This window comes from Xenopus laevis, chromosome 1S (genome assembly GCF_017654675.1).
Source record: "Xenopus laevis strain J_2021 chromosome 1S, Xenopus_laevis_v10.1, whole genome shotgun sequence".
In the NCBI taxonomy this organism is placed as follows: Eukaryota; Metazoa; Chordata; class Amphibia; order Anura; family Pipidae; genus Xenopus; species Xenopus laevis.
The window spans coordinates 164,425,433-164,569,611 of record NC_054372.1 but is presented as its reverse complement, the minus strand read 5'-3'; the positions used below and the strand labels follow the sequence as shown (position 1 = coordinate 164,569,611).

General features: G+C 38.5%; 1 protein-coding gene across 2 annotated transcripts; it reads left to right on the top strand.

Moving 5' to 3' along the window:
• The first annotated feature begins 64,667 nt into the window (after positions 1-64,667).
• rgmb.S (repulsive guidance molecule BMP co-receptor b S homeolog) lies at positions 64,668-141,926 on the top strand. Of its 2 annotated transcripts, none has more exons than XM_041580456.1 (5): positions 64,668-64,886; positions 101,949-102,002; positions 112,412-112,617; positions 130,084-130,592; positions 140,156-141,926. In XM_041580456.1, exons 2-5 carry the CDS (start codon positions 101,998-102,000, stop codon positions 140,816-140,818), a joined length of 1,383 nt encoding a protein of 460 aa, XP_041436390.1. In that variant the 5' UTR covers positions 64,668-64,886; positions 101,949-101,997; the 3' UTR covers positions 140,819-141,926. The 2 variants fall into 2 exon arrangements, with proteins under 2 accessions (XP_041436390.1, XP_018099832.1); XM_018244343.2 differs by lacking the exon at positions 64,668-64,886 and adding an exon at positions 100,670-100,863.
• Positions 141,927-144,179: the final 2,253 nt, after the last annotated feature.

The following is a 144,179-nucleotide window of genomic DNA, read 5'->3' as shown; positions in this document are numbered from 1 at the left end:
TTTTTATTTGTTTTGCTATGCGGCCCTTGCCACTATACCGAATGTGAGGGAGGCTGGTACCGCTTTTGCAGGAAAATAAAGTAACCAAAAAAGTTTATACCTCCTGGGTCCAAATTAACCTAGCAACCATGCATTGATTTGAATAAAAGACTGGAGTATGAAAGGCAGAGGCCTGAATAGAAAGATGAGTAATAAAAAGTAGCAATTATAATAAATGTGTATCCGTACTGAGCATTGGTTTTAGATGGGCTCAGTGACCCCCATTTGAAATCTGGAAAGAGTCTGAAGGAGAAGGCAAAAAATAAAAAACTATAATAATAAATAATGAAGGCCAATTGATAAGTTGCTTAGAATCGGCCATTCTATAACATACTAAAAGTTAACTTGAAGGTGAAGCACCCTTTTAAGCTGCATTGGGAATATATATATATATATAGTGATGGGCGAATTTGGGGAGTTTCGCTTTGCCGAAAAATTTTCAAATTTCCAGCAAAATTCATGAAACAGCGAAAAATTCACGAAACAGCGCCAGCGTCTCATTTTTGACGTTGGCGTCCGTTTATGACGAAATTGATGCCGGCGAATTTTCACATCAGTTTCGCAAATCGCGTGAATTCGCGCCTGGCGAATAAATTCACCCATCACTTACTATATACCGTTGATGTAGCTGAAATATTACAGTTACAAATCAAGCAATATTAGGAAATAAATGCATTAATATTTGAACAAAAGTATAGAGGAGTCTTTGTGCCTCAGAATTTCATAGATTTTCTCATGGCTGGCCCACGACACACCACTGAAATAATATTCTTTATAGATCATTTTTATTTCTGATATCACAACGTGATTTTTAATTGTTTTTTTCTTCCTGAAATCAATGGGAACTAGAAAGTTGAATCTATGTTCAGGTAACAAGTCCCTTGTATAGGATATTACAGAGCTTTACATGTTACACTGCATTATTTTGTAATATTTTACTTCAGCTGGAGCAGAGGTTAATGTGTCAGGTTAGTATACAGTAGGTCAGGATACCACATCTGTCTCTATTGAGCAGAGCACAATGATTTCAGTGTGAATAGACGGAGATCACTGCAGATGCAAAATGTGAAAAAACATCAATGCCGTTTTTTCAGCATTCTGGGTGTATTGCTTTACAGACAGAATTATTATTGTTTTTGGTTAATCTTCTTAAATTGAGTTACTTTGTTGTGATTTCTATAATGTTATTTATGCAATTAGCAGTTAACACTAAAACTAGTTCGATGTTTAGGAATATTCAGCCAGTAACTGTGAGTTCTCAGGCATGTAGACTGATGCATTTAATACTTTACACTGCTAATAAAAACAATGAGAAATAGAAATAACAAAGAACATAGTTAATACCTAATTTTTATATTTTATAGCTTATTTACCAAAGCAGTGCTTCATGTGCAAATATTTTCCCCTCCAGAATTTCAGCTTTGTCGGGGGATCCCACTAAGTGGTGTGTGTGCTGCAATTTGCACACAATTTACCAACTGTGACATTTTTTTTTCACAAGTTTCCCCATCCTCAATATTCCAAACTAACGTCACTACGTGGGTGCCTCAAATTACATTGTTAAAACCTTCACTAATTCCCTACTGTAACACTAAAGTCCCCAATTAAACTACACATATTCCAGTGCCCCAATAGTTATACTGTACTCCAGTAGTGTACCAATGGTTTCACTGCAAACCCAATGTCCTAAAATATTCCTGTAGTTAAATCCTAACATTCTATGCCAGTGATCCCCAACCAGTAGCTCGTGAGCAACATGTTGCTCTTCAAACCCTTGGATGTTGCTCCCAGCGGCCTCAAAGCAGCTGCTTATTTTTGAATTCCAGGCTTGGAGGCAAGTTTTGGTTGTATAAAAACCAGGTGAACTGCCATAAAGAGCCATGATATAGGTTGACAATCCACATAGGGGCTACCAAATGGCCAATCACAGCACTTATTTGGCACCCAAGAACATTTTTCATGATAGTGTTGCTCCCCCAACTCTGTTTACTTCTGAATGTTGCTCACGGGTTCAAAAGGTTGGGGATCTCTGTTCTATGCTGTCACAATATCCCAAGGCCAGTGTCAAACTGGCTGGCAGGACACTGGGAAAAAACCTAGTGGGCCCCGGTCCTTGTGGGCGCCGCCGGCCTAGACCCAGTCCTTTCGTGGAAGCTGGAAACAGCTTCCGACTTTCCTCCCTTGCCCCCTGCACAGCTGATGAAAATGGAGGTAGACCCCAGGCCCCCAGTCTGATGCTGCCCAAGGCTGTTATATTTCACCACAACCTGCATTTACAAGGCACAACCTGATTTACCTACATTGTCATTGCACTTAGCATGAAATATTCAAGTGCCCCTTCTATACAACTATAGACACCACTTTGCACTCATTTATATTTATTTCCCAAGTGTCCCTGTTCATATGCTGCCTACATAGTTACAGAGCACTCACCCAGTACCTGCTTCAGTTACTTTGCAAACCTAGGGGCAAATTTACAGAGCAAAGTGACTAACGCTGGCGAAAATTCGTCAGTAAATTTGCCCCCTAGTGTCTTTGCAATGACCATGGACCCTTAAGGGTGAAGACATATAGCCCTACTAGTAGAAGCTACTTGTCACAGCTACAAAAATAGACAATGCTGATAATGTGTCTATGTGTGCTTTCACAGAGGCAGTTCTCAGTATTGTTTATGGCAGGGTATTTTCTAAGGCACCGCCAGGCCTTCCAGACTTTCAAAAATAGTAGATAGCACTCTGGAGAACCAATTTCTGTAGTTAATCCTTCTGCAGATGCTCATATATGTATATGAGCACCTGAGGAAGGATCACCCGATCCGAAACATGTTGTGCATTTTCTAAATAAAGTAACTATTAACTACAGAAACTAATAGGCAATAGTTTGCCCAGGAGCAGTAACCCATAGCAACCAATCAGCAGGAAGCATTTACTGGTCATCTGTTTAAAAGCAATCATCTTATTGGCTGCTATTGTTTACTGCTCCTGGGCAAACTTAGTGCCATTTATTACATATGGGGGCTTGTATGTTTTTGGAACAATTTTCTCAAATTGTGGACAATATGGAATTTTAGTTTATTAGTCCCTTAGTGACACTGTCTCGCAGTTACCAAAAATAACTAAGAGTAAGAATAAGAGTAAGAATAAGAGTTTTCCAATTTGAGTTTTCTGAACTCAATTTTTTAAGGTTTATGAATAGAAAAAGTCTAATGAAAAACTCTGGCAGCTAAAACCTGGTAAGCCTTTACAGTATATTAGTCAATGGGAGGTCTGTTTTCAACATTTAAGATATGCTATTTTTTTGGTTTCAATTAAATTGAAAAACAAGTACACACACACACAGCCCTGTTTTGTCTTATGACTGAAGTTTTTGTTATCTTTGGAGCAGAGATAAACATGAGTAGCGCAAAAACACTACAATAGTTTGTAAATGCAGGGTCGAACTCCAGACACCCCTGCCGCTCGTGTGCGCATGCGCCGTATGCGATATGCTTTTTTCTGCAACCGCTTAATTCTAATAAAAAAATACTAGTCAAATGGGCTTCCTGAACACTTATAACAACAGCGTGATTGTAATTTCGCTATTTTAGTAAAATGGTTTATTATAAAAATTATAAAATGCAATAATATGAATCCAATCTCTTAGTTCCAGCACATCCAAAATTAGCGATGAGTGAATCTGTCCTGTTTTGCCGAACAATTTTCAAAACGGAGAGAAAAAATAGCAAAACGGTGAAAAATTCACAAATGCATGGGCATTTTTCTTATGGAAACTTTTATGTCTCTGCGACAATTTCGTCTTGATGACTTTTTTGTCATGGCCAAATTTTTTGCGGCGGATTTTTGCTGCAGTTTCACAAAAAAATTTGCAGATGGTTTCTTTCGGAAATGTACAAGTAATAACACCTTTTACAAATACCGTATATACTCGAGTATAAGCCGAGTTTTTCAACCCCCAAAATATGCTGAAAAACTCTACCTCGGCTTATACTCGGGTCAAGCGCAAAAACGGTCGCCGGCCTCTAAGAATAGTCACCGGCACCTAAGAATAATCGCCGGCGTCCAAGAATAGTCTCCAAGAATATTCGCTGGTGTCCAAGAATGGTCGCTGGCATCCAAAAACGAGACGCCGGCATCTCCAATTGGAGCAGAAACCCTACATTTTTTGATTGAAACTTACCAGAAGCTGCTGCATTTCTCACCCTCGGCTTATACTCGAATCAATAAGCTTTCCCAGTTTTTGGAGATAAAATTAGGTACCTCGGCTTATACTCGGGACGGCTTATACTCGAGTATATACAGTATTCAGACAAATATACAGTTGGATTCACAACCACAATGTCAGTATGACTTATCTTTAACAGAGCACAATCCATAACATTTAAGTTTATTGTTCTAATGAATATCATTTCTCCTGTAACAAGAAGAAGGCTTCATACCTGGAGGATAAAACATTCATCCAAGAAATTATAAAACAAAAGGTTAAAAAAAACTTAGCACTGAAACATTCCACATTGATGCCCTTGTGAGTTTTGTGTCTTGTGGCCGGATTTAATGTTTGCTTCAAGTCTAATTTACTGTAATATAATTTTTGCTAATCTACTGTAATTGTTATGGTTCATCAATCAAAATTCCAAGCTAAGAAGAAGAAAAATATGCACAATTTAATTGTACAGGCAATTTGTAATTATCTCTGAAGCAATTACTTAATGAGTGGTTTTAGCAGATGAAATTATGAACTGTAGAAGCCTCCAATAGATCCTTTCAGCCTGCAGAACAATACGATTTTTAGTTAATTTTCTGAAACTGTGATATGCATTTGTGATAGGGGTTTTGATTAATGTATGCTAAATATTCATGGGCCAAAATTTATCTTTAGAATTCAATTAACTGAAAGAACATAGAAGAGTCTTGCCAGCGTTGTGCATGCAATGAATATTTAATCACTGATCCTATAAGTTACTGCATGGCTGTCCTACTGGAGACCCTCAATGGGATCTTTTGACTTTTTTAGGAGTGCAACAATTTTTTCTCACTCCAAATTATTAAAGTCAATGCCTGTTTTCCTTGTGGCGACTTTTTTGTCTCACCGACTTTTTTCATCTCAGAGACTTTTTGGGCTACAGCATTAAAGTCAATGGGCATTTTTTCTTGTGAAGAATTTTTTGTCTCTGTGCCGATTTGTTGACATCACTAGCTCCAAGTCTTAACCAAGTTTTCCCTTTTTATTTACATGATTTCACAACTTCCAACACTTGCAGTTTCTCTTCTAACTGTCTCTCTAACTGCTTCTCTTTCCTATCTCTAACACTCTGAGCTCTCGTCTAATTTCCACTTACTTTTTCCTTTCTACAACCCTCAAAAACACTTAGGGGCAAATTCATCAAGGGTCGAATATTGAGGGTTAATTAACCCTCGATATTTGAGTGGGCATGAAAATCCTTCGACTTCGAATATCGCAAATACTTTGATCAAACGATCGAAGGAATAATCGTTCGATTAACGATTAATCGAACAATTCGAAGGATTTTAATTCAACGATCGAAGGATTATCCTTCGACCAAAAAAAGTTAGGCAAGCCTATGCGGACCATCCCCATAGGCTAACATTGGGTTTGGTAGCTTTTAGGTGGCGAACTAGGGGGTCGAAGTTTTTTCTTAAAGAGACAGTACTTTCGACTATCGAATGGTCGAATAGTCGAACGATTTTTAGTTTGAATCCTTCGATTCGAAGTCGAAGGTCGAAGTAGCCCATTCGATGGTCGAAGTAGCCAAAAAAACACGTTTTTTTTTTCTTCTATTCCTTCACTCGAAGTTAATGAATTTGCCCCATACTGTCAGCAAAAATAACATTTGTAATCCCAACAGCACCCTTCCACTGCAGCCAAAATGCAAATAGGCAATAGCTTTCACCGCCGCACCCCATATACTGGCCAAACTTGATCTGAAGAATTGTGTGAAAGGGCACATGTTAAAATCAGGCAATACAAGGAGAGATTTCCAAAAGTGCAATACAAGCAGCTAGTTATGCATGAAAGATTGTTCATTTGAAAAAGAACTGAGGGAATGAGGACATTTAGGAGGTTATTTACTAAAGTACAAATTTTTCTGGTCAGAGTTTTAGATGGGAACATTTATCTCAATTTTTTGTTGAAAATAAAAATCTTTTGAGATTTATTATACCCCGAGGCTGCTAAAAGTCAGAATAAAAAAATATTACATCTCAAACCTGCTGAGGTCACGTAGAAGTCATTTGCAGATGTCCCTTTAACAATTGGAAAATATCATGATCTGAGCTGGGTTTCGTACATTAATCCAAAAACAAGTGTGGTGTTCGGCGATAATCCAAAAAATCGTATGTTTAGAACTTTTCCAAGATTTTATTTAGAATTTATAGAGTTTTTCCCACACTGAGTTTTTTAAATTATTTTATTGATAAATAAGGTAAAATTGTGGATGAGAATTTGGTTAAGGTTGTTTAAATAAAATCAGATTTTAGTAAATAACCTTCCATTTAAATGTAACAATCACAGTTGACATGCTATTCGGTAAAAAAAAAAAGGTTCTTGGAAACAGAAGACACTTGCCTGTAATTGGACTTTGCATATATTTGTTCCCAGGAACGGAACTAGGGGTAGGCAGAAGAGTCATATGCCTGGGCACAAAGCTTGGGGGTGGCAGGCACGTACCTCATATGCAGCCTACCCATAGTCTGCCAAGTGTTATCTCAATAAACAAGGGAAAGTTGTGCTCACCACTATTTTTTTAAAACCATTAGGCGGGGGTGCAACACCATTTCACTAACACCAGTAACATTAAGATGTCCCTTGCCAGACCAGACTGATTTTGCCCTCACAAAAAGGCATACTGTATATTCAGGATTAGTACTGCTTAGGGGTCAGGAACGATTTTTCCCACTTACAAACAAAAGACCTGGCAAAGAACTTGGAATAACTATGCCAAAGCAACACTGAGAATTTAACTGGCTAGAGTATTCTTCCAACTAAATAATTAGGCAATTATGTAACTTGCTGTATTAAGGACAAAAGCCTGTAGAAGATTGTTTTGCAATGTAATCACTGGCTACTCTGATTCAACCATTTAAGGGGAAGTAAGTCATTATTTTTCATTTATAACAAAAGGTTTGTAGCCATAATCTTCCGATAAACCTTACTATATAGATCTTTAAACATTTCATCCATGAAGCAAATATATTGAAAAATAGTTCCTGTATATCAAAATCTACTAAAATCAAAAACTAAATATAGATATTAAAATTCAATGAAATATTATCTATAAAAATGCTGAATAATAATGCAAACAACCCCTTACCATGTCTGTTTCACCAGGTTATTTGTTTGATTTTGCATTCTCCTTTTGGACTCCATTAGGACAGACATCTTTTACCATTAATATCAGGATAACTATTGGCAGGAAATACATGTTGACAAAATTTTTCTACAATATGATATATAGCCATGTGCATAAATATCTCTCTGTAAAATTCTGTAAAATAAAAACATGTATTTGCTAAGGGGGGGGGATGTAATAAACATTACAAAGACAAAATTTATTTGCAAAAATAAGAATAAAATTGTGGATTTCTAAATTGAATACTATAGTAATTTGAAAACCTTCTTCTACTGAAGAGGACAGTAGACGCAAAATGTATATTGCATTCGCACAAAGAAAAATTGGTTTGTGCAAAGGCATAACTTTTAGCAATGCAAACAATTTATCCATTACCGACTTTCATTATATCCCCCCATACGTGTTTAATTTATATTCCAAGAAGAAAATAAAGACAGTTATATATGAAATAGTGTTCCAATGGAACTAACTTATGATGATAATTGTACATTCGAGCAGAGAATATTAATATAATATAGGATATGATATGTGTCAATTTGAATTGTCACCCTGAAAACTCAACTTTATTGAATTGCCACCTCAGCAAATACAATTTATCGGATTATCATACGAAACCAGCGCAAACTGACCTAAACTATCAAGAACATTGAAAGTAAAAAATGTGTTTCGATTGTTAAAGGGACCATCTGTTATTGACTTCTACAGGAATTTGACAGCAGATAGCTGGAGTATTTTTCAGATTTGTATTTTTAGCAGCTTGAGAGCATAATAAGTCTCAAAAAATAAGGTTTTTTCCCCATAAAAATGTTGTTTTCCCCTTTAAAAACTTAACCAGAAAAATTAGAGGTTTAACAAATAGGCCCCTAAATGTTAACACCACCTCATGTAATTTCATGCAAGTAAACAGTTTTACAGTTGGCAATTCTGATTGACTTCAATACAAAGAGTCTTCCATGATACAATTTAGGGGGTTATTCACTAAAATGCATTTTTTTCTAATTTTTTAACAGAAACAAACTCGAACTAACTCCCATCCACAAATATATTCTGCATATATATTTTACAAATATCTTGAAGTTTTTTTAGTTTATAGGCTTAAACCCCTCAAATACCTTGACTTTCCTTGAGTTTTTGAGTGAAAACCAGTGTCAAACATCCCAAAACACCCGAAAAATTGTGAAGGTAAAAAAATCTTCAAATGGCTAATGGGATCTCTGCCATTGGTTTTAGCTGGAGTATTTTTTGAGTAAGATTTTTTGCTGATTTAAGCATAATAAATGTTGAAAAATTTGAGTTTGTAGTCTCTATCTTTTAGTGAACAAAAACTTGAGGGTATTATGTATCAAAAATCAAATCAGACAAATATGGACAAGTATTCTCTAAAATGTTTAGTAGTAAGGATTTTTTAAAGAATAATATTCAAAAAACCACCACTAAAAACCCAGCAAGTAAAAGCTAGGGAGTTTCTACAGAAACCAGTGTAAATTATCTCTAACTACATTATTTCACCAGTTTATTAAAACATTCAAGTTCTCTGCCTCATTGAAAAGGTATGAAACAATGTAAATTTTGTCTGCAAAAAAAATGTGACCACAAATATTCTGCCATGTTTTTTAAAATAAGGTAGCACAGGTATGTGATCATATATCCAGAAACCCTTATCCCGAAATTACAAGAAGGTCATCTCCCACAGACTCATAATTAATCAAATAATTCTAATTTTTTAAACATTATTTCCTTTTTCTTGGTAAAAATAAAGCAGTACATTATTTTTTACACCCCAACTAAGACATAATTAATCCTTATTGGATTTAATTGATATTTCAATGATTTTTTAGTAGACTGAAGGTATGGAGATCCAAATTATGCAAATCCCCGTTATCCAGAAAACCTCAGGTCCCAGGCATTCTGGATAACAGGTTCCATACCTGTACTTGAGATTAAACAAATGTGATTAAGGGATAAAAGGTGTGTATGTTCTTTAAGCTTTTTTATTCATATGTTTTTTTTCTAAACTTCAAAAACTTCAGATTGGTTTATAATGAACTTTACTTTAAAAGAAATGCCATATTACCTTTTCTGCTCTTGTATACTGAATGACTAAAATTGCACATTAAAAAATCTCTGCAGATAATTCCTATGTTCATGAGTAAGCTCCTTCATAGGCATCTGACGCTGAAAGCTGGCCTTAAGGAACTATTTGTTTTCTTTTTCACTCAAGCTGAGCATTCAAGTGAAAAAGATTGTGTTGACGTGAATTCACCCCCTGAAAATCTTTAGAAAACATATTCCAAGACATTAATGGATGTGCGAAACATCTATAACTCAGGACATGTGCAAATAAATGTACTTGTCTAAATGCCTGGACAAATTATACATAAGGCAACAAAAGTAATATATAGCTTGATCTCAATATCCTGCAGATAAATGTGTTGAAATTGTCTATAACATGCAATTATATATTATTTCACAGCTTTAAAATGCTTAAATCTGCAATGTATTTTTAGCTATGTTTTTTTCTATTTGAAGCTGGCTAGCCTGAAATTTCTTGGTATGAAGCCATTAAACAAATAATCTTCCTGTAGAAGGTGTTTTTCATGTAGAGCATCAGCTGTAAAACTGAATGTGTTGAATATATGTCAGGGGCCTGTCGGCTCCCGCCAGGGAGTAGTAAGGACCAAGGAGGAAGCTTAAGGGGCCGATTCATGAAGCTCGAGTGAAGGATTCGAAGTAAAAAAACTTCGAATTTCGAAGTGTTTTTTGGGCTACTTCGACCATCGAATGGGCTACTTCGACCTTCGACTACGACTACGACTACGAATCGAATGATTCAAACTAAAAATCGTTCGACTATTCGACCATTCGATAGTCGAAGTACTGCCTCTTTAAAAAAAACTTCGACCCCCTACTTCGGCAGCTAAAAGCTACCGAAGTCAATGTTAGCCTATGGGGAAGGTCCCCATAGGCTTTCCTAAGTTTTTTTGATCAAAGGATATTCCTTCGATCGTTGTATTAAAATCCTTTGAATCGTTCGATTCGAAGGATTTAATCGTTCGATCGAAGGATTTAATCGTTCGATCGAAGGAATAATCCTTCGATCGTTCGATCGCAGCATTTGCGCTAAATCCTTCGACTTCGATATTCGAAGTCGAAGGATTTTAGTTCCTAGTCGAATATCGAGGGTTAATTAACCCTCGATATTCGACCCTTAATACATCTGCCCCTTAGAGTTGAAAGTCCGAGATTGCGGTACAAAAGGATTCAGGCAAAATCCAAATCCAGGCAGGAGTACAAAGGCAGGCAGAAGTATATCAGAAACAAGGTCCAGGCATGGGTCAAAGTCCAAATTAACAATCAATAAGAAAGCACCCAGGAATGTTATCAAAAAATCCTATTATCGGGCATCGAAACCCGTGACCTCAGCGTCCTTTTATTTCAAATCTTCGCGCCGGGTGTGACATCATCGTGCCTGCGACTAAACGCCGTCGCCACTACCCACGTGGCGGCCATGGTCGCCACCATCTTGGATGCACCGTAGAAGTGGACTGAGGCGCCAAGAGGTAAGACTGCGCCGAGCAGTCCTGAAAAATATAGAAGTCTTTGCAATGTACAGCTCAATATATTTCATTATTTGTATGACTGGGGCAGCTGGGAAACTGACAATATGTCTAGCCCCATGTCAGATTTCAAAACTGAATATAAAAATTATTAGTGCTGCCCTGAAAACTGTGCCAGGCAAAAGGCATGAAATCCATCCTGTATTCAATAAACCTTAATCTGCAACAAAAAAATGCATGTGAACCATTCCCTTAGGAAATAGAGCTTGCAGAGCTTGCAATCCAAAATAAGCAAAAGTTAATGTAGCCCCTTTTTGGCCACCCCCTTGTGCCAAAGGTTATACATCACATATATTTTACCAACTTCAGGTCCTGAGTTCCATTTGCAAAGTGAAAGGGTACTGGGAATTGCCTCTATAGTAGTGCCTTCACCTAATGGGATCCAGGAATACACCTGCGGGTGGCTCCTTTAAGAAACAATCAATCAAAACAATCAAACACACTGTTTGCAGTAAAACATATAACTTTATACAGGAATCCACAGCGATGAAATCCATTCGCAAAACACGCGCAGCTTGCTTTATTCTCATGGTATAGTCCTCCTCTGCTGAACTACAGCTCCCAGCACTCTCCATAGTGCGAGCACACAAAGTCATCCTCTGCTTAGCTACAGCTCCCAGCACTCTCCATAGTGCGAGAACACAAAGTCATACTCTACTGAGCTACAGCTCCCAGCACTCTCCATAGTGCGAGCACACAAGAAAGTTCATCCAAGCTCTAAACCTGCATGGTTCTAGAGTACCCTGCCTCAAGCCAAGCAGGGCTATTGAACTACATTTTAGCCGCTACATCTTGCCAGCTCAAAATCAATTGCTTTATCCTCATGGTATTGCTCTCAGCACTCTAGATAGTGCGAGCACACAAAGTCGTCCTCTGCTGAACTACAGCTCCCAGCACTCTCCATAGTGCGAGCACACAAAGTCCTCCTCTGCTGAACTACAGCTCCCAGCACTCTCCATAGTGCGAGCACACAAAGTCCTCCTCTGCTGAACTACAGCTCCCAGCACTCTACATAGTGCGAGCACACAAAGTCATCCTCTGCTGAGCTACAGCTCCCAGCACTCTCCATAGTGTGAGCACACAAGAAAGTCCATCCAAGCTCTAAACCTGCATGGTTCTGGAGTACCCTGCCTCAAGCCAAGCAGGGCTATTGAACTACATTTTAGCCCCTACATCTTGCCAGCTCAAAATCACTCTCTCCTCAGTGAAGCAGAAATCAGAAATGGCTGTGAGCACATGGCTCTGCCTACATCAAATCAGTTGTGCAGCAGCAACACCTTGTGACACCCTCCAGTATCTGCCAGACACACTGCACAGGGACAAGGCTCCAGCCCCTCCCTTCACTCTAAGTTCAACCTGTGCTGCACAGGCAGGGGATTTCCCGCCATGTGGTACTCATATTAAGGAACAGAGGAGAATTAACTCTCTGGTTCCCTACATTAATATTTTTGATTAACATGCATTTAGCTTTTCTTTCTATGGAGTGAAAGTGACATTCAGCACTTTTGAAATATTTGGAAAAATTAATTTTATACTAAATCAGGAAAAAAATGTGTTTGTGGAAGATATTTTTTATCAACATTCTCATTTGAGTGGTTTTAAAAAACATGAATGAACTGACTTGCTCTAAAACACTAATGTCGCTGAATTTATTAATAGATCGAAATATAAAAAGTAAGAACGAAAAGAAGCACTGAACAATGCGCTAAAAATATGAATACCTCTAAAATCTCTGAAAATTGTAGTTTTTCCTACTAATGAAAAAATCTGAAAACCTCTAAAAGTTCAAATTGATTAAGGGGGTTATTTATTAAAGTCCGATTTTGTTCTGGTCGGTTTTTTAAAGGGGAAAAACACAGTTTTTTCATGGGGAAAAAACCTCACATTTTTCAAGATTTATTAAACCCTGATGGTGTTAAAAATCTGAATAAAAAAGTACTTTATTCAGACCTGCTGAGTTCATGTTGAAGTCAATGGCAGATGTCCCATTGATATCCTGATCTGCGCTGGGTTTCATTCAATAATCTGAAGATTTTGTGGTTTTCGGCAAAAAAATTGTCCCACACAAGAAATTTCCAGAAAACTCTATTGCTAGATAGGGGGGGGGAGTCTGTGGTCAGAGTAGTGTTCAGACAATAGTAAGACATTTTCAGATTTTGATAAATAACCCCCAAAAAGTTGTTCAACTATATCAGTGCAGATCCCATTGGTCTCTAAAGGACCTCAACAGCTTTTACTTGGCAAGGTTTGCATTAGAGTTTTCCATAGTTTTTACAGGTGGAGTCGTATTTATTAAATGTTGGATTTTATTGGTTTTAAAGGTTTTTGAAACCACAACTAAATTCACAAACTCTAAAACCACAATTGTTATTGAAATTGATAAAAGTTCCAATAATAAAAAGTATGAATAAAAAAAAGCACTGAATGAGCTGGAAAAATATACGAATACCTTGAAAACCTCTAAAAGTTTTTGTTTTTCCGACAATTCACAGTGAAAAAATCTGAAAACCTCTAAAATCTCATTGGCTTCTATAGCACCTCCACAACTTTAACTTGACAAAGTTTGGCATTAAAGGCTTTTGTGTTTTTTTACTTTATAAATCTTGAATTTTTATAGCTTTTTAGAATATAGGAAAACCACAAGTTTTTTGTGAGCCATTGAAAAGTTCGCAATTTGATTATTAGTTATTTAGTTTTTAATATAGGAAAACTACAAATTTCTTGATATTCGTGGAAAAAAATCACAATTTGATTTTTAGTTAATGGGCCCCTTAGAGACATTTCTCAGTGTTGAATTTGCTGTTTTTGAAACTCTACTGAGAAAAACGTCATACAAGTTTTTCATCTGGATTACATATTTACAAAACAGCTTTCATGAGAAAAATAGCTTTAAGGCAATCAAAATTATTGTAGCCTTGTTTCATTCATTTTACATATCTAACTACAAAATAAAATAGCTTGAATGTTAAAAAATACACCTTGAATGGAATTCTATGGAAGCTCTGTAGGTTTCAGTCAATTAACTTTTTTCATTGAAAATTTTGTTCAATTTATATGAAAACTTTAATTTGAAATTGTCCTTTTTTTCAGAGAAAAATATTATCTTGGCCTTTAATAAATCAGTCTCCTTTATTAAAATTATTGATGATCAGATTTTGCTTCAGAGAAAATTTTGCAAACTGCTCAAAATTGACAAAATTGTGAAATGTTGCTGAAATTTTGGAAATGTTTTCTTGTGCTAAGTCAATGGGTGAGTTTCTTCTCACCAAATGAATTGGAGTCAGTTTTTTCTAGTGTATTTGTGATGTGCAAAGAAAACACGTTTTTTCCCGCTAAACAAAATGCATGCCAAAATCTAGCACAGATTTGAAAAAATTTGTATTTGGCAAAAAAAATGTGCTCATCCCTATATATGTACTGTAATAGGAAATATACAATGCTCACAAACTATAACATTCACAATCTTTCTTCCATTGTCAAATGCTATATTGCATTTGCTCAAAAGAAAAATGATTTACACAAAGAAATCATTTTTTTTGCATTGCTAATCATTTTTCTGTTAATGACAAATAGTCTGATTTTATGTGATGTATAACTTTGGACATCATTTTGCTTCTAGACACATTTATCCATTGTGCTGTTTGCAAAGCATTCTTTCTAATCCAGGGCATGGAAAACCAAATGGTTCAATTCACCAATATTTGAAAGAGCTCTTTCCCATTCACAGAATTATACTTGACATTCTTCCCAGAATCGCATTCAATGCTTTATGTCTGTATGAATTGTTTGTTACTTTATTGTTTTTATTGTCTTGTTTGAAACTTTTCGGCACCAATGGCACCTGTTTTGGTAACTTTTCTGCATGAGCTCCTGTGATCTTCTTCTGGTTCATTACACATTTTAGGGCTTCCTGACATTCCCAATACATTGCTTGTTTCCACAGGATATTAAGTCCACGTTTAAAGTTTCTAACATGAAGGTTCTTAGACCAAACAAAGTTTTATTTGTTAAGTAGTGTCACAGAGTAGCACATATCAGATGAACAAGTGATTGTGACTTCAGCTAAAAGATATGCAAACCAGTGAATAAACAACAGAAACTGCCCTTTAACTATGTTCACACAGATGGCTGGAGTGAAAAGGATTCTTGTATTGGATAAAGACAATACAAAAACACCCTGTGTTTTAATGGTCACCGTATTAGCATAACATTTGATACTCTAAGCCTCTATCTCCTTAATTAATCTGTGCTTCTATGTACGCCAGCTTTACTTGTTTTCACTGAGATGCTGTTTCAAAAAGGAGAGAATATAGATCTTCCTTCTCTTTTTGCTTGTGTGTAATTTGTTTCATGCAACAGCAATCAAAGATAACCTTTATGCAACTGATTACAGGTTGTGTGTCTCCTCAATGACATGTTGCTACACAGTGATATGGTCACAAGATAGAAACAGATAGCTTTATGCCTTCTCTCAGCTAAAAATGTTTATTTGTTGCGTGATTAAGAATGCCACGTTCAAATTTAGAACATTCACACAAGGTTTTAATAAACTTTACATCTATATATATATATATATATATTTATATATATATATATATATATATATATATATATATATATATATATATGTGTGTGTGTGTGTGTGTGTGTGTGTGTGTGTGCGTTTTTAGTGCACTTTATTTAAATGCAATAAAGAGTCCTTTGTTAGTTGTCCAAACTGAGTCAAGTCATACACTCCTGGATCTGTTGAAATGCATCTAATGAGCAGCTCCAGACTCACATCTGCTGAATTACAGGATAGCTTGATTGCGTAAAGGGCCGTCAAAATGTCCTAGTTTTCTACCAAATAAATATTTGAGAACCTTAATTGACGCTGGATGGCTTGCATAAAAATTAGACACTGTCTATGTCTGAGGCAGCAAGATTACTCACATCCATGTTTTCAGGGGGCCAGGGTGGAAATTAACAAAACTGAGATTAGTATAAAAAGGTGTTACTTATACCAGAATATATTAGTTTATTAAAGGGCCCTAAAAAAAAAAAAGACATATTTATTGCTTGAACAGTATCATTTCATGTAATTTGTGGTGTTTATGTGTGCCACCTTCAATTTGTTTTCTTTGAAATATGCTTTTAAAATTGAATGTATTTCATTTGCAAACACAGAACACAGTTACATACTCTTTCCATTAATTGTACTGTACAATAAGATTGTTAGTATCCTCTCTAATGTGAGGTGACTTCACAAAGGTCTGTGTTAGTGCAATGGCACACTAAGGCATTGTGGCGCCTTTTTTGGTACAACCCACAGCAGCAAAGTTCTACTGATTTCAATGAAATATAAGTGAACCTATCAACAGGGTTGGACTGGACCGGCGTCACACCAGGAAATAAGTGCGCACTCGGGGGGGATGCAAAGAGGACTTTTGCAGCTTGGGGGCCTGGGGGATGGTGTGGGGGCCACTGAGACTGAAGGCCTGTTGACTCCCCAATCCGACGCTGCCTATCACAATATTTTTCAGATTCAGTCAGCTGGAGATGTGACTTATTGCTCCTAAATATGGTCCAGACAATCTGAGCATTTTCTCTGGGCTTACAACCTATAGAATGACCACTATAGCCTTAAAGTGTTCTGCCTAGGCATATCCTATGGGTGCCTCTATGTGACATCTGCAATGTTAGGCATGCAGACGGATCTAATTCAAATGAATGGAGCAGGGGCGTGGAGTGGATCTGCTTTTCTCAGATGACAAAAATACACAGGCTGAGAGCAGTGAAGCCTACAGCTCTGTGTGCCCATGCCCTTAATAGTACCACTACTTGGCTGTGTCTTTCTATCCTTATCAAAGTAGGCAGTCAGGCTGAATGATAATGTAATTAAAGGAAAACTATACCCCTAAAATGAATACTTAAGCAAAAGATTATTTCAAATTAACAGTTTATATCAAATTAAGTGTCATATTAAAGAATCTTACAAAACTGGAACAAATATTTAAGTAAATATTGACCGTTTGCCTTGAACCTCCCATTTCTGCAATGGTCTGTGTGCTGCCTTAGAGATCACCTGACCAGAAATACTGCAGCTCTAACTGTAAAAGGAAGCAGGGTTTTACATATGAGCTGTTTTATGCAATATATTTTTACAGAAACCTACATTGTTTGGGGGGTATAGTTTTCCTTTGACAGAAAAGAAGCCAGCAGGTACAAAGACTTACTGAAGGAGAGAGCAGCCCTGTGTCCACGCCTGGAAAAGCTCAGCCACATAATGAAGTGTTTACAGCATGTTAATAGCATGGTACTATTAAGATACTTTCATTGTATACAGTAATTGATATTACGTATATATCTATATATAATTATATATAGATATATAAAATTAAGTTTTGCAGTGAAATTGACACCTATAGACTCCAATGGGTGAAAAAAATAGTTGTTTGCTATTCCGCTTCAGCGAAAATTTGTGAAATGGTGAAACGCTCATCACTAATGTAATAAGCTATACGCTGGCCAAGTCTGCTGATTACCAGAGTTATTCTCTAGTCACCCCTAACACCGGAACTGCTCATATAATGATAAATGAACTGAAATGGAAAGGATCCAGGAAACACAAATAGTGGCATCAATAAACACATATTTGTAAGGTTTTAATAATGGTTTATTGATTTTAAGAACCTAATTACCTCTCATCATGTCACTGAGACCCCCATGGAAATGGAACCCTCACATTTCAAACATCAACTAACACGTATTCCTTTATACTTTACCTTATGATATAAAATGTGTTGCTAAAAGTACATGCTCATTCAACTCATTTCTCAACAAATCTCAAGTGAAGTATTGCGTAGATAATTAGCAGTTAGTTCATTTTGGTGTTTGGTAGTGTTTGTGAATTATTTATATTGTTCTTGGAATTGACATTAATTCGTTTTCTAAGCCTTAACTTCACTAGCAACCAGGCAGCAATTTGGAAGTCAGTATGGAAGATGACTAGGCCCTGAAATAAAAAATAAGCAAGTAAAAGCAAGAACATCATTAACAATTGGTTGTTTTGTTGGTGGGGTCAGTGACCCAGATATGTATCACTTTCAGTATGGAAAGAAGCAGAATGGGAGTATTCAAAATAGAAAGAAATTAACTGAAGTTGATTAGAAGTATTCTTTCTATACCATACTAATAGATCATTTACAGGGGAACTGTTAAGGTCTATTATAAAACAGGATTCCAAGATATACTGTAGGGTATAAACTGAGCCTCAAGCTGATTCAATAAAGGTTGGGCAGTTTGGTCAAAATTGGCCCAAGTGACTGACCACTGTATGACCATATAAATTTACAATAATGACAATATAATTTTATGTACACCCGTACCTAATTCTTTTTATTTCCTTTATTCCTTGAAACCCATTGAAAGACTACAATTTGCCTTCTCGGACTTTACACTGGATTTCTCCAGTCCAACTTTGCTGTCATTCCCCCTGATCAAGTAACAGCTCATTAATGATAAATCCAGTTGTCATTCCCCCCCATGACTTTTCTTTTCTTTTGCTATTTTTTGTTATATTTGATCACCCTCCTTCATTGACACATACTATTTTCTCAATCTTATCTTGGTTTTATTTCTTTGTCTTGATCTTCAATGCCTGTGCATTGTTCCTTTTTATCTCCCTTTATATTGTCCTCACATGCTTTCTTTTTAATTCCTAACGGATTTACTTGTTCTCACAAACCCAGTTATTTGAAAAAATATGCAGATGTGACCAAATTGTTTATGGTTTGCCCTTTTCTCTCCACTATCAGTGACTATCTCTTTCTAAACAATTTTATATTATTTTATTCAATTTGTTTTTTTCTAAATAATTTAATGGTGCACTACTTCTACTTTAATTGATCAATCAGATATTACATTTTTTATCTATCCCTTTATGCAGTTGTGGTTTCCAGTATGCTAGTGAATGTAAAAAAAACTAGAATTCAGAAATTCTGTCTCCTAAGTCAAAAAAAACCTAAGAATGTTTCTTACTGTTATCTAATCTTTTTGAATTGTTGGTTGCATGTTTTATTTTTTGTACAATATTCGTTTAATATATTAGTTGTAGATATGCAGAAATGGCCTAATGCCTATGATTTTGATTAAGTAGTCCAGTAAGTCAAGTTCAGACAAAGTTCTGTGTGAGATCAGAACTCAGCAATGGAAAAATGATAAAAAAAAACATACAGGTATGGGATCTATTATATGGTTGAAGATACTGTTAAAGACACATAGGACCACATTGGAGGGACAGAGGCAATAAAAGGAGGGGTATGTCTGTTTGTTAGGTAAGGTTTAAAAGCTAATATAAAGGAGGAGGTGATGTTCCCCCTCTGAGGCTTCAAATGGGGCTTTTTGCCTTCCTCTGGATCAACTAACAGTTAGGCCGGTTATACATATACTTAAAAGGTTGAACTTGATGGGCCTAACTTACTATGTTATTATTCAGAAACATATTACTAAGAAGTCTTTAAAATACTGAAATGTAATTGTTCAAACAGCAACCCTTACAGGTTTTGACTGCTAAATACATTTTATTAGAAATTGAGTTTACAGTACAATCTGCCATAGAAGCTGTTGATAATCATTTATGATAAAGAATGCTTAAGTTTATATCTGCCATATAATGTGAATCTGAGTTAATTTACTAGCTCGTCAGTCTTGTTGAATTGTATACTGTATATATACTATGTATTGTGAATTGGTCCCTAAGCTCAGGTAAATGAGAGTAGCCCAAATTATTTGCTGTAAACTGACTGAAAATAACATGGAAGCCACTCTATGAACATCTTTGGAGGCAGCATTTCTCATTTTTTGTAGTTCATTAACAAAGCTGTCATAAATCTCTGTTGGTGGGTAAAAGAGATAATTTTTTTAATGTTAACATATTTTTAGCAGCTTTAAGGCATCTTGATCCACGTTATTAAAATACCCTGTATCTGTATAACACCAGGTCTCAAGCTTTCTGGATAATAGACTCTAGTGATGGGCGAATTTGCGCCGTTTCTGTTCGCCGAAAAATTCGTGAATTTTGCGCGAAATTCGCAAAACGGCGAAAAATTCGCGAAACGGCTCCGGCGCCCGTTTTTTTTTTACGCCGGCGCCCGTTTTTGATGCCGGCGTCCGTTTTTTCGAAAAAAAAATTTGACGCCAGCGAATTTTTTCCGTGAATTTTTGCGGGCGTTTCGCGAATTTCTTCGCTGGCGGCGAATCGCGCAAATTCGCTGCGAATTCGCACCTGGCGAATAAATTCACCCATCACTAATAGACTCCATATCTGTATAACATACAACTTGGTCACGTCAACCAGTGAATGTTAACCACTTGGTTGCATGTATTATCTAAATCTCTCCACATTGCAGTATCCTTTTTCCCTTTGCAGTATGAAGACAACCAAATAAGAGATTCTTTTCTGGGGTTCTGCAACACAAGTAATAAGAAACTGAATCTCAGACGACTGCACTTACTGGCTGGGCATCTGCAGATTAAGCTGTAGTTTGCATACAGGCTTTTCTATCTATCTATCTATCTGTCTGTCTGTCTGTCTGTCTGTCTGTCTGTCTGTCTGTCTGTCTATCTAGCTATCTAGCTATCTATCTATCTATCATTAACCTCTCTCTCTCTCTCTCTCTCTCTCTCTCTCTCTCTCTCTCTCTCTCTCTCTATCATTTATCTATCTATCTATCTATCTATCTATCTATCTATCTATCTATTGAGAAATGGATTTCAGTGTAGAATTCTGCAGGAGCAGCACTATTAACTGATTCATTTTGAAAAAAAATTTTTTCCCCATGACAGTATCCCTTTAAGCGTAGACAAACAGGTCCAGAACAGGTCAGTAAGGTTCAGAAGCAAGGCTGAGGCCAATGTAGGAGGTAAAGAAGGAAATAATTCAAGCAGCAATGCCATGATAAGAATATCCCTAAATTTTTAATTTCCTCCCTTTAGTTTAGGGTTACAAAGCTTTTAATACCAATATTTTTGCATAACTACTGGAAGATATCATTAAAACGACATAAAAATATTAGTTAGTAAAAGAAAATGTGGAAAAACATTCAATTGTTGTGAAATTATTTTGCAGTTTGGGAATACTTAAAAATTATTTTCAGTGACTCAGAGCGTGACACATTAATAAACAAAAAGACATTTTTTTAAATAAAGATTAAGAAAAGTTCTTGGAAACATTGATTTTAATTATAGCTGTTATTGCATTTGATCATATTTTTCTCACTTTATTTGCCACTGTTATAATAAGAAGATTATTCACTTATGCTTACCAAGGGAACAAGTCCTTTCTGAGCTTCAATAAATTAACTCTACAGAGAAATAAAAAGCAATCATGAAAGAGAAATGATATCTGACATGGGATTTTCTCTTAGGCCTTTCATACTTATAACAAAAAAAAAACACAGTATGAACAAACCTTTGAAACATTTGAAAAGTAACCCCTCGGCTATTTCATCTACAATATCAGCCCGATTTCCTATGGGTCTACAGGGAGCAGATGGAATGTACTCAATATTATTGACTTAAGTATTTTGTAGATTTCAAAGCTCGGCTACAATTCTTTAATAAAAGCATCACTTTATGGAGAAATCAGGTAAGTCCACCTGCTACCTAGTTTTTCTTGAACACATTTCAGATATGGGATCAGCAAAAGCGAACATAGCATCTAAATGTATCTAGAAAAAGTAGACATTCATTTGAATAAGAAAAGAACAATACAACTGAACACGTTGGGGCAGATTTCCTCAGGGTTTGGGCAAACAGTTATAGAAACGGAAAGTTCCTGAACTAACTTAAATTTTCTGTAATCGATTGGCTGCTGCCAAATAGGTTTAAAAAAGCATTTGTTCCCTGCAAGCGTCTTTTTTATAAAAATCTAAAAGCTTGCCTCCTAACATCAGGTACGGGAAAAAACTTGTTTATATTAAAACCCATATAACAGCAAGCAAAAGCAATCAACTTCAAAAAACACAAGAGAGTTCAGGAACTCACAGTCTGTAAATGTTTACCCAACCCTACATGGACTAAGATTCCTAAATCTGCCCCATTGTGTGCGTGTTGGTATGCTTAAAGATTCTTAAATGTGCATGAGAAGTAAATACCTTACTGGCCAGAAACAGACTCCCATAGTATCCAGAACCACTACTCCCCAGCACTTTTTTTCAAATACTTGAATTTCTGCTAGCAGGGGCTGCCCTTTGATGTTCCCCCCTTCCTCCCCCCCACCACTCTTACCATCTTCCATAAGAGCAGGTCGGGGGGGGGGGGCATTGCTAGTGCAGAGAGCACAATTGCATTCTCATTCACTAGAAGAGCTTAGGGGCCGATTCACTATGGGTCGAATATCGAGGGTTAATTAACCCTCGATATTCGACTACGAATTAAAATCCTTCAACTTCGAATATCAAAGTCGAAGGATTTAGCGCAGATAGTTTGATCGAACGATCGAAGGATAATTCATTCGATCAAACGATAAAATCCTTCCAATCGAACGATTCGAAGGATTTTAATCCAACGATCGAAGGAATATCCTTCGATCAAAAAAAGTTAGCCAAGCCTATGGGGACCTTCCAAATAGGCTAACATTGACTTCAGTAGCTTTTAGATGGCGAACTAGGGGGTCGAAGTTTTTTTTAAAGAGACAGTACTTCGACTATCGAATGGTCGAATAGTCAAATGATTTTTACTTCGAATCCTTCGATTCGAAGTCGTAGTCGTAGTCGAAGGTCCAAGTAGCCCATTCGATGGTCCAAGTAGCCCAAAAAAAACATCGAAATTTGAAGTTTTTTACCTTCGAATCCTTCACTCGAAGTTAGTGAATCGGCCCCTTAATTTCTGGTTTAAAACCCATAAATTTGTCTCTTAAAGTTACCAAGAGCAGCTTTTTGCCTCCCCGGTAACTTGCATGGAAATGCCCACATGGCTGGTGCACCCCTGCATGCTGGACTGTATTAAGACATGGAAATAGGGGGACAAAGACTTATGATAACACAGATAATTAGCTTACACATAGGGGCCGATTCACTAACTTCGAGTGAAGGATTCTAAGTAAAAAAACTTTGAATTTCGAAGGTTTTTTTGGGCTACTTCGACCATCGAATGGGCTACTTCGACCTTTGACTACGACTTCGAATCGAAGGATTTGTAGTAAAAATCGTTCGACCATTCGACCATTCAATAGTCGAAGTACTGTCTCTTTAAAAAAACTTCGACCCCCTAGTTCGCCATCTAAAAGCTACCGAAGTCAATGTTAGCCTATGGGGAAGGTCCGTTCGATTCGAAGGATTTAATCGTTCGATCGAAGGAATAATCCTTCGATCGTTCGATCGAACTATCTGCGCTAAATTCTTCGACTTTCAATTCCTAGTCGAATATCGAGGGTTAATTAACCCTCGATATTCGACCCTTAGTGAATCAGCCCCATAGTGTTTGATGGGGAAAAACTACATTTTTTATATTAAAACAAAAACTTGAATTTTCAAATATTTATTATGCACCTAAACTGCTAATAATCTAAATCTGAAAATACTCCAGCTAAAAACTGTCAAAATCATGCAGAAGTCAATGTCAGTGCTTTTAAAAATTGGAACATGTTTTTTTCCTTTCAGGATTTTCGATAGCTTTGGGCTTGCTTTTGTTCTGTGTTTGCTTTGGTTTTTGCACGATCTTCCAATAAATTCAAATTTTTCAGGCCACAACTCGATAAATTCGAGTTTTTGGAGTGACAATTTGAAAAAGTCAAACATAATGCCAAAGTCAGACATACTATCAAAGGCTATTGTGATGCTAAACTCTATAGTTAGTATAGATATGGGTATATAGAATTTATGTGAAAATATGGAGGGGTGTGTGTATGGATGCTGGACTTTCATTTGGAGGGGTTGTGATGGACTTTGTTTTTTTTCAACTAACTAACTAACTAACTAACTATGTAACTATGATTCGAATTGATGTTTGATTTTGTCACAACTTTTTGTCGCACCGATTTTATCGAGAATAATTATTGGTAAATTAAGGGCATTCGAGTTTGGGAGTTGAGTTGAATATTCTTTAAAAATAAAGTTAGAAAAAGTTGTTTTATTAAAAAAAAACCCATAGGTTGACAGAAACACTCCAAGATTTTGATATGTTCCTCCAAGGGCTTAAATATAGATATTAGGGATGCACCGAATCCAGGATTTGGTTTGGGATTTGGCCAGGATTCAGCCTTTTTCAGCAGGATTTGGATTTGGCCAAATCCTTCTGTGAGGCTGAATCCTAATTTGCATATGCAAATATGGGATTGGCAGGGAAACCCTGTGACTTTTTGTAACAAAACAAGGAAGTAAAAAATTTTTTCACACTTCCCATCCCTAATTTGCATATGCAAATTCAGATTTGGTTCGGTATATGGCCAAATCTTTTGTGCTGTGTAGCCATGGGGGCAGTCATTTCAGTTGACATAGGGCTAAATGGCACAGGATACATAGCAGTTAACATTAATGCTCTGTAGGATACAATAGCATTAGTTCTTACACTCAGCCCATTTTATACTACAGAAATTATCTGCTATTTAACATGCCTTTCCTTGTCCTTCTGACACAATAAGTATGTTTAAATCTTTACTCCATTTCACCTTCGTTAAGTTCAAAATGCAAAATTAAATATTACCTAAAAAGGAATCAACCAGCATCTCAAAAACATTTGTAATGGTTCTGAAATCGGATAACAGATCGATATCCCATTATATTCTATAAATTATATCTCATTTGCCATTTCTATGCCTATTCTACCCCGAGGGGCAGATTTATCAAGGGTCGAATTAAAAATTTGAATTCGAAAGTTGAATTTTCAAAATTTTTTATGGTTAAAACTGTCAAATTCGACTAGGGAGTTATTAAAATTTGATTCAAGTTTTTCAAAAAATTCTAATTCGATTTTCAAGATTGTGCTGTTTATACAAATGGTCTGAATATGTCACTGTGCTCAGACTTATACTGTGCATACTTCCTGGTAGCTTAAAAGTGAAAGTGAAAGTTACTGTTGTGTAATGGCTGCATGAGTCTCTGCTAATAAAGCACTGTTATACTCTACTCATCCTCAGCTACCCAAAACATAACAGAGATTTATCATACTCTGACCCTTTAAGAACTCAAATTTGATTATTCTCCATGTAAAACCTGCCAAATTGCTGTTTAAGTCAATGGGAAACATCCAGGGATCATTTTTGAGTTGTTTACAGCCTTCCTGACAATTGAGCTTTTTTCAGAGAATCGAATCGTTAAAATTTTAATCAAATTTGATTGGATTTAAGTTTTCAGGTTGATCCTATTCACCTTAGTTTAAAAAATTTGATTTTTATAATAAATTTTGATTGGTTGAATTATGAGTTAATGGGAGTTTATGGGAATATTAAAAAATTTACAGGAATTCAAAATTTGACCATCGATAAATGGACCTTCCGTCTCTTCTTTGTAAAGCAAATCCAATTCTATTCCTAGTGCTTATTTGAGGTATCTGAAATACACTTAACCATTACCTGTAATTAGTTAAACACACTAATGACCAGAAAAACAGTAATAATCTATAGCAGATGTAGCCCCTGACGCCCGCAAGCTTACAAAAATAAATGAGGACATTTTTAATAGTGTTTATACCCATGTATCAGTTTCAAAAATATTTACAAATGACAATGTTTAATTTAATGCTGGTAATATCTAGTGATCAAAGCTTGGTTGTTTATGCTCTCATTATCATTATGATCTTGTCATCAAATAAACTCTGCCCGGTTGGTGGTTAGTGTAATACATCACATCACTGACTCTATATAACATATAGAAGGATATTGTTCCAGACAAACAGATAAATTTCAGCTAAGGTTTAAAATGTTTACCCAAAATAATAATTGTTATCAGATTAAATTGAAAGTGTTGCCTGTTTATCTTCCATGAGATAAATACACATATTTTAAAATCTATACAATTTTAGTTTCCAGTTAGGTGCATAATTACTATTGCACCTCTGAAGACAGAGGAGCACACCTGCCTGCTCCTGTTTATTCACTGGATCTCTTGAACTGAAATGTTCACTAAATACTGTAATCAGTATACATTTATATTAGTATTTGTTTGTGAAAATGTTCCCTTTGCTTTCTTGCCAATTTCTAGCACTTTCCCACTGATTGTCATACAGCTATAGATCTCAATTGTTTCCTATGTGTTTTCTTAGTGGCACTAAAGAACTGCTGCAGGAAAAAGGATTCCACAAATTACAAGTAAATCAGTGCCTATGGCAACAGAGACATCAGAAGCTAAAAAGGTGTAGTAAGTTCAATTATTTAAAAGCAACACCCAGGGAAGATATTTCAATGTGTATTTCCCCTTTATATTTTCTACCTCCAGAAGTGATGTATATAGTCAGTTCTTAATGTTCAATCCAAAACCTCCACAGTTTATCCAAAGTGCCTACTTACAAACCAGTAGTTGGATATATTGCCTGTAGTATTCTTTCAAGCAGATCTCCCTCTCCCCATTGTTCCAACAAAAGGATACAAATCCAAATATATATACCTGTATACAGGGCTGCCCTTAAAAATCATGGGGCCCCATACAACAACATTTTCTGGGCCCTGCCAACCCCAAGCCCCACCTCACACCACAGTTAAAAGACCACACAGACATCAGTGCTAAAAACAGTAAACCCCCTCCACACAAGTTATAAAAAGCCATTGATGGTGAGGGCCCCCTTATAAATTAACAAAAAAAAGCTGTGGCGCCAGGGCCCCCCATAAAAAATGTTGTTTTAAGAAAACAGTGGCACCAGGGCCTCCCCTTACAAGTTAAAAAGAAACATTGGGGCCCCAGAGAGTATTTTTTTAAAAAAACATTGGTGGCAAGGGCCTATAGAGTATTAAAATAACACATTGGTTGCTAGAAGTTTAATAAAACTTAAAAAAAAACACATTGGTGTTCAGTAGAACTGAACTCATGGCTTTAGGACTTCAATTTCAGCTCCTTTCATAGCTTCGGGTCTTTTTTCAGCTTCAGGACTTCAACTTCAGCTCCTTTCATGGCTTCATGGCTTCAGGTCTTTTCACTGTTTTGGGACTTCCACTTTGGCTCCTTTCATAGCTTTGGGTTTTTCACAGCTTCTGGACTTCAACTTTGGCTCATTTTGTAGCTTCGGGTCTTTTCGCGGCTTCAGGTCTCGTCAGCTCCTTTTGTGGCTTTGGGTCTTTTCGCTGCTTCGGGATTTCAACTTCGGCTCCTTTCGTAGCTCCTTTCACAGTTTCAGAGCTGTCAAGGGGGGCCCGGCTGTGCTGCACTTCTCGAAATAGCCGCCCACCTTGACAGCACCACAGTCCTTTAGGCCCGGGCATGGTACAAGAGTATATTTGGATGTAAGTATCTTTAATGATTAGTACTTGTGGCTTGGTTTGTAAACAAGCCCTTAAATTTGGTTGGATGGGGTCTTGATAAATCCCATGATGCCATTTTCTCATTTTAGCTGAGCCAAATATTTAAATTTACAACATTTTCACGGGCCCAAATGTAAGACATAAGCTGTTTTGCAAAGTTTACTAAGCCCTATAGTCTTGATTTACAACAAAATTTTTATTGGGTAAGTAGAGAGGCCCATTCTGGCACAGCAACAAATAGTCAGATTAAGCAACACATTCATTTGTGTTTATTTATTCAGCACCATGAAGCAAACATTCATGCAATAATGCTCATACATGGTAAAAATAACAGCCATAGATAAGACAGGAATTGTTTACTTTTGAGAAAAAGAAAATACATTTCTGGTTTGTTTTTCTGTGTCTGATTTATAGCCGTAATCCCAGCAAAACTGACAGTCTAACATATTTTGTTTTCATGACAAAATGTCAAAGCTTTTTAAGATTTTAAGGTTGTGTACACAAACCAGAGACCCTTGCCAGGGCAATTAATAGGGATGGGTGCATAAAAATATTCATTAATGAATCTTATTCAAGAAAATGCACATTGAGTTTTTCAACATACAAAGATATCAAGTTAAATCTATATTATAATTGTTGTATATCAAACCAATTGAATCCTGTTTATTTAATGAGAATTTGAAGAAACAGAATATTAAGAAATAAACCTAACAGAAAAAGAACTCAACTGATGTTAATACTTTTCATATTGCATGGCATGGACTCTCGCAGGGTTCTCTTTAACATTCAGCACTAATGTAACTGTATTTTGGCTTCAATTATTGTAGTGACCCTTGTTTGTGAAATTAATGTATTGTTCAACAGTACAGTGCTGTACCAGAAAACAAAAAAAATATATATTTATAAAAAATCACTGCTGCAGTGATCCAGTGCTTTGATTCGGTGACTCTTGTGTATTATATTAAATGATGTACCCCCTGTTGTAAAATATGAGGATATTAGAAGTGACCTCGGAGTTCCATGAGCTGTAAAATAAATCCCTCAGTCTTATGGCTTGTGCTTTTATATGGTCAGGGAAATCTTCAGTGACAATATTCTTATATATTATTCACTATATTCTTGTACATTATTCACTACACAGCTATGGGATCAGTTAGTCAGAAAGCTCAAAATTACAGAAATGTCATAGACTCTTTCTGAAACTTTTCAATTGGTCTTCATTGTTTATTTTTTATAGTTTATGAATTATTTCCCTTCTTCTAACTCTTTCTGACTTTCAAATGGTGGTCACTGACCCCATCTAAAACACAAATGCTCTGTAGGGCAACACATTTATTGTTATTGTTACTTTATATTACTCACTTATTGCTACTTACTTACTTTATATTCAGGCCCTGTCCTATTCATATTTTAAATCCATGAATGGTTGCTAGGGCCCCTAGCAACCAGATCGCTGAAACTGCAAACTGGAGAGCTGCTGAATAAAAAGCTGATTAACTCAAAAACCACAAATGATAAAACACGAAAACCATTTGTAAATTGTCTCAGTATGATGTAGAGAGTAATATTGTAAAAGTTAACTCAAAGGTGAACAACCCCTTTAATCCCAACTAAGATATAATTAATCCTTATGAGAGGCAACACAATCCTATTGGGTTTATTTAGGGGCAGATTTATTAAGGGTCGAAGTAAAAATTCTAAGTAAAAAAAAAACTAATTTCAAGCTATTTTTGTGTACTTCGACTATTGAATAGGCCAAAGTTCTATTGAAAAAAATAGTATTCGAATACCGAAATTTATCATGTACTGTCTCTTAAAAACTTCGACTTTGACCATTCACCATCTAAAACCTGCCGAATTGCTGTTTTAGCCTATGGGGGACCTCCTAGAACCTATTTGGAGTCATTTGGTGGAAGTTTTTTGGGGCAAATCCTTTGATTCGAATTTGATTGAATGCGGTAAAACTTTGATTCGAATGAATAAAATACAGCCTATTCACCTGCAGAAAAAAAGCTTTGATTTTTTTCTCATAAATTTTGGTTGAACTTTTTTTCTTCAAATTTCGAAATTGTGGGAGTTCAAAAAAAACTCCCATTTTTTGAAATTCGACCCTTGATAAATCTTGAGGGATGGAAGACATAAATTATGAGGGTAGACTGTCAAGTTTGGGGTTCTTTTCTCTGGAAAAAAGGCGCTTGCGAGGGGACATGATTACACTTTACAAGTACATTAGAGGACATTATAGACAAATAGCAGGGGACCTTTTTACCCATAAAGAGGATCACCGTACCAGAGGCCACCCCTTTAGACTAGAAGAAAAGAACTTTCATTTGAAGCAACGTAGAGGGTTCTTCACAGTCAGGACAGTGAGGTTGTGGAATGCACTGCCGGGTGATGTTGTGATGGCTGATTCAGTTAATGACTTTAAGAATGGCTTGGATGATTTTTTGGACAGACATAATATCAAAGGCTATAGTGATACTAAGCTCTATAGTTAGTATATGTATGGGTATATAGAATTTATGTGAAAGTAGGGAGGGGTGTGTGTATGGATGCTGGGTTTTCATTTGGAGGGGTTGAACTTGATGGACTTTGGTAGTTTTTCAACCCAATCTAACTATGTTACTATGTAACTAAATATGTTGGAAATAAAACACGTGGTGCACCACCCACAATCGGTTCTGAAATGTGTGATAAGGTGCCACAACCTTCCATCTACCCACAGGACCCCTTGTTCTACTGGAACACACATTATTTAAGAAGATTTTAAAAAATTATGTTGCCATGGCAACCCGCCTCAGCACAATCCTTCAGAGCAGAGTCACATGTATACAGCAGGGCAGCACTTAGGTGACTATTAGAAGCATATTATATAATAATAAGACAATGGGGCAGATCTACTCATGCCGAATTTTCATTTGGAAATCTTCGCCATACTTCACACAACTTCATCAGACGTTATTTAGTGACAAATATGTGTATTCATCAAAATACGTTATTTTGCCTGAGCAAAAGAACGCTGGCGTACTGATCTGCCTCTTTCATTTGGCTGCAATAACCCCCTGGCCTGCCACCAAACGTTCTTACCATCCCTTTTGCCTACTTGTCGTACCAGCACCCTGACATATTTGGACAAGTAAGACAAGGCTAGTGTTCTCAAGGGGAACAGAGAAAGAAAAGTGGAACAGAGTCAAGAAAAAGGAAGGAACAGTAACGGAAGGGGTGGGGTTTTGCAGAATATGCAGTAGAGCTGTCTAAAGAGATAATTTAATACATTAAAAAATGCAAGTGCAGTGTACAAAGTGCAATGTCTGGCACAAGTTTACACAATTTTTCCAAAATGCAGCATTTTCCCCCACAATTTCATTGTAAAAGTGGCTGCAAGGTGGTGATGCACCAGATGCAAGTGCAGGAATTGTGCTGCAAATCTTCAGTGTTGGATTGTTGTCATTTCAAGTGGTCTGTGTCAAAATGACACCTGCCCGGATTCTGGCAAAGTTTGCAAGTGAAAAGAGATGCTATAGACACAAGTACCTGAATGAATGGTGCAGATTTGCTGGGGCAAAAGTTGTATTACCTCAACTGCAGTTGCGCTTGATAAACCAGCCCTTCTGTAGATTATAATGAATTATGTACCGCCTACTAAAATGTATAAAAATAATAATGGTGACTTCTTATATCTTTGTGAACTGCAGTAGGGGGTACATTATCCATAATTTTCATTGATCCGTTATCCGGAAACCCATTATCCAGAAAGCTCAGAATTATGGTAAGGCTGTCTCCCATTTTTAAAAATGATTTCCTTTTTCTCTGTAATAATAAAACAGTATCTTGTACTTGATCCCAACTAAGATATAATTAATCCTTATTGGAATCATTATCAGCCTATAGGTTTTATTTACTGTTTACATGATTTTCCAGCAGACTTAAGGTATGAAGATCCACATTACAGAAAGATCCGTTATCCTGAAAGCCCCAGGTCCCCAGTATTCTGGATAACAGATCACACACGTACTTTTCATTTTTATATTGTAATCTCTAAACACCATCAATATGATCATATTACTTTGATTGCTTATTATTTTGTTTTGACATTCTTGTATAGTATAATCTCCCATTATATAACACTTTAAAATATTTTTGTCCTTCTACCCAATATGTATTACTCTGCTGCTACATTCTCATTTGTGTATGGGATCTGTTGTATTTATGGTCAGGTTGCCTTAATTTTGCATAGCAAAAACACTTGCCTAAAAATGTGAATTGTACTGAAGAATAAAGATCTACAAGCTGCCATGATTACCAGCCCTGAGAAAGCCAAGGCCAATATTGTATAAATGCATGATTATAATAATGGAAAGAAACATCAGTGCAGGTATCAATGTCAAATGATCTCTGAACACAAGGAAACTAAAATATTTTTGGAAAAATATGTAAACTGATTAGCAGAAATCATATTAACTGCCATTAATATAATTACTATCATAATCATAGTGGCACAGTATAATATTTCTTTAGATCTTTCATTTGCAGATAAAGAAATGTGACTCATTCAATACATCAAAGATTAAATCTGTTATAAAACTCCACAGGGTTTGAAAGTTATGGAGCAGATGGCAAAACATCAAATGTGAGGCACTTGCTTGCCAGCAGACATGAAGCTTCCATAATGAGCAAAAGCAGCAGCAGCAATCATAATACGATTCCCTTCCATCTGCAGGAACGAGCCTAGCTTCTTGCTCTTATAATTCATTCCCGTGCCTTTATATTACATATTTATGCTGCTTTCTATGAAATGGAATAACAGCTTGCCTCTCTGGCTCGGGCAATAGCATGCAGTTTGATCAACTAAAGATGTGTCTTGACTTGGCTCTTCATAACATAAGCAAAGCGGGAGATATAACATTTCCATTTTAATGATGACACACATATAAATGGAGTTATTTTATAAATTATTTTACTTAAAGCATAAAAAGGAGGGTGAAAAAGATACTTTCTTGTGATAGAAAGGGTCAAATCAAGACTGTGATACTAGAGAGAGTAATAGTTGGAAAGAAGACATAAAATAATTGCAATGGCATCATAAAGCTCAGTTTGGCAGTGCCTTTTGCCCTAGTTGATATTATTGCATTTCTTGATATGTTTTGACATTATAAAGCACAAGAGTTTATCCCTGTTCGTCAGTTCTGAGTGCTGGGTTCTGTTTTCCAATGGACTGTTTTGAAAAACCACATGCAGCAGACTGAGCACCCAAGTTCCTAGACCTTTTTGGCAAGAGTAACCCCAAAGCTACAGACATGTCTACAGTGGCATTCAATAGCTACATGGGTGAAATGTTGCCCCTTACCAGTAGTTGCACTTGAGCTTTGGGTGGTAAATTAGTCTCTGGAACATATTGAATTCTTTGACAAAACATAGCTGCTATTTTATTCCATGAAAAATGTAAGTCTGGAATTAAACCTGAAGAAAAGATGCAATATGGACTGTTTTTTAACAGTTGCAGTCCCTAAGCATATCTGGAGAGAAAATAAAATCACTTGAATTATTTGCCAATATATTTCTTCCATTATAGCAACATCGGTTACTCAAGAAAAAAACTGCCCTGCATAATAATACAAATTAAGCATTAAATACATTCCTTGCAGATTGCAAGTCTTGTTAATGCTACCTACCAATTAAATTTTAATGGATGTCTAACAATTCAAAAGCGTGAATACATAATTTAGCTCATGTTAATGTGATTGTTCTTTGGAGAGTTATCATATCCAATGAATTTAATTAACCAGGCAGTTCTCAGTTAATATTTACACAAATCCATCATTCCATGCATGTCCACGTTAGCAATTAAAGCATATTTTAGAATATGTAGATAGCTTATTAAAGATAAATAATAAAAATATGGGAAAATGAATTAACACTAAGGTAACAATAAAGTGATACTGACATGTCCCATTGTCACATAGCAACACATTAAAAATATTCCCACTGGTTTATTCAAAAGCTTCCCTGTGCCTACAATTGTTGGGGTGACAATCTTCTCCAGCTGGACCCATGGGGGTTGGGCCTGCAAATCCCTGGTGCACCACATAACTCATATCTCTAGACAGGTCTTTGATCGCACCTAGAGAGAAGTGTCAAGTCCAACACACGCAGGTACAGTATAATTAGGTTAAGGTCAGGGGAATGGATTTGAAAACTACAGCATTTATTTAAAAACAATGACAGATTCCTGTAAAAAAAACCATGGACAAAAAACTTGAAGTGTGACCCCAGGAAATATTATTTAGATAGACAGTAAAAGAACTAGATGTAGTTAAAAAAAAAGACCACTAAGATTTCATTGATGAAGTAGTAAATTAAAACAAAAAGCTACATACTGTATACAGTACATAATAGGGTAGCTCATTATCTAGAACAGGAATATGATAGGGATGCTTGGGGGAAACCTCCATGAGCATATGCAGCATCACTGATATGCAAAATACATCCTAAAGGTGTAGAGCTCCTGTGAATAACTTTGAAGTCCTGGATTATACTATTATAGCGCTGCTGAACATCTCTGCTGGTACGGCACCTTCACAAGATAAAATACAGCCTTTATAGCCATAGTCATTCTTAGATTTTTGTTTTTAAAACTTGACTAGAGTTCTCCTGCATTTTGCCAAGAATAAGATTATGTATCAACTTTGGATGAAAGCATTCTACTTAGAAGTTGGTGGTTCGTATTTCCCTTTGCACCTTTAAAACATAGCAAGGTTGTCTTTTCCATAAAAACTTATATTCTGCTATGTGAACCCTGGTATATGAACCCTGATATTTCAGGGAAGATTTTCTGTGTAATGGCAGCAGCAGTGGCATGAAGCATGAGAACAGCCAGCAAATAGTTTTGAAAGGGGTGTAAGCCAGTGTTATTGGTTTTATTAGAGCTAAATTCTTTTTTAATTTTTGCATTTCAAAGAGAAAATTGAAAACAGTAACCCTATTTGGGCTTAAAAAAGCTAAAGTAGTAGTAGAATAGAGTGTGGGTTACATTGGACTCTCATTCATCAGTATGGACCTTCATTATGTGGAATAGAAACTGTGAGGGTGTTGTTGAACCTCAAAAAAAGAGGGCACCAGGGGTTCTTTGCAAAGAAAATAACAACAGGCTTTATTCAATTAAAGCACCACAGGGTAAGAATACTTACAGCACATGAGGTAGTTGAAATAATACCAGGTACAATCACAGGTGTAGCAGACACAATACAGAAGGCACCACTGAAGGAATATTTGGGGAGTTGAAAGTATTCACCTTCCAGGTTGTCAATACCTCATGTGGTCTGGATCCCCAAGGTTGACGTTGATGTACTTGTCAGTACTGTGGTCCCTTTACTACAGACAAAATGAGCCTGGGGGAGAGCTACTCCAGTCTATCCTCCTTGATGGAGCTCAAAGCTGCTCTTGCCAACTAATTCTCACTGACTTACTCCTCCGAGAGAGGTCTATAACAGTGGCTATCCTGCACACTAGCTAACCTCGTTCACAGGGTCCCTGCTCCCCCACTTCTCTAAAGGGGTTGTCCCTTTAGGCCCTAACACTTCTGGGGCCTTGTTAATCCCAGGCTCAATGGACTGGTTATCCACCCAGATGGACTGTTGTAGGACCACCCTTTGCAAAGCATTATGTTCCACTGAAACAGGAAATGGTCATCAACCTAAGTGTCAATGAACTGGATATGCAAATAAGTACAAATCATTACATGGGCTTTTGCTCAGCAACAAGGAAATTTAACATTGCACGGCAATGAAGCCATTGATCCTATGGGTCCCTACAATATCTTTGCTATCATATACTGTAAATTTATATAAACAGTGCATTTGCTTTTATACCGTTCTGTTTAACATTCTGTATTGTATTAGTGGGGACTTGGGGACTTAGTAGGCGTCTAATGGGAAACCAGGAAAGTCCGTGCTTGTCTACCTAGATCAGGGATAGTAATATAACATTATAATACACAAACGCCATAAATAAATTATATCCATATAATACTCAAAAGCTATGAATATCTTGTAAATGATATCCTTATAAACGGTGAGTTCTGATATCATTTCTGTCACATGACTCACTGAAACTTGTGTATTATAATAAATAACGTACCCCCTGTTGCAAAATATGAGGATATTAGAAGTTACCTCGGAGTTCCATGACCTCCATGGTTCCATGGTACAGTCATAAAACTCCTCGGTAACTTATAATATCCTTATATTTTACAAGAGGGGGTACTTTATTCACTATATAAAGGGCTTTTAGCGATGTCATCAGTTATAAACGGATCTTAGTGAAGTCATTTTTGTCACATAACTCATTAAAACTTATTATAATGAATAAAGTACCCATTGTTGGAAAATATGATGATATTAGAAATAACCTTGGAGTTCCATGACCTGCATAAAATCACTCAGCCTTCGGCTTTTATATGGTCATGAAACTATTTTATGACTTATAATATCCTTATATTTTACAATAGGGGGTGCTATATTCATTATATAATTTAATGCTGCCTCCTCGCCCCTTGCCTGGCCCAGGGAGATAACACAAAAATACATCTGATAAAAAGCTAATAAGAGGATCTTATCCAAGATTATCAGGCCATGTTTTATTTCCTTACCTCCTCTGGAGTGTCAGCAGAAGAATGGCTGATGGCATCCAGCAAGCATTGAACTAACCACCTGGTTCATATTTAAGGCCCAATGTCCTGATGTTGGGGTCGGGTGCACAGTTCAAAAGAATGACCAAATGGACACTGCTGTAAGAAGAACCATGAGTGATGCTAAATCACTGGTATAGATATTTACATTTTTACAAATGTCTATTACATTTACAGCATACATATATGTACAGTATATCGTTTTTTGTTTCAGAAAACCTGTTTTTTCTCAGGTTCTAGTATATCTATCTAGCTGCTTAAATGGTAGCATTATTGTTTTACAAACGTGTTCACAATAAAGTAGGCTCCAGATACTTCAAATTTAATTACAAATATTTTCTTTTCGTGGTCATAAAAGCAATATTTGCATTTTAGAAATTAAGAACACGGGTACTGTTGAAGCACCTGAATGACATCACATACATTTTCGTCCCTGTCACCTCTGCTTTTTATACGTATCTGCATTTTAAAGGTTTAACGGCCTGAGGATGCTTGAGAGAAAGTGGCATTGGGGCTTTATGCTCAGTTTCAGTGGAATGCAGTTAAGTCGGCTCCCACAGAGAATTGAAAGCACCGCTATAGAACTTCCTGAAATGAAAGACAGGATGCTGAGGATTTTTATTGAAAACAAATTGTTTGTATAATCCCCCTCTTTTAACAATCGGAAAATGCTGACAATGTCATGTTCCCAGCGTTTGCAGCGCAGGCAGGGTGATAATTTATTTGGGGAACTTTGAACAAGTATTTTCAATTGGCTTTTATAAACCCAACTACAGATGTGTTGTGGTTAAATCTCAGAGGTAGGCAAAAGCTCAAATAAAAACAATGTGAAAAATGTGAGCCGTTAGCTAGTGAAACGGAGGCAGAAAACTCAGGATCACTACAAATAATCTAACATTAGTCAATATTTCCAATACAATGAAAACAAAAGTGGTAATGCTTCTTATTTTAAGTTATCAAAGTAGAACCAACCCTGCTTATAGTCAGAATAAAAAGAAAAAGGAATTTACAATAACTCCACAATGTAAATCCCACATGAGCAGCTCACTCAAAAATATTCTTTCTCCTTGTGGTAGAGTTGAACTTTAACTGGCAATAATAGCCACAGCCTTCCCACTGCAATTAAAAACATATTTCTGGTCTTTGATACTGTTTAAATAATACAAACTACTCCTAATTCAACCACAATTAGGTGGTTAACTCCATCAACACAAGGAATAGCAACTGCCTGCATTTTAAAGGTTTAACGGCCTAAGCTTGCTTGAGAGAAAGTGGCATTGGGGCTTTATGCTCAGTTTCAGTGGAATGCAGTTATGTTCCCACAGAGAATTGATCTTAAAGGAGAAGGAAAGTCTAAAATTAAATAAGCTTTATCAGAAAGGTCTATATAAATATAACAGTAAACCCTCAAAGTAATGTTGCTCTGAGTCCTCTGTCAAAAGAAACACCACATTTCTTTCCTTATATTGTGTACACATGGGCTTCTGTATCAGACTTCCTGTTTTCAGCTCAAACCTCCAGGGCAGGGCTTGAGCATGCTCAGTTTGCTCCTCTCCCCCTCCCTCCTCCCTTCCCTGCTGTAATCTGAGCTCAGAGCTGTAAGTGAGCAGGGAGAGACTCAGGCAGGAAGTGATGTCACACCAAGCTTAGATGGCAGCTTCTATCCTAAACAAACAGAGACAGTGCCTAGAGCTGTTTACTCAGGTATGGTAAAGCATTCTGCAGAATAAATATAGTGTTCTAGCTTGCACTACTGTTGGCAATAAACCGTCTTGGAGCTTTCCTTCTCCTTTAAAGGAGAATTCAACCCCCTAATTTGCATCCCCCATCCCCCCTACCCCTCCCTCCTCCCCCCTGGCCTACCTGGCACCCTAGGCAAATGCCCCTAACTTTCTACTTACCCCTCCTTGCAGGTCCTGTCCAGCTGAGTTCACAGCAGCCATCTTGTCTCCTTTGGTCTTCTTCCTGTAGTTATCGGCATTTTCGGGCGCATTTGCAGTTGGAGGAATCTTCTGTCACGATATTTCCATTTTTTTTATCGGAAGTTTCGTGACTTTCGGCGCTTGCGGATCAGCTGCGAAATGGAAGATTCTTCCAACTGCAAATGTGCCCGAAAATGCCGATCACGAGAGGCCTCTGATGAAGTTCTAAAGCGACCAAGCGCATAAGGCAAAGCTGGTGACGTCATATCCAAGTGCCCCGGTAGTGTTACAGTGTGTGGAGGCAACGCGGGCCAGAGCCAAATCACAAAACCAAATTCAAACTTGAAAGTAGCACTGACAATCGAGGATACAAGGAGAATTGATGCACCTTTTTTAAACTACACAAAGTTGCGTCTCAGCAGCCGAATGCTCTGGCGAAGTTTTACTAGCGTAAATTCATCAGCACGAGCATTTCATAGCGAACTTTTCTAACATTCGTTTCTGCCTAACGAAACTTCGTTAGTTCACTTACGCTTAGGTCAATTTGAATAGGGCGGGTACATATAGGTGATATATATGTCTTTATTAGAGATGTTGGTGCAAAAGCTTGAAGTGGTCACTTATTATTAAACATGTCCAAGAAAGCAAAATAAATGCAAAAGAGATCCTCTAATGCCCCAGACATGAGCCCATCCTAAAACAAATGTGGCATGCCCCTCAAATTGTTACAAAAAAATGTTAAAACAAAATTTTTTAACAGTTACAACTTTGAAAGACAATTATTTTAAGTTATTTTAAAATTTGTATGACTCTTCACCATACAGGATATGATTTCACTGACATTAGATTGAGGAGGATGTAGTTTCATCTTATCAGTTCGCCAGGTCTAAGCTGATGAAGGAAACACTGGCGAAAGGGGTAACGTAATGGAAAATTTGCACTTTAGTGAATTTCGTCTGGTGAAAGGGCACGAAACGTCGCTAGCAATGTACTCTTTTGCTAGTGAATTGTCCTCTACACCTGTTAGTAAATTGGCAATGTCCCTTTGCCCTTTTGTAAATATCCCCCAAAGAGGGAGAAGTAACAAGGTGCCTGTTATTAATGCTAGAATGATCGAGCGACCTTCTGCTGTAGTGGTTAATATGGATGAAATTGCCAACCGTGGCCCATTCACTTATGTAGAGTGGATTTGTTGGAACCACCAACATTCACTGACCCATTATCTGCTGTGTGTATAATCATTATTTAGCTAGTAGAGCTACTTAGTGACTTCCCACCAGAACCCATTTAATGGAGGCTCCATGATAAATCATACCAGATACCCAGTCTCTTAACAAAGCAAGGGGAGATGCTGGTCTTTCCCCTGTGTTAGCTGCTAAGCACCAAACTGAAGGTAGAAAAGCCAGGACATATCAAAGGTCATGTGAGTCATTGCATTGCATTTATGTGATACATTGCACAATGCATCAGTCAGGGCTTCTGAGCATTAAATAACAAATGAATGGGGGACAATGCTGGGATTGAACCAGGAAAACACTTAAGTGACTTAATGTGTGGGATCCCCCTGTTAGAACCCCAATAAAGGATTAGCTACAAGAGAAGCAGGCACCCTGGAGAATTCTGAATTACAAATGTATACATTTGTACTTTGCTATTCACTGTTTTACTATTGCTATTCAAGTTATTAAGTGAGAGCATGCCCCACAATACACGTGGATAAACCAATTTTATTAAACCTCTATATCTACGAAGGCAGCTTGCCTCAAAATTAAACACAAATCACAGATGGAGAAGGGGTGACATGGAAGACAGCAAGCAATAGGGCTGAAGATGATTAACTTGTAATACAGTATATAATGTGTTAAAGTCATTGGGTAAACCAATGTATCTGTAATCCCGTTTCCACTGGGGACCTAGTTTTATAATTTCTTGGTGGGATAATAATTTTGCCTACACTGAATCACACAATTCCCCTTTGCTTGGTTCACCTTTAAGTCAAAGTTCAGTATGTCATTGAATAGTTCAATTCTATTCAATTCTAATAAACATTTCAATTGGTCTTCGTTATTTATTTTGTATAGATTTTAAATTATTTGCCTTCTTCTTCTGACCCTTTCCAGCTTTCAAATGGGGTCACAGACCCAATCCAAAAGCAAATGCCCTGTAAGGCTACAAATGTCTTGGTATTGCTACTTTTTATAACTCGTCTTTCTATTCAGAGCCTTTCCCATTCATATTCCAGTCTCTTATTCAAATCAATGCATGGTTGCTAGGGTAATCTGGAATAAAAAGACAAATTACTCAAAAACCACAAATAATAAAAAGTCATAGCAATTGCAAATTGACTCAGATTCAAATCAGATTCTCTACATCATACTAAAAGTTAACTCAACAGGTAAACAACCTCTCTAAGCAACAGATAGTTCATATCTTATATAATACACAAAATATATTGATATACTGTAAATTATTTCCTCATAAACTGCCTCATGCTTTTATATGGTCATGGAACTCCTTAGTGACTTATAATATCCTTATGTTTTACAATAGGAGGTACTTTATTCGCTATATATTAAGGGGACTGGCAGGACATAGAAAACCTGGTGGGCCCTGCCAACCCAGACCAACTCCTCACACTGTTGTAGCTCTCCCAGATCTCCCATTGATCACGGCTCCAGTGCAAAAGAACAAGGCATTCATGGGGAGGTGTTGTGCCGGAGTTTGCATGGGCCCCATTACTGAGGCAGGGGGCCCAGGAATGTGGGGTCTCTAAAGTGGCAGCTCCAATGGGCCCCTGTTTTGATGTATCAGATGCTAATCCAGTAAACACAACTATGTGCTCATCTACAGAAATTGTGGGAAAACAATGTTGCATTATAGGAAACAACATGCTGATTTAATGTGAATTTGCACTTTGCACACTGCACTAGCCAACAGACATGAGCCCTTTCATTAATATAGTTCAGACTGAGGCACCATGATCTACATGGCTATATTTTGGTTTGTTTACAACAAACAGTTGGTGATTTGTATTTAGGGTACAAGTAAGACTATTATTTATGTATCTAGAGCCTGCCTGCTTTGATGATTGTACTGTTTGTGTGTAGTTTCAAAGACCTGAAAATATTTCTGTCTGTATATTTTAAAACTGTGTTAGATGTATTAGTGATATGGAGTTTGCTTTGTGATGGGGTCTGCAAAGTTCAAATGGAATCCCCAATATAAAAAGTCTGCATTTGCCTGTGAGGATCCTACGAGCTACAAAGATTTTTAGCTGAGTTTTATCCCTGCTTGTTCTAAATCAAGGAGTGAAAAGAAAGAATAATGTTTTTCAAATCACCATATAAAGATTTTATGTTTTTTGTGGTTGGAATGCAGACTGTCTAGCTAGGCCAGCCTCAGCCATACACCTGTATTTGTGTCATGTATCACTGACAGATTGCTCAGACTATACAGAATCAACACATTCTTACCTTGTTTTCCTCTTTCTTTAAGTCACTTTGTATTGCATGCTCTTTTTGACACTTTAAGTCAATTCTTCATTTTATTCAAGTGTGTTTTCAACACCTCAGAAGCTCAATGGTTCCTCTGTATAGTGAGTTCATGGGTGAACTTATTTCTGATGTTGCAACTCAGTTTAACAGCCTAGGAGAGGGGGTAATCAGATGGCACTTTTACAGAAACTTGAAATGCAATGGATTAATAGGTTGGATACAATCTGGCCAAGGGGTTTGAATAGAGATTATACTCCCGCCAAGTTTATTTACCAGTAAAGATGTAGACATTGAAATAATTTACTGTTTTTGGATTACAATTAAAAATCGGAACATTCTGGGTGCAACAATTACCGTCTATAGACAGTGTGAAACTTGAACAAGATTATGACTTATGGGAAAAGGTAATATCTAAGCATCTCAGATTTTTCTGATTTTCCGGACCATTGTATGAAAGTTTTCAGATCAACTTTTCAAAATGTATTGGGGTTATTGGAGCATCTATTATGTGGGATGGATATGAAGTATTTTAATTTATTTAATATATTTATTATAACACAATGATGGACACAAACACGAATATGGACACTTTATTGAAGAATGGATATGAAATTTTTACATGGATTTTATTTACTAATGGAATATTCACAGTTGACTTTATATCAATATCTTATCAATAAGATGGACACAATATCAACATGATTACAAATGTTCACTAATTATCACAGATGTTCCTGCCTAGCACTTCCCCTCCCCTCCCCTTTCTCCACCCTTATTTTTTACTATATAAAATGGAGCAGTGTGTAGAATCACAGGCTTGATAAAGGGCCCTGTGAGGCCCGAAATGTTGCCACTTTTTTGTCTACATGCATAAGAAAAAGGGGACTCCCCCTCCCCAACATTGAATTCTGGATTCTCCTGAATTCTTTCATGAAAGAATTAAGATTCAGCTAATCACAAAAATTGGATTAGGTGCATCCCTAATTGATACTACCCCCCATTTATAGCGACTCCTTTGTGTATTGCGTGCAAATGCAGGTATGATTTTGGGACTGCTGCCTTGGAGAAAGTCAGAAGGGCTGCATTGCTAGTAGTGAAGCTTAAAGGATAAGTAAACTTTTAAAACAAGTGAATGTAAAATTGATGAGAGTGTTATTCTAAGAACTTTCACAATTTACATTCATTATTTATTTTCTTTTAATTCCAAGATATTAAGGGATACATGGAGAAAGAAAGAGGCTGCTCTGATGTTCTTCTGCTTAGGAAAGATTTGAGAAAGGTGTCTATTTTTTTTTCCTAAGCAGAAGAATATCAGAGCAGCCTCTTTTTTTCTCTTGACAACTTCCTTGACTACTTGGTGGTCAGACTGGTGGGAAACTGACCACCAGGTGGCGCTGTTGTAACACAATTCATTCATGTTAACAGCACATGTATCCCTTAATATCTTGGAATTAAAAGAAAATAAATAATGAATGTACATTGCAAAAGTGCTAAGAATAGCCCCCTCGTCAGTTTTACATTCACTTATTTTAAAGGGTTACTTATCCTTTAAGGTAAATGCTTCCAAATAAAGTTGTAATGCTATTTTAGTCTTTGTTTCAAGCAGGGGGCTTTGGTTGTCCTGTAAAATCTTGCTCCAATAGCAGCTTTTTTCATGCAAAACGAGACTACATCATACCTTTTGTGTGGAAATAGTGGGGCCTAATCACAGCTGTTTCATTGCTTTTTTTTTACTTTCGCACAGAACTCTCTTGACTTAACGGTCTATCAAAATCTGAAAAAAACCCTGAAATTATTAAACTCATTATTTAATATTAATTGCTTATTAATTAAGAAATGTGAATATAAAAATAATAATTGAAATACAATTATGAAAAAAAATCAGATACCTTAAATTTTTACTCTATTTACTCTATTTAGTTTTTAATGGGTCAAAATCTTTGAAAAACGCATTAAAAACACTTTTTCAATTTTCCATAGATGGCTCCCATTGATTTCTATATGGACTCAGCAGGAAAAAAATGATTTGTGGCAAAAATTTCGAATTGAAACATTGATAAATCACTGCCATAATTTAAGATTCTGGTATGTCTGTTTTATATGGCAGTCCTAGGAGTTAATCCGTCAGTGATAGCATCCCAATATGTTAAATAATCTAATACAGTATAGAGTAAATACATAAATTCTATGTAACATGTTATGACACTTAACCCTATGCTGACTAAACAGACTGGAAACTGTGAATTAGACACAATTTCATATCAAATGATCAGCTCAATGAGGCCAACGTCAATATTACTAATTTATTTTTTAATTGAAAATATGTGGGAACTATTTCTGCTGCATAATTACCCTGAATCCAGTATTATCCCCATAGGACTCAGGTGTTTGATAGCTGCTTAACCTTACTGATTAGCTTTTTAATTAGGTGGAGAGAGAGAGGAAATGAGAAGGATTCCATTAAGGATAGCCTTAAGAAACAAATAGATAATCGATTATGTAAATGGAAAGTTGAGCTGATGAGAATGACATTACTGTGAGAAAAAAATCATTTTTAATCAAGGTGTATTATTTTGCACATGAAATTATAAAGAAAAATAGCCGCAATAAAATAAGTATAACATGGTAACACACTAATGATCAATGAAAAAGTAATCAGTATTTTATCGCCACCTAAATATTTTAAATGTGCCATTGGGCACAGCAGCATAAAAATAAAAACCTATATGCCTTGTGGGGTACCTTAGTTTGTGTGCACTCCCACAGAGGAGAACCTCATTTCCATCGCTCTTTTAATATCTGTCCTAAAAAGGGGAACAAGGTGAGCTTTATTACTGAGCTAATACTCTCAGAGTATGTATTCTAACCTTAGGCATCCTCATCTTCTTCGGAGGGAGGGTTGGAAGGAGGAAGGAGGCTCAGCCCCCCAGGAATTTAGCCTTATACTATGGGGCAGATTTATAAAAATGTGAGATTAGAGATCACCACAAAAATCACTCACTTTCTATTCATTCCTATGGGATTGTTAGAATCATATTTATCTAATAGCAGTCCATAACCCATTGAGAAATACACTTCTAAAAATCCCATAGGAATGAATATAATATGGTAATATCAAATTTTGATGTACCTGCCCCTCACTATACAAGACACCTTAAGGTGGCCATACACGGGCCGATAAAAGCTGCCGACAGACCAAGTCGGCAGCTTATTGGCCCGTGTATGGGGGCCCCCGACGGGCTTCCCCGATCGAGATCTGGCCGAAAGTCGGCCAGATCTCGATCGGATGGGGTTAAAAATCCCGTCGGATCGCGGCCGCATCTGTTCGTTGATGCGGTCCCGCGATCCGACCGCCCGTTTGGCGAACGCTAGGATCCGATCGTTGGGCCCTAGGGCCCACGATCGGATCAGCCCGATATTGCCCACCTCAAGGTGGGCATATCGGAGGGAGATCCGCTCGTTTGGCGACATCGCCAAACGAGCGGATCTATCCGTGTATGGCCACCTTTAGACCATGTTCGATTGGTTCATTTTTTTTTCCTTTGAGAACACATCAAAGCATCTAGAAACCATTAACAGCTGTTACCTGAAAGCATCAATGTAAAGAAGAAAGGCTAAATACAACATTAAACCAAAGACAATGTCTATACTATAGTTCTCGTAACGTTTTTAAGTTTAATTTAGGCATTCTAGATCATTTTAGAGAGCCCTGTCAGCAAACAAGACTAAATATGATGAGTTGCCTATATGTTGCCTAGTGAGATTTTAACCTATTTTGTTCTTAAACTTTTTCTGTTTTCCAAGTGATTAAATCAGTAACATTTAAATTCATTCTGTTTGTCTCAACCCCTTTGGAACTAACTGCTGCCAAAACTTGGATCGAATTCTCTTTTCTTTGTAGGTATTTAGTTTGCTGCCAAAGTCATGAAGGATGTGCTGCTCTGATTTTACAAGCTGTGATATCCTCTACTGAGCTGATATTTTAGCTGATGGATATGGCAATTTAACAATAAATGTATGCTTTTTGCATGTGGTTTTTAACACAAATCGCTTCACTGAAACTGTATATAAGGATATTCTGTACTTCAAATATGTGTTTATTGTCAATCTACCAGCCTTTCAGGGTGTAACTGTAAATACATTTTCTTATTACTCTTAGATCCCAGGTTACTCGCATGACTAGGTCTGTAAGTCTTACGAATGTCTATCTTAATAAGCAGGGCCTGGCTGCATGTATGTTTTTTTAATCAGTACAGAGATGCGGGTTGAGCTGTTAGTCACTGGCACAAGTTAATGCAAACCAAACAATAATGCAGATTGTGCCATTTTATCTGACAGATGTGACAGCTGAGCTGTGATTGCTTTTAGAAAATCCCAGCTTGTTCTTCCTCAAGAGTCATCAAGAGAAATGAAGCATGGGGTATGGACAGGAGATATGGAGATCTGTCAGATGGGAGAACGACTAGCCACTGGCAGGGCGCCCGTGCAAAGCTTTGAAACATGTGGACGGAGGCCCCAGGAGATGATTCTGTCAACCAACTGGTCTTTAGTCAAAGGAATTATTCAAAGTACATCATTGTAATTGGATAGTTTATTGTTACAGTCTCCATATCACCGTGCTTACAAATGTTTCACCTTATGTTTATCTCCAAACAGTATGCGAAAATGCGTGCGGATTCGACTCATATATCTGTTAAAGATATGTCCTATGGGTCTTTTCTGGCTGCTTAATTTATACATTGTTTGTCATTTTAGTGGCAGAAATATTTGCTACTATATGTTTTGTATGTTTCCAACATTGTAATGACTTTTCAAGGATTTATAGAGAATAAAAGCTGTGCCTGCTGACAGGCTAATCATTCCCATGGTATACACAAACCCCTTATCTTCTTAGCTGCATAATAACCAGTTTCTTGGAGCTCTGATTAATAAATTTCATAAAGGTGTAATGCACTTTATTCCTTGATACTGACATATACCTGTATGATTACCAATCTGTACAGTAGGTTTGTGTGTAATATTATTTATATTATGCATACAGATGTTCAAACATATTGAGGACTTTGGTGCCCATTAGCAGTGGTGGAAATACAATTTTGGGGAGAGTCCCCTGCACAGGAACATCTGGACCCCTCTTCCCTAATTCTATTAGTACATGATGTTACAGTCCAGACACTTCAGATTTTTAACCTGATCCAAATGGTGGCAGATTTGTCAGACTGGGACTAATCATACGACACAGGGTTTTTATTTGCCACATATTAAAGCACACTGGGATCTCTCCCATCTAAAGAAAATGGTGCCCCACTTACATAAGAGCAGTAGTGGAAACTAGAAAGAATGCAAGAAAAAGGGTGAGAGAGGAAACACTGCAGCTCTAGCTACTAGTTAATCCTTTATTGCCACAAAAGTAGCCAAGTTGATCCAGAGAATGGCCATCAATGCCATTTCGAATCACCCCCCCCCCCTGAGGAAATTTGGAAAGGCTTTAGAATGCTTTTTTGCCTTCCTTTGGATCAACTAGCAGTTAGGCAGGTTTTATATAGACATAAAAGGTTAGATGCAGTAGAATGTATATGGGCAGATTTTGTTGTGTAAAACAAATTATTTTAGCCTGATCCGACTGTGTATGGTGTTCTATGGTTTGCCCATTTGGTTCAATTAGGGAATGAGTTCAAAGTTTCAACCCCTAATAGACCTTCTACACTCAGAAATATTATATATTTAATCATTTGTAAGAAATGTAATATGTTTGCTGTTATTGTTCATATTCTTTTGTTTTGCGTTTTTTTAAATAATAATGTACTGTTACTTTAAGACTTGGCTTGTGATAATTGATTCTTGTAGCTGATTGTTTTGGTGTTGTTTCAACACTTACTTGCTTTGATGTAAAAACCAGCCTTAACTAGCATATTTATGACAGTGGTTGTTCTCCCCTGGCTGAAGTCCTGAGCCATGAGTACCTGGACCAAACATGCCACACAGTGAATTTATATGACTTTCATTTTACTCTTTTCATTTGTTTTCCATGAATCCTTGGTCAAATTGCAACATGTCTAGTTGGACTGTCTACTTATAAATATGTCTCATTTTCTATATTGGGTTCTCTACTAAATATCTTTGCCCACACTTGTATTGCTCAGTGTAACTATACTTTACACCATCTTGACTGAGTGTTGTATTTTTCTTGAGCTCTGCATTAAAGGAAAGCTAAAGCTTAACTTAAGAAGTAGGTTAGAAATGTTGTACATTATGTTTTGGGTTTCTGTACCAGCCCACGGAGACCACAGCCCTTTAGCAGTAAAGATCTGTGTCTCTGAAGATGCCCCAGTAGTTCCCCATGTTCTTTCCTGCTGATTCACTGCAGAAACCTGTGCAATTAACATCAGAATTTAATAATCAGCCTTGTAGCTTGAGCTTATTCTACAGGTCAGCCCACTGAGCATGTGAGTGTTGCAGACACTTTCCAAGATGGTGATCCCTGTGACAAGTTTGAAGTTCTGGATCATTGCTGTTTTTGAGAAGTTGAAACCCTAACTTAGGCTGGTGCAATAAGTTCAGTATTCTGCAGTGCTCAGCATTTTAAGCCATATTAGTTTTTATGGTTTAGTTCTCCTTTAAGGTTATAACATTTATTGGTCTTCCTGTTTTTACAACATTATAATTGTTGGATCTTACCAGCAGTGATCAGTTTAAGCAACTGAATATACTCCAGCATACGTGGCAATGCCAAGCATTAAACTAATGTTTAATGGTTTCAAAGCAGGCCAAGAGCTGGAACAGATTATTTTGGACCTTTATGAATCTGATTGCCATGGGCTTCTTTAGAGACTACTACTGCTTGTGAATTCATTTTTTTTCATTGTTGATTTTGCTTTTAAGCTTGCAAATTTAATTCCATGTGTTATGAGCTAATGGTTTATGACGTTATAAAAAAGCTGAGGGTTTCAAAACCAATATAGGATTTCCTTCACTATTCACTGGTTACAACATAAATACATCAAGATGTAAGAGAATTATTTCAATAACTCAGATGTTTTCGCATGTGAGGTTGTGCTATAAATTAGCCATTAACCTCTGTTTACAATCTTAATTAGCTATTGTGTGATGATATAACAATTCTTCATGGGCCACTCAGACACACCAAGTCAATAAGCTATTAGTACCATCATCTCATTAATTTATGTTATGTATGTTCCAGTTTGTCCTATTGTAAAAAAACAAGTGGCCTATTCTATTCCTTAGCTAGTACCCCAATCAATTTTGAAATGTGTACATGAGCTATGATGCGCAAAATCTGATGTTTGAAATTGAACATGAGTGTTGACCCTTAAAAAATAAAGAGGAATGAAAAATCCTGAAATTCCCCCAAGGGGTTGGAGAGAAGTTCAGAGCTTCTGTGAATTCTGAATGATGTCATACAGCTAAAGGCAAGTTTGTTGGGGTAGCAGTCTGGCAATCAATGCAATTACAATTCTTTTCTTTTTTTTTAGGAAGACTGATGACCTTGAACATGACATGAAAAAGAAAGTAGAATTCACAAAGCTGCAGCTTTTGTACTGCTAGCGAATGGCTTGCTACAGAGCAAAAACAAAACATGAGAATCAAATAAAGAACATAACAAGGAGTTGTACTATAACTATAAAACACAGTACAACCACAAAAAACAGGTGAAAAAATCTGGGAAAATGTAAAATCAGGGAAATGCATTGTACATTGGTGGGACCACAAAAAAGGTGTAAAATGCAAGAAAACTTAAAAGCAGGGGATGCAAAATTGAGATTTCACTGAAGATACCTTTTCTACTGTGTGATTAAATAGAAATTCATTCTGAAATCTAATTCATATACCTTTCCCTTTCCCAAAAGCATTTGAGACGAGGAATTGTAGCACTCTATTATAGTAATTGAGCTCTCAGTGCACTCTCTCTAAAAGCTGCTGCGTGCATTATAGAAAATGTTCTTCTAAACACTTGCCTGTCATTGTTTTCTTTCTGATATAAACTGATGAGGCAAGGGTGTTTTATGAAATCGCTCAACAGCAAAGAACACTTAGATCTCAGTAGGAAATGTTGGCTTTTTAAAGGAGAACTAAAGTTTAAAGGGATACTGTCATTGGAAAAAACGTTTTTTTCAAAATGAATCAGTTAATAGTGCTGCTCCAGCAGAATTCTGCACTGAAATCCATTTCTCAAAAGAGCAAACAGATATTTCTATATTCAATTTTGAAATCTGACATGGGGCTAGACATTTTGTCAATTTCCCAGCTGCCCCATGTCATGTGACTTGTGCCTGCATGTTAGGAAAGAAATGCTTTCTGGCAGGCTGCTGTTTTTCCTTCTCAATGTAACTGAATGTGTCTCAGTGGGACATGGGTTTTTACTATTGAGTGCTGTTCTTAGATCTACCAGGCAGCTGTTATCTTGTGTTAGGGAGCTGTTATCTGGTTACCTTCCCATTGTTCTTTTGTTTGGCTGCTGGGAGGGAAAAGGGAGGGGGTGATATCACTCTGACTTGCAGTACAGCAGTAAAGAGTGATTGAAGTTTATCAGAGCACAAGTCACATGACTTGGGGCAGCTGGGAAATTGACAATATGTCTAGCCCCATGTCAGATTTCAAAATTGAATATAAAAAAATCTGTTTGCTCTTTTGATAAATGGATTTCAGTGCAGAATTTTGCTGGAGCAGCACCAGTAACTGATTCATTTTGAAAAAAATGTTTTTTCCCATGACAGTATCCCTTTAACTAAAGAAGTAGCTAAAAATGTTGTACATTATGTTTTGGGCTTCTGTACCAGCCCAAGGCAACCACAGCCCTTAAGCAGTAAAGATTTGTGTCTCCAAAGATCCCCAAGTAGTTCCTCGTCTTTTTTTCTGCTGATTCACTGCACATGCTCTGTGCTGCTGTCACTAAATGAGCTAAGGGATCCACTCACAATATACAGTACACATAGAATAGAAATGTCACAATATAAGGCTGATTAGTAATTAATACAGATAATCACTACATGGCAGCACAGAAACCAGTGCAATTAACATCGGAATTTAATCATCAGCCCTGTAGCATCATCTTATATTACAGACCAACCTCATTTTCTGCTGGATAATTTGCAACGACCCCTAAGCTTAGCTTCTCAACAGCTGCTCAGAGCCCACTGAGCATGTGAGTGTCGCAGAAACTTACCAAGATGGTGACCCCCTGTGACAAGTTTGAAGTCCTGGATCATTGCTGCTATTGACAAGCTGAAACTTTAGGCTGGTGCAAGAAGTTCAGTATATAAAATATGGCATTTTTAACCATAATCATTTATAGAGTTTAGTTCTCCTTTAATGTGTCTACTTTTCACTTTCTTTTCAGAATCTTTATTTTATATTGCTTAATTGTTTTAATACTTCTTTGTATTTAGTGTCCAAAACGATCTAGCTGGTGTGATGGAAAAATATACATCTGGGATAACAAAGGCAGTTATTGTTTGGATATGACTGGGTTCATGGATAGTATTTTTTCTCTTTTTTATTTGCACGTTTAAAGGTTGATGTCAATGGCTATTGTTTTAAGTGCTTTGGCAGGTGTGAGTGTTGAAATGATTTGAGCTACATCACTAATTGTTTCGGCCAAGTCTGTTGATGGCACACAGCAGCAATAATTCAATGCAGAGTGGAACTATTTAGAAAGTATTACACATTTTAAAATAAACGAGAAAAGAACACCTCATGAGGGAAAAATCTATTTGAAAGACAGTAATCTAACTGGCAATAAATGTAAGGCATCTCGATCAAGGCTGGAAAGCTGCGTACGGAAATTTTGATGATCAAATGTGATAAGCATCTGATAAGTGCTTTGATTTTTTTTTTGGAGGTGAAATTAATATCTAATGATTGTAGATAGTGCTGCCTTTTGTGCCATCTACAGTACCTGTACAAAATCTACAGCATGCAGTTTCATGGATAATCTTTCTCTTGGAGGCCAAATATATCTAGATGTGGAATATTTTAATTTCTTTTTTATTCTTTTTTTCTTGGTAACCTAATAGATAGAAACAGCTTGTTATGGTTCTCTACCTGTTCCTCGGCTCCCCTCTAATACTCACATTCAAGACTTTGGCAAGGGCTTAACCCTTTCCCAGGAATTCCCTGTAAACTCCTATAGTCTGTCCGACTTTCTCGCAATCTTTCTGCCTTCAAACATATCTTATAAAACACATTAATTTAGAGGAGCATACCCTTATCTAGTTTAGCATAGCTTCATTGTGCACTTCATGTTGCTAGATGGAATACTCAATGCCCTAATCTCTGACCTTGCTGACTCCTGGTTTATTCCATCCCCGCAGCTTGTGTTTAAAAGTAACTGGACTTTTTTGCATTTTCAGGAAAACTCAAAAAAGTCCAATTGCTTTACACATAATTCCACTAGATACAGTATATCATGACCTGGATGAATGAAATGCTTCATAGACAAACTGAGACAGTTATCAAAATGAATACCTGAGTCAGTTGAACACCATTCTAATTGTTGGGGGAGGGATCAGAAATATAAGAGGCCCGTTTATAAAAGGTCGAATTTTAGTGGTTTTAGGAGTTTTTGAAACCACAATTAAACTTATTTTCTCTAAAACCACTATTGTCATGAAAGTTATTGAAAGATACAAATATAAAAAGCACGAATGAAAAAAATACAAATACCTCAAAAACCTCTAAAAATGTGAGCTTTTTTGGACAATTACTAGCAAAAAAAAATCTGAAAACCTCTAAAAGTCTGAATTACTTGAAAATGGTACAATAAGTTCAGTGCAGCTCCCACTGACTTCTTTAGGACCTCTAGGAATAATAAAGTATTACCACACTTGCACACCCTGGCTCTCCGTGGAATGAATGCCCGGTGCCCGGTGAAGAAGTCTTTTGTAACCTCCAATTTCGTAAATACAAATGATTTCACTGGCACTCGGGTCAAATCCAAGCAGGGACAAGCACTTTCTATGTTTTTATTCGCAAATAAACTTAGCAAGGGCTTTTCCCTGCTTGGATTTGACCTGAGTGCCAGTGAAATCATTTGTTCTTTAGGACCTTGACAGATTTGACATGGCAAATTTTTGTATTAGAGTTTTTTACACTTAGGGGCAGATTTATCAAGGGTCGAATTTTGAATTGAAAAACTTCAAAATTCAAAAAGACCAACCGAAATTAAATTGAAGGTTTTTTTTGACCGAATAGGTCCATTTTGGATCGAATCAGTCCGTTTTCGATCAAATTCGAATCATATGAATCAAAGTAATAGAGCAGTCGAATCTTACAATTCAAAGTTTTTTCAAAGTCCACCAATTGACTCCAACCATGTTCTAGGAGGTCCCCCATAGGCTAAAACAGCAATTCAGCAGGTTTTTAAATGGAGAATGGTAGAATTTGAATTTTTAAAGAGACAGTACATGATCAATTTTGAAATTCGAATTTTCGTATTTTTTTTCCAATTCAAATTGAATTTGGACTATTCTCTAGTTGAGATACACAAAAATTACTTTGAAATTAGATTTTTTTACATTCGAATTTTCACTTTGAACTTTGATACATCTGCCCCTAAATAAATATAACATTTTTAGAGTTTTAAATAAACATAGAAAACCCAGGTAGTAGGGGGAATTGAGCACATTTATTGCACAATAGGGGGGGTGTTGTTGAAAGGTGTGAAGTAGGGGGGCAACAAATGATTCCTGCTTTGGGTGTATTAACCTTTTAGCTCAGCATTATCGGGCTCCCCTCCAATGGGAGGAAACTAATTTTCTGCAATAGGTACCCTTTAATATATTAATACAGATTAAAGCAGAGAATTTATTTTTGTCTGTGTGTATTTGTGAAGATTTCTCTCTACCCCAGTACCAACAATAAAATGTACCTAATGCATAGCAATGATTAAAACAAATACGTGTACGTTTTTTCATTACTATACTGCAAATACTGTTGAAAATATATAATTATTACCTGCTCAAAGTATTGATGACTAAGGTTTTCCTAATCAGCCAATGTAGTGATGTCATTTCCTGAATCCTAATTTTCGAATCTTTTTATTGCTTTTTATTTAAGATTCTTTTTTAGTTAATACAATTAACACGTGTTTTTATAGTAAATGTATTTTTGTATTATTGGCTGTTAATGTTCAATATAAAGAAACATGGGAGTACATTGTGAATTCATTCAAACCTTGTTCTTTGCACATTTGTTTGTAATTATTAGGCTGTGTAATCATGTGTAGCGTCTGAGGATATTCTAGACAGTCACCAGCTTTGTTCTGGTTATAGGGGAATCCCTGGAGAGGGGTTGCAGCTGTAGAGAGAGCAGACCAGAATCTATCGACTAGTCATCTCCCACTTTCAAGGTCAGCCTTCACACCTGCTACATACCCGGTACACTTAATTGGAACCAGTTTATCTTTTACCAATAATTGTGATAGAGGAATGGAAGGGAGGACATTGTCCATTGCTTTGCTGTTAAATAGATTGATTATGCCTCAAGGAATATTAAAGAAGAAACAACACATCTGTATCTTTTAATCTGGGCAATTTCTTCCCTATTTAGGAGAGCAAAAGCATCAAATTAATAGTATTATAACGAATCATCTGTTTTTGTTCTTGTTACAATCTCATTATCTCAGCTTTCATGTGTATTTGTATACAGGCCTTTTGTAATCCAAGATCTTTGCTAGATTTAATGTTGCAATTTTTGGAGATGCATCCTACTTTAAATTAAGTCATTTAGACTTGGCATATGATTATACACCCCAAGAAGATTTGAATTACATTTGGTAGATAGTTAAGTCATTTTGTTGGCTCACATGATTGCTACAAATGGTTGAGCAGTGATCCCTATTATGACTTCTTCCTTGCAGTTTTCTGGAAATATCCAGTTTTCATAACATTGCATATTTTGTTTTCTCATCCTATTGTTTACTTACTTTATTTACACAAATAAACAGTTGTTGTGACATTATAAATAAGAAGTTATCACTCAAGTGCTGCAAGCTTTATCCTGTATTCAATAAAACTCAGTTCCAATGATAATAAGCAAGTATACCCATGTTTGCAGGCCACAGCCATAAAAGTTAATTAAGGGCAGGGCAATACGGGTATGGTACCTGTTATCTAGAATGCTCGGGACCTGGGGTTTTCCAGATATTCTTCTTTGCGTAATTTTTTTAAATTTGGGTCTTCATGCCTTATGTCTACTAGAAATTAATTTAAACATTAAATAAACCCAATAGGCTGGTTTTGCTTCCAATAAGGATTAATTATATCTTAGTTGGGATCAAGTACAAGCTACGGTTTTATTATTACAGAGAAAAAGGAAATCATTTTAAAAAATTTGGATTATTTGGATAAAATGGAGCCGTAATTCGGAGCTTTCTGGATATCGGGTTTCCGGATAAGGGATCCTATACCTGTATTTATATATAGGCCTGTACCTATCGAGGTGCCTATTTTTTTCAGTTTTAATTTATTTTTTTTTAAAAAAAAAACCCTCCACCACAGATTTCCATAGGAAATCGGGTGACGGAGCTGAGGGGGTGAGGGGTAGAGGGTCAGAGGAAGACTGCGGAAGGGACATCAAGCGAATGGCACGTTGACATCACTTCTACTGAATGGGGAGCGGGCCGTCAGTTTGCACGTCACATGATGTTAGCGTGCACGACTTAGGGGCATGTTTAGATCCGATGCCTAGGGCGTCATCAGACCTAAATACAGCCCTGATTAAGAGACAATTACATTTTTGTCCCCTGCCCAATAAATTCCAGAATAGCTTCTGTGTGGTACTACTACTGTGGAGGCAGTTTGCTTCAAGATATTCTTGCTTAGTCAAGAATGAAGTGACAACAATGGTGGGCAGGTTTCTTTGTTGCTATTGCTGGAACTAACTTTTAGGCCTGAGTTCCATTAATGTTATGGCTATGGAACATGGGGTCATTTTATGTGGTATTTCAGTTTGCATCAGGCCAAGAATCGCACATATTAGCCTTAAGGTTGGGATTGTCAGGCCCGAAGGCACAGTTTGCAGTTGCGGACTAAGGAGGAAGCGTTGCAGATATGAACACAGTTCGTGGACAACAGGATTAAGAAGAAGAGTCGTCAATCAGGCAAAAAGGTCTATGCAGGCAGCAAGGTTTCATAGTCATGGTTCAGGCAAAAGTCGATAACAAGAGTTCAGATAATAACACCCAGGAACACAACAGAGTTGAACCTATAATCGAGCAATGGCTGAATCCTCTGGCGTCCTTTTATAAGCGAATTTTCGTGCCAAAACGTGCATGATGACGCCATGCGTCACGTGCTGACGTTGCATGTTGACGCTGCACATTTTGATTCCGGCGTCAAGACTCTGCGTCCAAACTGACGCACTGACGTCCAACGTCCACGTGGTTCCCCTTGGCACCACCATTTTGGGAAGGACGCCGGCATGGACAGCGTCTCCGGCGAGTGTTCCTCACAGGGATCAAGTACAAGGTACTGTTTTATTATCACAGAGAAAAAAGAAAAGGAAATATTATTTTATTAAAATAAAGTCTATGGCTTTCTGGATAACAGGTTTCCGGATTATGGATCCTATACCTTATAGGTAAACATGAAAAAAAACAAAGAATGGTGTAAATATCACAGAGCACATTCCAGTATATGTTCATGAAGTATTTATGCCTGAAAAGGAGAAAAATAGTGACTGTTACCTGTTACCGCTATTGCACATCTGGAAAATCCATCAGCTCCTCAAATCCTTCATGTACCAATCACAGATACCAAATTCCACAACATCTGGAACTGCAATCTGAAGTGTCTGACAGAGATTGTACTAAACAAGTCAATAAATAAACGGGAGAAATACAAGGAGTAGTGATGGGCGAATTTATTCGCCAGGCGCGAATTTGCGCGTTTCGCCGCCAGCGAATAAATTCGCCGGCGTCAAAAAATATTTTTTCGAAAAAACAGACGCCGGCGCCAAAAACGGGCGCCGGCATCAAAAACGAGCGCCGGCGTCTTAAAAAACGGGCGCTGTCGTCAAAAACGCCGTTTCGGCGCAAATTCGCCCATCACTAACAAGGAGAAATCTCTTTTGTTTTGCCATTTAGAAAGCCCTTCCAACACTGTGAGATGTTCATATATAATGTATATTAAGCATATCGGCCACCTAAAATTATTTTTTTATTTTGCAAAGCGGTTCTTGTATTATGTGATTGGTTAGTTAAAAGTCAACCATGCTTTGATGTTTGTAGGGATCTCACATGGACATCTGGAGTTGTTATATCTGTCTAATAGATTTGTTTTCCATCTGAGGTTAAAGGCATGCTCACTAATGTTTTTACACATGTTCTTTTTAATGGATTACTTTATGATTTTGTTGGGGGGGGGTTACTCGATCTTTGTTAACTGACAGTGTTTTCTGCCCAAATGATTGCCTAAACAGTTTGCCTTCTGTACTTGCAGACTAGGAAGGAAGTTCTAGGAGTGTTCTATGATGTAATACCCCATTATAGTATGAAACATGACAACTACCAGGTATGTTGCATATTGAGCAATGATAGTATATTAATGAACAAGAACGAAACTGCTCTGAATTATCTAACAGAGTCTCAAAGTGATTGACAGAAGGGTTCATGCAATACATAATCAACATCCAACAGCCCAGGATATGATACCCTTGCATGTGCTACTGCATTATGTATGTTGAAATAAAATGGACATTACAGTCTAATCTAATTTTAGGTTGAGATCCCCATTAAAAACCTCTCAAATTAAATTTCTTTTAATATTTTGCATAATTTAAAATAGAATATTGTTGAATGTCTAGTAAAGTTGCACAAAAACCAAGAGAGTTATTTAAATTGCAATGTTGTAACTATGCTGGTTTCTATAAATGTTTACTCTATGGGGCTTATTTAGCAACGTTCAGCGTCAGACTGTGTGGTCCGGGGCCATATGGGGCTGCCACGTCAGTGGCCCCCACACCCATCTCCAGGCCCCCTCCCACCAGAGTCGTGCTTCACAGATGCAGCTACCTCACTCCCCTGACAAAATTCTTATTCACTCTCTCATCATATCACGTCTAGACTACTGTAACTCTCTTTTAATTGGCCTTCCCCACCAGAGACTGTCACCTCTCCAGTCCATAATGAACACTGCTGCGAGGCTCATATACCTCAGCAACCGCTCCTCCTCTGCCTCGCCATTCTGTCAATCCCTGCACTGGCTTCCGTTACCTTTCAGAATCAAATTCAAATAAATGACACTGACTTTCAAAGCACTTCATAACTCTGCCCCACCCTACATCTCTGAACTCATCTCTATATACTCACCCAACCGCTTACTACGCTCCTCTACTGACCTGCTACTCAACTCTTCTCTCATTACCTCCTCACATGCTCGCATTCAAGACTTTGCAAGGGCTGCACCCCTCCTCTGGAACTCTCTCCCACGGTCTGTCCGACTTTCTCCCAACCTTTCTGCTTTCAAGAAATATCTGAAAACGCACTTCTTTCGAGAAGCCTACCCTCACTCTGCTTAACTACCAAACGCAACACCACATACAATACCACATTTCTCACCCACTTAATTTGATCTTGCCCACTAACACCTTGTGTATTACTCCCTTCCCTTTAGAGTGTATGCCTATGCATAAGGCCTTCCTCACCTTTTTGTACCTGCATTGATTGTGATGTATGTAACTCCATATGTTCTATGTATATAATTCATGTGATTTAGTTGTATAATCACATTTACTTTACAGTGCTACGCAATATGTTGGCGCTATATAAATACATGTTAATAATAATAATAATAATATGTACCTTGCAGTCTTCATTGTGGCCATGGTTGGGAGGTCAATTAGAAGCGCTAATTTTTTTCCCCACAGTTATAGTTTTTCCAGTTTGCTATTATATGAAGTGAAATACCTAATAGGAACTATGAAACTGAAAATAGCTGAATTTCAGAGGGAAAAGGTGGCTGTTTAAGGAAAATGAGGGCATCTCCGTGGTCCCAATTACATATTACTAGTTATATAGTGTTCCTTAGAAAGACAGCGTTGCATTAACAAACTAAGAGAATTAAAAGCATGAAAAAGAGAAGTAGGCAATAAATTTAGTTAAAACTGTTAGTTTATTTTTGTATGTCTTTATACAACAGTTTTATTTGACATTTATGTACCTTTTATAAAAGTACAGAACAACTGTATAACACTGTATTGTAAAAATGAAAACTTAAATAAAAAGATATAATAAAAAAAGAACTGTAACAAAATCCACTACATGTTCTTCCAGGAAGTCAAATTGATATTTTATTTACTTTACAGAACAAAGGCTCCTGAACTATGTCCTGATGGCATGCAGACTTACCATTTACTCTTAACTGGAAACAACCCTCACCACCTTTGGAAGTTGAGATACTGTTCTGTCCAGAGTGGCAGGTATGAGAGACATGGAAAATATGACACCCAGACTGAGAGGAACCCTTCCTTGATTTGCTAAGACATGGTCTAGATGGGAATATTACATCTCGGAGGCTAATAAAAGACCCATAGCATCTTGGGCAGTTCGCCCTGACCTGTCAACACATGGTAATCCCATGCATAGCATATTCCTGTAATTAATTCAAGGTTTTTCTTTTTTTTGTCTTCACTTGCAATACTTTCCTTGATCTTTAATAAAGTCTATGCTGCAAAAAAGTAGGTAAAGAAAGCCTTCCCCAAAAGAGATTACACTCTCTCTGGTGAAATTGTGTGATGAAACCCTGAACAAATTAGATGTGGGTCCTTAACTTTGGAATTCTATTCAAATGATAGACTTCCATTTTCCCTCTGATTTCAGCTGATACCAGCACAACCCTCACTCTGGTAAGTGTTGATGGAACCCCAACAATAATCATCAAATATATATAAATTCAATGTTGTGGTTTTATGCAATAAGTAGAATAAAACTTGCATATGTTTAAATAAACTGATGTACAATTTTTCAAAAATTTTAATTTTTTTAAAGAAACAAGATTTTCATTTGCCAGTGACTTTTTCCTGCAACAAAAGGCCAATTATTCTGTTTGAGTTTTTTCTTAAAAATGCTAGCCCATTCAAAATATCAAATATACAATCTTTTTTTTTTTGCTCTAGATCCCATCGAAAATCCCCAGATCAAAAGACAAGGTTGCCACTTGTGTCATGCCCAATGTGATGGGAAAAAGAAATTTGGAAGGCTGCTCTCAAGCTTTTCTGCATAGTTTTGTCAGCAGCACACTAAATATATTCAAGGTAAAATGTAAATAAAAGGCTTACATTTGCCCACATCTAGTAACCATAGCAACCAATATAATGTTTGTTTTCAAGCAGCTAGCCAGAAAATGCTACCTGCTGACTGGTTGCTATGGGTTACAAGACAAGCAGCAAGCTTAAGACGATTTATTACCCAACTCACATAAAATGCTAAAGAGAAAGAACCCATTCAGCTTATCTATACATATTACTGGATACATATGGTATATGTATACGTATAGATGTAAAAAGTACAAATATCAAAGCTTGCAAATAAATAGATTTATGGACTTTATATGATTTTGTTTTGAATATGTTGTTTATATGATTGGTTTATTTCTTCTGTTATAAGCTGCCATTCTTCTTATTCCATCAGGACCAGGAAAGGAGGAATTATAAATAGGTGGCAAGGTACTTTTGACAAAAGGAATGTTTAGGTTGGGGATACCCTGATGTTTTTAAGGTTGAAGATATGCATATGGAAGTGGCCAACATGTTACCGAATATATCATTTGGGGGTCGGGAGTCCATATGACTGTCTATGTAAATCCCTTAACTAGGCCAAAAGGGACCCGCCCCATCTCCAAAGGCAATCAAACTGCAAACATTTTTTACAAAAAAAGGTATATGTCCCAAGGCCTCTTAGAGTAAAAACAAGTCATGGCTAAGCGCCGGAGGGTGCGAAACGCATAAGGTGGGATATGTGGGGTTAGTATGCACATTTAAAAAAAACTTTTTTAAATGTGATTATTAATAAATGACTTGTTTTTACTCTAAGAGGCCTTGGGACATATATCTTTTTTGATATAAAAAATTTTTGCAACGTGTTACCGAAACAAATATGGGAGTGATGGATTTACACATGTGCAATTAGGCGCTGACCTTCAAAAAGGAAGTTGAATGGAATAATTATATGCCTTGATAAAGCTTCGCATCCGCAGAATAGCAACCAGACTTCATGCTAAAGAGGATGGTGGGGATAACTAGATGCAGTGCAGGCCTGACCAGAAAACCGCTAAGGGATAGTAAGACCGTGTAATTGCGGTAAACAACTTTAGGCCTTGGGATGCTCTGTCTGACAATAATATGTTGAGTACTGCTCTACCACTATTTTGCGTCCAGTGAGTGTAACCTGTACTGTGGTCAAAACTGCACAAGGCTTCATATTGTAGTGCAGAATATTGACTGTTTATTATATACTTAGAGACTATCTGTTATACAGTATGGGGAGGCCCCCCAGCATTATGCTTGATCAAGCACAATAGATGGAGGACTTTGGAGTAGTGATGGGAGAATTTATTCACCAGGCGCGAATTTGCGGCGAATTTGGGCGATTTGCCGCCAGCGAATAAATTCGCAAAACGCCCGCGAAAATTCGTGGCAAAAATTCGCCGGCGTCAAAAAACGTGCGCCAGCGTCAAAAACGTGCACTGGCGTCAAAATTGAGACGCCGGCGCCATTTAGCGAATTTTTCGCCATTTCGCAAATTTCGCACGAAATTCGCAAATTTTTCGGTGAAGCGAAACGGCGCAAATTCGCCCATCACTACTTTGGAGCAATATTAAACAGTGGGATTTATTAATTCTTTGACTTCATCTGAATTCCCTGATTCAAATGAGTTGGTGATTACAGCTTGTTGAGGCTGGTTATATCAAGCATTCAAGCAAACAGCGGTAGCAATGATTTTCACTGCTTTAAGGCGATGATTATATGTAATTTATCATGCACCGAATCACCCTGCATAAGGTCTTATAGATCCGGAGGGACACATTTTAAGATGTGCTTTAAAATGGGTCTTTCTTTCATTCTCTTCTTTTTATTTTATAATTTAGGTAAACATTATGCATTCTGCTTAAAAATTAATGCTGTTCTTGAAATTATGTAATGAAAATCAATTCACTAACTCTTGTATGGAGAAAGTATGTGCACATCATGTTAAAGAAATCAAGTCCTTATATAAATGACACAGAGAATTGCTTACATGGCAGATTCATTCTGTTGAAAATGATTTAAGCTTCACAAATACAAGGAATGAAAAGTTTCTAAGGAACGTGAAAGGAAACAATATGGTAAAGTTCATGTCCTAGATTCTGCTTTAGCCAGAGACATCCTCTATATTTATATGATAACAAAACATAACTTCTGCCCACAATGAAACCAGAAGAGAAAAAGAAATAACAGAGCAATACCAAGAGAGAAAAGGAAAGGGACAAAGGAAGCAGAAAATTAAAAAGCTGAAACCATACAATAAGAAGAACACATTCATCCAGGTGTCGGCAACTGATTTTATTTCTTCAAATCTTTGCTGTAGCAGTTCTTCAGCATTCCTTTATTAACTGGGCCTTTAACCCAAACATTGCTTGTTGGCTGAGATTATTCTTCAAATACAATACTGTTATATGACATTCATTTAGATGTTCCTAGTCAGCTGCTGTTATATAGATGACAATTGTTTTCTTACACAAGCTTGACACAATATAATGAAAGTGCTAATGCTTTAAATTTCACAAAAACTTTGCCCCACTTCCACCATATTAGACAGAGACAGAGAAAAGACAGGTGCTTATCATAAGCCACATATGGAGTTCCATAGTACAACAAGAGCATTTAAACAAACGAAATGCAAAGTACAGTTGATTCAAGTGTTAACTAACTTCAGTTGCCGGAAATAAATGTTCCCTGAACTAGAGAAGCATTCAAATACAAACATTCAATCAAAAGAAAATGGTTTCTGCATGGAATGCCGTTATCTCTAGAAAACAACTTAAAGAGTTATTTACATATGTAGTCGCTTTGTGAAAAGTGCAATATCATGCCAACAACATCATGTTTTTTGATGATAATGCAGCATTTCCCACTTAAATTCTAGAGTCATTCGTGGATTCGTGCTTAGCACAGTTGCATCTGATACATTTAAATGCTGTAGTCAGAATTGTGAATTGAGATTGAAGAGCTCACATGATTTATCGGAAAAAGGCTAACATTTAATTTTTGAAAAATTACACAAATTTCACGTTTTGTGAATATATGTACTACATTACGAACAGACATGAAAATTGACTTTTCCTTTGAGAATTCTATTTATTTAGCTGAAACTGTAAAAAAACACATTTCATTAGATGGTAACCTGTGACTTTTGACAGAATGTTAGAAAAGAGACAAAAACCAGGAAGAAAATAACATTTCTAGGTGGGAAACTGGAGCTGTCTAATTCCAAAAAAAGCCCCAAGACTAACCTGCAGAGAAGCAAAACATCCAGCTTAGATGTTTGTAGCTTGGAGAAGAAAATAACCATAAAGAAATGGTTGAGTAGGGTAAAAACGACTTTGTTAAGGAAAGGAAGATAAATGGTGAGAAGTACTCTATAGGTAGTAACGAGACGGATTCAGTTCAGTGAGAAAAAGGTTTATCATGCGAAAAGTCATGAACAAGATTCAATTTGAGATGCAATTCCATCCAGAAAAACTTAGGGGCAGATTTATCAAGGGTCGAAGTGAATTCGAGGGAATTTTCGAAGTAAAAAAAATTCAAAGTAATTTTTTGCATACTTCGACCATCGAATAGGATACTATAGGGCATGTTTACTAACATTGGAGATAAATATCTGGAGAGATTTATGGAGATGTTGCCCATAGCAACCAATCAGATCTTTGCTTTTGTTTTCTAACTGATAGGTGGCTGTTTAAATCTGATTGCCGATTGGTTGCCATGGGCAACATCTCCAGAAATCTCTCCAGATATTTATCTCCAATGTTAGTAAACATGCCCCAAAGACTTTGAATTTACTTTGAATTCGATTCAAAGTAAAATAGTTCAAATATTCGAATATTTGATAATCGAAGTACTGTCTCTATAAAAAAACGTCAATAGTTCGCCAAATTAAACCTGCCGAAGTACTATATTAGCCTATGAGGACATTCTAATGCATTTTTCTAAGTAAAAATCGTTAGATCGTACGATAAAATCATTCGAATCGTTCGATTTGAAGAATTTAATCATTCGATCGTTCGATTTTACTTCGATCGTTCAATGGCCAAATTCGGTGAAAAATCCTTTGACTTCGTTATTCGAAGTATTTTAATTCGATGGTCGAATTTCGAAGTATTTTTTACTTCAAAATTCGACCCATGATAAATCTGCCCCATATTGTTTATCACATGGACAGTCTATTAAGGTCCATGGGAAAAAAATAGAATTTTTGGTTAATTTCTGGTTAAACTCAGGTATCAGTTAATTTATGGCTATTTCCATTTAAGTGATTGGGAATTGATATGGAGAGAGTAATATAGGCAAATAAAAAACTGTGTGTTTCGTGCCCCTAAGGACTATGGCACACATAGTATTTTGCCTGCTGCTGCCATCTGGCATAAAAACACACTCCTCTACACCTGTCATCACCTCTAATACCCTTGAATGGAAAATTCCCCATGTGACACACACAGTTTGGTGACAGTGCCAAAACACTCACAAGCATTTTGGCACCAAAGCCACAATTCTGTGTTTGTTCAATATGGTCTTTTTTCATGCAAATACATAAAAAAGATATTGTCGGTGTATAGAATACACGACAAAACAAACTCCTATATGTAATAAAAGTCACTAAGTTTGCCCAGGAGCAGTAATCCATAACAGCCAATAAGATGTTTGATTTTAAAAAGGTGAGCAGTAAATCCTAACTGCTGATTGGTTGCTTTGGGTTACTGCTCCTGTGCAAAAGTATTGCCTTTTATTACATTACCTTCAGTTTCAGCCTTCTGTGTTGTAGTCATTCTTTGAGAGATAGAGAAGGACAAAGGGTACAAATCTGCATAGTTTCAGCTGAAGCTACTCATTTAGTCTAAATAGGGGAGGGACCTTAGGCAAGAGCCAGGAGGGTTAGAATTAGACCCGGACTGGTCAATGTAGGGTTAGGTAGGCTGGGGAAGTAGAGCCGCCGAATGGGAGCCGAAGCTTAAAAGCCAAATGGGAGCAGAAGCCAAAAGGGAGCCAAAGCCGAATGGGTGTTGAAACCACTAAGGAGAAAGAAGAAGCTGTTGTCTCCTTAAAGGAAGAAGACTTTAAAGGTACGTTTCAGCTGAACACTAACACTTTTTTTTTTTTTTAAATCCCTGGCCACAGTGTTTTTTTAACTTTTATATGGGAAAAGCCCTGACCACCAATGTTTTTTTTAACTTGGGGGGGCTGGCCACCACATTTTTTAACCTTAATTGGGGCCCTGACCCCCAATGTTTGGGTTCTTTTTTAGTGTTTGTTTTATTGGGGGACCCTCAACCTCAATGTTTTTATTGCACTTGTTGGGGGGGGGGGCTGGCCACCAATGTCGCATATTTATTCTGTATGTGGGCTGCTTTGATTTTCTTTGCCAGGGTTGCTTTTTCTCCCAATACGGCCTTGGTAAGAATTTACCATCTTTTTTTCAGTCCTTCTTTTCCTCAAGAGTTGGTCAATCTGGACTGACTATTGGATTAGTTCTTTCTAGGAAGCTGGGCTGCCAACTCTTGCCAGCTCATTTTGGAATTAATGACAAGGCAATGCTAGTGTGTGAGCTGCTTGGTTCTAGTCGGTGTCTGCAGAAAATTTATAAAACTGTACTATATAGTCAACTACAGGTTGAGTACCTTGGTGGAGGTTTCTCAGTGCTGCCTCAGCTGAAGGGACACAATGAGTTGTCACAGATGACCACAATGACTTAGACAAACGATTTTGCTGTTTGCCACGTTGATGTGCCTTGGAATGCAGATGTCTCTTGCTTTCCAAATGATGCTAGTTCTTAGATTGCATCAAGACTGAAGCAGCTGGGTAACTTACAACCAACTCAGGCAGAGGTCTTACACCTTTTTATAAACTGAAAACATTTTCCTTTCTTTCTCTAGCTTTGAACACAGTAGAACCAGGGAATGGTAATCATCTGTTGATTCATTTTGTCTCTGCAGAAGTTCAGGCTTCCAATACTTCTTTCTACTTTGTGCTTAGGTTAGCCACCAGATTTTAATGACTCTCTTCTCTACTGCAACAAATAGACAATCTCTTAGGAAAGTGATATCTGCACTAAATGTATGTTTAGAGCTGCCATATTTCTTTAATAAAAAAAACTCATATGGTCAAACTATGATTAATGAAAAACACAATCAAGCTGGAAGGCTCTGCACACTATTAATAATTAGAGGAAATACATGAAACATGACCATTGCTTATAAATAGGATATTGTTTCCATTGAATCCTGGCTTGTTGGTTCTTCCCAGAGGGCTGCTTTAAGAAGAATTAGTTTCAAATATTTATGTGCACTGCACGCCTGTAATTACAAGAAGAGGTGCTGATTAGAATTTGTAGCCATATCTAATTATTAACATGAAATACTTAGTGTTCTTATAATTGCTTTCTCTGCTGTTTGTTTTTCCTTTATTAAATATGTATTTGTTTGCAATTTATTTGGAATGACTTAGTGGTCCATGAGAATAGAACAAATCTATTTGTGCTTAAATTGTTAGTCTTGTTACCGAGAGACTGTCTGCCATAATAAAAATATCATGTTAAAGGTTTAACATTTAACAGAGGTTCGCAGACTATTAGATTAAGGTTACTGGGCATCCCCTTTTAAATGGGACTGTGGTAAAAAGACATTACGTAGTTTCTTTAAATGTTTATAGCCTTGCACTGTACCTTTCCTAAGCGTGACTAGAATTGGGACACATCCCACTGACCTTCCAAATCTTAAAGGGATACTGTCATGGGAAAAAAAAATTTTCAAAATGAATCAGTTAATAGTGCTGCTCCAGCAGAATTCTGCACTGAAATCCATTTCTCAAAATAGCAAACAGATTTCTTTTATATTAAATTTTGAAATCTGACATGGGGCTAGACATATTGTCAATTTCCCAGCTGCCCCAAGTCATGTGACTTGTGCTCTGATAAACTTCAATCACTCTTTACTGCTGTACTGCAAGTTAGAGTGATATTACTCCCTCCATTTTTCCCCCTAGCAGCCAAACAAAAGAACAATGGGAAGGTAACCAGATCACAGCTCCCTAACACAAGATAACAGCTGCCTGGTAGATCTAAGAACAACACTCAATAGTAAAAATCCATGTCCCACTGAGACACATTCAGTTACATTGAGAAGGAAAAACAGCAGCCTGCCAGAAAGCATTTCTCTCCCAAAGTGCAGGCACAGTTCACATGACCAGGGGCAGCTGGGAAATTGACAAAATGTCTAGCCCCATGTCAGATTTCAAAATTGAATATAAAAAAATCTGTTTGCTCTTTTGAGAAATGGATTTCAGTGCAGAATTCTGCTGGAGTAGCACTATTAACTGATGCGTTTTGAAAAAAACATGTTTTTCGATGACAGGATCCCTTTTACGGTGGCCATAGACGCACAGATAAAATTGTACAAAACTAATTTTCAAACAATATTCAGTGCATGTATGGTGGGAAAAGAGCCGACCAATATTGGCAGAAGACTTGGATATCGTTTGCTCGTCGATCAGGCTGGACGGAAAACTTTGGTCTGGTGCCATTGTTAGTGCTGAATTGTCATATACAGGTAGAATTCTATTGCTTCTATATGTATATCTGATGATTCAGCTTTACATGTGGGTATTGAAACAAACAATCTTTCTTGGAAAGATCTTTTCCAAGAAAGATCGTAATTGTTATGTCTATGGTCACCATTACTTGCAGAATATGGGCTGCAGGTCCAGATTAGGATTCAAATTTGGTTTTGGCATTTCAAGTACATAGAGGCCCAAACAGCCCCTCACCAGTCTAATAAATAGTGACTGTCTATGGCATCTTATAGCAGCCCCTCTGTCATTAGCAAGATTCCACAGATTGCCAGCCTGGGTCTGATGGGCTGCATGAGGCTCTTAGACACAGATGAACATATCCCATCTCAGAATGAACTTGGTAACTGCAATGGTGCAATTTAGCATCAGCTTCCAACAAAGACTTGAATGCATCAATATGAATAGAGGAAACATGTGCCAACATCAAGATGGTTTATTGTATGATGTTAAAACCCAATGTTCTCTGAAACGGTTTGCATTTAAATGTTTAATATATTGCTGCAGCTTAAATAAACTATACCAAGCTCACATCCCTCCCCTAGAACTGTTGTCAACCTCTCAATTTATAGCAGCCTTGCAACGTCACCACCTACGTGCAGTTCTAGATTTGAGTTGCCAAATTTTCGTGGCTTTAAGGACCAGTAATGTCATAAAGTTGTAACAAGTTTTTGAACTATACAGACCAACGGGGTTAATCCCCAGCTAGTATATGAGAGCATGGGTTGCACTGGACTCCAACACTTAAGGCAGGGCCTTTGCAAAGTGGAAGAAACTAAGGTGTGGTTTAGTGCAACTACAACTCCCACAGGCTACTGGGCTTTAAGAAATGGACGTCAGGAGGTTCTTGCAGTCAAACAGAACAAATAGTTTATTTGTCAGAGACACTATATTAGAGTTAGACGCAGGTGCTTTCCCTAAAGATGTAGTCAATGTAGTTCAGCACCTCCAGGCACAAATACCTCACACGTGGTCTGGATCCTGCCCAGTGGAGTGGTCAGGGAGGAGAACCTAAAGCCTGACACCCGATTCACTGTGTCCCTTCACTGTAGGCACATCTTACAGCCTGGGAAACTACTCCCTGCTATACCTGCTTGATGGAGCACAAAGCTGCTCTTTCTCTCTTTCCTCATTGTCTTACTCTCCTAGAGAGTACTATAGAAATATATCCCTGCCCCCACTAGCCTCATTCATGGGATCCCTGCTCCCCGACTTATCTCTCTAGAGGTTCTGGTCCCTCTAGAGCACATGGCTTTTCTGGGCCTTGTTGCACGCAGGCTCCCTGGAAACATCCAGCTATATCAGCATCCAGGAGCCAAAGAGGAAGATCCACCCCTTCTCTTACTTATACCAAAGTGTGACAGGATGTGGCCACAACACCTCTTGGCCAATAATTGGGATATGTAAAGTACAACTAGCTACATTGGCATCTGCCCAGCAACTAGGGAGATCAGAAAGTGTAGGGATTTAAAGCCATAGGGGCACATTAACCCAATGGGTCAATACAAACGTTCTCATTTCCTGAATCCTGAACACTAAATCGGTACCAGAAAATTCACTTCTTAATTCTAGCACTGAAAGTGGAGCTCATTTATAATCAATGGGCAAATTCGCGTGAGGGCAGTAACCCTTAGAAACCAATCAGTGATTACATTTTTCAGCCACCTGCAGAAAAAACAATAAGTGCAAATCTGCCCAGTGTTTATAAATGACCCCAGTGTGTTTTAAAATGTTTTTGTCAAATCTACAATATTACGTTTTTTGTCTAATTTACTAATGGGGTACGTGGCAAATGCAATTAATTGGCACAGATGACCTAGTTTTTTTACCCTGAGTGCAACATTTTCCCCAGAATTCAATCTATAGCAATTCACCATAACATTTTGCAATATGAAGGCAAAGCATGGTAAATTTCATGCAAGTTGCAGTCACATCTTAATGGGCATCAATTAGCAAGCAGTTATTACTTTCCAAACAAAAAAATACATGCCTTAAAGGGGTTGTTCCCCTTTGAGATAACTTTTAGTATGATGTAGAGAGTGACATTCTTAGAAAATTTGTAATTGGTTTTCATTTTTTATTATTTAAGGTTTTTGAGTTATTTAGCTTTTTATTCAGCAGCTCTTCAATTTGCATTTTAAAGGAGAACTAAATCCCCATTGTGATAAGTCCCCATTGGCCCCCTCCACTGCCCCCCCTCCCTGCCTCCCCCTGCACATTCTTACCCCTGAATTATTTTCCCTCTAGAAATAGCGATCGCAAATGCAGAGTGAGTGCAGCAGAGCTCACAGCGCCATCTTCTTCTCTTCGGTAATCTTCATGTAGTTAGCGGCGTATTGTGGCATGTGCAGTTGGAGCAATCTTCCGGTTCACGACAACTGCACATTCGCCGAAACAGACGGAAATTGCAGAAGGGAAGAAGGAAGATAGAGAGATTACCGAAGATAAGAAGATGGCGCCTGTGAGCTCTGCTGCATTCACTCTGCATTTTCGGTCACTATTTCTAGAGGAGAAAGAATTCAGGGGTGTACAGGGGAGAGGCGGGGAGGGGGGGCAATGGAAACTTATCACAATGGGGGGTTTAGTTCTCCTTTAAGCATTCCGGTAGCTAGGTACCAAATTACCCTAGCAACCATGCACTGATGTGAATAACAAAGTGGAATATGAATAGGAGAGGCCTGAATAGAAAGATCAGGCATAAAAAGTAACAATAACAATACATTTGTAGCCTTACAGAGCATTTGCTTTTTAGAAGGGGTCAGCTATGCCCATTTGAAAGCTGCAAAGAGTCAGAAGAAAAAGGCAAACAACTATAAAACTATAAAAAAAATAGATAATGAAGACCAATTGAAAAGTTGCTTAGAACTGGCCATTCTATAACACGCTAAAAGTTACCATAAAGGTGAACCACCTCTTTATTGATTTGGTAAGCTTTAACACTCTATAGCCATATGGTATAACTACAGCATAACATTTACCTTTTTTGATTAAAGCTATAAAGACGTGCTTCTATCAGATAGGAATCAATATCAGATCAGATATCAGTATCAGATAGGAGTCAAGTATGAAGAAGATCGGCAAGCACTCCGGAGACCTCTTATTGATAAAATTCAGCTTTTATTTCAACACATTAAAACCATTGCAATCTGACGCGTTTCGTATCTAAGCGAATTTTATCAATAGGAGGTCTCCGGAGTGCTTGCCGATCTTCTTCATACTTGACGGGTTCGGGGCGATGCACCCGGACCACTTGAAACTTCGGGTGAGTGTTTTTCTCATCTTTAGCAGCGATTTTATATTGTGGCTTACGCTGAAGTGTTGGACCTGGGGTTTTTACACCCAGGTCACTCTCGTTACAGGGTGAGAAAAGTTTTCTGCAAAACAAAGTTTGCATAAGCGTTTCTTTGAGTTGTTTATGCTTTACACCCAATGAATATGCATTTGTTTAACTAATGTAGGACTGTGCAGCTTAAAATTCTTTTGTTAAAGTGGACCCGTCACCCAGACATAAAAATCTGTATAATAAAAGTCCTTTTCAAATTAAATATGAAATCCAATTTCTTTTATATAATTAAATCGTTCATAGCTGTTGTAAACTCATCTAAAAATATCAGCTGTCAATCAAATATTGCCTGCCCCTCCTCTATGCCTAGGCATAGAGGCAGGGCAAGCACTAACTTTCACTTTCCATTAGGCACTTCCTAGGTGTCACTGCTCTCCCCACATTCCCCCAGTTCTCTTAAGCATTTAATTGTGTAACCAGGACACGGGGATGGACATCAGGTCCCCCATTCTGGTGCACAAACAAGATTCTGAGATGATATAAGGCTTGTCTTAATAACAGTGTTCACAAAATGGCTCCTGCCTGCTTGTTATAATTATGAGTTCCCAGACTGATGGAAACAAGATTCAAATAATTTATATAGTGTAATTAAAGTTCATTTTGCTTGACTAAAGTGATAAAATAGGATTTGAAATATTTTTTTTTGGGTGACGGGTCCCGTTTAATCAGATAGGAGTCAGTATCACTGAAAAAGCAGCACTTTGCAATGTGTCACATGCTCACAATATGTCATTTCTATAGCTGTCATATTGATACAAATTAGCAACAAAAATATTTCTGGGCACCGCTCCACCATGCCTACGACCTGCAGTCCCATTGTTTCCAGGTCCTTATCAGGGATGTCTCCCTCTGAATGTGAGAGAATAAGTAAGAAACCATGAGAAAGAATCATTTGCCGTGAAAGTTCACACAAGTTATACTCATTGGAACAATCTCTGACCAACTGCCTGTGAAGCAACATCAGACACAGTCTGGCACATATCTGTTATTAGTCATACACACCCACTATTTGGCACTGCAGTGGCATGTCACACCAGAGCCCTCCTATGACTTTATATTTACAGTAAGCCTCTCATTATTAAATAGGTCACTGATACACTGAGAGTGTCTGAAAACAAGAGCAGCTGCAGACAAATTATTATCTGCACTAGCATTCACACTGTGTATCTCTTCTAATCCCCTTTACATTGAGATCTAATTAATGATCTTGAATTATTAAAAGCCTTTAAGTTCCATGACCTTGTTGAGATGTAGTGATGTGGGGCAGCCTTCCAACAATGCCTTACTGTAGCACCATATAACAGCTTGACTGGGCTACTGACATACATGAGTAGAGGTAACACTGATGTGTTTCAACTGACAGATTCTTGTGGCATTTACTGAGCTTGAAAAATGTTTGTGCTTGCGCCTTTTTCCCAGGAGTTTCAATGAAAGCGCTTTGTATGAAGGGACTTCGCAGTACAAACGCGGCAGTCATAATGTCATTCATTATTTTCTGACAGTCTGCAGACCCAGACTTAAAAAAATATTTCACTGCTCCAGCACCTGATATAGAAAAGTCTCTAATATATTATGACATTTTTAGAGGACACTTAGAAGATCAGGGCCTGTCTGTTTATAGAACGCACTGCAATGTGCAATGATGACCTATTTTTACATGGGTTAAAAATTTTATTCGGTCTGATATAAAGAGAAAAACAGATTTAAGCAAAAAATATAGAGAGAGCAGTTGACCCACAGCTTAGAATTATTATTGCAAGAAAAACAAGGGTATATCAAGTATTCGAGTGAAGAAATAGAGGAAAAAAAAAATTTGAATTTCGAATGTTTTTTTTTGGCTACTTCGACCATCGAATGGGCTACTTCGACTTCCGTACGACTTCCATAGTCGAAGTACTGTCTCTTTAAAAAAAAACTTTGACCCCCTAGTTCGCCACCTAAAACCTACCGAAGTCAATGTTAGCCTATGGGGAAGGTCCCCATAGGCTTTGCTAGGCTTTGGTCGAAGAAATATTGTTCGATCGATGGATTAAAATCCTTCTAATCGAACGATTCAAAGGATTTAATGGTTCGATCGAACAAATTGCGGTAAATCCTTCGACTTCGATATTCGAAGTCGAAGGATTTCAATTCGGCAGTCGAATATCGAGGATAATTAACCCTCGATATTCATCCTTAAGTAAATTTGCCCCCAAATGTATGCTGTGTCCCAGTGGGGAGAGAGGTATCAGAGGCTGAAGACAGACACCCAAAGCCCTAGATTGTAAGGGGTTATCTAATAAAAGGCACCCATAGCAACCAATCAGCAGGTACCATTTACTGGTCACCTGTTTAAAAGGAAACATTATTGGTTGCTAAGAGTTACTGCACCAGGGCAAGCTTAGTGCCTTTTATTACATGTGAGAAGGAACGGGGTTGTGTGCATCTAGCATGGGCAAATATGTGGCCATAACACATTCACTTATGATCATCAAAGGTGAGTATGTTAGAATGCACATGCTCCCAAACATAATATCAACAGTCATTAATACCTAACATAACAAAGCAACGTGATCTCTACAGCAAACATCATTTTTTTCTGTTTTACTGGCCTAGTACTGGTTAGTACTTATTTTTACTTCCCTTGTATTTTAAAGTAGATGGGCCCTTAAGTTCAACAAATATTTAAACTACAGTATAGGGATTTTTCTTCATAGCAATTAGGGCCACTATGATCATTTTATGAGATTGACAAAGTCTCAGAGGTTGGATATTACTTGGGATGGTCAATGAATTACCTCTTCACACTAGTCTCCCTTGACTTCTATATAATGGAAAGAAATTAAAAGCACACACATCCTGCATTTGTTTGGAGCTTAGGGTTCCTCTAGAGTCCAATGCATTTTAACTTTGATGGCATTAACATAGTAACATAGTTGAAAAAAGACACAAGTCCATCAAGTTCAAACTTTTATGGCTATATTATAACCTGCCTAACTGCTAGTTGATCCAGTGGATGGAAAAACCCCATCTGAAGCCTCTCCAATTTGCCTCAGAGGGGGAAAAAATCTCTCCTGACTCCAAAATGGCAATCGGACTAGTCCCTGGATCAACTTGTACTATGAGCTATCCTCCATAACCCTGTATTCCCTCACTTGCTAAAAAGCTATCCAACCCCTTCTTAAAGCTATCTAATGTATCAGCCTGTACAACTGATTCAGGGAGAGAATTCCACATCTTCACAGCTCTCACTGTAAAAAACCCCTTCTGAATATTTAGGCGGAACCTCTTTTCTTCTAATCGGAATGGGTGACCTTGTGTCAGCTGGAAAAACCTACTGGTAAATAAAGCATTAGAGCAATGATTATATGATCCCCTTATATATTTATACATAGTTATCATATCACCCCTTAAGTGCCTCTTCTCCAGCGTGAACATCCCCAATTTGGCCAGTCTTTCCTCATAGCTAAGATTTTCCATACCTTTTACCTGCTTAGTTGCCCTTCTCTGTACCCTCTCTAATACAATAATGTCCTGTTTGAGCACTGGCACTATGCCCCTTTTAATACAGCGCAAGACGTTGTCTGCCCTTGGAGCTGCTGACTGCCATTGCTTGCTACAGCCAAGTGTACCCCATGAACCTTCAAAATAGGTTAGGGACCTCTGCCATTGACTTATAATCAACCTTGGCAAGTCTGAGACAGCAGATTTTCAGATTCCTGCTTTTTGCTGCATCGGGCTTTAATAAATCTAGAAACATTCGAGATTTGCCCCAAAAAGCCTAACTAGGGTTTAGTAAATGTTAAGGTTGCTAAGCAAATATTTTCCCATACTTTTATCTGGTTAGAAATCTGCTCAGGAGGTTAATTCTATATCTTGAAGTAAGCATCTGAGATGTATATCCTACACCAGCTGAATCCATTCTGGCCTCCGTCACTGTTGAGGGTGCAACAGGCATATTGCAAGTCTAAATCAGTTCAGGTAAAAAGTACCTTTCTGCTATAGCATTTCAGTGTCTGCTGATGATTTATTGTTGTCTTCTTGCAGTGTAATTGATCTTGAGTTAATGATATCACATTTAAAAAGGGTTAAAATTATTTCAAATTCTAAGGCAGCACCTTTCAAGAGACTGAAATGTTGGTTCTAAATTACAAGTGAAAGAAGAGAAGCTATCATCATGAAAGTATAAAACTGCAGATGTGGCAGAGATCACTGCATGGCAAACAGACAGTTAAATGAATACAAGTTCTTTAAAGCCCTAACCACAAAAATAACAAATCTCCGTGACCTTGTCCCTTAGTCATAGTGTGAAGTTGCAGTTCTGGTATGACCTATCCACAGCTGCATTCAAATTCTCTTCTAAAGAATGAACAAAGATATTATTTGTAAAGCAAAAGTCCAATACTAAATGGATGTAATTTTTCAAGAATATTTTCCCTCTTTATTTATACAAAGAACTTTTATCATTATTTTTTCATTTTCATATTTATTTGTATAATGCTTTTCAAAATAATGTAAGCATAACCAAATCTGATATTCCAAACAGATAAATATGAGCATTATTACAGCAAAGATCATTAATTATTAGGATGTAAAAAAAAAAATCTGTGAAGGTCGTCAGTTATGGGGTAGTTATTAAATGTGCACAGCGTGGCTCATTTGCAACCATGTGGTTACCTTTTCAGTCAATTTAATTGCTCAGTTAAATGCTTTTTCTTATAGCGCCAAACAACGGGGTGCTTGTGGCTGCATTATGATCGTATTGCTGATCCAAGAAGGGCAACAACCACTGCATTTTGAGATATGCTGAAAAGGTACTGCCATCAACCTGCCTACAGCTGAATTCTGTTTAATACAAACATTTTGAATGTGACTTATAAGCCTTTTTGATAATACAGTAAACAATGCCACATTAGCATACAAGTACTGGTGAATAAGGAACTATATAGCACTAAGTGCCAAATACAGAACTTTATTTTCCTTATGTGCTGTCCTTGTTCTAGTTTGTGTCCAGCAGGGACACCCTGTTTGATTGGAACACATAAGATGGAGACATTACACAATTAAGTACCTGGTTTGTCAGTTGTCTCCCACCAATTCCATAAAAGCTGCCCAGGTTGGACTGGTTGCCATCAGACAGGCACCCTATTTATGCTGGAGAGTAATTGTGACCTAAAACCCAGGTAACTGAGTTAACCAAAATGCTGACCAATGACCACTAATTCCACCACAAAACCAAATACTGACAGACATTACATGCTCAATGATAATGTGCAGGCCTTGCAGGGAAACCTCATTTAATATTATTGAGATGCACATGCAGAAAGGCCCCCATACACGGGCCAATAAAAGCTGCCAACAGACCGAGTCGGCAGCTTATTGGCCCATGTGTGGGGCCACCTGACGGGCTTCCCCAATCGATATCTGGCCGAAAGCCGGCCATATCTCGATCAGGCAGGTTAAAAAATCCCGCCGGTTTGCGGGCGCATCTGTGGGTTGATGCAATCCAACCACCCGTATCGGATGCATTTGGATCCAATCGATGGGCCCTAGGACCCGCGATCGGATCATCCCAATATCGCCCACCTCAATGTGGGCATATCGGGGATAGATCCGCTCATTTTGCGACATCGCCAAACGAGCATATCTCTACATCTATGGCCACCTTCAGTCTATATCAGTGCTGTCCAATTTATATGGTACAGAGGGCCGGAATTTTTCTAATCTACATGGTGGAGGGCGGATAATGGAAGCCAGTGTTAGCCACTCCCATGTTACAGCAAGACCATGCCCACATTAATAGCACACCAAAAAAACAGATGGTTAGTGCTCACTGCAGGGATCAGGGCCGGAACTAGGGGTAGGCAGAGTAGGTGGCTGTCTAGGACGCCATCATTGAAGGGCGCAATTTTAATGGGGTTTTTTTTTTTTCATTTTTTCAAGCGTTTATTTAATAATTTGTTTCCATAATCATGGTCACTCAGTAGGGTGGAATCTCCCTCCTTCACCTTCTCCCTCTTGCCAGCAAGTTATAGTAATAATGGGTGACAGAGACAGGCAGAGAGCTGGCGGCCTGCTTGGTGTGGCTTGCGCTTGCCGCTCTCAGCCTTGCACAGTTGCACTGAACTCAAGACTTTCTTTCTATTACTGTTAATTGTGAAGCTTCCTGCTGGCACAGCCAGGTACAGATTTGGGCCGGGCCATATGTTTGCTGCTGGGCTGGGCGCTGGCACAGTGACATAAATACTTGGGGGCAATATGATGTGATCAGATTTATTTTTGGCTGCTGCTGACACAGGTAAAGATTGGGGGCAATATGATGGCTGCAGGAGGGCTGTTTTGTGGATGGCTGCTGAGTACAGGTATGGAGGGGGCGTATAATGGATGGCTACTGGCACAGGGGGCAGTAATATAAATGAAAAAGTGTTGTACATTTTCTTGCTCTCTTTATTTAAAAACCATCATGGTAAGGAGGGAAATGGTAATGCAGGACAGGGGGGCACTGATTGAAGCTCTTGCCTAGGGTGCCAAACTACCTTGGCCCGGCACTGACAGGGATGTCACTCATGTGAAAAGTTGTCATATTAAGACATACCCTTAAATACATATGCCTCCTCCTCCACTGTGTCTAATACAGTACCCCAGCATATGATTAAACATCTTAGGGGCCCTAACAATAATTTTCAAATGCTAACAAACCCCCAGAACAAATACCAGGCTTATGTTCCATAGGGATCATAAGTCAGTCAGAGTATGGCAAACACAGGGAGCATAGTGAAGCAGAACAGAGCAGGAGACAGGAAAATCAGGACCAGTCTAATATGTACTACATACAGTGACACAGTCCTGGTGCCCCATTAGCATTTTATATAAGGTGTGAACAGGTGAACAATATGGGCAGTTTCAGTCAGGTGTGAACAGTACAGGGCTTTAGAGTGTGAACAATAGAGGTGTCACAAGTGTGAACTATGTAGGGGGATCACAAGTGTGAACAATAAAGGGGATTAGTCTGAATTTGAGGTTTAAACAATGCAGGGGCCAGTTAATCTCTTAAATGATACCTTTTAAATTTTACATATGGTAAACAGACACAGCAGGCAGACTTTGATGTGGAGGGGCACATAAAGGGGGGGGCGCGGGTCGCGGGCCGCCAGTTGGACAGCCCTGGTCTATATCATGAAGAACTGAAGCTGGTGGTTGTTATTTGAGCTGAGGCTGATGACAACCAGGAAGAATACTCTAAAGAAGGATTTTGCAAGTTTCTGGTAATATTATAATTTAGATGTTTTGCTGCCCACTGAGGCCCAGTGCTAAGCAGCAACCTGATGTATAGGAGTTGAGTGCCTCTTCTCACTTGCCAACTGAAGAATGTAACACAAGAACAGCAGAAACAATCAGGATTCACAATTCTCAGCAGTTTCTATTGCTTCCGCTACGTTTTAATCTCTGATTGATTTCCCATGCTGCCTCAGAAATGAAATATTAAAGACTTGTCTTTGAGCCTTTTTAAAACATTTTTAAGTGTAATTTAATTTACTCAGTATCTAAGCAGTGACACAGAAAGTCCAAACATTCTCTGGACATCTGATGTGCAAGAACATGTGCAAGTACACAGCAGCCTTATAAATCCAAATAGCCACAGGGAAAATGCTTCTATGACATTAATGTTCTTATAATTAACATAATTACGCCTTTGCAATCCAGGCTCATTGTGCAGTAATTCAACATTGTTCATTTTCTGTCATTTTACTCGCAGAACCACGAGGCAATGCAATTTATTAATTACATAAAACCAGCATAAATAGTGTCAGGCTTCATAGAGCTGCCAGCTAATACAGATATATTGAAATACAGAGATGGAACCACTTACTTGAATTCAATGTATTTAGATCTAACTGTATTAGATTGAATTGTTTGTGATTCTTTTTCTTTGGTTATAATTCAAATGAGCTTGAACTCTCCATTTCATAAAAAGCTTCTAATATTTCAACTTTAATTATTATGCTGACTCTGGAAGCTTCTTGTTATGAGATGTTGTTGACACAAGAATTAAAGATGTGAATAAAGCAGAAAGGTTTTAATATACAGCCAGTTAGATGCCAATTAACGGTGGTTATTGGACTGAAAGGCTATTTTGAAGGCATGGGATTTGAATAGCAAGTGTGATTCCTGGATCTGCGGGGATTAATGGTACTTGCTGTCATGTATATGTAAATTGAGTACTCATATGTTTCTGTAATTGTTCAGGAGAAAGACTGGCATATTATTTTTACAGATGTTATTAGAATGTATGAGTTTTCTAACAAAGGAATCATGGCAATATAATATAGTACTGTACTGTCATTTTTGCAAAATGCAGGTCAATAAAAGAAGGCAACTTTTTCAGCTGCACACTGCAGAGTAAGATTCTATTGCTTTCTGTGAATGCTACTGTACATCTACAGCAGTGACAGACGTCAGGTGCCACTGAAATGAAACCTAGAGGATACGCATTGCTATAAAACATTATCTATGGTTACGATCAAAGCAAGTATCAATATAACTGGGACACCAAAGATCACTGACAGAACAAAGACCTCCATATCACATTTAAACTCAGTCCCAGACTAGAAATGGCATGACCACGTCTGCACTCAGTGAACAAAGGACAAATCACTGAAATCCTCTGTTTTATAGGAGGCTCTTTGCTAAAGTAGCAAAAAATCAAAGAAGTGAGGCTTCTAACGTAAAGCCTTTAAGAGCAAAAGCCTTAAGGTGGCCATACACGGATAGATCCGCTCGTTTGGCGATGTCGCCAAACGAGCGGATCTCCCTCCGATATGCCCACCTTGAGGTGGGCAATATCGGGCTGATCCGATCGTGGGCCCTAGGGCCCAACGATCGGATCCTAGCGTTCGCCAAACGGGCGGTCGGATCGCGGGACCGCATCAACGAACAGATGCGGCCGCGATCCGACGGGATTTTTAACCCCATCTGATCGAGATCTGGCCGACTTTCGGCCAGATCTCGATCGGGGAAGCCCGTCGGGGGCCCCCATACACGGGCCAATAAGCTGCCGACTTGGTCTGTCGGCAGCTTTTATCGGCCCGTGTATGGCCACCTTTAGTCAATGTAATTGACAAACACCACTTCCAATTTTCAAAGCAAAGCAAGTAGTCAGTGCCAGAGCACATGTGAGTGTGTGTGTATACATATATTACTACTACTAAATAGATTCATTTATGCATAATAACAGAGGCCTATTTATTAGAATTTAGATTTGTGTAATTTTTTTTGAGTTTTTTTAATACTCACAATTTAAAAAAAACATGAATGTCACCTTATGTATTACAAAATCCAAACATATAAAACTCAAACAACTCAAAAATATTCAACTCAAGTAACTAGTTAAATAAATAGTTTACATTTTTGCCTAGGACAACTCCCATTGACTTCTACATGAACTTGCAAGCCTTTAGATGCCAAAGTGTTACATTCAATTATTCCCATTTTTAAACCATTATTCACATACATGATTTTAGTGAAAAAATGTATAGAAATCAAATGTATTTATTATTTATAATCCATAAATTCATATTCATATTTTTAGATGTTCTGAATCAAATACATTGCTTTTGGTCATGTCCAGTAATCCACAAATTCTAGAGAGAAGTCCAAACCTACTAGTAAAACACCTAAATGGATCTTGTTCAATACAAAACAGCATAACTCATCAAGCCTGAGAGACACTTGGCTCTAAAACTAGGAGCAGCTGGGAGGGTAAACAATTTTAAACCAATGATTATCAGAAACCCACCAACCACAGATTTAGTTAAGAATAATATGTCATTTTTGGTCCTTCATAGTTACATAGTTAAGTTGGGATGAAAAAAGACTAGTGTCCATCAACTCCTCCAAATGAAACCCAGAGCACATACAGTATATACACACACTGACCCCTCCATATACTCACATAAACTATATATACCAATATCTATACTTAGGGGTTATTTACTAAACTCCGAATGCAAAAATCACGAAAAATTTTTGATTTTTTTAATATAAAACCGGACTCAGAATCAGAATCAGAAAATCCGGCATCTCAGACCCGTCAAGGTTGCATATAAGTCAATGGCAGATGTCCCAATGATTTTTTGATCATGTTTTTCGTGCAGAAGTTTTCAGAGTTTTCGGGCAAAAAAAACAGAAGAAATCTGAGTTTTCGGATGAAAAATCCGACAATAATAGTGAAAATCGGATTAAAAAAATCATAAAAAAACATGAAAATCTGATTTTTCACTGGGTTTTTTTTCAGATTTTTTCACGCAAACAAAATTTTTGGGAAGTAAGATGAAAAAACCCGTACCCGAGTTTAATTCAGAAAATATTGAGATAAATTCAGATTTTGATAAATAACCCCCTAAATGTAGATTTTAGTACCACTATAGTACCACTATAGTCTTGGATATTATGCTTGTCCAAGAAATCATCCAAGCCACTCTTAAAGGCAATAACAGAATTAGTCATCACAACATCATTCAGCAGTGCATTCCACAACCTCACTGTCCTCATTGTGAAGAACCACCTACTCTGCTTCAAATTAAAGTTATTTGTCTCTAGTCTTTATGGAAAAAAAGATCTCTCTGCACTCTCTCCAGAGCATTAATATCCTTCTTAAGGACTGGTGCCCAAAACTGCTCTGTTTAATCCAGGTGAGGCCTTACCAGAGACTTATAAAGAGGCAAACTTATGTTTTCATCCCATGATGAATCGTGTGACTTTTTCTAATTGATGCTGAAAATTTTAATTTATCAGATTATCGAACGAAACCAGCATCAAGCAGCCAGACAATCATGAAGGCAAAAAACATGTTCCAATTGTTAGAGGAACCATCTGCCATTGACTGTTACATGACTACAACAGGTTTTAGCTGGTGTATTTTCGAATTCTAATTTTTAGCAGATTTGGAGTATAATAAAATAGGTTAGGTGTTTTTTGTTCAACTAATTATTTAGTAAATCAAGAAAACATTAAGAAAATATCAGTAGCCCAACCACACCAAATAAAGACTATTTTCCAGTAGGTTCTGAGTGTCTCAACATGATTATGCGCAGCGACAATTATAAAAAATCTTATACATTTTATTTACAATCCCCTTCAGTTAAAATACCCTATTCCATAAAAACAAACAAATTTAGCACTTAACCTAAGTGCAGTGTAAATAAAATGTATATGATTTGTTATAATTGTTGTAGCACATAGTTAATCATTATGCTGAGACACTTGGAACCTACTGAAAAATAGTCTTCGGTTTGTGGTTGGCATATTTGATATATTTAGACGCCAAGTAGTCCCTGAGTCTCCAAGATGGGAGTTATAGTTCATCTTTAGTGTTGATACTTGTCTGATCGGTTGCTATCGGGTGCACACTTTCCTATTTTTATTATATTGCCACTATTTGATCGATCGATGTACCGGCAATGTAGCTTCATTAAATTAAATGCATTATTTATCTATATCTACTTTAATCTGTTGACATCTGACAGCAACTGTTATCATTTTAGATTGCAAATAGGGTTGCCACCTTTTTAGAATATTTTTACCGACTAGTGGTGTCGGCAGGAACAAAAGGGGTGGGGCAGGACATAAAGGGGGAGGACAGTGATGCAAAAGGGGTGGGGCCATGATGCAAAAGGGGACGGAGCCACTTTGCACAATGGGCAGAAGACGAAGAAAAAGTAAGTTTCCAGCGGAGGGCCAAGGGCTTTTGTTAAGGGTATTACAAATTTTAACTACATTGCTGGTAAATTTTTAATACTGGCCCCATCCATGGCAGGTGTTTTACCGGCTAGGCCGGTAAAATACTGGCCGGGAGGCAACCCTAATTGCAAAACATTTTTCTACATCTATTTCTTAAAATCAAGTTTTTTACAGCTTAAAAAGTCAACAGATAACATAAAATATTACCAGAAATTTCTTATGTCTGTTATTTTCCATACAGTAGAAATGATTAGGCTCTCTTTGCTGTCTACATTAATAAATAGCATTTCCTTGTATACAGGGCAAAGAAACTAAAAATCAGTCACGTGTAGCATGCTTTCATTAGAGCTAACGTCCCAGAAAGACACATGTGGTTCATAAGAATCCAGGGGGCAAATTCACTAAGCGCCGAAGCGCCTAACGCTAGCGTCAATTCGCTAGCGTTGGGCATTTTCGTTATTTCGCAAATTCACTAACGAACGCTGGCGTAAATTCGCTAGTGTTACTTCGCACCCTTACACCTGGCGAATTTTCGCTACAGACGTAACTACGCAAATTCACTAATGCGCGCAGTGTACTGAACTCTACCTTTTACGCTAGACTTCCTTCACCACCTCAGACCAGGCGAAGCGCAATAGAGTAGATAGGGATTGCTTAAAAAAAAGGTAACATTTTTTCTAAGTCCCAAAAAACGCAGGCGTTTTTTCTATATTATGGGTGATAGGCAACTTAACTATACAGTGGGCACATGTGTAGGGCAAAAAAAAATTTTTAGTTGATGTTTTGAAGGTTTCCCAGGCATTTGTAGTGATTCTACGTATTCCTCCATTGAAATTTGAATTTGGCGCCGTATGCAAATGAACCATAGCTAGCGTAACTTCGCTTCGCTTAGCGAATAAATGATAGCGCAACTTTGCAACCTTATGCTACCCCTGTGTGCAACTTCGGATTTTAGTGAATTTCCGGAGCGCTGACGAAACTACGCCTGGCGAAGTGTGGTGAAGTGTGGCGAATGCGCCTGGCGCAACTACGAATCTTAGTGAATTTGCCCCCAAGTCCTTTGAACAAAGTTGAAAAATATTTCAAAAGGTAGTTAAAAAAACTAAAATAAAATGGTTACCTTTATTTAATCTGTTATTTTAAGTGTAATGCTGGTGGAATTTCATAAATCTTTTTTTTGTCATCCCTCTATCTGCGTATTTATTTTTCTTGTTCGATTCTACTAGATATTATATTCAATGGCGGTGCACATTGGCGGCCCCTACAAATTCTATTGATTTGCCTTACACTTTATTGTACATACGCGTCCTTTGTATAAACACAGGTATAAGATCCCTTATCCGGAAACCCGATATCCAGAAAGCTCCATATTACGGAACGGCTGTCTCCCATAGACTCCATTTTATCCAAATAATCCACATTTTTAAAAATAATTTCCTTTTTCTCTGTAATAATAAAACAATAGCTTGTACTTGATCCCAACTAAGATATAATGAATCCTTATTCAAAGTAAAACCAGCCTATTGGGTTTATTTAATGTTTAAATGAATTTCTAGTAGACTTAAGGCATGAAGACACAAATTACGAAAAGATCCGTTATCCGGAAAACAACAGGTCCCGAGCATTCTGGATAACAGGTCCCATACCTGTATATTTAAATATAATTTTGATCTTATATCGGGCTTTTGTTATTCTTTTTTAAGTATCAATACTTAATAATTAATGTACAGATGTGAATAACATCCACATAAGACAAAATAATCTTCCAGTCTTGCTAGAGCTGGTTTTTGTTTTATTTTTTATTCCTATGAGTTCTCACCAGAAACCTACTGACTCAGAAGAAGGAGCATGGTATATGTAATGAGTGTTGTTTGAAAAGGCTAAGGTAAAAATCTGAAACAATATATGTTTTAATAACTAGAACACATTAGATAGACTTCTTCTGGGTCTCCAGCTCTGCTGTGGCTTTGAACTTTCCCTTATTATTATTTTATGCACCAGCCTTGCTAGAAGAGTGATGGACAGAACTGAATAAGCCTGTGAGGCTGACCATCAGTTTTTGTTTTGCTGCTGTTGTGATAATAGCATACCCAGTAAAAGTTGGTAATTTAACCCTTGCCTGTTTATTTCTGTAGATATCTTGATGGAATTCAAGGTGGAGGGGGGTTGCCTTTAAAGTTAATGGAACCAAAAGCAAACCTTCATTATTATTCACATAAGTAGGATTGTTCAACTTATGATAAAGTGCATTTCCAAGCTCCTCCTGGGAATTCAACTGAAGGGCTGCAAGTTCACCAACGCTGGCAGAGCAGAATATTTTGGAAAGGATAATACTTTTGGAAACACATGTTTTTCGCCACTCCTTTAAAAGTGAGTACTTTTTTGTTCTTGCACAGGGGAATCTTTTTCCCACTGATTACATATACTGTATAGTTCTAATTCCTAGCAAACAACTTCTTTATAGCAGGACTTGTAGGGTAATGGCACATCAAAAAGCAACCAAAAAAAGCAGCTCCAAGTACTCTTTAGGCAGTTATGCACTGGCCAATCCTGTGCAGGTACCAAGCAATAGACCCACAGGACAAATGGACAGTTACTATACAGTCCTCACTTTATAAAATTTCTTTTATGCTGTTCATTTGAGCTGACAGACCGAGCAATAAAAACAACAGAAAAGTGAAGAGGCAGAGAACAGACTGGAAGAACCTGACCCATGACATCAACTGTGGGGTGAACTGGAACTCCAATGGCCTGATCCCCCAACATCAATACCCAACCTCTTATATCGGAATGGAAACAAATCCCACCAATAATCTAGTGGAAAGCCTTCCATAAACAGTGGAAGGTAAAGGCTGTTAATCAGGAAAGAGCAGGTCAATTTCATATTAATAGCTTTGGTTTTAGAATGGAATGTTGGAATAGCAGATGTCCATATACAGTATTTCTAGCCATATAGTGTATACTCCCAAGATCAGAGTCTCACACGACAATGCAGGATCAAATGTCCTTTATCTGAATGGTTCATAGACATTTACTTTACTGCTGCTTGGAAATCATGTTGCTGGCTTAGCAATGATAGTAAAAGAAATAAGTAAGTATAGTTAAAGGAATACTGTCATGGGAGAAAATGTTTTTTTTAAAAACGCATCAGTTAATAGTGCTGCTGATTTTTTTATATTTAATTTTGAAATCTGACATGGGGCTAGACATATTGTCAGTTTCCCAGCTGCCCCAAATCATATGACTTGTCCTCTTTAATGCTGTACTGAAAGTTGGAGTGATATCACCCTCGTCCTTTGCCCCCAGGAGCCTAACAACAGAACAATGGGAAGGTAACCAGGTGGCAGCTCACTAATACAAGATAACAGCTGCCTGGTTATCTAAGCACTCAATAGCAAAATCCAGGTCCCACTGTGACACATTTAGTTACATTGAGTAGGAGAAACAACAGCCTGTCAAAAAGCAGTTCCATCCTAAAGTGCTGGCTCTTTCTGAAAGCACATGACCAGGCAAAATGACCTGATATGGCTGCCTACACACCAGTATTACAACTTAAAAAATGGAATTAGGAATGAAATTTTATATTGTAGAGTGAATTATTTGCAGTGTAAACAGTGTAATTTAGAAATAAAAAATACATCATAAAAATCATGACAGAATCCTTTTAAGGCAACATAAATTATCCTTGTAAATTATATAGTACATATAGTATGTATATATATATAATATATATATATTATTTTAAGCTGTACAACTGGTACAGTGAGTTATATTAAAACAATATCTCTTTTTGATTCATTGCCCCCATTTGTTCCACTTGTCAGGCTACCTCATTTTACATGCTAACATTGGAATCAAACAGTGTCACACTGGGGGTCCAGGGCCCACGATGGATGCTGTGTCATGGGCCCCCCACCCCTTTGCCACAGCCACAGTCCTCCTCTGCCAGCCTTTCCCCCTGCACACAGCTTTTTTTTCTTCAACGTGATCAAGGCCAATAGATGAGGTCAGGGAGCAGCATGGGGAGTGGGTCTCGGTCGCCAGGGCCTACAGGGTTTTTTCCCCATGGCCAACCAGCCCAGTCCTACCATGAGATCAGGGAAACTGACCCTATATTTAACTAAGATAGAAGGAGCAGAATTACACACAAGTTTATAGGATCAAAAAAAGTGCCTTCATTTGCCATATTATGTAGCAGAACCCGGAAGTTGCAAAGTGGGTCCACTACCGAATTGGTACCTCAAGGCAATTCCAGCTGAGAAAAATAACTGTCAGGTTATATCTGGTTCTTTTTTGTTATAATAGTACAGTTATTTGTAAGAGAAAGCCAAAGTGTTCACCAATGGTGTTTATGCACTTTTATTAGTGAGTACAATACCTTGTACTTGATCCAAACTAAGATATAATTAATCCTTATTAAAGCCAAAACCACCCTATTGGGTTTATTTAGGGGGTTATTTACTTAACTCGGAATGCCAAAAAAACTAAGAATGTGTGTTTTTTTAGTATAAAATCCACATTTTTAGTATTTATTATACCCCGAGGATGGAAAAAGTCAGAATCTGAAAATCCGGCATCTCAGACCTGTCGAGGTTGCATATAAGTCAATGGGAGAAGTCCCAAAGATTTTGATAAATAACCCCCATAATGTTTAAATGATTTTCTAGTAGACTTAGGGGGTTATTTATCAAGTCCAAATCTATCTCCATATTTTCTGAAGAAAATCACTGACCAAATCTGCACAGGTTTTTTCACCTTATTTATTAATACACTTTCCTGAAAATTTTGTTTGCAGGAAAAAAACAGAAAAAATCGTGAAAAATACAAATCTTTTGTCTTTTCCACCTGAAAAATCTTTGGGACTTCTCCCATTGACTTATATGCAACATTGACAGGTCTGAGATGCCGGATTCACAAATTTTTCAGGTTTTTGGCATTCGGAGTTTAGTAAATAACCCCCTTAAGGTATGAAGATCCAAGTTAAATTATCCAGAAACCCCCAGGTCCTGAGCATTCTGGATAACAGGTCCCAAACCTGTAGAGAATAAAAGGTGTTATTTTATTTGGATATTAATGTGATTTTTCAAAGTAAAAACAGTAATACACATAAGTAGAAAATAACATTTTCATTGAAGAGGTTTTATACAGTAAACTGTGTGAAAACATTTTTTTCTGTATTGGGATTTGGAGACTGTTTTCAAAAGTGTCTTTTCTACAGGAACATTGAAAGGATAGAAGTGAAAAGATGTTTGACTTTATGATAACTTTTAGCAATTTTACAAAGAGAACTTTGGAAACCCCAGAGGTTTTCCTTATATTCTCACCTTAAAAGTTGTTATAACTCTTTATTTTTAAAGGGATAAATTGCTTCTTTACACATAAATACTGTGTAATCTTTATTTCTTTATGTTTATCTTTATTTCTCAGCTGTGGTAGTGGGCTGATTTACTTAATTCTGAATTTTTTTCTCTACCTTTTAGTAATGTATACATATATATATATATATATATATATATATATATATATATATATATATATATATATATATATATATATATAAAAACAAGGGAAAGTTGTGCTCACCACTAGTTTTTAAAACCATTAGGCGGGGTGCAATGAGGGTGTGACCACAAAATACATATAGACAAATACAAGATTCCTCTGCACTCAACCCATTATCAATATATTTAAGACAGAGACATTTTGTGCATACTGCTACTGAAAAATGCCTTACCCTTTAAACAAAACAGGGATTGTTTGTCCATATATTGCAATATATTTAAGCTGGCCAACTACGTCAAAGTCATCCCATATCTGGCCAGTCCTATGCTCAATTTTCATCTGATTCATTAAGAATTCTATCCACTGGTGTCTAATAAAAGGGCAGCCAAGTTTGGGAGTTTTACTTTGAAAGCAGCAAGTAAGTTGCAGGTAAAACGTATTCGTCCCTTTTATAAAATGTATAATGAAGCAATAGAATTCTTAATGAATCAGATGAAAATTAAGCGTAGGACTGGCCAGATATGGGATGACTTTGACGTAGTTGGCCAGCTTAAATATATTGCAATATATGGACAAACAATCCCTGTTTTGTTTAAAGGGTAAGGCACTTTTCAGTAGCAGTATGCACAAAATGTCTCTGTCTTAAATATATTGATAATGGGTTGAGTGCAGAGGAATCTTGTATTTGTCTATATATATATATATATATATATATTGAGAAAGGCCTCGGAGGAGGCCGAAACGTTAGTCTTGCATACAAAAATAAATTTATATTTATATAAGACCTGAGAGTGCGGATCCTCTGTGCTAGTTATATATATATATATATATATATATATATACTTACTACTTACTACCTGCAGTATTGTTAGCCATTAGCCATTATAGGAAGAATTATTTCATTCCTGGATAAACCTAGATAACTAAGCAACTAGTTTGGGTAGCATCAATAAGCACTTGTGTGGCAGTAAAATGCATGCATCAACATGCTTAGAACTTAATCAATGCACAGACATGTGAATTGGTGAGCCAATACCAGCATATGTATGAAGACCACCACTGAGGAGTATGTATATGCAAATGAGTAGCCTTTCTCCTTCCCTTCCCAAAGCTTCAACCTGTAAGGTTGTAAGATAAGGAGCAGCTCATTATACATAAAGCTCACATTGAACTGCTCATTTGTTTTGATTGTGCTCATGCAAGTCAGGATGTAGGATGTATCTTTACTTTCAGTTACATAATTTGACTTGTTTAGTGCAGGAAATAACAAAGACTATTTATATTTCTTAATTAGAACTACAGGCTAAAAGCATGATCAGCCCAAACCCAATTTATTAATTTAGCCAATGCTTAAAAAGTGGTTATACATACTGTCTTTGTTAAATCTAATGAAAAATCCGAAAAAAATTTGTGAAAATCTGAAAGAATTTTGCCCAAAAACTCAGAAAACTTCAGGGTATTGCCAAAAACCCAGCACACATCAAAGAATATCCCATTGACTTATATGCAACCTCACAGGTCTGAGATGCTGGATTTTCAGATTCTGACTTTTCCCATCCTCGGGGTCTAATAAATTCCAAAAAATTCGTGATTTCTTTAAAAGTCAGATTTTATGGAAAAAAAAATAACGATTTTTTTGTGATTTTTGCATTCGGAGTTTGAATTTGCATTCTTATATGAATAAGAGTTTGACGCTATTCTCTTTAAGGCTATATTAAATGGTAGATGTGATAGCATGGTGCTTCCCTCATGCAGTGACAAAGGAAGTAATATGTACATGGTAATGTATCCATGTAAAATTTGGTGATTTTGCAGATTTTTGTAACTTGTGGAAACCTGACAAACCTCGTTAAGCTTAGTCCATCAGGAGTACATGTAAATTCCATATGCACATATAATTGGGTTTTTTTTCTCCCTGCATTACATCACATACCTTAAATAAATTGCACTGGTGTAGGCTCAAGTGTTGGTCATCAATGATTGAAGAGGAAGAGCAATTGATTGGTGCAAAGGCAGCATATTACTCCTGGGTCATAACATTTAATTTTGACCTTGATAGTGCTTCTGACATCAGGGATTTCATTGAAGTTGTAAAATGAAAAGGCTAAATCTCCCACAATGGAAAAAAAAATCCTCCTCATTACAAAATGTTGACTGGGCAAGTTCCTGGATCAACACAATTAAAATATTTATGTGTTACTTACATCACATCTCATCTGCCACTAAAACACCTCAGCCTGTCTACTTCATTCTACCAGACGATGCATGCTCCATTGATTCTGCTGCTCTGTAGAATTTTGTTTTATCTACAAACACAGAGATGCCACAAAATGTACAATATATTTTGCTTTTTGTCATGATGCACGTACTCTCTCTTCCTCTAGACGCTTTCCGTCTTTCATTTATATCTCATTAGAGCAAAGTTATATGCATATATAGGAAGGGACAGACCCATATTCCCTACTATTCTTCATGCATGAAATCCCTGCAATAGGGGGGCGGAGCCAACGCTCGATGCGGCAGGAAGCAATCTAAAGAGCTCCGTGCAGGGGGACTTTAACAAACGCAGGTTTAAGCGCTATTTGCTGCCATTCACAGCTAGTGAACCATTGATACCTGTCTGCTGACCATGGGGAAGCTCCGGAAGAAACCTTCCCCACAAAAAATGACGGCGTTTTACCCCAAATCGGGTGCGCAGCAAGAAGCAGGCCTGTCTTCCCAAGATGGCGGCGGCTGTGGGGAAAGCAGCCCCACGCGCACAGATGACGAGGCAAGTACAATGGTACATCCGCAGGCGAGCGCTAGTTCCCCACAAGCCATTACGCTTCCCATTCTTAAAGGTCTCCTTACCACACTCCGCACTGACCTCCAGGCAGACTTGAGAGGGGCGATCGCAGAGCTCCACAGGGAGGTCCAGCAGATAGGTGACCGCACTAACCATCTAGAAAATAAAATGGCGGAGCTAGTGAGCTCGCATAATGACCTAATTGACTCGAATACAGCTTTAGAGTCAGAGCTGCAACAGATAAGTGACAAAATGGCAGATATAGAGGACAGAAATAGGAGGAATAATCTCAGGCTGAGAGGGATATCTGAGCAAGTAAAAATGGAGGAACTACATCAGTATCTTCATGACATGCTCCAAGAAATCTTCCCGGAGGAAAACAGTGATCTCCTCCTTATTGACAGAGCCCATAGACTGCCAAAAAACAGAAATGCCCCTCCCACCACTCCCAGGGAGGTGATACTGAGGATGCATTTCTTCCATATTAAAGAACTTACGTTAAAGGCATTCCGGGACAAGCAAGCAATTCCCGAAAAATATTCCATGCTACAATGCTATCCTGACCTCTCGGCACATACTATGAAGAAGCGCAAGGAATTCCATATCACAACGACAGCCCTGAGAGAAGCAGGAATCTCATACAGGTGGCTGTTCCCAGTCAAACTGAGAGTTATGTACAAGGACACTCCTTACGTCCTGCATACACCACAACAGGGGGTACAGCTGCTGAAACAATGGCAACTATTGCCCCAACAAGACTTGCCACAACAAACAGCCTCTAAACCAGCCAAAATACCGCAGGAGTGGTTGGTGAACAAGCCCAGCCACCGCAGGACCACCGACAGGCACAGGCTCCAAGCCGATTATGACATGGAAATAACTGAAAATACCTGAAATACAACTGCAAGTCTCACTCAGTGAGTCTGTTCAACGGACAACCTCAACCTCTTAAACCTGATTATACCACCACCAAGTACTAGCCACCCCCCCTGCCGACTACTCTTATGGACAGTACTACCCCCCCACACATGGCTTTATTTGTGGAGATACCCAATGCTATCAAATGTACCACCCTACCAGCCAGAAAGAACTTTCTCGCACAGAGTAAAGCCACCCTAGGCAATGCTACGGGTTACATTGCTGTAAATATGTTGATATGTTCCAATGTTTTGTATTGGATGTTTATAACTCTATCTTTCTTCTCTATTTTTCACACCTCTGCTTTCCCCACCACCTTTCCCCCTCTCTCTAACAGGGTACCAATTGCTGCTGCTTTGTCTACTCCGATGCGCTGCAAGGGCAACAGCAACAGATCAACGAGGAAGACTGCCCTGCTACTGCAACAACTAACCTCTACCGGATCACGAACTGTGAGTAATACAAGACAGCACCACACCCCCTGTAATTCACAATGGCAGTCTCAATAACAACTGTGAATGTTAATGGGCTTAATAGCCCAAACAAAAGGTCGCAACTACTGACTTGGGCCAAACAAGAGAGAATTACAATCCTCTGCCTGCAGGAAACACATCTCAAAGCAGGGCAACCCACTAATCTTGACTGCAAACAGTACCCACTCCAAATATTTGCGAGCGGTAACACTAAAAAAAGGGGTGTCGCTATCTGGTTCCACTCCACAATTTCCCCTCGAATTATAAAACAACAAACTGATCCACAGGGCAGATATGCTATAGCTGTATTGGAAATGCAAGGACATACTCACACCATTGCCTCAGTTTATGCACCAACGACTAAGCAATCCTATTTCTATCGTACCTTTTTTAGAACTTTAAACAAAATCAAACAAGGTACCGTTATCGTTGCGGGAGACTTTAATGTACCGCTGTCGCAAGACTGGGACACCAAAGCAGGGAAAATCCAAAAACCTAGACAAGAGACCCTCACCCACGCAACCAATCTGAAAAACCTTCTAACTTATCACAACCTCTTTGATGCCTGGAGAGCTTATCACCCCGCGGAAAGAGATTTCACCCATTATTCCCATGCCCATGAAAAATACTCTAGAATAGACTATATATTTACGGATAAAGACTCTCTCCAACACGTAAGGCAGGCGCAGATTGGAGTAATAACATGGTCTGACCATGCACCAGTCACCATTAAGTGCAAAATGAATGACACTGCTTTACCCCCTACACACTGGAGGCTTAACGAATCTTTGCTCCTTAACACTGAAGTGCTTCGTCAGTGTACCCAAACACTGCAGGAATACTTCGCTCTCAATACCAGTGATGACATCTCAGAAACCACTCTTTGGTGTGCGCACAAATCAGTAATTCGGGGATGCCTCATACAGTATGGATCCAGGATCAAAAGACTAAGGGAAAACAATAGACTAGAACTGCTCCAACAGCTGTTAGACTTAGAAACAAGAAACAAATTGCAACCCACTAAGCAAATGACTAAAACAATCAGAGAAACTAGAAATAAACTGCACGAACTGGACCTCATTAAACTTAATTATCACATGCAACGACTAAAACTCTCCCACTACACGAAAGGCAACAAAGCATCTAAGCTGCTAGCTAACACCCTAAAACGGAAACAACAGACCCAAACTATAGACCACATATTGGATAAAGACAACAATAAAATAACTAACCCTAAAGATATCGCAGATAAATTTGCTGAATTCTATGCATCCCTGTACAATCTAGCGCGGGACAAAGACACCCCACAACCTTCTCAGCAAAGTATCACTGCATTCTTAACAACAGCTAGACTCCCACAAATAACGCCAGAACAATTACTCTTACTAAACTCACCTATCCGTGCACAAGAAATACAGGAGGCTATAAATACAACCCCACTGGGAAAAGCACCGGGTCCAGACGGACTCACAACTGCTTACTACAAACAGTTCCAGGCAATACTGGTCCCTCAGCTAACCCAACTGTTCAACCATATTCACAGTCAAGGCACACTGCCAGAAGAAATGCTGGCGGCTACCATATCTACCATTCCCAAGCCAGGCAAACCTACGGATCAATGTGCCAACTTCCGACCGATCTCGCTACTTAATGGTGACACAAAGTTATATGCGAAGGTGTTAGCAAATCGGCTAAAAGTCATACTACCACATATAATCCACAATGATCAGTCGGGTTTCACATTAGGACGCCAAGGTACAGACAACACTAGGAAAATCCTATCCCTCATAGAAAAAGTCACTCTCCAAAAAACGCCAACCTTGCTATTAGCATTAGATGCAGAAAAGGCCTTTGACAGGGTGCATTGGCTATACATGGAGAAAACACTTCAAGCATTCGGGTTTCAAGGGCATATCCTACACGCAATACTAGCACTGTACTCAAAACCGTCAGCTCAAGTTAGCAATATGGGATTTCTATCACAACGTTTCTATATCACCAATGGCACTAGACAGGGCTGTCCATTATCCCCACTGATCTTCAATCTAATTTTGGAACCTCTAGCTAAAACGATTAGAGACCTCCCAGACATCACAGGAATCACTATTGGAAAAGTGGAGTACAAACTAGCATTATTTGCAGATGACATTTTATTAACGCTCACTAACCCAGAGACATCACTTCAACATTTGACTCACATCCTATCAGTTTACAGCCAAGTCTCGTACTACAAACTGATTATAACCAAAACACAAGCATTACCGCTGAACATCCCAAAAGGCGTTAAGGACCCACTGAGAGACACTTACCCTTTCCAATGGCGGAAAGACACAATCACCTACTTGGGGACGGAACTAGGCACCTCCATAGCAAAAACTTACTCCAACAACTTCCCGAAAACTCTAAAAGACATCCAAGTACAGCTGGACACTATACCTATCTTGGCTGGGACGAATAGTCGCAGTTAAAATGATGTCGCTGCCCAAACTACTATACCTCTTCCGTACTCTCCCAATAGAAATCCCTAAATCTTTCCTCCAACAAGCCCAAAGAACACTAGACTTATTTATATGGGGGGGAAAGAAACCGAGGATCAAACGGTGCCTAATGCAACTCAGTCAACAAGAAGGTGGTTTCGGAGTTCCAAGTATAGAATACTATTATAAGGCGTCAATATTGGAACAACTCACACTTTGGAACCTCCCCCCAAACCACAAACAGTGGCTAGAAATAGAACAACAACAAATATATCCATATACACTTCAACAATTAGTATGGACCAAAACAATGCCGCATATAACGAAATCCAGCACCCTCTACCATACGACAACAACAGCCCTGAAGATATGGAACCAAGCAAAAACCAATAGACATATCCATGCATTCCCGGCAAGAAACTCTCCCATCACAATACTGGAAACCGAAATTGAAAACCTCTCCTTAAAGGCCTGGGAAGCTTTAGGCATTACAAACCTCTCACATCTTCTCGCCAACAATATTTTAAAATCATTTACTGAGCTGCAGATGGAGTTTGACTTGCCCAAACAAGACTTCTACAAATACCTGCAATTAAGACACTATCTGCATCCGTATATGAGTAGCTTATCGAGACCACAAACACGCTTTGAGCATCTATGCTTCCTCAGAGCAGGCAAAAAGAAAGCCCTATCCAGTGTTTACAAAATGATTTTACCAGACTTAGGCGAAACAAAACCACTGCACATCCAACATTGGGAAAGGGACCTCCATCTCGAACTTACAACGACGCAATGGGCCAGCTTAACGAATATAGCTTCTAAGTATACCAAGTGTACAAACCATATAGAAAACAACAAGAAAATAATCTACAGATGGTATAAAACACCGTCGATACTCGGCAAAATGTTCCCAAACGTTTCAGACAGATGTTGGCGTTGTAACATAGCCAAAGGTGATATGTTACACATATGGTGGGCGTGCCACATCTTAAAACCTTTCTGGCAAGAAGTAAATCAACTACTCTCGGAAATCTTCGGCTCAACAACACACTTAAACCCAGAAATGGCACTGCTGAATCATGGATTGGACAACATAGCGCCGCCGAGCAGAAAACTAGTCTTCCACATTCTAACAGCAGCTCGCCTATTGATACCGAGACATTGGAAATCCGCAGAAATTCCGAACAAGTCACATCTAATTAATCTAATTGACTCTAATCTTGTCTATGAAAGATTCGCCGCGACAACCTCTAAACAAGTCTGCACAGACCAAATCACCCATGAACTTTGGAAACAATGGAAGCTAAAGTTTCAGATCCACTAAGGCTGGGATACCGAAGACCCTTAACAACAACTCTAAGTCAACATAAAGTAATAATCTTCAGCAGCTCAGAATCCCTCCCTACGGGTGACAATCAACGGTACCCTTCCCTCCTCCTCCCCCCCCCTTGGTTCCTTCCCCTCTATTCACTACTCACCTTCTGAGACTCACCACTTCTCTCTTCTCTCTTCTCTTTCTCTTAAATGTTTTCTGAAAAACAATAAAAATTGTCAAATTGAAAAAAAAAAAAAAGAAATCCCTGCAATAAAAACGCTATGGTTTACTCATCAGATACTTTGTGCTCTCTGTGTGATTTGTTTCTACTTATTTATAAAGGTTTGCAACTGGCATGGGGTCTGCAGCCTGTTGAGAAGCTTATACTACACTACAAAGGAAAAGCACAACCTACTTTTACTATTCTTCATCAACGACGAGTGATATTATGGTCTGCACAACATATTCATGGCCAATCTTCTGTTTTTTTGTTATACACAGCATTAATATTGCCAGTGATGTCAGAAACACTAAGGGGCCGATTCACTAAGGGTCGAATATCGAGGGTTAATTAACCCTCGATATTCCACTAGGATTGAACTGAACTCTGAAAACTGAAATCCTTCGACTTCGAATATCGAAGTCGAAGGATTTAGCGCAGATAGTTCGATCGAACGATCGAAGGATTATTCCTTCGATCGAACGATTAAATCCTTCGAACGATTCGAAGGATTTAAATCCAACGATCGAAGGAATATCCTTCGATCAAAAAAAGTTAGCCAAGCCTATAGGGACCTTCCCCATAGGCTAACATTGACTTCGGTAGCTTTTAGATGCCGAACTAGGGGGTCAAAGTTTTTTTTAAAGAGACAGTACTTCGACTATCGAATGGTCGAATAGTCGAACGATTTTTACTTCGAATCGTAGTCGTAGTTGAAGGTCGTAGTCGAAGGTCGAAGTAGCCCATTCGATGGTCGAAGTAGCCCAAAAAAAACTTCGAAATTCGAAGTTTTTTTACTTCGAATCCTTCACTCGAAGTTAGTGAATCGGCCCCATAGGGTCGCACAACAGCAAAATGACTTGTATCCTTCAATACCCTCCTAGCAAGTAGTTTGATTAAAAAAAACAGCACAGAGATGCTAGCTGAAATCGCCTAGCAGCAAAATAATAGCTAACAACCAAAAGTTGTTGAGAAACAAACCTATGAAATAATCTGCAAGCTACTTGCACAAGGAAAATACACATTTCACATCCAGTTGTTCACGCAGTGCCAGAGAGATGCCTGCTGCTCTAATGAATAGATGGTACTCAGCCAGAAAAAAAATGGAAAATACCTGTGGTTTTCCAGCTGATTCTGACCTCCAACCCAGAGCATTTAGGTGTGTGTTAAATTGCAAAGCTCCCCAGAGGTCTTGAATTGGAAATTCCTGGTTGAAAACAGCATACAGTTGTTCAATACAATGTTATTGTTTTATTATGTTTTATTATACAATACAGTTATTGCTCTTTTATGGTCTGGATGTGAGATACACCAGCTGGTCAAATATTCTGATAATATCAAAGTAATTATTTACATGATTATCAACATTTTTAAATATTACATTATTTATTAGACTCATACTCTTTATTGCCCACCAAAGTTTATGTAATGAATTCCCTTACAATGAACATAGCTGGACATATAAGAGAACATTCTCTATAGTGCAGGGACTAATGGCAAAAACAAAATTGAAAAGCAAAATACCTGAGTCTGTATATACTATGCACAGAGAAACCATACAATTATGGTTAATATATGCACTTGACTAGACAAATTTAAAGGCCAACTATTAAACAGAATGTGTATCGCTTTGCACTTGTAAATATGCTAATTCCTCTGACTTGTAAAAAAAATGGCACATCCACAATGTTTTTGGCCTGCCCTGCACTTTCAATTTCTGTAGGTGTTTGCACTTAAAAAATAAGCAGAAAAACCCCTATGAATACAGAGCTGCCGGCTTCCAGCAGAGCTGTATTCATAAGGGCGGCCGGGGGAAGCACATAAGTTTTCCCTTCTAACTTGTGCATCATTTTGATTTCCAATCTGGCACTTGGTGCAGAACACAGCCAAACCCTTATGTATGGTTGGGTGGCGCTTATCGGAGCTAAGAGAAACCCATGTAGGTTAAAGCTATTCTGGGCCTTTGTTTTCCTTTCCTTTAGGGAGATGCTTGCCCCGCAGAAGAGGAGATTAGTCGCCAGGCGACTAAATCTCCCCAAATCTGCCCGTGTGCTAGCTCCCTTAAAAAAACTAAATAGAAAGTATATACTCTGCACAAAGCGAACACCAGACCAGATAAAGGAATGCAACCAGATGATACAGAAGGCAGTACACAGATGGTAGAGGAAAAATGTTTACATAGCCTTCCATTGTGCTAAAGTGTCCCAAATCTGTCTTCAGGACCACAGCAGGGTATGTTATTTGGATATCCTATCGGTAGCACAGCTGGATCTGTAGGGATATGTAAGGACAAGGTGTCAGGGTTGTTTATGTTAGTCTTTTTTTTCTAGCAACAAAACACAGGAATCCATTCCACTTGGTTTTATGGTAGATTTAAGCACAATGCAAAACAATAATGATTCAATAATATCAATATACAACAAAAGATGTATAGATGAATAACAAAATGTATAATGATGACCTGTGATACTTTGCCATTACTAATCGCCAGGGCTTGGATGAGCACTTGCAAGTGGTTGCCATAGAAGTGAAAGGTGGCCATGTCAGATGAGTTGACACCATATGATTGTGCTAATTATAAAGGCAGAGATAAAACACTCAGAAACAGGTCATGTGTAATATAGGATATGGACTGGAATATAATATCTGAATGTAAGCACCTCTATCTCAGAAAAGAAACATAGAAAGAGTAAATTATTGTATAGCCCCCATTATTAGTAGTAATGATCCCTGGCTATGAACATTTGAAGGTGGCACAGTAAGATCACGCAGTGTGGACACAAGTGCTAAAATGGTGTCCGATGGAATGGAATGTGGAATAAAGAAATAAAGAAAGAGCCATGCAGATGGGGCCACTGGACGTTTCACCTTTCTCCTGTATATACAGTATTATCGTAATACTCAGCTCTAAACTGAATTATAAGGTATCAGCCTGAGAGTACGTACAGAAATGGAGGATGATACAATGTTCACTTACAATGGGGAAAGTGCAAAAAAATGTGCCATGTGTTTTGACATTCATGCCAATGGCTGATTCCCATTTACTTTAGTGGGAAATGCTACATCATACATGGCAGTAAGAGTTGTTCCTTGGAAAATTGGGAGTCAAATCCAGTGCCTGCCTACCTGCAAAAGTGTGTGCATGGCATCTATCATGACCAAGGACAGGTGTTTGAATCTTACTGTTCTCCCTAAAATAACATTTATGATCCAAAACACACAGGTGCTTCTTTACAAAATGCACAGCAAATAATCAGAAATTAGCTATAATCTACTATTACTAATCTTTAACCTTCTACTACTGTAAGAATAAAGAAAGCAAAAGGTTATTGTGATTGCATTGCATTGGGTTAATGCATGTGGACAAAGGTGTTTGTTTTTAGTCAATTAGCCATTTATGTGCCAAGAGCCTTAGGGGTAAATTTACTAAAGGGCGAAGTGACTAACACATGGGGCGAAAATTCACCAGCGTGACGTCATTTTGGTACTTTGCCGATTTACTAATGGTCGCCGGTGTAACTTCGCTAGCGAAGGAGATAGACTCTAGCGGTACTTCGCTCCCTAACGCCCGGCGAATTTGCACTCTGGCGAATGGACGTAACTACACAAATTCACTAAGATGTGGATTTTACCTCTTGTGCCAGACTTGCCTTCGCCACCTCAGACCAGGCGAAGTGCAATAGAGTAAATAGGACTTCCTCAAAAAATAGTTAAAGATTTTTCTAAGTCCCAAAAAATGCTGGCGTCTTTTTCTTTTTCAGGGTGATAGGCTGAAAAATATCATAAACTATTTTTGGGGTAACTGGCTTTACCCCTACATTTCCTAACATATACACTGGGCTCATGTGTAGGGCATTCTAACAACTTTATTTTATTTTATTAAGGTTTTCTGGTCTAATGTATTTGCTGCAACATATACGTTCATTGAACTTTAACTTCCCGCTGTATTCAAATTAGCGAATGCTTCGCTTGGTGCAGTAATGCTAGCGCAACTTCGCCAGCGTTCGATGCCCTGGACACAACTTCGGATTTTAGTGAATTAGCGTTGTCTGGGCTAATTTACTGCTGGCGAAGTGTTACGCTGTGAGCGAAGTGGACACTAGCGCAAATTCGGGGCTTAGTGTATCTGCCCCTTTGGGTCATTTCGTAAAAAAATAGAAAACACTAATTACAATAAATCTTATCTTCTGATATATATCCTATTTTATACTTTAACCACGCACGTGGAGAATCAGTATATGATAACCCTTTGTTAGGGCATCCCTATTTGGCTTAAAGTACAACATGCTCAAGCAAACATAGTTGTGCAATATTATTATTTTTAATAACAAGTATTTTTAAAGTGTCCACGTGACTAAAATAATAAGTGTTTTCTATCAAAACTACTCTCTAACATGCAATAGCCTGTGATTTAACATGGAAGTCTATCCTTAAGCTAAAAGGATTTGAGTGCCATCCATAAGCAGCCAGCCTGCCCTTGTCTCGTGCTGTTAAGTGTGTCAGTATTGGCAGAGGCGAGTACCATCATTTTCCTCTTGCTATAGCTGGGGAATAAAGAACACACACACTCACACAAAGAAAGAAAGAGAGGGTGGAAAGCGAATGCAATGCAGGCAGATCATAGTCTCACTCGAAAGCAGCATCTCCCTGACCTGTCACTGGGCTTCTACACATTACATTGAACAGCTGGGCTAAAGGCGCGTTTGCTTGTTCTTTCTTCCTCCTGGTAAGTGACTTGAATATTTCTTTTAAAAAAATAGATACATATTTTTCCAGATGGAAAACATCATGAGAGCAGGGGGGAGGAGGGGGAGCTTAAATGTGCTTATCCATACACACCTGTCATTGCAAATTGAAAAATAAACAAAACATCACAGATATGCCATTTATACAATGTAAATTCTACACTTTTCTTTCTTTAAAATTTCTGAACTTACTTTTACAGCTTGGTGCCTAAGCAGCTACTGTACATATAGTGAGCAGACACAGAAGTACAAATCCTGCACAGACACAGCATGGAACATTAGCATTTTATTGCACCCCAAAGTTTACTCCCAGCCCCAGCAACAGCTCAATGTTCCGGATTCCTCACCATCTCCCCTAGCACCAACTTGTTTCTTACTTACCGGACCTATAACAGTTTGTAGTATTTGAAGGCTTCCTAAAAAGTTGCATATTTTTATTAAAGAAGTTCATCAAATGCTTGTGAAAAGTATGACACAAAGCTGAATCTAACACCGTGTCTAATCTAATAAAGTTAATTAAAAGCTCGCAGGCTGTATTAAGCTAACCTTAATTTATCACTTAACCTTTCTGTAAGTGCCTGAATGTTAAATAACTGTCTGAATTATTTCTGAATTTGGAAGTGATTTTGTCTTGTCTATTGATTCTTTTTTCCCTTGAAATATATGACGGTATATATTCAATTTTACATTTTAGGGTTCAGTAAAGGTACGATGCTCACTATAGCTTCTCCAGAGCTACAAAATACATTTAACTGAGATAATGGTGTTGCACAAGAAATGGAAGGGAGATATGAGCATCACTTACTGGGGCAGAAAGGCTATGTACCAGGTGCTAATGGAATTTGGATTACATCCCCTTGAGAAAGCTTATATAGCTGCTCTGAAGTCCTTTGAGGTCTGGTGAATGAGTGAGCATACCTCCCGGTCTTGGTTAAATCAAAGGGTCTGGGGGATGACCTATAGTCTTATAGAGAACTTCTAATAGCTTCCCACCTGCCACTCTTTTCAGAGCAATCGGTACATGTATTATTCCATCATGCCTAAGACTCTCCCTTATGTCTTCCAGGTCAAACAAAGCCATGCATTACTGACTGCCAACACCACAATCCTTAAGTATGATGTAAGTATTTGATATTATTATTGAATTTATTTTACCACTTGTATTAATCTTTGTTTATGTCCATGCTAAATGCCATTCTAAATGATAGGATATGATAATTCACTATATCACTTTATGCTTAAATACAGTTACCACAAAGGGAAGATGTAGTGTCTGAATGATGCTCAAGACAGTTTATGTAGGGCCACAACTAGAGGTCAGAGGGCCTAAGCACTGCAGGAAGGCTCCTATTCTAAGGGAAATTGATGTAATATAGGACATCCATAGTTTACATACTAAACATATTCAACAATGGTATAACATGTCCTATGTACTTTTATCAATTTATCCCTCCAAGGGGCCCCTCTCATGCCCCAAAATAATGCCCTCTCTGCCCCATCTTTAAACTGGCCCAAGCTCTGTTTTGCATTTGCAGAATGTGACCTTCTTACTAATAGAAATATTGGTAGAACTTCATCCAAGCCTTCCGGAACAGGAAAACTCATTCCCTTTCAAATCCATTAATGTGTCTTGCATGTGTTTGAATGCTGCCAGGCTATATATCCATTTCATTCTGCTCCTGACAGTCTCTAGCAAGAATACGAGAAAACGTGATGTCGCCACATGATCATTGTCTTAAAATATTGCCAGCAAAATAATGTAAAGATGTGTTACTTCAGAGAAGAAAAACAGCAGATTGTTTTTCCTTGCAGAGCCAGCAGCGAGCAGGGATGACATTAACAGGCACCCTTAGCTCAGTACAAATCCGACCATGTAAATGGTAATATTTTCTACAGTAGACTAAATTAATTTAACTAAACACATTGCTGGCATTTGCAAAATGTGAACTGAAAACTTATTTCCATATATGTTTATAAATACATCATCAGCATAATAATACAGTTTCAGAGTCACATACCCAGAATGTTTATCACTTGCTTGTCTAGTTTAGATTATGATTATTGATTAAAGCATTGCATCCAATAACTCAAGAGTGACCTCTACTGGAAAAATAAAGTACATGTCCCTGGGCTGACACTGACTGCTCTTTTTATTTTAGATGAACAGATTTTTTTTTCCCTTCTGGTCTTAAACTGTGAAGGGTAATCTACCTTTTCTTTTTGTGATGATCGTATACGCAGTTCATTTTAATTGTAAAACTATATAAAGATCGCTTTTTGGCTACATGTCATTTCGGACCACAAACATGGGAGCTTGATCATCTCACAAAGAGATCCAGGTCTTTTGTTATCTGCATGGGGAGCTGAAATTGTGTTGAACACAACAGCCACGACTTAATCCCTAAATACATTAAAGAAAAAAATATGGGAGTCTACGAAACATTGTGACAGTCCCAAACAGCTTATTCATTTCAACGATTTGTGAATTCGATTTTGTTGTATAATCGGTTTTCCGTGTACACCCACCAGTGATGAATAGATGATTCCTAAATTCCTGGAAAATGTGCCATCCTACTACTAAAGAGTGTAAATGTGCACAAAAAGTAAAGAGGCCAGGGCTACTGGAACTGGAGAGCTTTGAATGTCTGATTGTTGTTAAAAGTGCTGAAACTTATCTATCTGATAAACAATCTGCACACTGCATGGCAATTCTCTCTTGGGATAAAACCCTTGGAAGTGCAGCACTGCATTAATCTGTATTTAACTAGCACGTATAATGGCAAATATGTGCAAGACATTGTTAAATGGCACCCCCACCAAAGAGCAAAGAGTTTCCCAGCAGTCCGGTGTGAGGTTGGGGGAAGGGCATTGTTAAGGCAGTTTCAAGTGACCATTAGCCCATTCATGTCATGTACATGCCACTTCACACTTCCTGATAACAAAGCCCTCTAATCTGTTTTCATCATCACCACTTATCTCTCGGACACTCTTTTGCAGTGTGCTCACACTACTTGGTTGACTATTTGGTCACTGTGCATGGCATTACTTATGACTCTTAAAATTAAGTAAGAAATAAAATAATGACAACAATTTGCCATTTATTCCAGACTTCTTCCCCCACTCCCTAACATACAAATTGCCCCAGCATTCCATTCCCTTTCAGCTAGAGCTTTGAACAAATTAGGTCAGGGATCTTCAACCTTCAGCTCTCCAGCTGTTGTTGCGCTATTAGGGCAGAGACACACTCTCAGATTCGGGGAGATTAAATCGCCACTTGGATCGCTTCGTTCTCCAAATTCCCCGAAGTTTCCTCGGGCGACTTCGCAAAACGAAGCACACCAATTGCCATCTTGCCAGCAATTGAGAAATATTTAGGAATGGGGAAAAACTTTGGCCCTGCTTGTGATGTGTCTCCTGTGACCAGGGCCACCATCAGAAATGAGCCCCATACAACAACATTTTATGGGTCCACCCCAAACCAGCCCCCAAGCCCCACCCCAGATCCCGCCCACTCCACACCACAGTAAAAGGTCCACACAGGCATCGCACTAAAAACAGTAAAACCTTGCCACACACAAGTTATAAAAGCCCTTGGTGGTCAGGACCCCCTTATAAGTAAAAAAAAAAACCCACTGGTGGCCAGGGCCCCCCATAAAAGTTTTAAAAAAAGTTGGTGGCCAGGGGCTTATGCAGTATTAAAATAATGCATTGGGGGCCAGGAGTTTAATAAAAAAAAACATTGGTGTTCAGTGGAACTTACCTTAGGCTCCTTTCATGGATTTGGGTTTTATTGCTGCTTCGGGACTTCAGCTTTGTCTCCTTTCGTGAATTTGGGTCTTTTCACTGCTTCAGCTTCAGCTCCAATCATGGCTTCAGCCTCAGCTCCAATCATGGCTTCAGCCTCAGCTCCAATCATGTCTTCAGGTCTTTTTTTCGGCTTCAGGACTTCAACTTCAGGTCTTTTTGCGGCTTCAGATCTTTTTGCGGCTTCAGCATCGTTCTTGGCTTCGGGTCTTTGTCACTTCGGCGGTTCAGGACTTTGTCGGTTTGGCACATGAATTTGTCACTCGCAAGGGGGACACAGCTGTGCTGCACTTTTTGAATTAACCCCCTTTAGGCCAGGCCTAATACAACAATACACCCTGTGCCCCCCTGATAGTGGCCCTGCATGTGACAACCGCTGATGTGGCCACAGGCATATGCATATTGGGAATTAATTTTGACTTCTTAAAAATTACATTGCTTGGCACAGACTGAAGCCTTTATCAATCTGTAAAAACTACATAGAACTAAAATAACTTGATTTCCATTTTTCACTTTACTAAATACTGGGTGGTGGCAGAAAAAATTTACAAAATATACAGCTTAGCTAATTTGGTGAAAAAATGCATGCCTGCTACTGCAACAAGTGATAGAGCGTTCCAAATACAACTGTTACACTATTCTCTCTCTCCTTATTTACTGTACTGAGCCTGCAGGTGATAAATGAAAAAATGCCTCAAAGGCACACGTTTTTTGTTTTTTTTTAAGAAAAATATGTTTTGATTTGGTAAGTAAACATGCACTTGGCACATGAATATTGGTCTGTACTTAAGAGGAAAAGGAATCATTGTAGGTGGTAGGTGTCAACACATTCCTAAAGCGGTAGTAAAAGAACACTATTATATGATTTTTGACCAAAAAAAAAATTGAGAGTAGCTCAGTACTGCTGGCTTTCCCTTTCCTTGCTCTTTGGGTGCTGGTTAGCAAGGAGAAATATTACTTTAAGGTAGCTGTCGCATGCCAGAAATTTGTCAGCGTTAAAGTAGAGGGAAGACCACCCATAAGTGCTGGCATTTGCACTGTACAGGTTGGATGCCTTTGCACTGGATGGCTTCTCATATGATTTGCTTATTTTGCAGCCTATCACAGACTGCTATACACTGGTGCCCAAATGCCTGGCTCATGCTCTACAGACATGCCCTCATAGCGTGGGCACACACACACTGAAATTAACTTCAGGAACAGCATTGTGTGCCAAATATGTGGAAATATTGTGACATTGTTATACTTTATAGTCTGTACAATAAATAACTGTTGAATGTTTAGCTATCATTCTTGGAATAGGTTCATACAAGTTCTGCAGTTCTATGCACTTGTAAAAACAACAGACGAGGGAGTGCTGACTACTCATATTATGGGCAGATTTACTGGGCAGCATTCTTTTACACTTGTCAAGGGCAAAACGGTGCGCAGTGAGGCCAATAGAGTGGCATTAAAGTCCAGAACCTGAGTACAGTGGCATTAAAATTCAGAAACCCGTTATCCAGAAAACTCCAAATTACGGAAAGGCTTTCTCCCACAGACTCCATTATAATCAAACAATCCATTTCCTTTTTCTCTGTAATAATAAAACAGTAATTAGAACTTGATCCCAACTAAGATATAATTAATCCTTATTGAAAGCAGATCCAGCCTACTGGGCTTATTTAATATTTATATGATCTGATGGTAGACTTAAAGTATGAAGATTCAAATTACGGAAGGATGCATTATCCGGAAAACCACAGGTCCCGGGCATTTTGGATAACAGGTCCTGTATAAGGCAAGATCCCACACAAGTTGCCTTGTGTTGGTGCCCTTTAAAGGGTTTCTGCCATCACTGACACTTGAAGGAAATGAATAATGATTCTGGGCACTGTAGATCCTCAGCTGAAGAGTTCCAAGTTGGATATCCATAATCTTCTTAAACCCTGTGAAAAATCAACAGCCTTTCAGATACAGCTATTTTAGTTAGAAGGGAATAGATACATAAAGAAGCCTCTTAGACATAAGAAGGAGCAAGTTCAGATACATAAATTCAAGAACAACTAGAAGTAGAGAATGTACGCTACTGAAGATAAATCCCACCCGATATTACTACCCAAAATAATTAGAGAGTCAGTTCGGCATATTGCTGCATGACTAATTCAGTATATATCCCTAGCTTTCCTCCACACAAAGCATTGGAGCAAATACTGCTCTTTTCTTGGGCCGCTGTTAGAACCCATATGGTATTTTGGGTTCCTGTGATGCAAAAGTGGCCCTCCTGAATGATTCTATGGTCAGAACAATGTCTCTGTGGGTAACACGGTTGCTTTGCACATTTTGTAAATCAATCTGCAACAGTTTTATCTCACACTCCAAAAGAGAGCAAATTATTCAGTCTTGGTTAAATTGATTTAAGTGAGTGTGCACATGAAGATTGTAAGCTCCACTTAGGTGGTGATTTACAAACATCTTCTCTAAAGCATTGTGTAACATGGCCGTGTAAGTATAATAGTATACATTTCTTTATTATCATCTTTTTTCAATACATGAAAAAAGCTGAATGGCATTGCCCAAAAGTAACCTTTTCTATTTAGGAAAATGATGTAGATTGTACTTTATCAGATACATCAAGGTGTCTGCGGTGTGCAAGGCCGATATTAGTGTCACCTTAAAAGTCACAGCTGGCATTTATTTGGGCACATAGACTGGCTTATGGAAAGTAGTGAAGACCAGGAGCTAGATTTTCTGCACTGCAAGAACCCCTGTCTGCAGTATTTCAAAATCTAAACTGACAGTTGCTTATCAGGTGCAGACATATTGATACCTTTGTTGTAGTAACTACTGTCTGTCGCAACTTCAATGGAAAATTTAATGCTTCATTTTTTCACCTATTTCTTCCTTTTTTGTTATAGCTGAAATATATAGCGTAGTTTAAGATAGGGAGTTAAGTTCTACTTCTCTCCAAGGCAATATCCACAATGGGTTGCCTGTTTAAACAACTACACTTTACATTTATATGTAAATACTTTATAATACTTTGTATTTGGGGCTAATGCAGTGATGACAAAGCCTGCTTTTGTTAAACTTCAACTCCGTACAGCAGTCCTCAGCATCTGACTATAGAAATGAAACCACAGATGAAACATTGAATGCAGCCCAAACCAAGAAGCAGCCAGTACAGTGAGCATATTAATATATCTGAAACCAGGCAAGTGCATACATGAGATCATACAGTCTGCAATGATGTCATTTGTTACAATGAATACAAAGGTTCCAAGCATTTTGCTGAAGTTCCCTCAATATCCAGAAGAACCCAAAGGAATGCTCAGTACATTGCTTTGGCCAGAGCATACTGTATGTACAACCAGATCCGCCATTAGAAATTTTCTGGGCCCCGCCCACCCCACCCCACAGTTAAAAGACCACACAGACATAAGCTCTAAAAAAGGTAACCCCCACCCATACACACACACACAAGTTATAAAAAGCCTGATGGTCAGGGCCACCTTTAAAATTGGTGACCAGGGCTCCCTTAGTTTTTAAAAAATCATTGGTGGTAAGGGCCCCAAATAAATTTAAAAAACGTTGGCCCCAGGGCCCCCCATAAAAGTTTAAAAAAAAAAAACCATTGGCGCCAGCCCCCTTCCCCTACGAATTAAAAAGAAAACATTGGGGCACCAGAGAATATAAAAAAAAAACACATTGGCTAGGGGTTTAACAAAATAAAAAAAAAACATTGGTGTTCAGTAGAACTAAACTCATAGCTTCAGGACTTCAACTTCATCTCATTTCGTGGCTTCAGGACTTCAACTTCGGCTCCTTTTGTGGCTTTGGGTCTTTTCACTGCTTTGGGACTTCAACTTCGGCCCCTTTCGTAGCTTTGGGTTTTTCGCAGCTTCTGAACGTCAACTTCAGCTCCTTTCGCGGCTTCGGGAAAGCTTAACTTTAAGGCCCTGGCCACCAATGTTTTTTCCTTTCATGGCTTCGGGTTTTTTCGTGGCTTTGACTCTTCCCCACTTCAGCTGGTTCAGCGCGGTCTGCAGCGCTGTCAAGGGCGGCCTGGCTATTTCGAAAAGTGCAGCACAGCCGGGCCCCTCTTTAGGCCTGGTACAACAGTACCCCCTGTGCCCCCCCTGATGGCAGCCCTGTGTACAACTGTGCGTGAGGCTCATGATGTTGGAGCTGAGTTTTAGTTCTGGGGTGTATGACTGTTGTTGTGTTATGTGTTATTTATGCAAGTTCAAGGCACTGACTTTAACGTCAATGTTATCCAATATATTTAAAAACCTAATCCATGCATAGGTAACTAAAAGACCTTCTTGGATTCAGAGTGGACTGAAAAATTATTATTCCTGTTGGATTTTCTAAATGCCCCAGGTGCTAATACTGTATGTATTTGGGCTCTTGAGGTATGGTGGATATTGCAGCTCACTAAAATGCTACATAAAATCCCAAACAACATGAGCACAGCACAGCAAAGTGTGTTCAGCCGAGGAGAACATGGTCTATTATTAATGATCTATTGACTCATATGGCATGTTTCTGGTTAGGGCTTAGGTTCCAGTTGAAAAGCGCAGACTAATGCAGGGACAGCGGGATTTTGGGATAGAGAGCACAGTCTAAGGACTGCCTGATTTTTATTTTTGCAAGTGGGTCTGAAAAGAGGCCCAGGAATGTTAGTTGGGGAGGAGATGTGCCTTTGGCAGTCTCTGCCCCGCCCTCTCCTCCTCTCTTGGCCTATCACACTGCCTGCCTGGTTAAGGTTACATTCCGTTTTGGAACGCTGGACAGCAGCACATCCCATGATTGAATTTGGAGGGGGCCTCTAGGATCAACCTCTTGTGATTGTGTACTAGTCGATGTAAAATAAAGGACAAAGAAACCTTCACCTGACTTCCAGGGAAGGGTGGGAGATAGCACAGACTGATATCCGCTACACCCCTGGCCTCCCAACCAGTGATGTCCAAACTACAGAGCTCCAGGTTTGGCAGAACTACACCACCCAGAGAGCCCGTGGTGGTATGAGGATGATGGATGTTGTAGTTCAAGAAAAGCTGGGAGGCTGAGGCTTAGCACAAGCTTTGCACCTAAGCTTTATACATTTAATAGCTAGATGCAAGCCATCCTTTCTACATTAATAAATCTTGACATCTGACCCTTTATATTCCTTAATCAATATTTTGCATTGATTGATTTTGTTACAAGTCCATGTGGGTATGACGACTGCTGTGCAGAACAGCACAATACACTGATGCCTCTTAAATAAAAATATATTGATGATAATTGCACCCACTGACCTTTATTGCATTAAAATGCCAACAAACACCTAGACTATACAAGGTTGCTTTATATACAATGGGGGGGGTCCTTACAACAGGATATTTTGCTCCAGCTCTGCAGCTTTATACAGATGTGATGGGGTTTGCAGCTTAATACAGCTTGATTACTGTAATTGTATTAGAAAGGACATGACCTCTAAACTGTATAGTATGCCCCAGCCCCGCCAACACAGGAAGCCTTTTGTAGTTATACAGACAAGTGAATGGTAGGGAAGCTGCAGGACACTGATGGAACTACAACTCCCCAACCCCTCAGATGTGATGCGTACTTTTGCCAAAAACAAAATGGCTGTAGCAAGCGCACACCATGACTAGGGATTGGGGAGCCTCAGGCATTGGAGAAAATAATCAAGGACTCCATATAAAAATGGCGGTGAACCCACCAACCCACAGAACAGCAATTTACAAAGTAAGCATTGCTGGAGGGCCACACGCTGGACATCCCTAATGTATACGGGAAACTTATAAACACTGTTATATGTCATTAATGCTTATGGCTGCATCTTCCGGGTTGAACTGGGCCCACACTAGCCACCTGCCTGATTGCTCCTCTCCCTTACCTCTCAGCAAGGGAACAGGTAGGCGTGGAGGACTGAGATGGGGCAGCCTGAGGCGGCATTCAAAATGCCGCCCCCCACCCGCCGCGCTTACTATACCCCCAAAATGAATGCAACAGATTATAGTTGTTATAATATATTAAGTAGCATATTAAAGAATCTTATCAAACTGGAATATATATTTAAGGAAATATGGGGGGTGCATCACTAGCGCAGAGTTCAAAATATTTTTCTCTCTGCTAGAAAAACCGAATTTTCCCGTTTAAGGGCTAGTCCACACGGGGAGATAGACAGTCGCCTGAAAAAGCCTGGCGAGGCATTTTCAGGCGACTGTTGAAAAGCGCATCGCCTCGTGTGGTTAGCACAGGCGTTTTTACATAGGCGCCCATACAAAACTGTCGCCTGCGCCGGTCGCGGCGCTTTGTCGCCGCGACCGCAAACGCGTCGCTATCTCCCCGTGTGGAATAGCCCTAATAACTGGAAATTTGTCTCTTAAAGTTACCAGGAGCAGCTTTTTGCCGCCCCTGGTAACTTCTGGGGAGCAGTCGTCTGAGGCAAAATGCTCACCAAACGCCCCTGGGTGGGGCCCCCTGGGGGTATGTAGAGGCCCTGAGGTGGCAGCCCTGGTTAGTAGTGTGACTAGATGTTACTGGGCCCCATAGCAAATTAATTTTAGTGCCCCCAGCAGACAATGAGAGGTTGTCCTGTTATATCAAAATATATAGAAATTGCTCATTACTTAGGGCCTGTAGTTACGCTCCAAGCCCCCCAGTCCGACACTGTACAACACTAGTCTATAACAGACCATGAGCCTGTGGCACAAGAGCTGAGGCCAGCTGAGCAAAGAATACGAGACCTGAAATATTCTGATTTCGCTTCAAATCGAATAAATCTTATGATTTAGCCAGTGTCGGACTGGAAAATGGGAAAAAACCCGGTGGGCCCAGACCCTTAATGGGCTCCCACTGGGGGCCATGCGCGCAGCACCATTCATGCAGGAGCGGAGAGCAGTGCCCTCACGAGGCGCTTCATGGTAGGGGGGTGGAGGGGGACCTGGACAGTAGTTCTGATGGGTCCCGGGCCCCGCAGTCCGACCCTGGATTTAGCTGAACTGTAGCTGCAGACTGACGCTCTGAACCAGTGTTAGACTGGCCGACCGGTAACCAGGAAGACTCCCGGTGGGCCCAGGTGTCAGTGGGCCTTTTTCTTTAACCATTTGGCCTATTTCATGGTCATTCCCTATTTCTGAATAGTGAAAAAAGCTTTATAATGGAAAAATATAGTAAGTAGATATAAAAGACTAGGAGAATAAAGAGGTTGAGTGAGGATGAATAATAGTTTGGAAAGTGGGCCCCTGGCATCCCAGTCCGACATTGCTCTGAATTCAGCAATAAGTTCCAGTCCCGGTCTAGACTTGCGCTCATCGCTTTCCAGAGTAACAGCCCAGTCACACTCCCTCTGTCTGAGCTCTACAAACCCGCCCTCTCCCGGTGACTTTTTTTTAGCAAGGTGATGATTGACAGCACACTTCCGTCCAATGGCAGCGCGCGTAGTAGGCGGGGTTTATCAACTGCTAGCGAGAGTGCGGAGCACAGATTGTTCCCGGGAGGGGGATTTGGGATAGGGCCGCCCAGTCAGACTCAGCCACAAACCTCTAGTCCCCTTCCTGCATAGTGTGTGCAGCAGCTGCCGGCGCTACAGCGGGAATCCTACTCCTTCTAACCGTGTTCATTTCTTTCTCTCCCTTTGTGTCTCGCTGTGTCCCATCGTTACCGTCTGACGTCACTCGCACGTCCCCATTCTCCCCGTGCGTTTCATGTTGAAACTTTGACGCAATCGTTAAGGAAGAAGAGGAAAAGAGACGTCCGACTTGGTACGAGCTGCTGCTGTCACCCCGGCACTGGGAGCCCGGCACTGCCACCTGAATGGATGGGCATGGGGAGAAGGGCCGGACTCTCTTACCCCGGGGCTGAGCGCCTGCCCCCGCCTCTCTCAGCCCTGCACCTCCTCCTACTGCTGATTCTGCTGCTGACCCTTTGGGGGGACACAGGTAAGCGCTCTCTTACTGCTGCCTTGGACCTGTCTCATTCACTTTCTCAGCTGGTTGTAGTTCAGCAACAACTGGGGAGACACAGTAGGATAAAGCAATCCAGGGAAGTTCAGCTTGCCTAAATGTTGTTGCCCAACTTTAAGTTAACTTTTAGTATGTTATAGAATGGACCAAGCTAAGCAACTTTTCAATTGGTCTTCATTATTTATTTCTTATAGTTTTTTTTTTTAATGGTCTGCCTTCTTCTTCTGACTCGTTCCAGCTTTCAAATGGGGGGGTCACTGACCCCATCTCAAAAACAAATGCTCCGTAAGGTTGCACATTTATTTTTATTGCTAATTTTTATTACTCATCTTGTCTATTCGGGCCTCTCCTATTCATATTCCAGTCTCTTATTCAGATCGGTGCATGGTTGCTAGGGGAATTCCGACCCCAGCAACCAGACAACTGAAATTGCAACCTGGAGAGCCGCTGAATAAAAAGCGAAATAACTCAAATAATAAAAAATTACAACCAATTGCCAATTGTCTCAGAATAACCCATTTTCATCTTACTAAAAGTTTATCCAAAGGTGAACAACCCCTTAAATACCCAGCATTGCACTCCCTCCCCATATGTGGCTGAACTATAACTCTCGCATGTCTGGGGATGCAGGAAGGGTAGTTTAGTAACAGCCAGGGAGCTGTATGCTCATTCTAATGATTGAGATTGCCTATGACTAAGTGCTAGGTAAGCATGAAATGCCTTATGCTCCATGTGGGGACAGTTTGATATTTTAAATATGGATTAATAAACACAATTTTTATTGAAAACAAACAACTATTTGGTCGCTAGAGGACCCCAGCATGCAATCCGTTATTTACCAATGTCTATCTCCAAGCAATTTAATGTTACAGCTCATTCTAATGATGTTCTGTTCAGTGTGAATCCCTTTTGTTATTGTAATAATTTATGGCTAGGTCAAGCTTTGGCTGCTGCAGAACCTCTTGCGCAACCCTGCATATCCTTAAAGGTACTGAAGATTATAACACAATATGACTGCTTGTATTAAAAATGAAAGCGAGCAGTCACCATGTTTGTCCCTGTTCCACCTTCAGTGAGTTCTGACTTAGTACATTTATAGGGATGCAGATGGGGGCAATGCAAGGTTTGGGGGTGGTCAGACACAGCGAGGCTTGGATCCATGTTGCAGTAGGGTACACTGGCCACGATTTCCAATCAAGTTTACATGCATTATCGGGAGAATTCACTGTTTGTACAATAGGAATGATTTATAAGTTAGTATTGTCAGTGTCACGAGGGCAGAACCTCTGTCACTTCCATACATTTTATTTGTCCCAAAATGTCTGTATTGAAAGGCTTTGTCATGTCAGTGCCACCCCCGACAATTAATTGGGATCATTTGTGAAACAGTCTGGCATTTCAGCTGCCACCCTAACAAACGGTTATAGCCACACGAGTGGCAGTGGAGCGCTCACTATTGATGGTTTTTAATGGATTACAGTGGCGGTTGCTATAGCTATAGGCTGACATTATTGCTGGAAGGTATGAGTGGGTGGCAGTTGCGTCTGCAGTCGGCATTTTTGTCCAAAAGGAAAATCCTGGAAGTTCCACATTAGAATTTGATGCCTGTGTCTGAAAAGGCAAGAGGTTCACCTCAGTCCAGGGGGCATCATGCTAGGTGTATAGGCTGTGGTGCATGGGAACTCTGAAACACTGAATTTTGCCTCCTGAAAGAAATTCTGATTCTAAATATAACCGCTATGGGCAGTAGTGTCTGTCCCTTTTTTGTTCTCTGCCCGGTGGTTATAACTTTTGAAACACTGTAGCAGAAGCCAGCTGAAGAAGCACGTATAAGTCTGACTTCTGCTACATTGTTTTAAGAGACAGATCCAACATTGCAGAAGCTGATTTCAATAGCAGCTCTAGAGATATATATATATATATATATATACACACCATAGGTTGCCAGCACAACACGTATAAAAGTATAAGGTGCCTGTATGCAGAGCTGTATAATCGTATGTATAAGAGCCCAATAGAAGCTAGGACTCGCAGGACTTATGGTGAAAAAAGGGTTTTATTCAATCAAAAAAACAGCTAACGTTTCTGCTAGGGCCCTAGCCTTTCTCAAAGTGAGTAAAACACTTGTTCTATTGGGCTCATATATATATATGTGTGTGTGTGTGTATAGGAAAGTTGCTTAGGATTACATTTCCCTTCATTTGACAATATTTTTGGGTTTACAGCCCCCTTAAAGATATAGCCCACCCTAGCATGCTCTATGGAATGTTCTTTGTTACCTTCTGGAATAAATTCTCTGCGGCTTAAAGGAAGTTGTCCTGCACTGGTAAAACTGACCTGTTTGCTTCAGAAACACTACTATAGTTGATGTAAACAAGCTGCTGAGTAGCAATGGCGGAAATTGGAAAAAGCTATATGGCACAGGTTAAATAGTGGATAACAGATAACACCATTATGTTCTACAGAGCTTATCTATTATCTGCTGTATAACCTGAGCCTTTGCTCCTTTGCATGGCTGCCCCCATTGCTACACAGCAGCTTATTTTTATAAACAATAGTCATGTTTATGACGCAAACACACCAGTTTTACCAGTGCAGGGAAACACTACATTATATATTATTATTACTTTAAAACACTTACATTTTTTGATGTAACTGTTCCTTTAAATCCAGTTCTATTCAAAGATTTGCTTTCATTAATCTGCCTGTAGTTGATAATGGGTAATTGTTGATTGGTTGCTATGGGTTACTGCACCAGAGAAAGGATGGCCAGTGTTGGTCAATAAGCAACTTGGATTTTTTTTTTAAATATCATTTAGGAAAAATGTGAGCACTAAAGATATATATATATATAAAGCTAGTGCCCAAATACTATTATTTTGATGTGGCTAAGAGTAGATCATTTTGGAACAGAGCCATGTTTGTTTCTATTTGCTTGATTTACTGCAGAGTTTCCTCTCCATCTGGACAGTTGCTGTACACCTATAATTTGCCTGTATGATGTGTGTGTCAGGCATGATCTGTAGCTGAACTGACACACACTGGCACAGCCTGGGAGATACGTTATTAGGGATTTGTGCTCCGGGTGCTTCGGATTTCCCTAAAGTGGAAACATAATTTAGATATCCGTAGGCTTAATCCTGTAATCTCTTTTTTTTATTTCATGCCCTTTGATTTATTCATGTGTTTGTTTGAGGAAATAAATTACTATTTATTATGGCCTTTAATTAAGTGGCATTGTACAATTAGGAAGTAAAACAGATACTTTGTTCTGAAGCATAAAGTGAGTGTGACCTGCCTGCTAGATTTTGCAGAGTCTTGGTCATGTAGAATTCTGTAAAAACTCAGTGTGTTTGTAAGAAGACATAATTGTAAACTGTTTGGGCCAGTGTGCAATTTCTCTGCATTTGTTTTTATGTCTTAGACATTTCCCTTTCACCCATTGTTGTTTTGGTTAAGTAGAGCTGTATACATGGGAAGTAACATGGAGGCATACATAATGTTTTTCTTTGCTTAAAGATGTGCAACACTCCAGGTGTGGTTGAACTACACCTTGGCTGTCAAAAGCTGAAGTTCAGCTGTACTGCCACAAGTTGCAGTTCTCTGCTTTGCTGGGGGTGGGCAAGCTAAACGCTACAACAGTATCTGCTGGCTGTGTTAGGGCTAGTCCACACGAGGAGATTAGGGGAGATTTTGTCGCCTGGCGACTAATCGCTTCATCTTTTGAACGACTATCTCCCCAAACTGCCTCAACGTTTTTCCCCATGAGGCAGTTCGGGGAGATAGTCGCTCAAAAGACGAGGTGATTAGTCGCCAGACGACAAAATCTCCCCGAATCTCCTCATGTGGCCTTACCCTTACAAGTCGTACTACCTGCTTTTAAAAATTGTTCTTAAACCGGAATTTTTTTCTGTTTTAGTCGCTGGAATGAAAAGAGTTAACCCTGTGCTGTTCTGTATATGGTATGTGAGGATCCAGATGTCTTTTCTTTGCCTTTATTCCTTTCCTGGTGTTTGCTGAAAGCTGATGGAGATCAGATTTCCAGCTCCTACAAGGAGAAAAGGGAGCCTTGTGCTGCTTTAGCGGTGAATGGAAGTCGGGAGAAATTAACTTTTGGGGGAAGCTGTATTCTCAAGTTTTTCTCATAGTGACATTGAACATAGCCCCCATGGTGGTTCTGTATTATTCTGGGCTAGTCTCATAAACTTTCTTTATTTTATTGATATGGTTTCCCATCATACCTCCTGTTTGCTATAGGAAATGACTAGCACCGACGTCATACGTTTTTTTTTTCTTTCTGTTTAATAAACTGGGAACAGGTTCCTTCCAGACTCAGACATGTCCCTGGGACAGAAAAAACATCCGCATACAGTTTACATACAGTGGCTTCTTAAGGCACCAATGCATTGCAGACTAATTGTCTGTGTGAATGCAGCCTTAAACATGTATTTGTGGTCACATCTTTTATTATTATTAAGATAAGCAGTTTTGCTTACACACGCTATTCATCTTTAAGTATGGTGTATATTAAATCCATTATTCTGAGTATCCTACTGTTCAGTCTGTGTAGGGCCAACTCTAAGTCAGCTTCCAGTTTGGTCTAGAAAATAGATTCCATACTTGTACATCGATCCTATAATAGACTAAAGGAGATGGAAACTCAGATTCACTTGGCGAGTGTCAATTTGTTAGGCATTCCCAGTGACTATAATTACTTATGTTGTACAGGTATGGGACCTATTATCCAGAATGCCGGGGACCTGGGGTTTTCCGGATAGTGGATCTTTCCAGAATTTGGATCTTCATACCTTTTTAGTCTACTAGAAAATCATCCAAACATTAAATAAATCCAATAGACTGGTTTTGCTTCCAATAAGAATTAATTATATCTAAGTTGGGATCAAGTACAAGGTATTGTTTTATTATAACAGAGAAAAGGAAATCATTTAAAAAAAATTGGATTATTTGGATAAAATGGAGTCTATGGGAGACGACTTTCTGTAATTCAGAGTTTTCTGGATAATGGGTTTCCATTTAACAGATCCCATATCTGTACCTTGGGCTGGAGCACTTTATCTCAAAAAGCCTCAGGGTCCCCAACATTAAAGTTAACATGTCCCATACCTTTCATTTGCCTGCAGCAAACCTTATAATAACTAGTAGTTCAGTGGAATATTAGACACCTCAAAAGAGATTCTCCCATACCATATTAATTCATATAGAATAAAGTGGTGCTATAATGTGAAATCTACCAGCACTGCCCGCCTCACTCTCTTTTGGTAGTAGAACATTACAGTTTTTTCCAATTCACACGTTTGACTAAAATATACAGTGATGGATGAAACACAATCAGAATTTGCCAGTGTAGTTTAGGCCTCTCACTGCTGCTACATGGGCAAGTTGGCATAAAGCTCACTGTGTTGCTGTAAGCAGATCCTGTAAGCTGGGTGCACCAGCCACCTTTTCATTTAGATTAGTCAGCCTCGCCTGTAGATTTCCCCATAGATTCCATGAATGCATTAGGGTGCATGATGCAATTGTTTCATAGGCAAGCTTTGTTCCAGGCACAGGTTTGAGCATAAATTTCCTGTCAAATTGGCCAGATTGACCCAAGAGGCAAGTTAGTGTTGTGTCATAGTAGCCCTTCCCCTTTTAGTCTCTCCGACTAATTAACAAAGTAGTGGCATTACCATATTTGCATTGTGGCAGGTGTACATTCTATGTTTTTATTTGCAAAGCCCTGCAGTGTTCCTCCGTGCCATAATATGGTGCAATACACAAAGGACCTACATGAAATTATAAATTGTGGTCCCAGGAGACCTGCAGAAACTGATGAAACAGCAAGTAACTAAAAGCTCAGCCTGTTTAAAGACATAGTAGCTCAAAAATATTAATCAAAAGAGATTTAAATAGGGGAACTGTAATGGGCCCTACCTCAGTTTTTTTTTGTAAGGTATCATTTATTTAAAATGACATTATTCTCACCAGTTTGGAAACTTTTGCTGGTGAGAAGGGATATAACCAGTAGTTACTGGTTCTTTAGTGCCCCCATCTCTCAATACCTGGGGAATAGTAATATAAGGGTTATGAAAACAGATATAATAGTAATAACAAGAGGCTCCTGGCGGTCCAGGAGTATGCCACTCTGGAAACTGGCTTTGTTTTATTTGGAAAAGCTCCTAGAATTAGGGATGCACTGAATCCACTATTTTGGAATTGGACCAAACTTTGATTTGCATATGCAAATTAGTGGCAGAAAGTTGTAAAGAGAACCACATACACCAAAATCGAATCCTGGATTCGGTGTATCCCTACATAGAGTAGTACTGTGATAAAGTGATGGCAGCACCAGTAACACACATAATCAGTTTTACTGAGAGCTGGCACCCCAAGACTCTGACTTTTTTACCCTTTAACTATAATGCTGTGACGCTTGTAATTTTAGGTAGTTGATTATTTTGCTATTAAAGCACGTAAGTCATCTTGCATTGATTAAATGAAATACTGAGACACATATTCAAATTTGACATAGGCCTAAATATCTTGAATTTATATATTCACTTATTCAGGGCTTGCAGGGATATGGTTCTGTGCTATGTGGATAATATATAAATGGATGGAAAGTGTTCATTTTACTTTTTTGAGATGTTTCTGCTGCTGGAGAGGCTTAAAGGAACAGTAACATCAAAAAAATTCGTTAGTATAGATCGGAAAAAAAAAACACCAAGACAAATTAAAATTTAAAATAGCAAAGCCTTTATTAAGAAATAACTTACAGAAACTTCACTTCCGGTCCTCTTCAGAAAAGGCGACAGGGCGACCATCCATTCTGCGGCACTTGATTCCTCCATCCTGGCTATTCCACTGACACCGTGTCCCCCGAGAAGCCCAGCCTCATCTGTCCGTTGGGGGAAGCGTGGCTGCTGGCATACTCGTGAAGTCCATGGAATAACCGGGATGGAGGAATCAAGCGCCGCAGAATGGATGGTCGCCCTGTCGCCTTTTCTGAAGAGGACCGGAAGTGTAGTTTCTGTAAGTTATTTCTTAATAAAGGCTTTGCTATTTTAAATTTTAATTTGTCTTGGTGTTTTTTTTCGATCTATACTAACGAATTTAAAAAAAAATTGATGTTACTTTTCCTTTAATTGGTTGCTACCCTGACTGTGCATTGGAGTAAGGGCTCGTTGTTAGAGGTCTGAACTCATAATTTTGATTTTTTTCCCCTAACACGCAGGGTCCACATATGTGATTTGACCTTTGCATCAAATCCTAGTATTTGTGGCTTGTGATTAATTTGAACAGTTTGTATTGGATTGGGAGACTGAGAGATGCTTTTGTTCGAGATCAGTGCCTTGAATAATTCCTGCAGCGATTAACTGAAAAAAAAAGAGGTTGAATCAGGGTAATCTATATATGATCAACAAAGCCTGAATATCTATTATATGGCTACACATGGATTCAGTGCAGCGGATATACTATATATGAATATTTTATCACTCCGCAAAAGTAAATGTGAGGCAGGATTAGGTTTTATTACTATCACTTTAGTGTGCGAGTGTCAAAATGTACGTTTCTCTCTTGGGGGAAATATTCACGTCTCACTTGTTTTTTTTATTCGCTTGTTAAAGGCAAATCTACATCCCGTGGCCTGTGCACAGATTACATTTTTTGTTCCCCCCACTGTATGCTGCTTTTCAGTGTATTTGTCCACATAGTGACTTTTTAATTATTTTTTATAGTTTTATATTGTTTATATTTTTTTTATATTTCTGTGTTTCTATAATTTAGTTATTAAAATATAACTGAAGCCTAACTAAAGAAGTAGTTAGCAATATTGAACATTATGTTTTGTGCCTCTGTACCAGCCCAAGGCAACCACAGCCCTTTAGCAGTAAAGATCTGTGATTCCAAAGATGCCCCAGTAGCTCCCCATCTTCTCTTCTGCTGATTCACTGCACATGCTCTGTGCTGCTGTCATTTACTGAGATTAGGGACCCACTCACAATATATAGTACACATAGAATACAAATGTCACAGTATAAGGTTGATTAGTAATTAATACAGATAATTACTACATGGCAGCACAGAAACCAGTGCAACAAGCATCAGAATTTAATAATCAGCCTTGTAGCTTCCACATATATTACAGACAAACCTCATTTTCTGTTTGATAACTTGTGACGACCCCTAAGCTTAGCTTCTCAACAGCTGCTCAGAGCCCACTGAGCATGAGTGTCAGACACTTTCCAAGATGGTGACCCCCTGTGACAAGTTTGAAGTCTTAGATCATTGCTGCTATTGACAAGCTGAAACTTAAGGCTGGTGCAATAAATTCTGTATATAAAATATGGCATTTTTAGCCATATTCATTTTTAGGGTTTAGATCTCCTTTAAGCAAGTTCATAAGACAGCCATACATATCCCAGTTTGACTGCTTTTGGCTATATTGCCTATTCCCCCAGGGCATTTGCAGCCATGTGATGCTCCCCAGCTTCTCACTGAAACACCACCCTCCACTAATGTCAAAACTTCAAAATCTACCCCCTCACCAATTACCACCTGTGCTTCACTTTAAAGAATGGCTGTGTGCTTTTTATGCCAAAAACATTTACTCTTTGGAGCTCCAGTTGTTGCAGAACACAATCTGCTTGCCTCTAAGACTGACAATACAAGTTAAATGACTGACTCATTATGTGCTGCAATGTAGATATCTCTATTTATTGCTGTCAGCAAGCCAAGGTTTTAGCTAGGAGACATAATTCAATTTTGACATTCAAGATTATGTTTATTGCACATCTAAATATGTTGATTTAGATCTCTTCTTTTCTAGTCACTGATTGCCTACCATTTATTTCATATTTTAATCTCTTATTCAAATCAATGCTTGGTTTCTAGGGTAATTGGGACCCTAGCAACCAGATTTCTGAAATTACAAATTGAAGAGCTGCTGAATGAAAAGCTTAATAACTCAAAACGACAAATAATGAAAAATGAAAACCAATTGCAAATTGTCTCGGGAATATCACTCTCTATGTCATACTAAAAGTTAAATTAAAGGAGAACAACCCCTTTAATAATAAGTTTGCACTGCATACTTTTTTCCCTACTAGGTGTATTCTGATGTTGGCCCCAGAAAGCTGCAGCACATCAAAAATGACCAGTACAAACTGCTGTTAGTGCAGTTTCAAATGGAAAATGGCATTTATTCTAGAATTATACTTAACACTCCCATGATTGTATAGATCGCCAAGTCCCATGCTAAATTGAAAATACCAAATGTCTCTATAGGTATAGCTATAGGCTTTTCTGCCTTAAAAAAGACTGTAACCACGAGTATTGTGTTAGATTTATAAATTATAAATGTTTGTTATTTGGTCCCGCTTTCTGTACGTTTGCCTTTTCGCTTCCATAAACCACCAAAAAGCAATAAAAAATGTGCACTAGAAGGCAGTCTAGAACACACGCTCCTGGTTGCTAGGTTGGTTTAGTTCTCCTTTAACAGCTGTTACATAACATGCCCTATGTACTTGTATATACTCATTGTTTCACCCCAAGGGCTCTCTCTGATGTTTTTGTCCAACCCTAAGGGCAGAGACACACACTGCTATTTCTGGAGATTAGTCGCTTCTTTGGGCGACTAACGCACCATTTTCCGAAGTTGCCTCACTAGAAAACTTCGGACGACTTTGGAAAGCAGAAGCGATCCAAGTGCCATCCTGCCTTTGATTTACATTCTAGGTGGAGGGAAGACAGTTTGGGAGATTAGTCGCCCGAAGAAGCGATTTGTCGCTGGGCGACTGATCTCCCGAAATCACAGGGTGTGTCTCTGCCCTAAAACTGGGATTGATGGGTGCTTTTGAGTGAGCCAAAGGTTACAGATAATGATCTCTCTGTGTTATTGAAGTGCCTTGCAGTTTGCTAAAACATATTTATTATAGCCCTGCTTTAATGTAATGTATAGTGTTTCTAGTAACGCCTAAGAGCAAATAAATGTTACAGAGTCTGTGAGAGAGGAATACACTTTCCCAGTAATGATCACAAGCTGAAGAAAATAATATAATTACTGGTCAGGCTGCACCAATCTAAAAGCACTTTGTGTGAAATAATGAATGGTATTTAAATCCGGCATATCCTTACTGGCTCTTAAATAGAGGTAGGCACTCAGGTAGCAGGGGGCCTAGGGTGGACATCACATCCATTATCTGATTCCAATGCTGTGTGTGTGTATGTGGCCAAATTATATTCCACATTGCTTAAGAATCTTAGGAAGTTGTACAGCTGACTTAAGATGGCCATACACGTGCAGATTTTATTCTCGTGTACGACGAACAATCATTCATTGCTATCTACTGACCTACCACTAACCATTCAGATTAAATAAAGTAGTCAAATGAACAAATCAGACAATGTTTTGCCCATTTATTGACAACAATGTCTGACAAATAGTAGTGACAGTCATCCATTGATATCGTCAGACGGGTAATACATGTAGAGATATTCTAACCTGTCCAATCGACTAAACGACCAATCTCCATGGTACAAAAAATGTCAGGACGATCAACAAATGGTCCAAAAATCGTTCAAACCTTTGATTTGTACCACTTTATCTTTGTGTCCATGGCCAGTTATAGGCTGTGGCACACTGGACATTTTTATAGTGGCAGTCAAAATAATCACCCGAAAAATGATTCTGTTAGTCATATTTGAATTGCCCTTCCAAGACAAGACTTTATTCCATATTCATAGTCCAAAACAGAGATATGTTTTACCTCCAGTCAAACTAGAACTGACTACAACAAGTTGCATTTCCTCCAAGTGAGCAATTTCTTGGCCCATGGGCTGGCCACCTTAAAACAGTTTAGAGGGATTATTTAAATCAGGGCTGTCCAAGGTTTAACACATTTTTACCCAACAGTTTTTGGGGAAATACATAACTGTTTTGGCCCGCACGGTCCTTTAAATGGGCAGCAATGATCTGGTAATCACTATGATTTATACCATGTGGGAGTTATGGGAAATATAGAGAGCAAAAACATTGGATCATTATAAATCTGAACTTTAAAGTCGCTGGGTTTTAAGGAAGACGTTTTGATTTAGAAAAGGAAATAATGGGCAAAAGACAATTTAACATCAAAGAAAAAAGGAAATTGCTTCCGGAATCCTACAGGGGAATTGGATTACTCCTGGCATCAATCACTATTTGAATTGAATGAGTCAATTATAACATAATAAACTCAGTTGCTAACATGTAACTAAGCTCTAAGGCCTTGGACACACATGAAGATCCTTGCCGTGTTTTTGGCGCGGTTTGCACCGCGGTTTTTAAAAAAAGCTGACTGTAAATACACATAGCGGTTTCAAGCTTAGGTTCACAGGCTGAAGGCTTTGGCTGTTGTCAGCCTGCATATTTTTGCAGGCTGAGAGAAGCATATCTGCTCAGTGCCCTTGCTCCATTGATTTGAATCTGATCAGTCACAGGCTGAGGTCAGCCCAAATACTGACCTCAGCTTCAGCTTTGCTGAATGATTCAATTGGATTCAAATCAATGGAGCAGGAGCACTGAGCAGATCTGCTTCTCTCATTCTGCAAAAATACGCAGACTGACAGCAGCCGGAGCCAACAGCCTGTGTGCCCATAGTCAAAGAGCTAGTAGCTGCTCTGCAGTTGTATGTTCTCTCTTTGTTAGAGTTTTCTATGGTTGCTCTGGTTTCCTCCCACAGTCCAAAACCATACTGACGTTGTCTCTTAATGGTCCTGTATTTGCAAAGGGCCATGGAATTGTAACTCCATGTGTCCCTTTATTAATACAGACCCATTTGGGTTGCTGAAATACCACTACATGGGTTTCTCATTAGGAAAAGGGATTTCTATTTCCATTGCGACTTGCTGCAGTAACTGCAATAGTCCCTCTTTCAAAATGTAAACTGTTGGTGAGTGAATTGCTGTCCTTTAATGTAAGCAGCTAATACAAGCATAGCTATATACCCTGAAAGTAAGAGTACTACCACTACATATTCTTAAAATAGTGTGAGAACCTTTTAAATAGATCACAGACCTCCAGTTCAAGGTGTTTTCTGCAGTTCCACAGATCCCTAGTTCAAGGGTATTCTGCAGTTTTTATCCAAATGCCCGAGAGAGGCTTTGTTTCTCAGCAGAACAGTGAATGTGGTTCCTGGAGATCGGACAGAGCACAGACTGCTTGCTTATACACTTCATGGTCCTTCTTGGCAAGATCCCTAGACTGTTTTTACATCTCATCCCTTTGGCATTCTGACAAGTGGTATTTCTTCAGACTTTCTCTCTAACCCAAAGTGTGCATTATCATTATAAATTCAAGACTATTGGATATTTTTGGGTGCATGCCACACATGATGATACAGTGCAGCTTCCATCATCCAGACTTGTTCTTCAGTGTTTGAGAATTATGGGAATTGAGCATCAGCAACTTAACTGCAGGTCAGCCATCTTTTTCAATGGGTCTTGCAGAATACATAAGTTGTGCAAAGCTTATATGGGGCCCTGCACTTAATGAACGCCAGAAATGGCTTCCAACTTTTAATGTACAGTTATGAATTGTTACCTACTTTGTTTCCTACAGATTTCAATTTTGTTGGCTGGATAATTCTGATGTACTATAGATATCTGTTTGTTGGCCGGACAGGTTCAAAAATGTAATTAAAAGATTACAATACTGGCCAGTACCTCGGCAGATAAGGAGGTAAAGAGGAATCACCACTCCTCTTCACCTTCTTCTGTTACAATCTTTTGAGCTATTGAACAAATAGAACAATAGATAAGTAGCCATGTTGCATGTGGCCCCTCATTCAATATATGTCCAATTGGCCTGTGAGCGATTGGTGGATACTGTAGAGCAGGGGTCCCCAACCTTTTTTACCCGTGAGCCACATTCAAATGTAAATAGAGTTGGGGAGCAACACAAGCATGAAAAAATCCCTTGGGGTTCCAAATAAGGGCAATGATTGGCTATTTGGTAGCCCCTATGTGGACTGGCAGCCTACAAGAGACTCTACTTGGCACTATACTTAGTTTTTATGCAATTAAAACTTGCTTCCAAGCCTGGAATTCAAAAATAAACACCTGCTTTGAGGACAATGAGAGCAACATCCAAGGGGTTGAAGAGCAACATGTTGCTCACGAGCTACTGGTTGGGGATCACTGCTGTAGAGGATTGGTCTGTGTTTGACCACCTTAAAGGAGAAGGAAAGGCTAAAATTAAGTAAGCTTTATCAGACAGGTCTATATAAATACACCAGTAAACCCTCAAAGCAATGCTGCTCTGAGTCCTCTGTCAAAAGAAACACCATATTTCCTTCCTTCTATAGTGTACTCATGGGCTTCTGTATCAGACTTCCTGTTTTCAGCATAAACCTCCAGGGCTAGGGCTTTCAGCATGCTCAGTTTGCTCCTCTCTCCCTCTCCCCCCCCCCTCCCTGCTGTAATCTGAGCCCAGAGATAGGAGTTAGCAGGGTGAGACTCAGGCAGGAAGTGATGTCACACCAAGCAAATATGGCAGCTGCCAACCTAAAGAAACAGAGAGCTTCTTGAGCTGTTTACTCAGGTATGGTAAAACATTCTGCAAAATAAATATAGTGTTCTAGCTTGCACTATTGTGGTTAATCTATTGGCAATAAGTTTCTACACCCTTTTTGTGTAGCTGTTACCATACACTCAAGGGCCAATATTATTATTTCTTTGTTTTTATATGTTGTAATATTCTCACAGTAAACCAGCTTGGGACCTAGTCACAAAACACAGGCAGACTTGCTGGGAGCAATCCTGAGGACTAGAGGGACCAATCATGGTTAAGCACAGGAAAGAGACAGCCTTTGTAGAGATAATAGTTAACCTACTCAGGCTAACTCCACGTTCTTTGGAAGGAATTATAAATGTATAGACCTGCCATTTTGACTAAATAAAATGTAATTCTTGAATGATCTGTTTGCCTTTTTCGAGTCAGCACATATCTCCATAGAGTTCTGCTAGTGTGGGGCTACATATATTTTTGGGAAACCTTGTATTGCTGTTGATAGGCTTCAAATGTGGGTTGCTCCAAGCTTTTCTGAGCAGCATTCCTCTGTCCTCCTGTACTGTGGAACTAGACTCCTGTTCTACATAGTCTGAAATCTGAGCTGTTTTTTTTTTGTATATACAAGGTTCGGAATATTAACTTACCACCTGTGTTTTCTTGGCAGTACTTCCCAAGCTGTAAAGTAACATCAGGGTGGCCAAATGTAATGGCTACAAAACCTATGTGCAGCAGCAGATGTATTTTTGTGGGGTGGGGAGAGTGATTAGTCAGGGATTAGTGCTGTTGTGTCTGCTATAGAGCACTGTGACCCCCCCCCCCATATTCACAGCTGTATTTTTTTTTCCTGAAAACAAATTTGCCTATAATTGAGGGCTGCGATACTGTTTGCCTTAGTAATTTTTCATAGCTATGCAGCAAACCAGACGGAGAAGTAATTTGTAAATTGGAGAGCTGCTGAATTATCCCCCAAAACAAAGTTATTTAATATCAATCCCCTCTGGACTGTGAAATGGCACAGCTATGGGCATCTTCTGGGGCTCTGATTCAAATCCACACCTGGGGTTTGCTAAGCGATTGCTCAGTCTGTTAGATGCATGGGTAATGGAAAGCTGAATGGGGTACTTTTTGCAGAGCAATGGCATTGATAGTCCTGGGGAAGAAGTAAAGGGGGTATCATACATTTAATGGCACATGCTCACTTGAAAATGCTTTTCACAACTTGGAGACATTCAACATTGTTTAAAAAATAATAATGTCTAGCTGCAGATTGTTTCAGAGTTATGCTGTATACATAATAAGTTACATTTAGGGTTAACTTTCCCTTTGAACAGATAAATATCTAATTTATTATGGCTGCTTCCATTATCTGCTAAGAGCGGTTGACTTGGCAGTTTGCTGCACTTATCCCTTCCCTATTTCCATGTCGAAGGCTCTTAACACCAAGTGGGATTGTAAACTGTAATTTATAATTATTCACTTTCCAGGGCAGACAGTGCAGTAGCAAAAATCCAGTTGTATGCTATTTATAAATATGAACACTCTAGCCTAAAAAAACAAAAGATATTGGGAGCCGCGGCTACTGCATATGCACATTAGTATAGTTTCCAACTCCTGACACCCCACTGTGTAGATAAACACCAAACACACAAACTCTTCATCATCCTTACAGACTCAATCATGTATCCACCCAGCAAGGGAAACAAAGGGCAATGGGATATGAACAAGTGCAGTTATGTTTGGTATCTTCTTGGTATGTGACCGTGCATGACAAAGTCTCCTCCTCTGCTCTTAGAATTTCGTGTTTATGACATCAAAGAGTGAAGCTAAAAGGATAAATAAAATGCAGGCTTTTGTTAATGTAGGGTGTGCAGAATATCTGCTTCTCCTACTAACAATCAGCGACGCGTCCCCGTCTGATGAAATAATATCGTCTAGGGGAACCAAACCCCTAAGGTAAAAGCAAAGACATGCTCTTTGTAATTAGGATTAACAATCATTTTATTTTCCAGTAAATGTTGACTAAAACATAATAGCCTATGTTGTACTGTGTGTATCTGCATATGTGTGTTCATGCATACTGTATGAGTGGGTGCTGCCTTACTGAAGTCACATCTCATTAGTAGACTCCAGTAAAACAAGTCATTGCTTTTCAAAAACTTTCAGCAGATTTTTTTTTTTTTTACACCTTTGGGAAATCAGACAGTGATCAGTGTGATGTTTTTTATGGGTTGGGATGGGTTTTGGCTTGGATTTGCTATCTGCATAGCAGGAGATCTATATGTTCTTCATGATAACGTATATCTTAATAAGTGACTTATCAAAGAAACTTATTGAATTGGCATACACATATCAGTATATATTGCCCTTTATTTTCAACCACCATTTTGTGATGTTTTGTGTTACACTGTCCACGTGACAGGAAATAGTGTAGGAGGAAGTGTAGTAGTACCAGATACGGCTCTGTCCATTCATTGGCTGATGTGACCTAACATGTATGTGTGCCCTCGGTTTGTGTGTGAGAGCACAGTGCCTTATATGAAACAGAGGGCAGCCTTAAAATACTTAAAGGGATGCTGTCATGGGAAAACATGCTTTTTTCAAAATGCATGCACTGAAATCCATTTCTCAAAAGAGCAAACAGATTTTTTTATATTCAATTTTAAATCTGACATGGGTCTAGACATATTGTCCATTTCCCAGCTGTCCCCCGTCATGTGACATGTGCTCTGATAAACTTTAGTCACTCTTTACTGCTGTACTGCAAGTTGGAGTGATATCACCCCCTCCCCCCAGCAGCCTAACAACAGAGCAATGGGAAGGTAACCAGATAGCAGCTCCCTAACACAAGATAACAGCTGCCTGGTAGAACTAAGAACAGCACTCAATAGTAAAAAGCCAAGTCCCACTGAGACACATTCAGTTACATTGAGTTGTAGAAACAAAAGCCTACCAGAAATCAGTTCCATCCGAAAGTGCTGGCTCTTTATGAAAGCACATGACCAGGCAAAATTACCTGAGATGGCTGCCTACACGCCAATTTTATAAATTAAAAAAAAATACACTTGCTGGTTCAGATTGAAAAATTTTACATGGTAGAGTGAATTATTTGCAGTATAAACAGTGTAATTTAGAAATAAAAACGACACCATAAAAATCATGAAAGAATCCCTTTAAAGGGACAGTAACACCAAAAAGATTTAAAGTGTCTTAAAGGAATAGTTCAGTATAAAAGTAAAAACTGGGTAAATAGGCTGTGCAAAATAAGTATTTTCAATATATTTAGTTAGCAAAAAATGTAAAGTATAAAAGCTGGAGTGACTGGACATGTAACATAGGATTTTCATGGCTTTTGTGTATTATATTGGCATTCCTTTAAAACACTTTCATTTTTTTGTGCTATAGTTCCTTTAAAATGCCAGTATTTCAGTATTATCCAATGGCGAATACTATTAAAAAAAATTTTTTTTCATGAAAAATATTTCTTTATAAGAATTACTTAGTGGCTTTTGTATGTAATATATTTTTTATAGAGGCTTATGATGTGCAGGTTTATCGTTATTTCCGTCGTGCAAATAGTTGAAGTATTTTGTTTAGTTTTCCTGACAGTGAGTTGGCCAAGCCATTTACCACCTGAGATACACACCATCCTGGCCAAAAAACAAGACGTAACCTTTCACCTCAGAAAGACATATCGCAAATGGGAGACATAGCTCCTCCCTCAATCAGCAGGGTTCCAGCTGATGTGCTTGTTATATGGAATTCCAGGTGCAAGTTGATTTACAGTTTGCTTAATGTATTGCTTAACAAGCTAATCACTGACTAGTAATGTATCATGCCACTGAAAATGTTTATTCATTTCTAGAATGTTTATATTTTCTTTTTTTCCCCCACAGTATATTGCCAGCAGCACGCTCAGTGTCACATCCAAAAGTGCACAACAGACTTTGTTTCTCTTACTTCACATCTGAATACTGGCAGTGACAGTTTCGATTCGGAATTTTGTAAGGCCTTGAGGGCATATGCGGCCTGCACGCAGAGAACTTCTAAAGCATGTCGAGGAAACTTAGTTTATCATTCTGCTGTGTTAGGTATCAGTGACCTCATGAGTCAAAGAAATTGCTCAAAGGATGGTCCCACATCATCAACGAATCCTGACTTTACTAGTGATGCTTGCAACTATCACAACAGGGCGACGGAAAGGATTCTACGATCAGGGGAACATACTCAGCCCAATTATCTATTCTGTGGCTTGTTTGGAGATCCACATCTGAGAACTTTCCAAGATCATTTTCAGACATGCAAAGTGGAAGGTGCTTGGCCACTAATAGACAACAACTATTTGTCTGTGCAAGTAACCAATGTACCAGTGGTTCCTGGGTCTAGTGCTACTGCAACTAACAAGGTAATGGTTCCATAAGTGTTTAAGGCCTGAGATGACATACATCATCAAGTGTAATGCAAGGGCATTGTGACCAACATAGCCATAGCAAGTTCAAACACACGCAAAGTGCCTTTTATTTTCTATTTATTTTTATTTATTCTATTTTCTATTTATTTTTAAATCAGATATTGGACTTTCTTTGATATGTGATATTTTTTTCAGTCACCATGATATAGATAAAACATAATCTACTCAATTTCACTTTCCAGGCTCAGGTTGTACAATGTGTAAAATTGCATGTCTGTAACTGATTTTTCATTTTTTCATGAGATTTTTAGAGGAGGAGGAGGGGCGGCAGAAGGGAACAGCCAGTTCATGACTGCTCCCCTGTGACAGAAACCTGGAGGGGGAGTGGTGCAGCCTAGAACAGCCAGTTTAATGAATAAGCCACTCTGCATTGGCCTGAGTGTAATTATGCCTATATGTTTGTATATGTTGCTCAATGGCTTTGTGAGGGTGTGAGTGAATAAATGCACTGGGGGAGGTGTGTTTAGAAGGGTAACCTTGTGTGTGGTGGAGGCTGTTTACTAATTTGATGGCTGAATATTTAGGCTTATAGGTATGAAATGGCATTGGGAAAGAAAATATTAAAAAGGGGTGATTTTTTTTGTAGGGTTGTAAATGTTAGATTAATAAGGCAGAAATGTTGTTTTTGACTGAGATAAATGTAGTTATTAAAGAAAGAAGTTCATACTAAGATTAGTGTTCGTTTAAGAGCAATGGCAGTCGAGATTTTGGCGTTTTGTTGCCGTATGATTTCCAGCTCTTCCCTGCCCTCTAGCCTATGCCCGGCACCATGCCCTCTAGACTGTGTCTGGCACCCTGCCCGATAGCCTGTGTCTGGCACCCTGCCCGGCACCCTGCTCTCTAGCTTGTGCCCGGCACCCTGCTCTCTAGCCTGTGCCCGGCACCCTGCCCTTTAGCCTGTGACCTGCACCCTGCCCACTAGCCTCTGCCCGGCACAGCTAAAGCTGAACCCTTAAACCCTGGAATATGTTATGCAGCAACTATGAAATGTATTGCACGTCTCTCTGGTAGTTAAGGGGTTGGGTTTGGTGCCAGCTAATAACATGCATTTTTATTAAAGTCTCTTTGTAGGCTATGAATGCTGCATTCATGCTTAGTGGGCATCCAGCCCTTGCAAGGTGTGTGTCATGTGTAAACTGTGGGGCATCTGTCTGCCATGGCTTCCTTGTGCATTGCGCTGAACAAAGAGAAACATTGTTACAATGAGTTCTTTATGGCATATTTCAGGTTGTGGATATGGCTTATGGCTGAACATGAGGTACAATACATGTTATTCTAAAGGCCCTTGCTATGTATGCAGTTATAGTATTTAAGCATTCCCATCCATGTTATATATTGCAAATACAAATATAATTTATAGAAGTTGGCACATTGGATTTTGAGGGTTGTCCCATAAAAATAAATAAGAAACTTGGCAGGCAGAAAATTAGACTTTTGTTAACTAATTGGGTAAGATCCTAAAAGTATATTGATGCAGATAACAATTGCAAAGTTTGGAAGCTGGAAATAATTAATTTACCTAAGTAATAGCCACATATACACCTGTAGGTATTCCAGTAGAACTGTATGGACAGTGCCCTTGCATGGCAGAGAATAACCAATATGTTTTACTTGTGCCAGCACAACATGTGTAGTATGTTTTTAACCCTGAAGTGTTTCCCCCGTTCTCATTATATTATGGGTTGTAGTCCCCTGTATCTGCAGCCAGACACACTATTCAGTGATGATTATAGTCTCCCAGAATAGTATTACTACATGTTTATAGTCACACAGATAGAAATACAGTATATCCTATGTATACATATATGGGCTGTTTGCAAGCAGAGGTGCTAAATTGCACAATGCATTTGCCAATAGCAACCACTCACCAGTTATGAACAGTCTGCTACAAACTGGAAATATACAGGTATGGGATCCATTATCTGGAAAGCTCTGAATTATGGGAAGGCCATCTGCCATTGACTCAATTTTAATGAAATCATTCAAATTTAAAGTTCAGTAAGAAAATATGTAGGGACACATTCAGTTTTATTTTCCAGTACATGGGGATTTGCCAGTGTCCCAAAAACAAAATATCAATATGTACCCTTTCCTAGTTTAAAAGTTACAGTATAAAGGGCATTTATGTATTTGACAGCTGAAAAGCTATGAACAGTTTTGTTTTAGTTACAATCAGCAGTATTGTGGAGTGGAAAATGGCAGAACTATGCAATGGGACCTTAAATCTTCTGCTGAGAAGACTGATTGCAGGGCTCCAAATGCGTATAACAAAGTATGAACAGATGTCCTGCTTAATTCATCTAATTGCAGAAAATGGGCCTTTCTAATCATCTGGGGATGCCATGGATCATAGACTCACTGCAGCTGGCATCCCAACCCCTCCTGTACATGTGTAGGCAATGGCAGCTAGAAGATAGAGAGAAATTTGTTGATCATTTATCCAATATGATAATAATGGCCAGATGGAGAAGTCATTTCCTCTTAGTTAATGACTTGCTGGACCAGCATGTCTCAAGCTTCCCTCACAGGCACCAATAAATAACTTCTGGCCTTCTTCAAAGGCAAAGTATCCTATAGCTGGAGCAGCGTGACGCAGCAGCCATGTCAAACACACCTTTCTGCTTTCCTAGCCATTCATAGTCACGGCAGTCGCCTGCTTACCGGCCGGTTTGTGTTAGGCACCAAACAAGGGATGACTGTTAGAGCAGATATACATTTACCTTTTCAGGAAACATTTACAGGAAAGGTGCCTGGGCCTTCTTCTGCAGAAATGATTGCGGGGCTGAAATCTGCTCAGTATGACTTTGCCCAGGCTGATTACTTGTCAGAATTTTGATGCAATCTTCAAAATCAGATGGTTTCAAGTTATAATTATTGGAAGTTCTACTTCCATTTGAGGCAGGTTGGACAACTGAATCCTTTATTGAAGATGGTTGTAGGATCTGTTGAGTAAACTGGGCCTTCCCATTGTTCTGTAATGCAGCCTTTTGCAGACAAGAATTGTTATATTTATGGGGGTTATGCAATAAAAAGCACAAAGTTTGGCCAGGAGCAGTAACCCATAGTGACCAATCAGCAGGTAGAATTTACTGGTCACCTCTTTAAAAGCAAACATCTCATTGGATGCTACTTGTTACTGCTCCTGGGTTAACTTGGTGCCTTTAATTACATATGGGGGATATGTCTGTCTTTTTTTCTTTTCCTTAGTATCAGTTTCAAAGCGTTTCTTTTCTGTGTAGAATGAATTGTATCATTTGATCCACAACTGCCATGATGGGGGGGGGGGTTTGTGGATCTTTTTATTTTCTCCATCTCAGCCAAGCTTTCCTTGTATCACCCACTCTTCTTTTTAAAGGGGTTGTTCATCTTTCAAACACCTTTTTTTCAGTTTAATTTGTTTTCAGATTGCGCTTCAGAAATAAAGACATGTTTAATTTACTTTGCATTACCTATTTTTATACCATTTTTACAAAATCTAAAAAAGTTTAAAGTAAACGGCAAAGCCAGACATGGCGTTTTTACGTTGCATTTTTAAAAAACAGCCAGGCGTAAATACGCTACTAAAACCACATGCCACTGTCAACATGCGTTTTTCAGCACGTAGGATTCTTTTCCCAACATGCACTTCTCATTGTTCTCATTGAATTTGGACACCATATTTCAAATACGCTGCATATTTACGTAAAGTGCGGTTTCAAACGTGCAGATCTCATAGAGTCTATTGATTTGGTAGTTTCTTAAGAAATGTATCACTTAAATGTATCAACTTAAAACAGTTTACAGGGTCGGCGACCCGCCCCCTCCCAGAGAGCTGCTTTAGGTGAAATATTTAACTTTACACTTCAATATTAGAAAAACGGTCACACATAGAAAATAGAAAGTGATTGGAAAAAGTCATTATTTCTGGTGAACTATCTGAAATCAACTTGGTGTTTGAACGTGGACAACCCCTTTAAGTTAATAGCAACAAAATGCCTGTAACTACCCACCCACCCATAGCATAGAACAGGAATGGCTGTATCCTTGCCAGTAAAATCAAACCGCAGAAAGGAGTATTTTGCATGATAAAGCGGTTCTCCTGGCAAGGACATGGTGATTCCAGTGTTTTGCAGCACGTAAGTATTTTTAGGTGTTTTGTTGCCTGCCCGAAAGCCAATTTTGCTTGGGCAAATAACGTCATTACTCATAAAGCAGGTGTCAGTTTGGTAAGTATTAGGGATGCACCGAATCCACTATTTTGGATTCGGTGAACCCCTGAATCCTTCACACGAGATTCGGCCGAATACTGAACTGAATCTGAATCTAATTTGCATATGCAAATTAGGGGTGGGAAAAATGTTTTACTTCCTTGTTTTGTAACAAAAACTCACGAAATTTCCCTCCCCACCCTTAGTTTGCATATGCAAATTAGGATTCAATTCGGCTGGGCAAAAGTATTCAACCAAATCCTGCTGATAAAGGCCGAATCTTGGCTGAATCCCGAACCAAATCCTGAATTCGGAGCATCCCTAGTAAGTATAGACAAGCATTTTTGAATCAAGAGTTGTGGTTTGAGAGTATAACTCTTATTCTTATTATAAATCTGCAATTCTTTAAATAAAGGTAGGGCTTGTTGGTGGTTCTCACCCAAATAACAGGAAATATGGTTCCTGTGTATTCAAATTCTTCATCCATTATTTACATAGCACAGATGTCCAAGTGCTTCACACATAAAAACGAAACATAGTACCCCAGTACCACAAGGCAGCATTGTACCAACTATTGTGTCTCATTGGATTACTAAAAACAGCATTTTGCTCTTGCATTATCTCTCAACATGGGATGGTAGTCCGTGTAATAGTGATATTGATTTCCTGTGTCCTCTGAGTAACAACCATGCACACCTCGGCATACATAGGTCACAAAACAAAACTAACTATCATTTAAATGGATATTATTGAATGTATTCCCTTCGGAAATAGCTATTAAAGCTAAGGACGAACTGTGTGGCTTTACTCGGTTGGGTTCTCAATGGGGTGCCGCAGGGTGCTGTTGTATCAGCATCACATTTATGTAATCTGTTGGAGTATTAGCAGCAGGGGCAAGTAAGATATGTTCCTATATCTAAAGGAATGGAGATTTCCCCTTTGGAGTCAGGAAAGTGTATTTTTCCCTCTGAGGCAGCGCAGAGAGGCTTCAGATTTCCAGTGTTGGCCTACTCTGGATCATTTAGATGTTGGGAAAAATGTATTTAGACAAAAGGTTGAACCTGATGGCCATGTGTCCTTTTTACCTCAAATTCTATGAATCCCCAAAATACTTCAAAGAATAGACATCTTAAAGTTCTGTGACCTTCCTTGAGGCTGTGGAGGTTCCTGGGCTTCCGTTAAAGCTGAAGGCCTCAAAGTATCACATCGCACTTCCCCGTTTCATTTGGGTGCATCTGCCCACAGAAACAGACAAGCAATACGTTTTCTGATGTTTATTGCCACTTGCCATTTGTAGACAAAAGACTTGCCGTTCAATATTTATTAGTCTGCAGAGCAAAAGCATTAAGTACTTGGGGGAAAACTGCTGCATTTTTTATGATCTTTGCCTTTCCTTTTACATCATTGTAGGAGAGGAGGAGATGGATATTGCACTGTGTTAAGAGCAAGTTTATGTTACCTGAATGATACAGCAAGATAAAAATAAGCAGAGAGTGAAAATCATGTCACATGTGCTTCATTGGTCAGCCCCAAATATTTATTACTGTCTGGACACAAGTATGCAAATTAGGATTTGGTTCGGTATTTGGCAGAATCGTGAAGAATTCGGTGGTTTGGCCGAATCCAAAATAGTGGATTCGGTGCATCCCTAGTTCATAACTTAGACACTGTTCTATTCATGGGGGGAATACACCCTACCCTGCACTTGTAATTGACCCCTGCTGAGTAATGATTGGCTGTGCCAGTGGGAGTATTGTTCTTTTCCCACAAGTTGTTAGATGAACACCTATCCATTACAACTACTGACCAAGTGCCCTGAATTGAAGATATTGTGATGGTCTTACATTGTGCTTATAATGATATATATACAGTTGTGTTCAGAATTATAGCAGTGTGTTTAACAAAAAAAGGTGAATAAAGTCAAAATCCTTATAATAGCTGTTAGGTCCATAAATGCAAATGCATTGGGAGCACTGCACATTCTATTCCAAATCAAAACCTCAATCAAATCAAAAAATGTATCAGATGTGTGACATTTACACAAAGTGAAGAAAATGGAATATTAGGCTGTTCCAAAAATAGCAGTGTCTACATTCTTCTTTACAAACTCAAACATTCACTGTTTAAACTGAAAAATGTTTCAAGATGTTGGTGTCCTTTGAATCACTGAACTAATATTGAGTTGTATAAGCAGTGTCTCTGAGAACTGCTGCGCATCTGTGTTACATGGAGTCCACCAATTCCTGGCACCTGTTACATTCCACAATTCTTCTGCATTTCTTGGTTTTGTCTCAAAAACAGCACTTTCAATGTCATCCCAATTTTTTTTATTGGATTATGGTCAGGGAATTGGGCTGCCCACTCCATAATGTCAATCTTGTTGGTCTGGAACCAAGATGTTGCTTGTTTACTGGTGTGTTTGGGGTTTTGTGTTGAAACAACCATTTCAAGGACATTTCCTCTTCAGCATAAGGCAACATGACCTCTTCAAGTATTTTGATGTATTAAATAACTGATCCATGATCCCTGGAATGTTATAAATAGGCCCAACACCTTAATACGAGAAACATCCCCATATCATGATGCTTGTGCCCCATGTTTCACTGTCTTCACACTGTACTGTGGTTTGAATTCAGTGTTTGGGGGTCGTCTGACAAAATGTCCCCTAGACCCAAGAAAAACAATCTTGTTTTCATCAGTGCATTTCTCTTTAGGCCAGTCAATGTGTTCTTTGGCAAACTGTACCCTCTTCAGCTCATCTTTTTTCATCAATGGGACTTTGTGGGGGCTTCTTTCCGATAACTTGGCTTCACGTCTTCTAATTGTAACAGTATCACAGATAACTTTAGACCTTCATTGACCTTCCTGGAGCTGTTCATTGGCTGAGTCTTTGCCATTTTGGCTGTTCTTCCATCCATTCAAATGGTAGTTTTCCATTTTCTTAGGTTTCTTAGTCTTTCAGGTTTTGGTTGCAGTTTTAAAGCATCTGAGATCATCTTAGTTGAGAAGCCTATAATTTTCTGCACTTTTTTATATGTTTTCCCCTTTCCAATCAACGATTTAATCAAAGTATGATGTTCTTCTAAATGTCTGGAACCACCAATTTTCAGAGAGAAAAGCACTATAATACACAAAAGCCATGAATATCTTGTAAATTATATCCTTATAAACGGTGAGTTCTGATGTCATCAGTTATAAACGGTGAGTTCTGATGTCACATGACTTACTGAAACTTGTGTATTATAATAAATAAAGTACCCCCAGTTGCAAAATATGAGGATATTAGAAGTTACCTCGGAGTTCCATGACCTGTATATGGTCATGAAACTCCTCGGTAACTTATAATATCCTTATATTTTACAAGAGGGGGTACTTTATTCACTATATAACCAACTTGCACAACATTTGCTCCTTCCTTCCTTAAATACGGGCTGCAATTGACACCTGTTTTTTCACAGAATGAATGACCTCACTAATTGAACTCCACACTGCTATTATTTGGAACAAGCCAAATAATTATGATTCAATTACACAGAAACAGCAGCATGCATGTCATGACCGTTGCGTCTGTTGGTTTTCTATTACTCTACTACACCTACTAGTAAACTATTTGCCATGTAGAACTATAATTTCTACCAAAAACAGTGATTGATCAGGTTAGTCATGTCGGAACACAACTGTATATATAACATTAATTTACTGATGACATCACGAAACATGGGTAAAATAATATATTTCATGAGTTACCTATGTTCCGCCATGTATTATAAAAATTCAAATTTCTCTAATATTCTCTGGTATAGGCAAATTGTGGTTCTGTAGCTGGAGGGTGTTTAATAGACAATATCAAGGAACAGGATCCGGTCGTCATTGCACCACAGTAAAAGTGCATGTCAGAATATTATTTAGTGCTGCTATGTTATACTGTGATTTTGCAAGGTTCACCATTAAATCAGTGGAGTTTACAATCTAATTTTTACGAGATAATAGAAACAGTTTATGTTTAGGAAAAGTCTTTGGAGGGCCCATAAAATATTCTGCTGGGTAGCCCAGTAATTTCTAACGTTGCCAGTTAATCTGAATGTATGTTTCTGTATGGATGAAATAGGCAACAGGATTCATGTGTATGTTTCAAATCAATGTTCATTTCCTACACAGAAATCCCATTAACCGACTTGTATTTATGAGTCATGGTTGTCAGGAAAATTGCTCAGCTTTAGAAGAGAAGTTGATTCCCTAATTTGGCTGCTAATGGCATGATTGCAGGTTGACTAAGGTGCTTATTAAATGTAGAGACCTGTCATTTTGCCTCTGGTTATAGTTGCTCCTTTGTTAGCTCTGTCAGGTTCTGAGAAATCTTGCGTTGGTTTTATGCACTGAATTGAGGCTTGTAACTGAGCTTCATTCCTGCACAATTCAAGTCTTTTTCCAACCGAATTGGATTTTCCTTATAGGAGAATGGCACATAGGGAGATATTTTACATTCATTTATGAACATCTCTTACTCTTCAGTGATTCACGAAGGTTCCAGGTCTATACTTGAGGTCCATCAAGTTCAACCTTTTAACTTTTTTTTAACCTGCCTAACTGCCAGTTGATCCAGAGGAAGGCAAAAAAAACCCATCTGAAGCCTCTCCAATTTGCCTCAGAGGGGGAAAAATTCCTTCCTGACTCCAAAATGGCAATCGGACTAGTCTCTGGATCAACTTGTACTATGAGCTATCTTCCATAACCCTGTATTCCCTTACTTGCTAAAAAGCTATCCAACCCCTTCTTAAAGCTATCTAATGTATCAGCCTGTACAACTGATTCAGGGAGAGAATTCCACATCTTCACAGCTCTCACTGTAAAAAACCCCTTCCGAATATTTAGGCGGAACCTCTTTTCTTCTAATCGGAATGGGTGACCTTGTGTCAGCTGGAAAGACCTACTGGTAAATAAAGTATTAGAGAGATTATTATATGATCCCCTTATATATTTATACATAGTTATCATATCACCTCTTAAATGTCTCTGTTTAAATTATTCTATAGTAAATTAAGTTTTGGAGATCCATATTACAGAAAGACCCCTTATCCAGAAAACCCAAGCATTCTGGATAACTGGTCCCATACCTGTACTATACATTTTTACAGCCCCTAGGCTACCCCATTCCTTCTGGCACCACAAATACCACCCTCAATCAACGCAAATTGTAACAGCAACAACAACAACAACGCATCCATCCCCACAAGTCTAATGTTTTGCCTTTTTCTTTCTCTTCCAGATAACTATAATATTTAATGTTTTGCCTTTTTCTTTCTCTTCCAGATAACTATAATATTTAAAGCATTTCAAGACTGTACAGACCAGAAGGTGTATCAGGCTGTGACGGATGACCTGCCCGCAGCGTTTGTGGATGGCACAACTAGTGGTGGAGACAGTGATTCCAAGACCTTAAGGATTATAGAGCGAGTTGGTGGAAAGCATGTTGAAATGCACGCCAGATACATTGGCACCACAGTGATTGTGCGCCAACTTGGAAATTATTTAACCCTAGCGGTTCGCATGCCCGAAGAATTGGCAATGGCATACGAGGAAAGCCAAGACTTACAACTGTGCGTGAATGGTTGTCCAACAAGTGAACGCATTGATGATGGAGGGCATCTGCATTTACCTGTAACTGTTAGCAACACGCATGACCAATCCACTGTTCAAGCCGCCTCGGTGTACACACTGGAAAGCGCCATTGAGAAATGTCTTGAAAAAATACAGGTCAAGCACATCTATTTTTACTCGTGTGTTTTTGACTTGCTCACAACTGGGGATGCAAACTTTACGGCTGCTGCTTTCAGTGCTTGGGAAGATGTGGAGACATTACACCCCAGGAAGGAGCGCTGGCAAATTTTCCCAAACAAAGGCAGTTGCAGCAACACACGATCTTTGCCTGCTCTTGTGTTTGGACTTGCAGGCTTGCTGTTGTTTTTTTTGTAGGAGCTTTTATGTGTATATACAAAAATGTAAAATATATATTGTTATAATATATTGAACAAAAGATAGGATCTTATATGTATATACCGTGTATATGAAGGGAGGTTTGTCTTGGGTTACCCATGAAATTGTATATATTGTTTCTTTCTATTTACCTTGGATGTAGTATTACTTTTTTTTTACTTTTTTCAGTTTTTGAGATGTGATATGTTCCTTTATTGGGACTTATTAGAAAGCACTTTATTTTTTATAAAATATTTATGTGTGTACCATTTAAAAAAAAAAAATAAAAAAATGTGTAAGGATGGAATTAGCTAAACCAGGAGTAGGCACGCATCGAGGGCCCAGTCGATATCATTGCAGTTCTGCACATCTAGAGCACCAATGGTATCCTTCACCTCACTTAAGCATATGTACTTTTGTGTATATGTAGATCTACATCTTGATATGGAAACTCCAAAGCTGCATTCAGAGGACTCGGCAAAGTTGTCCCAAAGGCACAACAGGAGTTTTCATCGTTTTTAAGGCAGGGTGTAACTTCTTTTCTAAATAGGGAAGGAATGGGGCTTCTTGTTACTAAGACTGAGACACAATAATAATATTGATAAGACTCTAATGGGTTTATTAATTCCTTCTCTGTCTCCCACTAGATATTTACTGCCCAAATTAGCTGTTTTCTGGATATACAGCATTTGGAAGGGTTGACCTGTGGCCATTTTTAGACTAACTTATACTAAGTTACAGAGCAAAAATGCAAACTTATCCAAAATGTGGATTCTGTGCATTCTTAGTTTTATATATAGCAAGGATGCATTGTATTTGGGCCAATCCTTTGCCCCACTGGCCTCACCATATCCCTGGATAATTGGCACAAAAACAAGCAGGTGGACAAAGCCATAGATATTTCTTGATTAAGAAGTATGTTGAGCAAAAGTCCTATTCAAAAACCCTGACACTTGATGGAACAGGAAGTCACTCTACACCGCTTTTGGGGGAATGTAATAAAAGTCGGTAACAGAAAAACTATTCACAATGCGAAAAGTTATGCATTTGCGCAAACAAATTTTGCTTTGCGCGAATTTAATATAGCTTTTGCGACTACTTCCGACAGTGGAAGACCATTTGCGAATTTTGTAGTTTGCACCAATGCGCAGTTAATGTAATAAAACTTCTTACTGAAAAAGTCATTATGTTGCTCCAAAAGATTACGACACCTTCAAGCACTTGTTAAGAGTGCGCAATTAACATTCGCAATGTAATAACAGTTTAAGGTACAATATTATATTGCGAGATGTGGATTTTTATTCTTATTGGAGTGAATTGTTTTGCTCTTTGTGACTTTTATTATATTCCCCCATTTATTTATCTGCTATATCAGCATTAGGGATGCACTGAATCCACTATTTTGGATTTGACCGAATCCTTTGTGAAAGATTAAGCCGAATACCAAACCGAATCCTAATTTGCATATGCAAATTAGGGGTGGGAAGGGGAAATCATTTTTTACTTCCTTGTTTTGTGACAAAAAGTCATGCAATTTCCCTCCCAGGCCCTAATCTGCATATGCAAATTAGGATTCGGTTCAGCCAGGCAGAAGGATTCGTCCGAATCCGAATCCTGCAGAAAAAGGCCGAATCTTGGCCGAATCCCGAACTGAATTCTGGATTCGGTGCATCCCTAATCAACATGCCCCCTGTAGAATATGTCTACTAAAATTGCTGCATGCAATGACTAAACACCCACATACATATTTAATACATACAAACAACCCTTTGGCATTACTGTTCTCTAAGGGGCAGATTTATCAAAAATTTAATTTGTGAGTTTTTTCTACTTTGTATAAATTCACACTTTTTAAAAACTCAAATGTTTGTTTTTTCATGAAAAATTCAAATTTATAAAACTCGATTGAATACAATAGTAAAAAAAAAAATCGGAATTTTCGAGTTTATGGGCTTAAAAACGAATTTAAAAAATGCCTTGAATTTTGTCTAGGGCAACTCCCAGTGACTTCTCCATGAACTCACCAGCTTTTAAATGCCGATTATTTTTGTGTTTTCGAGTTTTATACCAGATATTCGAGTTATAGTAATTTTTTTTTATGCAAATCGTGGCAAGAATTCAAACCTTGATAAATCACCCCCTAAAAACGTTATTTTAAAAAAAAAAAAAACTCCACAACAGAACAAATTCATGTTTCTGTGTTACAATTTGTAGGGTTTTGATTAGAGGTCTTTAACCCATAGCAACTGCTGATTGGTTGCTGTCAGTTACTAGAGCTGGTGCAAATGTTTTATTATAAAGGTGGCCATAGACTGTCGCCAAACGAGCGGATCTTTCCCCGATATGCCACTAAACTGCGTGGCTATATCGGGGGTAATTCGAACGTTCGGCCGTATGGCCGAACGATCTAATTACGATGCGCCAAGGGGCTCCGACGGGTCGGCCGGTTAAAAATCCAACCTTCCCGATCGATATCGTGGCCAGATATCGATCGGGAAGACCCGTCTGAAGCCCCCATACACGGGCAGATAAGCTGTAAAATTGGTCCAAACGACCGATATCGGCAGCTTTATCTGCCTGTGTATGGCCACCTTAAGTGTGTAGCAGTTCTGCATTAGCAGAAAAGTCCACCCAGGAATTCCCTTATTTTGGAGCTTTTGTGATGATAAGATTCCTTATAATGAATGCCATACCAATATTGTGCATCCTATTTATTGGAGCAGGGGCAATACAAGGAAAGGCCCCACCCAATACCAGAGAATGCTGGGGCAGTAAATGAAGTAATCGGGTTCATTTTGAATGCAGCATTTTGGAGTCTCTACTTTTTCCCATGCTCCCAGTCTTATATATATTTTTTGCATTGACTGCTATTTTTCTCTGCATCTAGATACACATGCATACATGTGCAATATTACTCCTGGCTCTTTGCATTTATTAATAGTTTGTATTGTGCAAGTGTCACAAATAGATCTTTTTTCTAATTAATGGCATTAGCGTTGCCATGACAATAATCTGATGAAGTTGAATTCTGCAGAATAATTTGAGCAATTTCATGTTGTCTCTCTTTTCCTTTCAGAACTGTGACTGAAGGAAGAAACCTGGTTTAGAATAATTCAATTTACCACATCCCTGTAGCGTTGTGTTCCATACAGAATTCCTCCATCGTAAAGTAGTCTCTACCATAGGACAAAGCATTTCCATTCATTAGAAATTCATTAAAATGTCAGCAGTGGGCAATCTGAGTCTTGGTGGTGTTAAACTACAACTTATAGCAGCCCCCAATAGTCTTTGGCTGTAAGTGGGATTCTGGTAGTTGTGGTTGGACAACATCAGGAAGGAATTCAGGTGCCTTGTAGACGGC

Excerpts from the sequence above, each read along its gene's own strand:
- rgmb.S (XM_041580456.1), top strand. Across the intron at positions 112,618-130,083 it reads GACCCTTTGGGGGGACACAG|TATATTGCCAGCAGCACGCT; the intron begins GTAAGCGCTCTC and ends TTTCCCCCACAG. Across the intron at positions 130,593-140,155 it reads GTGCTACTGCAACTAACAAG|ATAACTATAATATTTAAAGC; the intron begins GTAATGGTTCCA and ends TTTCTCTTCCAG.